Source organism: Pezoporus occidentalis, unplaced genomic scaffold (assembly GCF_034315485.1).
Source record: "Pezoporus occidentalis ecotype Australia unplaced genomic scaffold, CSIRO_AGI_Poc_V1 ctg172, whole genome shotgun sequence".
NCBI lineage: Eukaryota > Metazoa > Chordata > Aves > Psittaciformes > Psittacidae > Pezoporus > Pezoporus occidentalis.
In genome coordinates, this window is record NW_026913554.1 from 1,166,231 (window position 1) to 1,294,228 (window position 127,998).

Genomic DNA, 127,998 nt, shown 5'->3' on the forward strand with positions numbered 1-127,998 from the left:
TGAGAGCCTTAACTGAGATAAGCTTGCCAGCAAACCTTGCTGAGATTTCTCAAAGCCAGATGCCAGTATTATCCCCGTGTCCCCGTGCCTTTCTTCAGTGAGGCCTGCTAGAATGCAACAGCTTGATGTGTCTTGTGTAAATCCTCTCCTCCTTCTTGATGACCATCAGGAACAGCCTTTCCACATGGGAAAAAGCTGGCTGTGATGGTAAGGTACTGGTGAAATGACTTGGCCCATGACTTCACTGGCTGAATCTTCTCATTTCTTGCACTTTCTGTTGCCAGTGATTTCTTCTAACAGCAAAAGCCAGTATGCAGGCTGCTTGATACGTACAGTCTCTGATGTTTCAGGCAATAGCATTCTCCCGGTAAAGGATAAGGCCAGGCCTTTGGTGTGGATCAGCAGATCAAACTGAGCAGTATCTCCTGAGCACTGATTATGTTCCACATAATAGATCTGCTGGTTTACTTAGGCCCCTAGGGAAGGGCTGTCCCTTGGTCTAAGAGGGACAATGGTCAAAGGAGGAGAAAAGTTCATGCCAACTGGGAGGCAGACTAACACATAGAAAGGGTAAAGAAACAAGTGTCAAACAGTAAATCCCATTTTGTCTGGTTATTGGTTGTCTCTTCTCCAAGAGCTGTTGAGGTGGGATGTGAGCATTTCTTCCCCTCCCCCCATTAATTCTGTTCTGTGTTCAGCAGCTTAAAATTCTACTACATTAACAACTACAGCTGTGCAGTAGCTACTACAGCCATACAATTTGGATTGCAGGCACAAACTCGGTAGCTTTAACAAGGCCTTGGTACTGTGTGTGGGCTCCTGAAGAAATTGAGAGGAAGAGATATCCATTGGAGGAAATCAAACAAAAACCAAACAAGAAACCAAAAGCCCTGAAGTCTTCCTGAGCTTTGGTGATGGAGGAACAAGATCTGAACCTGAACTCACCCTGTTAAATCAGCATAAATCTACAAAGCTCCAGCAGGGAGCACAACCAGGCTGTCATGCATAAAAATGGAGCACTGGGGCTATGTAGCCAACACACACTATAATGCATTAAGGTCAAGGCGTTCTACTGAGTGCTTATTGTTATGTGAACAACAGATTCTGAGTCTAGAGACGGTTTTGGGTCTCTTTCTCCCAAGTTAATAGGTTTGTCCATGTAATAGTCAGGAAAAGCACATTGCAGGATGAAGTTTGTCTTAACTTTGCCAGTTGGCATTAGCTATAGCAGTGTGCCCTCATCCAGAGTTGGGGCTCTGAAAGACCCTTGAAAGTGCCTCTGAGCATGGGAAGATCAATCAGCAACAGCTGGTACATGTAGTGGCTCTTGACCAGAGCCATGTTATACCATCTGTCACTGCTGGCAGCTTGTGGTGAACTTTCTGCATCACTTGTGTTTGGGGCAGGCCAGCCAGGTAACTTGCAATGGCCTGCTTTCCCAGGCATTATAGGATGGCAGCTCCTTCATGTTGAGGTGAAGGCATCTGGCTTGCTTAGGAGACCAGATTGAAGAGAACATTCCCTGAAGAAGGGAGCTGCCTGTAACTTGCAGCCTTTGTGTTGAGCCTTGTGGTTTAGGGATGTGAAGAGGCATGGTGCTCCCTTGCCCTCCTAGACTGGTCTGCAAATCTCGCTGGGTTGCTTTCCCCTGCGACCAGGGCTTGCAAGCTCAGTGTCATCCATGATCACATGCTGCCATCTGCTGCTGAATCCCCTTTGATGAGGGGCAATCCCTGGGCTCAGCCACCATCTCCAGGGACTGGCTGGTCCCCCAGCAGTTGGAAGGTGGGTATACAACCATTTCCTGGCACCTGGGCTAGCACTGATTCTTTGGCTCTGAAGAGAAATTGCAGCTAGCATCTGTCAGCAAGAGCATGCTGACTCCTGCAGCAACTTCTGGGCAGGGGAGAGCCGTGTCTGGGAGGGACATGGACGAGTGCTGGACCTGAGTATGGAACAAGCCACAAAGCAGAACTGCAGCATCTGGAGGTGTTCTCAGGGGCATATGAGATAGAAAGGGAAGGAAGAAGTGTCTTGACTTTAGCATGCAGGAGACATGAAGAAGGAGGTAGGCAACCATAACATGCCAGAACAAGAGCTTTGGTGGGTCTGGTTTAAAATGGACCACAACAGCTTAGCATGACAACAGAGTTTGCATGGGCTTTTATTGAACGCTTCCTTTAGTCCAGTAGCGGCTTTGCCTTCATGCCCACCAGTACCATAGTTTGTAATTCAAATGCTTTCCTGAATGACAACCCCAGTCAAGTCTACAGAAGCACTATATAAAGATTTTTATTTTCTTCATCTCTCTTGACAGGTTGGCAGTAATGGAGCTGGTGCTTCCAAGTGTAACCATGTTCTGCTATCCTAATCCCTGCTACTTCATTGCCTTCATGCACAGACAGCGTAGTGTAGGGCTTGGAATCAAGGTGTCTCAGAGGAGGCACATATCTCATTTTGTGGTCTGCCAGTGTTGCATGGATGTGTGTACGTATGTTGTCTTCAGTTTAGCTGATAGGAGCTGAACTCCCGGTCTTTTTTAAAGTGTAGTCTAAGCACTTGTCCATAAGCGCTGATCATGGTGTTAAGCAAACTGTTCAAAGATGTGCAGAGGTGCTACATCAGTAGTACTAAACAAACTATCACTTTGGTTAGCTGTCAGGGCAAGGAACTGGATTCCAGTACCAAGAGGAAAGGGATAGGAAAGCATTTTCTTTGGAGAATATATGCTAAGGTGATGTAGATGCAGCATCATAGATTCTATGTCTGGCCCAGAGTTAGGGACTGCTGTCACTAATAGGTAAAGCTGAAGTCAGTATCATGGGTATGTGTACAAAGTATGCTTGGACATGACTGCTGCAGATTTTTGGGGTAGAAGAGCAGGAAAAGTCCTTAAGCAAAATATCCCATAGAGAAATAGGTTACTGTAAGTAGAGAACCTGCCCTGAGTAGCCTGGTCTAGCTTCGTAAGTAGTCCTGCTTTGTGCAAGGTTTGAACAAGATACCTACAGCATGAACTATTAGCATAACTTTTGTGCTAGGCTCTGGTGAGGTGGGTCCTGCAATGGGCTGGCGGTCTCTGGTGAGATATCTGACATCCACGGTTCGTAGGTGTCAGGGAGCACTGACGGTGATACTTCAGCTCCGGGAGGGCAGAGGCTGTTCAAGGACCAGGAGGGTGTGCTGTGCCTGCCCACTCTTAAAATGCTGAATATGCAGATAACTGTGAAGGAGAGGGAGAGTCTAAGAGACAGGGCCACGGTGCCACAGACCAGCGTGAGTCAGCAAGGAGTACTTCACCCTCTGCATCAGTTGCTGCTGTTCTGCAGGGAGGCAGCAGCAGGGCCCTTCCTCCTCTGAGTCAATGCTGGCGCTGTGCTGGAGGCTGCCACTCAGGAGTGCCTTTTGTCTGCCCTTCGCTTTACTGTGCAGATGCTGACTTTAGTGTGATAAAAGTGGGTGATGTGGTTACCTGGACAGCATGCCCTTCAAAACCAAAAGTGATTGTGTTGATGTCTGTGTCATGAGGAGGCTGCTGCCTGTGGTTGAACCCAACAGCTAAGAGTACTTGCTGCCTGACATTAAAACCTCCCCAGTGCATTTCAGTGATGCAGTGCCAGGGAGTGCCTGGCTGAGTTGGCTGTACTCCCTGGGTTTAATTCAGCTTTATCCACTTGTTTCCAGATGGCGTTTGCCTTGTCCCATCCTGACCGGACATGCAGTATGGCTGCAGGGGCTCTGGAGGCAGGTTGGTGTCGCTTGCCCTGATGCTGGCTGGCGAAAGCATAGCACGCAACGGGTGCAGAGGCTCCAAACGGCATGCAGCGCCTCCCTGGTTTTAGGGCACAGGGTAGAGGACAGGGCAGGCCATTTACAATCCTCCTGCCAAATCTACCCTTGAGGCTAGGAGGAGTGTGAGGGAGCCACGCGGTGCCCGTCAGGGGTCGGGTATGGGAGGTTTCTCGTGCTGTTCCAGTGCCATCTGGTGGGACAGTCTGACCAGTGCAGCTCTCCCGAAAGCCTCTCTGAGAGAAGGCTTTACTGCACTCCCCTCGTGCATGGAGGGGATAAAACGGAAACAGCTTGAAATCAAATCAGAGCAGTCCTCAAGTTACCGCATGGGTCTGGGAGACTTTATCTTATACCTTCCATGCTTGCCTGGCCACTGTGGTTGTTTTCTATTTTTGTGCTTTTCTTCCCACTCCCCCTGAACCCCCTTAAAAAGGGAGATGAGGTGCATTCACCTCACTGAGCAGAGGTGTAGCCAAACTGAATCCAAGACCATTGTGATCTTGTACAGAACTAACAAAGCAAGGATTGCTTCTGTGGGGAGGTATTATGTAGCTACAGCTATGTAGCTATGTAAGTCCTATGAGTAAGTCCATGTAAGTCTTATGTTCCTACTCTGACAAGACAAACTTCACAGCCCTGCCTCTGAAACAGGCCACAGGGTCTGATGAGGACTTGGATATGGCCCAGGTTTGGAGTCAGATGTGCACCTGGGGCAAGCAACCGCAGTATCTGGATCTGATCTCCAACAGTTTCTGGCCTTGACACTTGTGGCTCAGATCCAAAAGAGGAAGGGGGTGAAGGTGCAATGTTCCCAGTAATAGCATAGAACAAAGCTGTGAGATAATGCATCTGAAGTTGTCCTCTGTTGACTTTGTTTGGATAATTTGTCAGTTATGGGAAGTAAATAAAACATGTCTCTTCTGAAGAAACAATCCTGAGTTAATGCTATAGGTAAAGAAATGGGTTGGGGCTTCTTGTGTGTTTGAAAGTTTCCTGGATACTGTTCTTCCTTCTTTCTTCCCTTACTGAGGGATTTTGGGAGCCTATCATCACAGGTGAGCACGTGACTTTGCCTTTTTGAAGCTGATTGAGTTTGAACTCCCTCAGCTCATATAGCTTGAGACATGGTCTGGAATGCTTGAACAGCTCTTGCTAAAACTTGGCAGAGATGTGCGCAGAGGAGGAATGCACAAACCCTTTTATTTGGAGGAACATTTCTTTCTCATCTCTCCTACTTTTCTTTCTTTCCACCATATTCTGCATGGGACTGTAACTAGCATTCTGGGGAGTTGCTGGTCTCTGTCAAAGTGCTAGAGTGTTACTCTGGGTGGTTTTGCTCAGAGGACAGTGTTACTGCTGACTCAGGGCCTGCTTATGGTGAAGTGCTGCCACGCGCCAGAAATTAGCAGTGCTATCTTCTGTTTCATCCATCCCTCTCTCTGCTTCTGTCTCCCTTTCTCACTCTTCCTTCAGTTCTTTCCTTTTTCCTCTTCACCTCTGGATGCTTAGATGTCCTTTTCTCTGAGCTTTCACAGATCTATGTAACCCATTTCTTACTAGGTCTCCTAGTATAGCTGTATGGCTCCCTGGTTCACTTTCTGTCATCAGCAGGAGTACCTGCCTTCCAGAAGAGGTCTCTTCTCCCTGCAGCTCTGGCCAATGTTGTCAGCCTTGCATGAGAAGTGGGTAGGATGCCTTTCTCTCAGGTCCCAGCAGGCTGTGGTGCTTCATCATTGTCCCCTGGGGCTGGGAGAATTCAGCTCCTGCAGTGAGAACTTCAGCATCCTGTCATAACCAATTCCTTGCAGCAGGATACACAGTGGGATCTCTTATTGCTAGATTCCCTCTAACCAGACAAATTCCTCAGGAGTTCTAAAGAAGATCCCTTTGATTACATATGTGCCATCCCTTACTGATTACGCAAAGTCAGGCCTTGGGGCCCCATTCTCCATGCTTTAATGTTGTTTTATGCTCTTCTCTTAGCTGTAAGGGCTCTGCTCTCCATGGCCTTTGTGCCTAGGAGAGGAGCAAGGTGGTGTGGAGAGGGAAGACCAAGAGGGCAGCGTGCATTCACTTCTGATGCTCTTCTCACCCAGGTGCAGGGACAAAAAGCCAGGGTTGAGTTTAGGCTTTATCTGAGTGAGCTGAAGAATTGTGGTAGCTAGAGGGTGCCGTAAGAGCAGGTGATGCAGAGCTGTTGTTTCAGTGGGCACCTATGGTCAAGATAAGATCAGAGCAGAGAGTTTTATGAAAGGAATGCGTGTGAGCTGTGCTCAAGTAAGTCTTTTGAGAAGATCTGGTGTTATCAATGCTCCATTCAAGAAACTGAACAAAACCACACATAAGGCTGAGTGATGATAAATACTTGGTTACATGAATGACAGTAAAATGAGAAAATACAGTTTGGCTAGAAAAATTTCCCCTTGCTTCCTCCCCCTTTCTGTCTTTCTGCCTTTTTTGCTGTCTGCTCTTCTTTCCAGAATGCAGCAAGCTGCCTGCCCTGTGTCTGTGCTTCTGCCACAAATGGCAGAAGACTGCTACCTAAAAGACAGCTCTTCTACCAAAGGTCACCCCACTGTCAGCCCAGCTGGTTGGGGAAACCAAAACCTGCTCAGAGGATGAGAACCACATCAGCAACAGCCTTCATGCTGTTGGCTGCAGAACCTGAAGCTGTGCTCTCTGCACCTGCCCAACCTTCACCCGCTATATGCTTTGGACAAATGATCTAAGAAAGACCACACTGATGTCAGTGCCTAAAGAGTAAAAACAGGGGATACATACAAATTGTTCTGCTTTAATGCTTTGCCCCGTATCAAATGTTATCAGAATAGGAACTTGCTGACTAGGGTGTGGTTACTTTGCATTAAGTAAACTCTCAGTGCATTTCTCTCACATTATTTTTTGACACGTTCCACCTTTAAGCCAAGTAAGCTTTCAGGATGCCCAGCATCCTGGATAAAGGAGTGTATTGCCCTAAGCTGTGTTTGTGAAGATCCACCTTCCTTCAGTAACTGACCCCTTTTATCACCCCTGGTTCTTGTATTAAAAGAAACAGAAATGACTCAGTCCTCACTCAGCCTTTCCTTGATGGTTCTGTAAACCTCTGTCTCTTCCCATCTTCAGGGTAGAACTGTCCTATCTCTATTGTTCTTTATGCGACAGTCATGCTACACCATTTTTTCACCCTTGTCTTTCTCTGAGCCTTTTCTGGACCTGCTGTACACTTCTTCAGATGGTTTGAGTCATGAGGACATAACAATACAGTGCCATAACAATATTTTCTGTTTCATTCTTCATGCCTTTTTCATTGTGCCTGGTGTTTAATTTGCTGCTCATTCTTCCTCAGATCAGGTTTTATCACACAACTGTTATAGTCTGAGTTATATTTTCTTTACATGTGCAATGGTAACCTCCGAACCCACTATTTTATGTGTGAAGTTAGTGCTGATTTTCCTAAAGTGCTTTGCTTCATTACCCACTTCCCTAAAGAGCATTGCTTACATACACAGGACTCTGCCCTTTTACCACTCTGCTGCTTGGTCTCATCTTTCTGCAGTTCTTTGCAACTGGCTCTTGAATAACTGCCCTGATCAATTTGGTTATTGATTAGTTTGATTGGTATTTAATTGATTTATATGGTATGTGATTGACAAAAATCATTAGCAGATTTTGTCATATCATTTCTCTTTGCCATATTGTTTAAGGAAACGTTAGTGTGTATCCTATTACAGACCTGGTAGAGCTCTGTAGGTGCTCTCCCTCCACTGTGGGAATTGACCATTAATTCCTACTCACCTTTTCTGTCTGCTTACCATGAAAAGATCTTTCTTCTTATCCCATGGCTGTTCACTTTCCTTAGAAGTGTTTGCTGAGGAACTCAACAGATAGCTAGATTATTCTCATGCATGATTATTGATCTCTTCAAAGAACTACAAGAGGCGGAATTTCCTTGCAAGTCTTATATTGGCTCTTCCCAAAGTACATCATACTTATACACATCTATTCATTTTATTCTTTTATTATAATTTCTATTAACTTGGCCACTACAGATGTCAAACCTTTAAATTCCTAAATCTCCCTAGATTTCTCTCCTCCCCACACTTTGATATATTCCTTGCCATCCTGTGATTTGCTGATTAAAAGGCAATTTAAGGCGAGAGGCCTCCCATTGCTATTAGCAACTGTTCCCCCCGAGTTTCTTGGGAATCCCTGGGACCATTTTATCCAGACCTACTAATTTCATACCTTTTATTTTGGATAGGTCCTTTTGTTTAGTCTCCCACAAAACAGGGGGTTTATGTAGGAATTTCTCCAGTTTCTTCCGCTGTCACAGATAAATAGCTTTGTTTTGATGTCCTTGTTCTCTCTGACTGCTTCTTTTGTACCCTGCTCTTCAGTTGTCCTCAAAGCTCGTGAAAAGGTTTCTGCTTTCATTAGCGATAGGAAAGGATTTATTACTAGTTCTGATGGCTTCTGCTAGTGTTTTTCCATCTCTTTTTTTTACCTTTGCTTTGTTGTGCTTTAACACTCACTGGAGGTTATGATCACTTCAGTGTTCCTCGTTTGGATGCAAGGTCAGCTTGTTGAAGAATGTATGCTGATAATCCCTTTGCCTTGACTTTTTAGCCACATCAGCTTTCTTTTGACTTTTGTCAAATCTTCTAAAGAGGTAGTAGGTATTGGCTTTGGGTTGCCCATGTGATGCCTCTGTGTATAACCGCCATGCCACTTGTGATGACTAAATTTGCTCAGCTGCCCCTTTCCATATTCTGGCTGGCTTATAACAAGTGTCTCATTTCCCTGCAGCTTCCACCACAGCTGTGTTCAACTTCAAAAGGGGATTTTTTTAGGAATGTATGGGATCCCAGCTCTAGGATTCAAGTCCTCTTTTCTGCTTATGAGCTCAATTTTAACTCACCTGCTTCAGCTTGATTTTTAAAAGAAGGCAGGTGTAATGGTGCTGTCTCCTGCTGTTACATGGACCTCCTTACTAAATTGAGTGAAAATGGCTGTGAGGTGAAAGGCTTGCAGATACTACTTTACCCAGACTTCATCAACAGGTAGGGGAAAAAGAGTGCCAGTGCCTCTGCTGCTTTCTGTTTGGGTCAGCTAGCCAAATGGTACCCACACAGCTTGCAGAGCAACCAACTAAAGGCAGCAGCTGGAGCATGAGGAAGGGAAAACAGGACTGCTGTGTTGAGCAAATATACAAGTCCTAGAAAGGAGCTGGGGCTTGTAAGGTATGTGGGAATTCAGAGAGTGGGAGCTACCTGGTAGTGCTAAGTAGGGTTTAGATGAAAGATATTTGTGGGGAAATACATGTATTGTGGGAGGACAAGGGTGTTCTGCATGGAGTGGGCAGAACACAGGTGGAAGGGGAAAGGAGGACCTGAGGAACAGCAGGGGGAATGCAAGGAAATAAACTGCAAGGTTCTATTTATTTATTTTTTTTTTTTAAGCAAGGTTTACTTTTTCTCCCCGTTTTCAGCCCCACAACTAACTGCCTGACTCCATTCTCCATTTACATGCCATCAGTGTGTATGAAATTTAAAGCACAAATTTTACTCTTAGGAATATTACCTCACTGTTCTTGCACAAGGGCCCAGCATTTGTATCCCATGGAGGTATTACTCAGGGTCAAATTTTGACAGCAAGCAGCAAGTCTGATGGCTGAGATGAAAGAATTGAGCTGTCTCCTGATGTCTGAGCATAATCGAGTGTGTTCTAATAAAATCAACAGCTAGATCCTGAATTTGCATTTGAAATGCCTCAGCTGTGTTTGGAGATGTTTCAGTGGCAAAAAGCTCATGAAGATACACTGTGACTCCTTCTCTATCTGCTGATTGTGTTTCCTGTATTTCTTCATGATGGAAAGCTTGAAACCCTGCAGGGAAGTAAGCCTTTTCCCCTGTTGTGGTTTGGTTGGCCAGAACAGGCAGGAAGCACACAGGAGATTGCTCTGACTGAAATCTCGGTTTGAAGCATAACTAGGTTTCAGCAAACACTTTGGGAAGCTTAATTCCTGTGAGAAGGCCAAGCCTGAAGACAAAAGAAAGTGCCGGAAGGATGCTGGAAAGAAAAGCAGGCAGCATGCATCTTCTCAAGGGAGCAGGCTTCTGTTCTGTAACTGTTCTGTAAAAATTACTGCCTTTGCACACAGTGCAAAAAGGAGAAGTGAAGCCAGCTCAGTGACATGAGGCATGAGGAGGCCCCTTGCTAAAGAAATCCAGCTACATATGCCTTGTTCCATTCAGGGGCAGATTCTGCATAATGTGACAGACATGCATTACTTCCCTTCCTTGCCCCTTACCTTCTGCCGCATTGTTCTCCTCTATTGTCTGATGCATATTTTTCCTTGTACTGTCCTATCTCATCTCCAGCTCAGCCCTGTGTACCCTCTGTGCTAGCTCCCTGGATGTCCTGCAAGCATCTCAAGTCAGGAAGGAAGAAATTTCATCTAGGCAAACTAACCAAGCAAAGCTTTCTCCCCCTTCCTTCTGGTTGTTTTGGAGATATTACCATAGCTTTTCAATACTTAGAGGGGGCTTATAAGAAAGATAGAGATTTTTTTACCCCCACCTGTAGTGACAGGCCAAGGGGCATAGGTTTTAAACTGAAAGAAGCTAGATTTAGATTACCTGTAACGAATAAGTTCTTTATGATGAAGATGATGAGACACTGGCAGGGGTTGCCCAGAGAAGCTGTGGCTGCCCCATCCCTGGCAGTGTTCAAGGCCAGGTTGGACGGGGCTTGGAGCAACCTGGTCCAGTGGAAGGTGTCCCTGCCTGAGGCAGGGCATTGGAACTTAGTGAGCTTCAAGAACCCTTCTAACCAAAGCTGTTTTGTCATTCCTGAGGCCTATCTGCTGACTGAATCATTTTTCTCCAGGGTGTCCTGACTCACTGGCATTTTCTGTCAGACACCTTTCTGATTCAGCGTGCATCTCAGCAGCCATTTCCCTTAAATGTCTCCTTTAAACATTTGCCCCAGCTTGAAGTCAGACTAAGCAGTAGTCTGACATTTTCCTCAAGGTAATATCAGAGGCCTTTATCAGAAAGCAGAAAGGGGAGATAAAAGACAATGTTGGAGAAAAAAATATAAACTATCCCTTTTCAGCCTCAGAAATGGAGCCTGACTCCCTGAAGCAAACACTGCTCTGAATTTCCACAGGTTGTGGTAGAAAGGCATCTGCGTGTGCTCTTCCCAACAACCTCTCAAACCAGCAACACCATTTTACTTCTTTTTTTCCTACTTTTGTTGTTCTTCTCCCCAGCTCTGGCCACATTCTTCTCTGTTTCTTCTTGAATATATCAAACTTCTGATTATTTCTATTCCTGTGTTTAAGGCTGAAATCCTCCAGTCTCACTTTTGAGGCAGTTCCTCTTTTGTGATTTGTTCTATTGCCAACTGGGGCTGACTTCCCAGGACGGGACATAGTATGCAATATTTGATGTAGCAAACACATCTTAACCGCAAATGATAAGTGAGGGCAGAATGCATTTTATACATGGATGTGCCACAGCTTAAACTGGGCTAAGATCTGGCATAGCTGCAAACCTAAGAGCAATGGTAGAATTACTAACAGACTAAGAAAGTCATGAAGATAAGGGGAGAGAGTTAAAAAAGGAAGGATGGAAAAAGAAAAACAAACTAAGAGATCTGAAAAAGGAAACCTATCAGCTGAGAATCTGACATGGGGAAGTAAGAATGTGACTTCCTTTTCAGTTGTTAGTTTCTCATTTTTCTTTTCTCTCTCAGAAGTTTCCATACTGTCAGATCTGATGTCCTGGGCTAAGAAACAAAGCGTTTTTGAATTCCCAGGAATTCTTAGGTTATCACCAGTACTTCCAGTGTTCAGCACAGCCTTCTTTGACAGACAGAAGGTGGAGGAGCAGATGGGAAAGGCTCAGTAACTTATTGGTGTCTCCCTCTGGAACCAGGCACCTAAAACACCCACGATTTATGTGGCAAAACTAAGGACAGGGCCAGTGATTGCGCTGTGATTAAATGGCATCAGAAATCACTTATGCTGAGGTGAAGTTCCACAATACATCACCAGCTGCAGTGATCAAAGGTAAGGATGGGTTACTCAGGGGAAGGGGGTGGAAAAACAGGGAACAGAGACTGATTTCTACGACTCTGCTTCATACCTGATCTTGACAAATGGTTGATAAAAATGAGTTGCTTACCACTACATGAGCAGGAGACTGGAGGAATTTTGTATGTTATGTAGTCTTGAATGAGAGAATAATTTTTGGACAAATGCTGAGTACCAATAGAGACTGTGATTTATTGCAAACAATCTGATCTTCCACAAGGGTTGAGTGGCTCCTGGGGCAGCAGATGACAGTAAATAAGCCCAAGCCCTGGCTGCTACTGCTCTTTCCTCTGGGAGAGTAAGGCTACAGATTCCTTCCCATGAAAAGAGCAGTAGTAGAGAACCAACATGCCTTCTTATAGTAGAGCAGTCAGTTGTCCTCTGCAGCTTTGTGAGAGGTGGCACTGAATGCAGAAACTTCTATCATCCATTGTTCTTGGTTGAGAACTGAGTCCTTGGAGAAGAAAGAGAACTGAAGTTACAAGGAAAAATGGGCTTAAAGAAAACACCCTAAAATATAGAGAGAAAGAATTATCTAAGATCTGTGGAAAGATCCAGTTCTCTGATTTGATGTCTACCACTCCTGAAAAATAATTAGTGCATTGAACAAACAAATTTTTATGGCTATTAAAAGTCTTGGCTGTAAAATGGTGCCTTTTCTGGGCTTTGTGCAAATTTAAATCATGTTCTGATCAGTATGTATTCTGTAATCATTATGCCACACACAGGAACCCATAGAGATGTTCCATGTGTGGCTCATTTCTTCCACCCTTAGATACAAGACCCCACACAATAGCAGGTTCCAGAGGGCTTAAAGTATGTGTGTGTAAATGAATGAATGAATGAATAAATAATTGTTTATTGCCACTAAGGATATTAGCGTGCCTATTTACCACTTTGTCTTAGGTTTATAATTCCAAACAGAGCAGGCATCAGCTCCAGGATATTTCCTGCCTGCTCTGAGGCATGAGTCATGGAAACAAAGAATGTACATACTCCTGACTGACTTAAAAGTTCACTGTTTTCAGTGCACCAAGATGAGCTGGTTCTGGTTACAGCTGGCATTTCCATCATGGTGAGCTGGGGATGGTGGAAGTTCTTAATTGAGCTATGACCTATTTCAAAGAACCTTATTGAGCCATGTTTCCTTGAGCTGCTGATGCTGCTCACGCTATAGATTTGGGTGTGTAGCTTTGAATTCAAAGAAACCACCAGCAGTACCACTGCATGCGGTGCTAATATCTCTCACACAGCTTCGTGGTATGCTCATAAGATGAGAGTTATGATTGAAAATTGTTGAAAGACTGGAGGAGTCTTGCTGCTCTGTAGTCCTTCTGAGTGCTTATTCTGGCCACGCAGACTCCGTGTTGGTAATGGCCAAGCATACCTGGGTTTTCCCATTTTGTAGCCTCTTCCAGTTGGGCTCTAGATATACCGAAATTGTCAGTCATTGGAAGATAGAGAGGAGAAGGTAGCAGCTAATCAACATATAATCTGTGGCAGGATATGGCAGAGAGTACAGGGTGGAGTTTCACACCACAGTGCAGTTAGGGCTCCTGTATTTCCAACTGGGTTACATGTGCCTAGGAGATGTTGGAGTTACATGCTGAATAATCAGCATAAACTTATCAGGTTTGTTGTGCTGTGATCATGCTGGACATATTGCAAGCACGCAGACTAACTATAGGAAGCATTTTAGAAGGAGATTAGCCCACTGAGTATGCAAAGATCTACTGCACTTCAGTTGTGTTGGTGAGGTGCATACACACTGAAGTGTTCTCTCTGCCACCTGGGTGTGAGTGAGGGGTGCACAGAATGAACAGTCAATCTATAGACATGTAGCACATTGAAAAATCACTTGGACTGCTCAGATCTACTGTCTGAAATAAGTGGCTGGACTCCAGATCATGACCAGGGTCCTTGTTTTCCCTACAGACAAAAGCTCTGGCTAGAAAAATATGATTTGGCCAGGGAAATCTGGGTCTTGTAGGTTTCTGAATGTTTTCTGATAATGAAAGATGATGCTTTTTGCCCTGCTGTAGCAATCTGCCCCAAGCCTTTGGGAAGCAGTCAGAGGGCTTCCCCAAACAGCAAGTTTCTGGAAGTCTTGCTTATTAGGCATGGGTGGCAGGCACACATGGCCGCTGGTAGACTTAAGAGTTTCATGATGAACAATGAATGAGGTCTCTCTAAAGCTTATTGTTAATTGTTATTTACTCCTGTCCTGCACTGAGTGCTCTTGTTTCTTTACCTTCCTGCTTTCCCTGGCTTGTGTACCTGCCACAACCTAGAACAGTCTCCTAACAAGTATTTGCTTCTCCTTCCCTTTGACCTCCTGCCTGCTCCCAAAACGTCTTCAGTTCTAGCAGTATCCCTCTAGAGAAAAGTCAAGCCCTGGCAAGTCTGAATCTGAGCAGGATACTTTACTGAGGCTGCTGGACACAGCCCTCTGTTCTCCTCAGGCATACAGCCTAGTTTTACTGCAGCAGACCAGTGAACCATGGGTCAGGAAGCAGGCATAGAAGGGGCGGGAGGGTGGTGGGGTGTTTTGGTTTTTTTAAGTCTTCCAGTGATTCTGTGGCATCAGAGCTTTGCACATTTCTCATCTCCGGTCCTCATTTGGCTTGCATCAACCTTCTACACAGGAAGTCCAAAAAGCTACGAAGGAACTGAAACAGGCATAAAAAGTTTTCTGGGGAGAAGTAAGCATGAAATCTTCATGTGAACGTCTCAAGTATCATAGACAGAGCAATGCTGTATTCAGCAACTTTCCGCTTAGTCTAGAGAGACATGGTTTCAGTCCAGATTTTGAGGCTTTGTGAAGACCTCTTCCCCAACACCAGCAGTTAACATCCCTAGCTCATTAGGTGGTCTGGGGCTGTGAACACTGTGAACTCCAGAAACCACAGAGGTCCCCTGCTCTGTCCCAGTCTGCCCCTCTCCCATGCTGTGTAACTTCCACATCAGAACTGAAATAGCATATTTTTGGAGTAGCTCCCCCTTGAGTTACACACCCTTGCTATATGGACTGACTGAGGCACAGTTGACTGTGGTGTTGTGTTTGGTGTGTTCCTTCACTTCTAGTACCTCCTGAAACAAAGAAGCAACAGCACCATCCCCAGAAATGCCCCCTATGGCTCCCCTGGCTGATCTCACTGCTGCTCCTCCTGCTGTGCATTGCCCTTGTTGCTGTTCTTGGTGAGTATGTGTAGGCTGATTGTGGGAGAGAGGTCTAGGGGGAAGTGCTTGGAGAAAAGCAAAGAAATCAGAGTCCAGAGGGGAATATCTTCTAAGAGGGAGACAGCTTTTACTAGGGAACTGTTTTGTCATGAGAAAGGATGCAAGAACCAACATTTGGACTCAGAAAATGTGCATGTTGAATATTTGAAAGGTATGTTTAGGAGCAAAACCTTTCCTGACTACTTAAACATTGGGGATTTAAGGGTGCAGTTGCAACATGACACAAACCAGCCAAACCAGATATTTGGTTTGCAGGAGCAAGGACTACCACAGCATTATGCCATATGGTTCTGTTATACCCATCCTCTTAGAATGACAGAGTTAGGTGGGAAGCAGCTTCTGGAGGTCTCTAGACTAGTTAAAGCATGGCCATCTTCAGAATTTCAGAGGGTTTTGGGCTTTCTGTAAGGTCTCACTTTGCTTCTGTCTGCATATATCTCCTAAACCTTCCACTGTTTACCCTGAGGCCTCTTCAGTGTTCCCAGATCGAGGATCAATCATCATTTTTTCTATGATTGCACATCCCCATCTTGCAGAGCCTATTTGGAACTGTGGAACAATTCTCTACCTTCACACCACAAAGAAAGACCTTAATTGCATTAATGACAGGGGTGAGGAAGAAATGGAGAAGGCAGCACAAGTGTACAGGCAGCTGAACCTGCACTTGAGCTCTGTAAGGGGCTTGCACACACTTCATGCCCTAATGGAAAAAATGGCTTTTCACAGTCCTGGCACCTCCAGGAGTCTTACAGTATACTGGAGTAATTCATGAAGTTACACTTGCACACAGAGTCTGTGGAGATTGCGACCACTGTTTCATTCTCATTTTCTATGAAAGATCATTCATGGCATGTTTGTACAAATGGTCAGTAAAGATGATGGATTCTGGAAGAGGCATGTTGTAAGGATAAATTGCTGCCCTTCCTTTTGCTGTCATTAGTTCCTGAGTCCTGGAAGTTAGTGTGATAGGTGTCAGCAGGCCACATCAACAACCCAAAGGACTTACCACCAACTCGAACATTCAGGGATATTGACTGGAAACTGATCAGGGTGTGATAAGTAATACATATGTCTATTATATAAATGCCTGTGGTTGGATGGAATCAATTCCACCCTGTTCATCATCTTAGTGTGATGTCCTTCCAGTGGTCCTTCTGCTCTCTGACATGGAAGATTGTCTCTTTCTGGCTGGGAAGGCAGCCATACCACTTGTTTGGGCCGGTTTTCTCAGAGCTGTGGACCAGGGATCCACCAACCCCACTCTTTCAGCTCCACAGCATCCCAGGGGGACCTGATGTCAGCTGCTCGGGGCTGGGACAGACTGTTGACAAACAGCTATGGCCACCAGGTGCTGTTCAAGTGGGTCTCAGGCTTCTCTAGCTTTGTTGGCCAGGTCATCCCAGCTAGTCCTTGTCAGTGTGGTGGGGAGGAGTCCTTGTGGGAAGCTGTGGGATGCTGAGAGCAGAAATGCCTTTTCCCTTTGCTGAGAGGATGGCAGTTACCACTTGTGAAGTGGAAAGAGACAGCCCAGGGAGCGGTGATGCTGGGGCAGTGCTTGGTGGGGAAATGGAGAAACAACAGTGAAGCCCAGAAACGCTGTATGAGGAGGTGGGACGAAGGAGTAATCCTGCTGCCTTTCCTCTCCCTTTCCAGTCGCTCCCTTCTCCCATAGCAGTGATAAGACCCCAGCCTTTAAGCAGAAATTCAAGGAGTGGTCGTGTGATTCAGCAGCACCAGGAGGCAAAGGTCAGTAGCGCTGGCAGAGGAACAGTCAATGCTGGGGTCTGCTCTGACAGCAAGTGGCAGTGGGAGCAGACTTCGCAGAGGCAGACTCCTGTGGAGAGAGGTGGGGAGAAAAAGGATTTCCTGCTAACAGCTTATGGAAAGTAGAGGGACATGTTAATGATGGCCTGGAGGACAGTGTGGCTGTGAACACTGCCACAACAAAAGGGACAGAGTATGGCGGCACAGGAAAGGTTAACAATGGAGCAATAATAAAAGTGCAGCTCTAGTCAGGGAAAGAAGCGATATCCCCTGTTCCCTGTGTCTAAAGGCCTAATGTAAAAGGAGAAGGCAAACCAGATCAGTAAAAGTGACTTTGTCAAGCCTGGATTACTATGCATTTGTGTACACAAAGCTTACTGGTCACGTCTCAAAGCAATGGCAAGAAATATCTGTACTACCCTTGCTTTTTCAAGCACTTTCTATCAGGATAAGTGATTTAAGGAGAACATGAGCAGCCTTCCAGTACTTAAAAGTGGCCTACAAGAAATCTGGAGAGAACTTTTTGCAAAGGATTGTAGTGTCAGAACAAGGGGGAATGGGTTTAAGTTGAAAAGGGAGATTTTAGATATTAAGAAGAAATTCTTCATTGTGAGGGTGGGGTGATGATGGAACAGGTTACCCAGAGAAGTTGCCCGGGCAGTGTTCAAGGCCAGGTTGGATGGGGCTTGGAGCAACCTGGTCTAGTGGAAGGTGTCCCTGCCTGAGGCAGGGGGTTGCAACTGGATGAGCTTTAAGGTCCCTTCCAACCCAAACCAATCTGGGATTCTATGACTGTCACTGGAGAACAGAGATCCTTGTAATTGCCATCTCTTTTGTTCTTAGCATTCACCTCTGTGGTTTCTCCCCCCACAGAGAAGAGCTGGGCATGCTGCCCGAAGGGCTGGAAACGCTTTGAAGGAAGCTGCTACTACCTCTCAGGTGATATGATGTCCTGGGCTGATAGCGAGCAGAACTGCACTGGGATGGGCTCTCACCTGGTGGTGATCAACAGCGAAGCAGAGCAGGTATGTGCAGGGCTGAGAGGGGGGCACAGCAGCCAGAGTCGCAATGTCAGCAAGGGAGGGAGAATGGATGTCCTCTGTACACCAGCTCCCTTCTGCCACCAGCCCCACTTCACAGGGACTCTTGCCACCTCCCTCTGCTCAGTCCTGTATCTCATGGACATTGCACTCTCCCTCATTTCCAGGATTTCCTCTCTAAGGAGGTTAAAAAGCCTTCAAGAAGAGAGAATCACTACATTGGTCTGAGTGCACAGATGGGCCAGTGGCACTGGGTGGACCAGACTCCATTTAATGTGACAGCAGCGTGAGTATTCCCAGATGGGAGACTGTTTGGTGTGGCTTCTGTAGTGCGAGAAAGTAGAAGAGATGTGAGGGTGTCTGTTCGTACATGAGAGTTGGTACATGAGAGCTGGTACATCTCCTGATGAGAGGTCCATGAGGAGCAAGAGAGGGCTGTGTAGGACATTAGGTTCACATGGCCCTATCAAAGCTGGTTATTGGCTATTAATTAACTCTCTGTGATGTGGTTGTCAATGCTATAGGTACAAAAGAAGCTGCATCTTACTAGTAGGAAGAACCCTTCAGAGATGACCCGCCTTGCCTGACCTCCATAGTGCTCCCACCATGCCTATGCGCATATATATACATAAGCATGCCAGTGCTCTGGTGCTGTGGAAATGATGGGGCACATGGAGAGATCAGCTGAGCTGTCCTTGCTGTGTCTTCTTCTGAAGGACAAACTTGCCAGGGAGGCAGAAACACGCCTCTTCTGGGTGTGAAGAAGTGATGAACAGCTTCCCCTATCAGGACTGGCAGGGCCTGTTGTGTTTGCTGCAGGAAGAAGGCAAGTTTCCACATGAGACTGATGCCAGCGGGATATCTGAGTGGGAGGAAGAGCACTGCTTCTGCCCATGAATCAGCACCTGGAATTTTTCTCTCTCCCCTCCAAGCCTTGCATCCCACTGTGGCCTTTTCCAGCGGCGCTCTACAGGGTATGCTGGGGAGTAACATGTCTGTCTCTGTCTCAGGTTCTGGCGTGAAGGCGAACCAAGTAATCCAGATTATGAGAAGTGCGTTGTAATCCATCGGACTTCAAGAGCACTCAACAACTGGAATGATGTCCAATGTAACGATCATAATAGAATTTGTGAAGCTGCAGCAATAATTGTGTGATGGAGATACCCTGATCCTGAGTAAAACTGGGAGATGAGCAATGAGCTGGTAACAGGGCTGTGTTGGGAGGGGTGGGGAACTCTGGAGCCTTCATCTTCACTGTGTTGGGTGGGATGATGTGAGTGGAAGTGATATTACCCTGTGTCCAGCATCCCCAATGCATATAATAGCTCAGGGAATACATGAAGGCTCAGGGTCGTCAGAGCAGGTCCTGGGCTCTTATGTCCTCTTCTCTCTGGGTGGGTCCAGCAACCACTGGCTGAAAAGAGATTGAGTTCTCCAGGAAGAAGACACAGGAGTGTAAGACAGATGTTCAGAGCTGCAATTTCCTTTGTCTCCTTGGGCAGAGGCACCTGCTTTTTGTTGAGTCACACAGAGAATGACCTCCAGTTGCACTGGTTTTGCTGAACAATTACTGAATTCTTATGCAAGAGAAAATACAGTATCAGACCAATGAAAAAGGCTCTGTGCAGTGTGTATCTCTCTCTTTCCCTCACTAAGCTGCAGGTGTTTTGTGTAATCATAGAATCACAGGATGGTTTGGGTTGGAAGGGATCTTATATCTCACCCAGTTCTAGCCCCCTTCCACAGGCAGGGACACCTTCCACTAGACCAGGTTGCTCCAAGCCCTGTCCAGCCTGGCCTTGAGCACTGCCAGAGATGAGGCAGCCACAGCTTCTCTGGGCAACCCCTGCCAGTGCCTCACCACCCTCACGGGGAAGAATTTCTGCCTAACATCTGATCTAAATCCCACCTTTTTCAGCATAAAGCCAATCCTCCTTGTCCTGTCCCCACATGCCCTGTAAAAAGTCCCCCTCCAGATTTCTTGTAGGCCCCTTTAGCTACTGGAAGGGTGCTACAGGGTCTTCATGGAGCCTTCTCTTCTCCAGGCAGAACTCCAACTCTCTCAGCCCCTCTTCACAGGAGAGGTGCTCCAACCCTCTGACCGTCTTTGTGACCCTCCTCTAGATGTACTCCCATGGGAGGAGCAATCCTCACTGCCTTCCCCAGCCACTTCCTTATAAGCACTATGGGGACCTTATCTCCTCCCACAGTATGTAGGGGTTTTGTTTGGGCAGGACCAGAATCAAAAGATGTTGCTGTGACAGGGTACAGCCTTATGCAACTACTGCAGCAGAAGTTGCACCCACCCAATGACAGTAAATCCCTCAGAGAGAACCTGGCTACACAGTTCCATTGCAAACAGCCAAAGCTGTGGAGGGGACTGGCTACAGAAAACCAGTTCTAGGGGTATTATGAGTATTGGGGTTGAACTTTAAGGTCCCTTCCAACCTAAACCATTATATGATTCTATGATTTGTTTCCATGGTGGAAAGTCTTGCTCCAGAAAGTAACAGGAGCTTGTGCCAGGAGTCTCACCGAGGTCAGGCCATTCTCCAACCAAGTGTGAGGAGCTGTCCCCAGCAGCAAAATGACCAGGGCCTTCAGTGTCACCTCGAGGAAGAAGTCTTTCTTCCCAACTTGGAGCTGATCCCAAGCTTACCTGATGCAGCAGCCTTCCTGGGAAGCTAAAGCCCAGTGGTTCCTGTAAGGACCTACCTGCCCAGGCCAAACCATGCTGCAGAAGGGGCAGGAAAGGGGCAGGAAAGGGCAGGGCTGCTGCACATAAGGTCCCTTCCACAGGTGCGTTGCCTATTGAATTGCCTTCATGTCTGTCATGATTTAAGCCCAGCCGGCAACCCAGAACCGCGCAGCCGCTCGCTCACTCTGCCCCCTTCCTCCCACTGCTCCCAGAGGGATGGGGAGGAGAATGGAAAGAATGTAACTCCTATGGGTTGAGATAAGATCAGTCCAGTAACTAAGGTATAACACAAATCACTGCTGCTACCACCAATAATAATAATGATAAGGGAAATAGCAAGGGAAGAGAATACAACCGCCCACCAACCAATACCCAGCCAGACCCTAGCAGTGATCTAGCCCTTCCGGGTAACTGCCCCCAGTTTATACAGCGGGCATGATGTGCTGTGATGTGGAATACCTCTTTGGTTAGTTTGGGTCAGGTGTCCTGTCTCTGCTTCCTCCTGGCTTCCCCTGCTCCCTGGCAGAGCATGAGACTCAGAAAGTCCTTGGCCAGAGTAAACATTACAGAGCAGCAGCTAAAAACATCGGTGTTATCAGCGCTGTTTCCAGGCTGAAAGTCAAAAACATAGCACTGCACCAGCTACTAAGTAGGAGAAAAATAACTGTTACAGCTGAACCCAGGACAATGTCCTACTGCAGACCATATGCCACCATGAATCCCACCTTTTCTCCACCCATTACCACTTCCTGGGCCCTGTACTCCACTTCTGTTTGCCTTAGGAAACATCATCTGCCTAACCTTTCCCAGACAAACAGTGCCAACTCCTCACAGAACATTGGTGGGCATCTGGCTGTATGACTCTGTCATACCTATGAAATTGAATCCTCTCTCTGGCTCCCAAAGAGAGGGGAGAACCTGTAATGGAGGCAAGGTGATCAGGAGATTTGGCTTCCTAAGCTTATCAATGGGAGTAGTTCTCTGAATGGCTGTGGGTGGTGGCAAGAGCTGCTGAATCTCATAGCCCAGCAGAGGCAAGGCTGCTGCAGCTCTGTGTCCCCAGCTCCAGATGGTAGTGAGACTGAGCATGTATGTACAATATGTACATATATAGATGCATATGGAAGAAAAAGGAAGCACGCATACAAGCAACCACACAGGTCAGCACAGACAGAAAGCACTGACACAAACACAAACAGCATGAGCAGCCTGATTCTGGATGAATGCCTGGTAGCAGAAAAAAATATGTGTTTACACATATACAATACAGACCTCTCCAACTGTAAAGGTTAGTTATTAATCCATACCAGATGACAGAGCTCTCTGGTAACATCACTGAGCCTGGCCCCATGGAGGCAGCAGACTTCCCTGTGAGTCAAGCCGGGTTGGGTTGACATACCAGCCCCCTGTTCCTCTCAGGATTGAGTCACCAATCACAACCACTCTTTTTTCCTAGTAGATTTGGTGTTCCAGAGTTTAAGGATTCCGGGTGAGAGAGATGAGACACGAATAGAGAACTCACAACCAGTTTATTAATATGGGAAAATATAGAGATACTAACAGATATAGTAAAAGATACTCATGATGTTTGGTTATCTCACCAACCCCAAGGACCCTATGATGATGATCAGAAAACCAGCTCTGAGGATTGTCATCGCAGTTCAAGGTGGCAGGCTCAAACGTAGCGGGTGTCCCTGTGGAGGCAACATTGACCTGCCTGGTCTTAAGGTCTGCCTCCCTGCATTGCATGAGGCTTGGGCTTTTATACTGACAAAAATGCCCACTCATTCTGACACAGGGGGCCAGCCTACGTCGGAAGAAGTGGCCAGCAATACCTAGAAAGGTCTCCAAGGGTTGGGACTTTTCTGGGGAGCAGCCAAAGCAGGACTCTCCAGGGAGGAGCCAAAGCGGACAAACATTACTGTTCTATCTTTGTGTGTTTCACCACGGACCACTGTCTATTGTCCCTGACACATTTGGTCATGACAAAAGGTCTGACTCACCCATGGCGACTCTTCTCACTTGGATGATCCCTTATCTACTTTGTCATATTCCTCGTCTTCCTGATCCTCAAGTACCAGGGCCTCAAATCTGTTGTGGAGGGGTACTTGGGAAGGTGACAAGCTGGGGGGTAATAAATATGCCATGTACTCTAAGGAGTAATCTGCTTCCAAGCTCCCCTGTCTCTTAGGTCCCTGGTGACAAGATGGTAAGGGATCCTTAATTACTTTTGGCTCGTGTGGCTGGCTTGCTTCTCTCAAGTACGGCTCCACCAGTCAATCTCCTCCTCAGATTCCCTTGGTCATTCCACCTCTCCGATAGCTCTGCCACCATGCAGAGCAAAGCCTCAACCTGGTCACATCTTAGACAGCCACCATCTAACATCACCAACAGGCTCTGGCACTCACAACAGCCAGACGCCTGGACAGCTACATGTTTATAAGGGACCCCTGTCTGGGTTGCCAAATCCTTTCTGAGAGAACTTCGCCTTCTTTGCCTTCTGCCGAGAGGATGCCATCCTTGAGCACCTTCTCTATGACCACTGGCTGAGCTCACCGCTGAAGCTTGCTACCCATATAAACTGCTGCAAAAGCTGCCACACCACGCTCTGTTCACGCACTCTGTTCCCTGTGCTCCCCAGGTGGTGTTTTATCCACCCAGGAATGGTGCCTGATGTATTTCCCCTAGTTCATGTTCCATTGATCTCTGTATCTATGCTGTGCTTGTTAACTTAGGTCTATATTGCAAGGGGGTGTGAAAGTAGATTGAAGAGTCTCCAGTGCCTCTTCTAGGACTGCACTTGTTATAACCAAGTACCACTGTCTTCAGTGGTTCAGGGGCAGGAATCCCTGACAGTTCTGTACTGCAAGGTACCATCCTGTTGCCACAGCACGCTGATCTGACACATATATTTGTGAAGTGAAATAACCAAGGGTCACTCATGACTCTCTTCATGACTGGAGCAGATAGAAAACGGCTGAGAATCTTTACTTACAGAACTGTGGAAAGACCCACAGGAATACTGAGGTCACTGATACATGCTCTCCTCAAGCATGCTGCTAGTGTTTATGGAGCAGGAAAGAGAAATAGGTTCCTGCCATTTTGGAAATGAAAGGTACTTGCAATGATTCTGGAGCTTCCCACTGAGAAGATAACATTTCCCATCACTGGTCCTAGCTGCCTGGCACCAGGGCTACTAAGGAGGTTCTGTGCAGTTCAGTGCAGAGTTTTGCTATTTCCACCACTTTGTGACTCTATCCCTGAGTGGGACAGAGCTATTTGTCATCTGAGCATTGTGAGCTCAGCTGTTGATTTCCTGGATGCAGTAGCTTGGTTTGTGATGCTGAAAAGAAAGTCATTTGCTTTCTCTCTGCTTTAGACCCTGTGCAAACACCAACGTGAATTCATGTGAATTCATTGCACAGACCTTCATCTTTGTCAAATGGGCTGGAGAGCAGTGACTGCTAAAATAGGAATGTCAGTGTAAACAAGTGTGTGAATTGAATACCAGAAACTATCTGAGAGGGCATTTGCCCCGAATTCATTTGCCATGGAATTAGGAAAAGTCTTTTAAGAAAGACAATAATTGGTCCAGAGCCAAAGTTTAGAAGAATCAAGAACATTTTTAACAAAGAGAAGCAGGAAGGAAGTGACAGTCAACATCTGGTTTGACAGTCACCCTGCAGCCTGTCTATGGCAGAGCATCCTCCCTGTTGAATACAGTGGGCAGCCTGCATTCCTGGCAGTAAGGGTGGAACATATACAGACCCACAAGTTCAGTATTCATATGTGACCTTGTGGTTTCTCACTGGCCTGTGGGTAAGCAGACTGTAGGAAGTGGCATGGATACACATGTACCCTACACCTCCAGTAGGAAGCGCGTAAGAATAGGGAAATCACTGCTCTTAGAAAAGAGGAACATGGGAAGTTGCACAAGTAATCATGAGAATGTGTGTGTATGTGGGGTTTAGAGCTTTTGGGGATCAGTTACTTAAAGACGTTTACAAATTTGTATCTATCTGTTGACATTTTGTGTCTGCTGTTGTGCTTTATCTCGGTTGCTGATGCTGATCCTGAATATACAGGTTATGGTTTGCCGGTTAATTACATGTGATGAATTGATTGGTAAACTGCTTAGATCCATCCTGACTAGATTTAAACCACATGAACTAAGCACATTTTCCTTCTGACAGTTTTATACCCTCTTCACTTGACATACTGATCAGCCAAAGTCAGCTCCCTGCCTGTATGCACAAAATCAAGTGTATTTTAAAGCAATGGCAAATAAAATGCATTCTCATTTTTTAACATCTGTGGTGCATTTCAGTGCTGTTCTCCAGCATGATAGCTGGGAACTTTTAAATATGTCATGTGAGGATCTCGCTGCGCTGTGAATCCAGTACCTTGTGCCTTCTAGTAGCTTATAGTTTCTATGACAGTACCAGCAAGCACATGTATGGGCCATCTTTCCAATGTAACATAGATGTTGGATGGTTTGACCCTGCTTGCAGCCTGCTGTGCATGAAAAAACATACTCAGAGGATATCTTCTACACACAATTTAGGGTTGTTCTCATTTGTAGCTGGTTTTGTGTCCTGCTCTTTTGAGACTTCAACTGATACACTTGTGCTATTGCATCCATTCCTTCCTCAGTACATCCATTCATGCCTTTTCATAGGGAGAAAGTGATGATGGAGCATGGAAAAGCAAAGGCTGTCTACCTACCTGTGTCCATTCAGAGTACGAGACCCAGTAGGGATTCTTTATCCTTACAGGTATTTATTTCTTAGGGACAAAACCTGCAAGGTTTTGAATCAAGTTGCCTTGAGCCGTGCTAGAACCGCTAGCTATGGCTATGCCTTTTGTTATTGTGACCAAGTAAAACTTTGAGCTCTGTAATGCACAGGGATTCTAACACCACCTGCTGATCCTTTCTGACCTCCAGCTCCATGGTGACAGGTCATATGCAATGCCTCCACTCAAAGCCCCATCCTCTTTTCCCGAGCAATTAGTTAACAACAGTGTTGTCAAGTTCTTCGTTGTGCTCTGGGTTACTGGGCTCAGGCTTCACATAGGGACTTGCCCAGACTGAGTCACAGATATGTTTTCTTACCATGTTTTGACTCCCTTTTGCAGGACATTGTGAGTTGGTTTAGCCCCTTGCTACTGAATGCCAACAGCACAGGCCTTTTCACACACATATTCACTTGCCAGGAAAGAACAAATAACAAAGGTGTAAGGCCAGTAGCATGTCCTGTGAAATGGCTTCAATATGTGCAAAAGGCGGTCGTTTGAGCTGGGTTGGTACTACCCTTCATCTGTTTTCATTTCCCTCTGTAAGCTTCTGTGTTGCAAGGAACATCTTGTGAAACATCCTGGCAGAGAAACTATGACAATTCCCCCATCTCCATGTGCTGTGGGGAACACCCAGGCTACAGCTTTTTATGCGTACCGGATTAGAGGCTGTGAAAGCTCTTCACCAGTGTGTGGACTACCCTAATGCAGTCTTCTGTGCAGGAGGAAGGCCGTATTTGTGGCCACATTGCTAATGTGGACTCTTGAGGAAGAGTGATACCATGGTAGAGATAATGAATCACAACGGAAGAGTCAGTCCTGGAACTGCAGGTAACCACAAAGCCTTCCTTTCTGTCCTCCTGTGGATGGAGGAGGTGAGAGACAAAGAGCTGGGATAGATAATGGGCATGGTACAGTGGCTGGCCTCAAAGCAACAGATGAGGGAACTGGGGAGGGCCCAGGCTGGGAGCAGTGACCTTTTTCCCAGAGCCAGGGGGAATGAAAGTCCAGGCAGACTATGGTCTGCCATCCTCTTCAGTGCTTTTTTCTGTAAATGATGGGACTGAAGAGTGCTATCGTATTATCATTATCCAGGTAGAACTGTCTGCATCAAGGTAGGTACAAGTCACTGCTGCAATCTCTGGTGTCTCTAAGAGCCAAGTGAGGGCTTTCCCTGGAGCTTCAAAGTGGCTGTTTTCCCTGTGGAAACAATCTCTTCTGTGTGTCTGCCTCTGCAAACACTGAGCTGGACAGTCATTCCTTTGAGTGAATATATACTATTATGTAAAAGGCCTTGGGGATAGAGTCAAAATAAAGCTGGCTGAGAAGCTCTAAAGAGAGATGAAGAAGAGGGAGGAACAGAAAGATCATCCAGTGCAAGAGAGAAGTAATGAGGGCAACAAGGAAGATGTGTTGAAGAAAAAGGAAATGTGACAGGACACAAGAAAAGAGGAGTGCAGTTTGGGAAGAGTACAGGTGGGACTGGTGATAAACAGGGAAATGAAAGAGCAGCTTCAGGGCAGCCCCTGTGTTGCCCTACTCTGTGGGTCTGACCCACTGCTAATGATGGGCAACAGGACCTGGTTACAGCATCTGTGGGCTCCCCAGCGTTGGAACAAGGATAGCAGCAGGTTGGGATATGGAGCCAACTGGGTTATCTTGCCCCCGACTCTGGGCTGGGGGATTCCCACTCACGCCTTGTGTTTTTCAGCCTCATCAGAAGAGAGACGCTGCTCCCTGCTGAACCCCTGGGTCTTCATTGCGTCTGGCCTTGCCATCAAAACCGCCATTGTAACCATCTGCCTTGGTGGGTTCCAGGCCCTGCTAATTCCCCTGGGATGAAGGAGGCAGTTGACTGCCTTTTGTCAGGTGGAAAACCAATACCCTAGCCTTTCTGCCTGCAGGCATTTATGCCCTTTGCCAAAGCAGCCTGTTCTGCTGCCCCACTCCCACCTCTGTCCTCTTACTCAGGGAGCAGGGTCCCTTCAACAGTTCAGGTTTATTCCCTGGCAGGGCCTTCCCACTGCTCCTCTCACTTTGCCTCCTGCCTTAATAAAGCCAGTCCTGGACAAAACCAGCTCCCACCAAGAGCTGAGAAGTCTCTTTAGTGTCAGGCAGTAACTGAGCAGGTTCCCTGAGGGCCAGCTCTTGGATGCTGGCTCTCCTGAGCTGTTCTCTCTCTCAGAGCTCCATGTGACAATATTGAAACCAAGGAGCCAGTGTGATGTTCTGGGAAATACTGGTACCAGGCTGCCCATAATTTAGCAGGGTGGGGGTGAATCCATCCAAATGCTCCAGCCACACTGCCTGACTGACCGAAAGGGAACTCCTTTGCTTGCACTGTCCTGGAGTTTCACTCTGCTCCGTGATGACTCTTCTGTGGTTTTTCTTAACCCCCTTAGGTGAAGCGTTAACGCTCAACAGCGTTAAGGCCTTCTTGATGAGGGTAAAAGCTCTAACGCTGCAGTGCTTGGGAAGATTTACCAGGGAATTTGTATTAATATTCCACCATTATTAAGTTTATCCCATGACTTCTTTGACCCTTTCATGGCCTCATCCTCAAAGGATGTCTAAGCTGATTTTGTCAGCTGGGAAAATGAGTCTCTCAGCCAGCAGAGCCGAGAGGAGCTCATCCAGTCGATGCCCGCTCAAAGGAAGGAGTGACCACTAGAGGGAGAAACAGCCCGCTGTTTCTCATCTCCTTTCTTATCCGCTTTTCTCATCTCACTCAATACCCATTTCTGAGGCTGTTAACACGGAGTCTCCGTGGTACAGCCAGAAGATGGAGGATAGGACAGGTTGCTTATGGATGAGGACAAAAAGATGACAGTATCACTTTCTTTCTCTTTCTTCTCTTCCCAGTTGTTTTCCTTCATGGAGACTATGGCCAGTACATGACTCTGGTCCAGAATGCTACAGAGTGGCGCTGCATCCCCAGCGTATCTGGAGGCATAGGTGAGTGATGCTAAGAGCTTCCTAAGCAACTCTAAGAAACTCACCAAAATTTACTCTGGTTTCAGTTAGCCTTTGAGTTTGGGAATGTGATTGTCAGGCAGAGCTGGACTGTTTTAAAGAAGGAAGCTTGAGAACTGAGGGACGAGAATGCTGTATTGCCGGTTTTCTTAGGATGCTATAGAAACCTATTCTGGACCAGTGGAGGAGTGTGGCTTCTTCCAGACCTACTTCTGGCTACTCTTCCTACTCTTCTCCTCTCACTGGCCCTCACACAAGTCCTCAACTGCTATTCCAGTTCACTGATCTAGCTGGAAGTGCTCCATCCCTTTGTAAGGGCTGATTCAATCCAGCTCCTCTCCTTGTGCTGGCTCACTGCCTGTTCACACAAGCATCATGTTCAGTGTGAGGGACAGAGTGGTAAGAGGATGTTGTTATGCAAGTTAGGGTTGGAATAGTTAGGGTTGGAACTAGATGATGTTAAGGTCCTTTCCAACCCTAACTATTCTATGACTCTGTGATTCTATGAAGTTAGAGTAATGGAGAGCTGGGCTGCAACCACACATGAAATGACAGCAATGGCAAGTGCTTGAATTCTTGCAGTGCGAATTCCCCAACTCAGTTTGGGATCTGTTCTCATGTAGCCTCATGATTTGAGAGAATATATCTGTGTATTTCTGATCCATGATGTAGCTTTCTGGAAATGAGGCAGATCTCTAGGAAAGCCTGGCTAGTCTAAGGAACTGTCTGGGGTGGCAAGGCTGTCAGAGCAGTTCATTGTACATGTCTGTCAGTCTGCATGAGTTGAGAGCTAAACACTTGGACAACACTTCTCTGATGGAAGTGTTCCTAGAGGAACATGAGCCAACTACTTCCCATCTTGCTTCCTCAAGAATGCTAAGGCAGAAACTGTGTCTCTCACCAATCAGGGGTTGCATGGACACTGCAGAACAGATAGAGAAAGGGAAAGACACTTCAGGCAGGGGACTTGAGACAGAAACCTCTCAGGCTGTTTATAACTTTACATGTGGAGCATGGAAGAGAGCATTTACCCTCTGTCCAGACTAAAGGTGTGGTTCAAATGCCTCCCCCAGCATCTGGGACCCTTCATTGAGCTCATGGAGCTGAAGGACTTGGTTTGAAAGGTCCTGTTTGAAAGCAGGATTTTCTCCCCACAGAGGAGAGCTGGGCATGCTGCCCGAAGGGCTGGAAACACTTCGAAGGAAGCTGCTACTACCTCTCAGGTGATATGATGTCCTGGGCTGATAGCGAGCAGAACTGCACTGGGATGGGCTCTCACCTGGTGGTGATCAACAGCGAAGCAGAGCAGGTATGTGCAGGGCTGAGAGGGGGGCACAGCAGCCAGAGCCGCAATGTCAGCATGGGAGGGGACTCAGTCCCTCTTTGTCCTGCAAGGGAGGGGGCATGGATGTCCTCTGTGCATCCCTTCAGCACCAGCTCCCTTCGGCCACCAGCCCCCTTCTGCCACCAGCCCCACTCCACAGGGACTCCTGCCACCTCCCTCTGCTCAGTCCTGTATCTCATGGACATTGCACTCTCCCTCATTTCCAGGATTTCCTCTTCAACTTGGTGAAAGGAGTATTTTCTAACACCTATGAAACAAAATACTACATAGGCTTAACTGCTTACAAACCCGGGCAATGGCAGTGGGTGGATCAGACTCCATACGATATGACAACCACGTGAGTATCCTGGGGGAGTGAGGAAGGTTCCTGTATGTAATTCACAACCCTCAGTCTAAGTGACCAATACACTGTGTAAGGCAGGTATGTGCCAGAGGGGGATTTCTGTCTCCAACTGCATTGTAAGTCAGAAAACTCAACTACTTTTCCAGTCAAAACTATGACTCCTGATCTCTCTTACAGTAAACTTCCCCTTTCTCTTCCGCAACTGTTTGAGGTGACCTCACCCCTGCTGTCATGCATGCAAATACATTCCCAATAGAGGAACTTTCTTTTACAGGTTCTGGAAACCCGGGGAACCCAATTTACTCTTTGCAGAAAAATGTGCTGCAATTCACGTCAAGGGAAACAGAGACCCCAACACTTACAGTAACTGGAATAACGTCCTGTGCTTCACAAGCTGCTATCGAATTTGTGAACTGCCAGTCAAATCTGTCTGAGGAAGGAAACTCCACTTTGGTTGAAGGAGCTGAAGGAGCACCTTTGAGAAAGGGCAGCTCCCACGATACCTGATGAAAAGCTGGCCTGAGCTCACACAAATGCTTCATCTTGCCATGCAGGGTGAGCAAGCCTGCTACAGAATCTCAGATCTGATGGACATCAGTTCCCCTCCTGTGCCCCTGCGTCTCTTTCCAAGATGGAGATCAGTCCTGGATGAAAATGCTCAGGCTGATGTCAAGGACCTACTGTGACCCTTTTCGCAGTCCTCCTTCACAGATGAGTGCCCTGATCCTCCAGCATTTTCCTTGACTCCTGTCCAGTCAATGATGTGGAAAAGGCCCTCTCTGTTCCATGGAAGGATACTGGCCCTAAGAGTCACTGGAGCAGAATTTTAAAGAAGAGCATGCAGTGGAGCATGCTTGGCCCACCCCTGAAGGGATCAGTTATTCATGGTTCACCTTTAATGTTTCCTTCTTCCTTCAGCAGGTTCTGCATTGATAAGTTAAAAACCCCACAGCAGTAAATGTTAAATCCATTCAATGCACGAGGCTGTCTTCTGACAAGTCCCATCACTCTACCAACCTAGCCTTCTCCCTGCATGAGGGTTCTAACTTTTCAGTGTGTTTGATACCTCCAGGTGAGAATATTACTGTGAGTGTGCTGGAGTGGCCAGGAGCAGGAAAAATCCAGTGTTCATCTGCAGAGCATGTGAGAAAGGCTCTGAACACTTGTGGAGAATCAGGGAAGCAACAGAGCAGGCTGTGCAGTAGTCAGTGCCAACAACTTTTTGCTCAGCTTGTAGCAGAAAGGAGATGGATTTTGGAGATCCTACTGAGATATGTGGCAGGAGTAAGCTTGACAATGAAAGGGAGAGAAAGCAATCAAATATCACATGAAGGATAAAAGCCAGAGTTTCCCCAGGAGGGATTTATAACGTGAGAAAAAGGTAGAAGACCCCTGTAAGAGGCATCACTGTAAATCAAACACACAGAAGTCTTGAGCTTGCTCTGCTTCCCTCAAATTCCCCACACCTCTGTCTGTATATTCTTCCTTTTCATCAATGATATCCATGCTTCTTGAAGAGCTGGGAGTTTCCAGTTTGTGACTAAAAATACAACCTGAAAAAACAGTTATGATCTATTATTTTTTAAATTCATCTAAAATCTGAGCACAAATTTGTGTCATCTTCATAAGAAGTGATTTGCCAGGTTTCTGTTTTAGCCACGGGACCAAAAGCTCGGCTTTTACAAGGTCTTGGCCTCCTATTTTCTAAAGTTGCTGGGATCTTTTCACAACGGAGCAAACTTTGTTGTCCTGTCCAACATAGCAGCAAACAAAAACATTGCAATGGACTTCTCTTTTCAGTTTCCCCCAGCTCATTTATGGAAACCACAGCATCAGGGTTTTGAGGAAGAAGAAGGGTTAGATAAGACACAGTGATTAATGTATTACAGAAAATCTTAGAGGCAGCTGCAGTTCTAGCTCCTGGGAGAGCAGAGCAAAGCTCACACCTTAAGACTGGTTTGCAAGAAAATGTAACTAGCTAGAAACAGTCTCCGTGTCCCATATTTGGAACACAGTTGTTCCTGAGATGTCCTGACAAAAGAGGGATCTTGGGAGATGATATTGGGTTTGTCTGCAGAATCACTGAAGGAAAGTTCCTCCAGTTCCTGTTTGTTCCTGTATGCAGACACACGCACACACACACAGAGTATGAACCCATTCTTTTACATTAGTTGTACAATACAGTAAATGCATGTCCCTTATTTGTGTGTCCACTGTTGAAGGATAGGTGGTGAAACTCTGGGTAAGAGTTTCAGTTGTGTGTCTGAGCAAAGTCCATCCCAATAGCAGCACTCAGGTTTTAGGCAGGGATGGACTCCACACACAGTACATGTTTGCACAGATGTAGAATAAAGCAAGAACTTTCCTCTTACTGTATTCTTCAATATGGATTTATCTGACAGATGTGCCTTTCTTCAGCTTATAAGAAACAAGCATTAAGTCTCAAGTTTGTCTGGGTTCAAGATGCAGCATGTGTCACAGCAAGACGATACAAGACTGTATGTCAGGTATAGTGCTTTCAGAAAGCTTCAGAAGGGCAATCCCTGCATTGAGCCATGAGGTTGGCTGGAAAGGACAAAAAGTTTATCAGATTAGCATACTTCATGGTAACATCTGCAGTCCTTGTTTACAGGGGGACACCCTGGCCACATCCCAACTGCCTGTTAGAGCAAGACTTAGATGCTTACCACTCCTTGACACATTAACTTTTCCTTTGGAAAGGAACTCAAGTCTGAGGATAGGAAAGGAGCTACAGTGACATTCACTTCTGAGGATACTTATACTGAAAACATGGTCTGACTGCAGAAAAAAAAAACAAATAAAACTGTGGTGGTTCAAACTTGAGCTAGCTTCTGGTTTTCCTCAAGAAACCCTGTGATGCCCAGTCTTTGAGATGCTATTTTCAGCTGGGAAAACATCAGAAGAGCCATATTGGAAAGACATCCTATGAATATACCTCATTCCCCTGCATATTGCCTCTTTTTGCAGAGGAAAGCACAGCCAGTTCTCCCCACTCCCTCAATCTTGCTCTTCAAGCCTTAGAAATTCCCCGGTGGGAATCTTGTTATGGAGTAAGTGGAGCTATGCCCTGTTGGTTTTGTCCCACCTGCTCAGATACCAGCCCAGGTAGAAAGAGAAGTTGTTTTCCTTTCTGCTGCTGGCAAGCACTATGTCTACGGATGGCATCATCAGACATATCAAGGATGAGGGGGTCATTAAGAGCAGCCAACATGGCTTTACCAAGGGGAAGTCATGTTTGACCAACCTTATAGCCTTCTATGAGCAAGTAACTAGGTGGCTGGATGATGGTAGAGCGGAAGATGTGTTTTTTCTTGATTTCAGTAAGGCATTTGATACTGTCTCCCACAGCATCCTCATAGATAAGCTAAGGAAGTGTGGGCTTGATGATCAGGTAGTGAGGTGGATCAAGAACTGGTTAGAAGGAAGAAGGCAGAGAGTTGTGGTCAATGGGGCAGAATCTAGCTGGAGGTCTGTGACTAGTGGAGTCCCTCAGGGGTCGGTTCTGGGACCAGTGCTGTTTAATATTTTCATCAACGATTTAGATGAGGGAACTGAGTGTACCCTCAGCAAGTTCGCTGATGATACTAAACTGGGAGGAGTGGCTGACACACCAGAGGGCTGTGTTGCCATTCAGCGAGACCTGGACAGGCTGGAGAGTTGGGTGGGGAGAAACTTGATGAAATTCAACAAGGGCAAGTGTAGAGTCTTGCATCTGGGGAAGAACAACCGCATGTACCAGTACAGGTTGGGGGCTGACCTGCTGGACAGTAGTGAAGGGGAAAGGGACCTGGGGGTCCTGGTGGACAGGAGGATGACCATGAGCCAACAATGTGCCCTTGTGGCTAAGAAGGCCAATGGCATCCGAGGGTGCATCAGAAAGGGTGTGGGTAGTAGGTCAAGAGAGGTTCTCCTACCCCTCTACTCTGCCTTGGTGAGGCCGCATCTGGAATATTGTGTCCAGTTCTGGGCCCCTCAGTTCAAGGAGGACAGGGAATTGCTTGATAGAGTCCAGCGCAGAGCTACAACGATGATTAAGGGAATGGAACATCTCTGTTATGAGGAGAGGCTGAGGGAGCTGGGTCTCTTTAGCTTGGAGAAGAGGAGGCTGAGGGGTGACCTCATCAATGTTTACAAATATGTAAAGGGTGAGTGTCAGGATGATGGAGCTAGGTTTTTTTCAGTGATGTCCAGTGATAGGACAAGGGGCAATGGGTGTAAACTGGAGCATAGGAGGTTCCATGTGAACATCAGGAAAAATTTCTTTACTGTGAGAGTGACAGAGCACTGGAACAGGTTGCCCAGGGGGGTTGTGGAGTCTCCTACGTTGGAGATATTCAAGGCCCGCCTGGACAAGTTCCTGTGTGATGTACTCTAGGTTACCCTGCTCTTGCAGGAGGGTTGGACTGGGTGACCTTTTGAGGTCCCTTCCAACCCTTAGGATTCTGTGATTCTATGATTCTGTGATGAGATGGAAAGAAACGTCAGGCATTACCAGGGAAAGAAAGAGAAGCAAAAATGGGAAAGAGACAGGACTGCATTCTGCTTTCAGAAAACATCTCAGCAAACTAGCTGAGGGCAGTCTTCCATGCCAAGTTAATGCAGCAACACTTTCTGCTCTCTGCAGTTTGATATCCATTCAGAAGATATAGAAAAGGACAAGAAGAAGAAAAATAAAAGGAGAAAAAACCTTTCTCTGTTAACTTCTGTAGATAGCCCTGTGTGCTCTGTCAGTGCTATATGCAAAAGTGCCATGGGTCATCTCCCTCAGGAGGACCCTTGCTGGTTCATCTTCTTTCTTTCTGTGCTGGCTGTTGGGAAGCCATTCTACTGCACAACACTGTTCACATAGTCAGAGAAGGAAGGAAAACTGAGGGTAGTGGGTAAGGTTGGGATGAGTGTGCTGAAGGACAGATCAATGTCGTCATTTCCTCCTGCCTAAAAAGTGGCTGATGTGGAAGCCATATAATGTGGCTACACCGCAGAGCCAAAGCATTATGAGTCATTCCAAAATTGAGAGACTGTTTCGTAGCTCTGAAAAGCAAGTGGTGGCTTCCTGTTTCTAGAGTGCTGTGGGTTTTGCTGAGGTTTCTGGCCATCCCTCCACAGCTACTGATATCACCAAAGAGTTATTAAAGTAAATGTAAGCAGTGGATGAAAACTGTCCAAGTAACAGACACTATCGCACTCTTAATGGGAGTGTAGCAACCCTGCTCTTGGTAGTTCCAAACAATGGAGTTATTGATGACTTGTATCCACATGAGAACAAGCACTTCTACTTCCTCCACAAGCATTCAAGTACCCTACAGAAAACAAACATAATTCCATGAGGGAAGCTCTTGTTTATGCCGAATCAATGCATGTACTGCAATTGCAACCCTGTTCTGTCCAGATGCCTACCCATGCCTGTGGACTAGGCTAGAAGTTCAGGCAGTTCTGGCAGGAAGCAGGCAGTATGTATCACTAGAACAAAGCAGTCTGTGTAGTTCTAGCTCTCCTGCAACTGATATGTAGCAAGGCAACCACAGAGCCACCACTGCCATTTGCATTTCTTCTGGCAAAGCCATATGAGCAGAACTTCCCATATTTCTGCTAGGCATGTGGGTTGAGTGGTGGTAGAACACTGCGGGCTCCATGCAGGTGCAACAGTGCTGGCATGGTGTAGAGCACCGGGGACTTCAGTCATACTGGTGGTGTCCCAGAACAGCTGAGTTATTGAAGCCCATCTACCAAAGCAGTACAGAGCCGAGGTGCTAACCTGCTGCTGTGGTTCCCTTTTGGATCTCCTAGACAGACTCTTGTTAAGTGGAAGTTTCTTAAAAGTGGCCTTTAGGTACTCTCTTTGTTGGGGTCACCTCTGCCTCAGGGGACAATTCTCTTCTGTTAAGGAACTGAGGCCCCCATCTGCCAACCTCATGCATCATTCAGGCAAGTTTGCCGTTTGCCAGGGGTGGTATTTATGATATGGAAATATTGCTGATGCTTGTCCTTCCCTCAGACTATTACTCCCTGCTTCTCTTCCATGTGGGCAACAATCAATACTCCTGGAGGAGACCTGGAGCACATCAAACACGACTACATGGCTTAGGGGTCAAGGGCATGAGAGCCCAAGTGATATTCTCCTTGATCCTGTCAGTGATGGGGAAGGGCCTGAGGAGGAGTGGATGGATCCTGTGGGTCAACAACTAGTTGTGCAGCTGGTGCTGGTGTTTTGCACTAAGAAATGCTATTTCATTATGATCCCAGTAAGAGAGGCATTCAGGCTGTAAAGTACCATTTAAAATGCTAGTAACCAGAGGTAACACTATAAAGAAAGAGTGGATACTGTAGATATTCCTATGTCCCTTCTGATACTGGGAACCTCGAGTTGTGCAGCACTGAATGGTTCTACAAACAGGTCACAGGACACTGAGCAGATCCTATCTCTGCAAGGGTTACCTCATTTTGCTTCTCTAAATTCTTATAGGACTTTATTACAAGGAAAAGAATTCTACTCATCATTTTTTCTGTACAATGAGAAGGTGCTCCCATGGGTAGCTCTTGCTGCAGCCTTAGGCCCCACAAGTTCAATCCATCCAATAGTGAGCTGCTTGGCAGCTAACAGACTGATCATTTCCTTTCAGCCCAGTTCCAATCTCTGTGGGGACAGTGTTCTCACAGGAGAATGGATAATCGGTACATAAATTCTGAATAATCCTGAAAGATACAGCAAGGCCATGAGAGGCCCAAGGAAGCTTAAGCAAGCAAGACAAGAAGAAGCTGGATTTCACTGAGTTAATGAGAACTGTGGACTGTTGGCAAGCTTTCAAGGTCAAGTTCTCACCTGTGCTTAACCAAGTATATGTTAGCCACTAAGGGTCTTCAAGACATGTATCCAATCATCATATGCCAAATCACTGTAAGTGCATGTAAGAAACAGTATTTAAGGGGTTAAGGCTTTGTAATAAACGGCTTTTTGCCTGATCATATTGATCTCTGACTGACTCCATATATATTCTGCAGCAAACCTCTTCGTTTTTTTTTTTTTGCCTTGTGCTCACCAAACCTCACCAGTTTGCTGAGGTTCAATACCCAGCCTCAGAGCCATAAAGGCTTTGTTTCCAGTGCCCAGGCAAGGCATCTCTACAGGGGATGGAAGGGAGGAAGGACTGCAAGGGTCTGGCAAGCCAAGAAGGGAACCTACCTGAAAGGAAAAGAAGGGAGGGGGCACTGTAAGGTGAGCCATTCACATTTCAGAAGAACAGGGATTGGAAACGTCTGGCAAGCTGTGCCAGATGAGTCCATGTCATGCACTGTTGACATGACCTTCCATGCAAACCCATGCCAAAAAAAGGCAGCTGAGTCCCTTCCCAGAGCTGGGCCAGGGCCTCCCCATGGCACAGCTGTATGCAGAGGTTCCATGTTGTGTGTTGGTGTCAGTTGGTCAGGGCAACCTTGCAGAACCTGTCAGCTGGTGGAGGACAGGCTCTGCTCCACAGCTAGTCTCCAGGCTGAGCTGGGAAGAGTCAGACTCGCTGCCTGGGATGTCCCTGGCTAAGGTAAGCACATCCACCCTTCTCCCTTGGCTTTCTTCAGAGAAGAGACATCCTCAACAGCTGACTGCACTCGCACCTAGTGACAGTTCAGCCAACACAACCCAAGGCTCCATTGCTGGAAATGCCCCCAGCTCTCACCTGTGTGAGGACATTTACCTCCTCCCCCAGAGTTTTCCTTCTGGATCAAAACTGCCATTGATAAACAAGTCTTCTGCAGGATTTGAGGGGAGGTGAGGTTGTCATGCTACCTTCTCAGGGGAACAGAAGGAAATGCTGCCCTCAATGAGGCAGGTAACTAACAAGGCAAGAATGTTCAGGTGCAGCACTGATATTCATAATAGACCCTTCCAGGTATGTAATGTCCAGCTCCTGATGACAAGTTCCTCACTGGGGAAGGACTGAAGAGGATTCATGGGGAGCAAAGCCTACTCAGCTTGGTACCAGACCTTCCACAGTGCCTGTTTTTCCTTTGCCTTTCAATGCAGACCTTACTTACCTTCCAAAATTTCATCCAGAAACAAAAAGATTCAGGGATATTCACACCAATGTTCCAAATGATTACATGGGAGCAGGGTTTGGCTGCTAGTATCCTCATGAGTGACGACGTTAATATTGTGGAAAATATCAGGTCCCATTCTACCTGTCAGTATAAGAAACATCTCCTTTGTCTACAGTATCATCCACCTCTTGGTGGTGTTTTTGATCCCATTCATCCTCATTATCTTCTTCCACCAGGAGGTCACCAAGTACTTTTGGATAATAGGCACTGACAGCAGGGCTTTCAGGAAGAGAATCATTATTGTCCCAGGAAGAAAAGTGAAAGCCATCAGGACTGAACTTCATGTTAAACTCTGTGTTTCTCCTCTTCTGGCTCCCCTTCTATGTGGTGAGGCACCTGCAAGAAACTGACTACAAAAGGAGCCCCCTTGTGACATACTGGATACCTTCCTGTATCAGCAAGGGACAGGGCAGAGACCTAGAAATACAGCCATGGGGAGAAGAAATAGTGTGCTGTTTCACACCTGCACCAGGATGGATTGAATGGAAACTCTAGCTATTTAATATATGCTTTCTATCACCTCAGTGAAGTGACTGGCTGATCTAAACCCATTTTTCTGGCAGTCAAGAACAGGTCAAAATAGCCACCATGTAGAATTTTCTGCTGTCAGTTAGAGCTGAATGTCAGGGTCCTGAGTGCACCAAAAGGCCATGAATCATACCAAACCAGCTCTGCGAATTCCTCACCGAGATCACCCATTGAAGGTTGTTTCCTTTCCTCTGTGCTGGTCAAACCGCAGCTGCTGAGCCCTGAGTTCTCGGAGTAGGAATAGGCAAAACCAGGCCACTGGGGGCAGAGCAGCTTTATGGCCACATGCGTTTTAGTGCCTGCTGGATGAGAAAGGCCCCACCTCAATAATGTAAAAACAGACTTGGAATAAGCAGTCTGTTGGCCTGGAAGTCGGACAACCTATCCAGAACAGAAGGATGAGAGAAAAAGGGCATGGTAGAGACCATAAATACCAGAGGTGGCTTGCTGTGGAGACTCGTCTCCCTCCCCAGACCCAGTGCTGCCTGTCAGAGAAGTGCGCTCTTGGTCACAAGCAGCAAGAAAGCCTGTGAGGGTGCAAGACAATGCCCACACACCATGTGGCCATCTCTGGACTTGGAGTTACAGCCAGCCCACACACCATGTGGCCATGGAGTTGGAGTTGGACTTGGAGTTACAGCCACCCATGTGCTTCAGTTGGGAGGAGCCCGTAGGAGGGAGATTCAGTTGGAATTTGCGCTGTCATGCAAAGTCATCTGTTATGGTTTAAGCCACCTGCCACCAGGCCTTTAACACTTCAACACCAGGCACTGCCTCCTGCTACTAGGGTCAAGCATTTCCTCTCAGACCACAGAGGTCCCTGACTTACTCGTGTCCCCTTCCACAGCCCAATGATAGCCATGTCCTTCACCTCTGAAGCTGCTCCTGTTTGACACATCCTTGAACCTCTCCTCTATGTGAGCATTCTGGGACATCCTAAAGCACAGCTAAAAATACATCTCCACTGACAGTCTCTAAACTGCTTCCTCTCTTCTACAGTATTAACATCAATGAAATTGTTCTTCTGTATTTCCACACTGTTCTCCACAGAGCAGTTTAATCCACCATGCAGCTCAGGACCCTGTTACTTGGTTTTGATGTGCTGTGGGAATTTCAGGGAGCTCTGTTTCAAAACCACATTTGTTGGAAAAATGCCTCTTTATGAGGTAGCTTAAGATTAATCCCTTGGCTACACTTAAATTTTTGTGGGATAATTTCTTCTCTTTTGCAGTCACACATGTATGTTTATTTCAAACAATGGGGCATTCAAGTACACTATTTAATCCCACACTGGTCATGGGAATGCTTTTGGACTCCCAGGAGCTGGATCCAAGTTTAGAAACTGTACACCCCACACATACCTTTTACATTCTGCAGAAGCAGCAACACCTTTTGACTGATTCTGTGCCTGACCCTGTATTTTCCCATGTAAGGAACAGCAGTAGGCCATGCACCACAGCTCTCTTATGTTTTAGGTACATTTATCAACCATTACATGAGCTGGAACATATTCCATTTTGCTTGGGTTTATTCACAGCCAATTTGGTGAAGCCATATCCCTTACCAACACCAAAGACCATGCACCTGCCAAGTCGTCTTGGTGACACCCAACACTGCTCCGTTATACCTCTTGGTCATCCTATTTAACTTTGTGCCTTCCACCGCTTTTGGTAATCTCAGTCAACCACATGTCAATTTACTATATGAAGGCTGTAGCATAGTCATAGTCTGTCTACATCAGTGCACACATCAGTTCCATACCTAAGCTCATACACTGGCATTCTATGGATCACAGAGTTGCCATAGTTTGTATTTCAGTTTCATCTGTGTAGAGGATCTTGACTCCACTGATGTAGGGGAGAACAGTGATGTACCCAGTTCCATTGAATTCAATACTCCAAGCAGCTCCCAAAGAAATCATCAAGATGGTCAGTGTACTGAGCCTCCTTAGGACCCGGAGGAAGACATAGGTCCAAAGACACAAGTAGGTGATGTACATGTTAACCACACAATGGAAGAGCCCCAATCTTATGTTCTATCAGCTTCTGACCTCCTGGGCTCTGACTCCACCATGATCTTTGAACCCAAATAATGGCCATGCTGAACAAAGACAAGGCTTCTGGTTTGCAAGTACTTGTGCTCTCAGCCAGTGACTTTTTCCCTTACCAGGGGTGTTCCAGAGTAATCAGTGGCCAGCTGTTTTTTCAGTTCCATCCAGGCACAGAGACTATCTATCTAAATTATTATCATGTAAGACTTAATCTAGTGTCACACAATAGGGCTGATTTTTACTGTAGAGGCAAATGCAGAAAGTAACAGTTGTTGATTCATCTATGTAGCCTAGGGTTTCAGTAATGTCCTCTGCTTTTAACCCTTTTTCATGTAGGTCCAAAAAGAGAAGGTAGACAAACACTGCATACGAGAAAGACAATATCAGATACTTAAGAATGCAACTCATTTGACGCTGAAAAGGAGTCTCATCTAAGCAGTGAATTTTTGGCTTACAGTTTCATGAAATCCCACAGGCACTAAGTAATGTGAACTATCAAGTTCACAAAGTACGTTGTATTGCCCAAGCTGTACTGTACTGTTTCTTTTTCAAAAAAAGAACAGGGATAATTTACCAGAATTATGTCTGTATATTTCGCAGAGTTCTATTTATTTTGGAGGGCACGGTGCTCAGGTGCTCACTGTTATAGAAGGCAACTTAATCTTAAAACAATGCTCTAGTTTGGTGTGATGATAAAGTAAAGCAGCTCCCTCAAAATAGCCCAAACATCTGCAGGTTTGTTGTGCAATTCATGAAAAAAAAAAAAAAGAAAAAACCTAAATCCTGTCATACTTAGGTAAGAGATCTGATAATATTTTGAGGATTTTGTTAATGGACATGAATTCCAACTTTCATTGGTAAACTCATTAGGGATGAAATCTGCTTCAGTAGATAGGGTCAGGTCTAAATCTTTGTACCATGTGCATTTTCATCTGAATCTCCAAATCAGGACCAAAACAGTACTAAAACATTGTCTAAGGTAAGATTAGCCTCTGTGTTTATTTTACTGGAAGAACAACATATACTAGAGAGGAATAAGAGTTGAACAAAATTTGAAAGACAAAGCAAAATATTAGGCCAGTGAATTAAAGGAAAATCAACCACATCTGGGCCAGAACAAAAATGAAAAGGTGCTGTAACAAATCCTTGGGTCATTTCTAGTTAGGCTTTTTATTTTTTTACTGTGAGACAATGAAGTTGGACCACATACACAACCTGAAAGTCCACGATTGTTTTATTTACTGCTGATACACAAGGAATGCGTTGGGACTGGTATGCTATTAGGCTAAGCATTAACATGTTTGCCAGTTCCTGTAACAGCCAAGTAATTGTGAAAAAAGTAGCAAAAGTTCTGTTGCTCCTTGGAAAAGGCTGGGCCTCTGTTTTGATGAACTGTTGTCTTCCTCCTCTCTGACTATAATCAAATTCCCTCTTTGGTTCCACTCTTCTGTCTTGCATGGCATGTATCTTGCTGTCAGGCTATGGCAACTTATGATTGACTTATGCACACAAAGCTGGATGTTGGGCCACAGTCATACAATGTAGGAAGAAATCCACAGCATTTCAGTGTATTGTATAAGCTGTATATAAGCATTATAAGGTCACTTTCATGATAGTAGGGGTGGAAGTTCTGCATACTTAGAGCAATTAAAAATTAGGGATTTTAGGGTAACCAAAACAACAGTGAAAATCTCATGTCACTGCGATTATAACTGAAGAATACAACATCGTGCAGGCTACTATTTACTTTAAAAATCCAGTGTTGTATTGGTATTGCCCTCGAGACTGCTCCAGTTACTGCTCCACCCAGAAAACTTCCATTTTGTAAGAGACAGGTTCTGCAGGAACTAAATATACTCAGAATTAGTCCTCCTGAGGTGAAAAACCCAGATCAAAGTTTGTTCATCATTTAACCCTTCAGAAAATGGCTTAGATCATTGCTGATCCACACATAAGATTCAGCTGAATTTCTGTTGCGGGTAACCTCGACTGACACAAGAAGCTAAAGCTAAGCACCCAGTGAGCTATCATGGATGCTGTCAAGAGCTATCAACATACAAGGATAAAAAGATAGGCCACACCTAGTATGAGAATCAAGATTTACATCTTTTCCCTTCATAGTCTATAGGATCTCATTGGGTCCTGTTCCCAACTGGGCAGATAGGACAGTTCCACAGACAGCTCCTTCTTGATAGGCCATCCCCAGGCTGTGAAAAATGGAGCCAAGTTCTTATTCACCTGCTGAGAAAACTTTTGTGCCCATAAATTCATCTTAGAAGGGTTGTCTTTTGGGACGGTGGACATTTTCTGGTAGTCAGAGAAGAGATGGATGAACGGGTCCCAGCCAAACCCTTCCTGCAACTGATGGAGAAGAATACATCGTAAAATTCTCATTTCCCTAGAAGTATACCTGTGTTGTAAGCAATAGAAAATCCCATAGGTTTCTGCAGCAGTTTTTAGAATAAATGTAGTGTTAGATGAACGCATCCAACTTTCAGGCTTCAGAGCATAATTCAGAGCATTAGATACAGAAAAATACACCTTCCCATTACAATGGCCTCCTAAAACAGAGTCAAAAGATGCACTGGGAGCAGCCAGAAATGCCACCAACCTATTATACAAGCTGCTGCTTTGAGCAGAGGAAAGCTTCTTCTGCAGTGAAAAAGCATCAAAGAAGACACCAACAGAAAACCTGGAAAGAAGGAGCGCAGGAGAACAAGGAGCAATGAGAAAACAGGAAGCAGAGATTGTGAGCAGGGCATGCTTTGGCTAGGAATAAGAACAAAAGGGATTCAGATGGAAAAACTGCTGTTGCTGTTACAACAACCTACATTGCTGCTCAAGATAAGCTTACTATGAAGAGCTGACTTGGAATAACAGCATGACAGGATGCAGAATGTCTACTCAATGTCCATAGCTCTTTACAAAGCCATGACTTACATCTCCCTTTCTGATATGAAACAGATTGACACTAAACTGCATTCCACAAATTCTCCATCATGCTGAAACAGCTAAGCAGTTCAGCACTTATACCTTAGGCAGAAAAGGTATAACAGGCAGGTTATCTACCTTTGATAATTTCCTATTAATATGAAAACTCCTAGTGCTGAGACTAGCTCTGGACTAGGCAGTTCCTATGAGGATTAAGGGAAAGAGGAAAGTGAAAAATCTCTCTTCTATGCTCCTCAAGATAATGCACTTTAATCTAGGACAGGCTTCTTGATTTAGAGTCTTGACCACAGTGAGGGATCTGATTACATGTGCAGGAGGATAAACAGAACCTGTTCCCTTGTTGCTTGATGGACTACACTGGCTCTACTCAGAGCATCGGCTGATATGAACACCGTGCTCTTTGCTATGTTTTGCAGAGCCTAGCCATGTAACTCACCAGGATGCTGCTAGAATCCTGGCTCTTCTACACACTTTACAATGTCAAGGGGCTTTTTATCAACTAGGTCAATGTCCTACAGGAAATCTGCAGCAGATTAAAGAGCTGTGCCCAAGTTTGCTCACACTTTTCCCATGCTGTGTAACAAGGAGCAGTTCCTGTTTCCACCCTAGGGAAAAAGATTTGTATGTTGCACTAAACCCTCTCCCTGAGCGGCTAAGCCCAAGTCTGGCAAAGGAGGGTTTTCAAGAGACATCAGCATTAGACACTGTTGTACACATCTCAGGTGCTTTCTAGACCCAGCATGAACCCAGACTGTAAGCAAACACAAGACATGACAGCTGCAGACATTCTTCTGACACAGGCTTCACTGACTGCTCTAATACACCTGCTTTTCCCAGTTACCTGCAGGTATGTCTCCAGAGCAGTCCACACGTTCCAGTCTTTCAACTGAGCACCTTTCTTCAGATACTCTCTTATCCTTTCCTCCCGACACTGTGACTTCAGAGCTTGATGGGCCTGATGCCTGGGAATCCTCAGCACCTTCTCATGAACATAGACAGACCAGAGGTTGCAGGTGGCCTCTGTGGTATGAGGAGGAAACTCCCATCCTTGCTGCTGTTGATTGTGTCCCAGCTCATGGACAGGACCCCAAAGACCAGTAGTTTGCATATGCTTCACGTCTAACATCTCCTTCACCGAATCTAGGTGCCCCATGATGGGGTATCCAGCATGCATCCAGCCTGCAGGAAAGACAGGTACCAACACACATCATAAGTGATCACCCCATTGCCTCTTAGACATAAATGACTGTATATTTTTCTTTCAATTCTCTAGTGCCTTTCCTTCATCTCACAAATCACACTGTATTACCATGAATGAAAACTTTCTTTCTTTGTGAGATATGGAAATACTAGATTTCACCCTAACAAATAATCAAATAAACAGTATAAAGGTAGTACTACTAGAAGGATCAGTTAAGCAGAGTTTTACACAAGCATATGCTCATGGCTGGACTGAAGTTGAGATTTCATGATGAAGGAAAAAGCCTGACTATTGCCCACAATACACCTGAACTCTCACAAACTGAGCACAGTTGATGTCAATCCAACCATGCAATAATGTGGTTCAGCACCCTGGCAGAGCTTGAGTCTTCCCGTGCAGAGTGTGTATACTGCATGTCTGTGCTCCAGTAATCAGCAGTATGGATGAGACACATGGAAGTCACAGTTTGTCATGCTCAAGGGCTGCAAAGCTGGTCATGCTTAAGCCTGTTTTTAACCTCAGAGACAGCTATTCTATAAACAACTTCCTAGCATCATGCTAGGCAAGAATCTTGCACTGCAAGGGATTTTATTTATGTCTCCTTGGTGTCTTCATTCCTAATTTGTCCTTATTTTTGAAGTTCCCAAAACTTTATACAAGAGCCACATACCTGAACTCAAACACCTATTGTAGCAGGGGATTAAGCACCCCTTTATGCTCACTACATAGGGAGCCTACACAACTTTCTTTGTCTACAACAGTCCGGTTGTAGAGAACTTGAAGCAAGTTTGAGAACATGAATGGCAAGGCCCTTCCTGCAGGAACCATTTAAGATCTTGAGTTCCCTCTTTTTTTCAGTAAGACGGATACATGTATTTAGCAGCCACGAGCACCCAAAAAGATCAGGTCCAAAAATGTGAGTGAAACCATTTATTCCACCCAAAACAGAAAGGAATTTTATGTCTGCAGATTATGATTTTTAAACTGGCATTTGCTCCCAAGTTGTGCAACAAATTCCTTCCATGTGGCTTAGCAAAGGGTTAGGACATTAGTGTTCATGCCTAGCCCTTGTCTCATTGTGGGATGATGAATTTACCCATCTATTTTGAAAAACAGCTGAACAAAACTTGCATTGCAAAGTTCCACATTTACCATATAATTTGACTATAGATCAAATCCACTCAGTTCAGAACTGGGGAGTTCAGGAGGGGATGGAGCAACAGCTGCAAAACTACAGAGTCATGAGCTTTGACAGTGATACTGGTTCTATTCTCCACTGCCATCACCTTAGGCACGCATCTTTTCTGGCTAAGCTTTGCCCACAGTAACCACCAATACTTGTGGAGCAGGTAGGCACACACAGGTTCAAGAGTTGGCACTGAATGTGTGAGAACAGTCCTGTGGCTGAGGCAGGGCAAAACCAGAAATCAGACAGCTGTCTCCCAGTTGTACTGACTCTACAGTGCACTCAGGAGGGAGAATGAATGAGAACTACACGCAAGTCAAAGCCACTGTAGTCAGCAGCTCTGCCTCTTAACACAAGCAGGCAGAAGAAGAGCTGAGTGAGACAACACTCAGAGAGAGTGGGAGGCACCTGAAAGGGTCGACACATTTTTCAAACCCTGCCTTACCATGTTTTCATCCTGATGAAATAGCTCACAAATTATGCATGGGTCACCGTCATTTAACACCTTACATATATTCCCAGTCTGTGCTTTGCAAAACAACCTCGAAGGAACAGACACTAGTGCTAGAGGCCACTTGTCTCTTAGCCCTTGAGAAGGCCACATGGCAATACACCTACCACATGAGATCTGGACATCTGTTACAATCCTTTCTGGCCTTGGGAATTTTGTTGGTATGGCTGCCAATTTGCTTATTGCCACCATGATCTCGGTCCACAGGGTCAGCAGCGGCTGTGGGTTCTCCATGTGCCGGATGCTGTCAGATGGCACTGTCAGGATGAGATTCTCAACAGCCAGTTCTGCCCAGGGAGCAGGGTAGTGCCGGATACAGGCTTTCCACTCTCTTTCACAGGTCTCCCCTACATGAATAACACAGAAAAGCGGTTTAGCACAGCTCTGACTGTTGAACATGCTCCCAGACGTTAAGCTGGAGAAAGAGACCACGGTCACGAAATTCTCTGGGAAAACAGTATGTGGTAGTTGCATGACTGGGGGTGGTGGCTTTTAGCTAGTTAATCCTTATGCTGTGCTTGAGAAGTCTCCTCAGGCTCTTTAATGGATGGGAAACAGAGAGAAAAAGACTGGCATATAACAGAGTAGTAGCATAGCTAGAACAGATCCGTGTTTTCTATCTGAGAACAAGAAGTATCAGGCTTCTCCAGTGTCCCTTGATGACCTCATTTCTTCTTCTTCATCAGAGATTTGCTGTTTCATATAACAACCCTGGTTTTCTTTAGTTGACAGAAGAGCAAGAAGAAACAGTGTAACGGAAGAGACACTGAGAGCAACATAGGAAATTCAGCTGAGATTTACTGTAGAGACTAGAAATGGCCATATGGAGGCACAGTAAAGCAGGCAGAAGGCAAAGCAAGCTTTATTGAGACAGAGGGTCAGCCTGTCTCCTTCCAGCACAATGGTTTCCACCGGAAATGACAACTCCAACATCCAAGAAATGTTGGTTTGGACAAACCCTGCCCATTTTGTGACAGCTCCTTCACCCATCTCCTGCCATGTAACAGGCACAGTGTGACTAAGTCCTGGAATCCCAGAGGACAACGAAGCAAGGAAACTAAATATGGATATTCCTAACCCCAGGCATTTCTAAGATATTCCTAAGCACAGAATCATCCTTTCTTTCAGGCACAGGACAGCAGCATCCTTGAACAGTGCTAAGGAGAAAGGCACCAAGGTAAACAAACCTACCAAGCTTGAAGAAAGGAGCTCTGACTGCCCCTTCCACCGTGATGGGCACTTTTCCCAGGTTGCTCTTTGCTGGTACTACGATGTAAATGAGGCCACCCCAGAGGCAGGAAACAGTCTGTTTCTGGCTGGCAATATCACATGTGCGTATTACCACTGGGGCCCGTTTCAGCTCTGTGGCGTGAGAGAGGTCATCTGTGTGACACCCAATCTGAACCTGGCAAACAGGAGGGTAGAAACAGCTGGTCAAAGGGCTCCAAGTGTGACTTGGCAGACTGACCACAAGACCTTGAGTCATCTGCTGCAGCACTGTCCCTGCAGGGCACACACACAGGAGGCCTTCCAGCCTAGTGCAAGTTTTCAGCCTGTGGTGACAAGAAGCAGCAAAGAGAGTGAAAAAAACACTGGTGAAGTTTAGTGCTATCCCTATCTCAGGCGGTCTTACAGCTATACTCTCATTATTACTGGTTCAACTACATCCTTCACCAGCAGTTCAGGGTACTGCAGTGACATCTGTCGTTGCATTGTACTTGCATTGCTAATTCCTTCACCCTTCACCAGCACCAAACTCACATCCTGTGAGTTGGAGAGATGTGATCACTATTGGCTTCTTTTATTCTGCCTCATCCTTGCTTCTCATACAGTAAACCAGACAGCATGTGGCTGTAGAGAAACAGAAATTGGAGAGAAACAACTGAGTTTATTTTCCATGTCAGCTGCAGGGAGGACACTGCAAAAAAAAATCCAAGCACGTAAGCATTTATCTGCTTGTTCTTTGCAGAGAACAAGATCCCAAGTAACCAGTTTATACCTGATCCGGGTACATCTACACAGCAATAGTGACAGCACTGTGCAAGCACCTTATGAGAGATCTGGAAAGACAGAACTAAATTTGATGCATAGAAGGACTCTATGTATCTCAGCCCTGAAAATCACCTTGATCAGTTCTCTTTGCACAGTAACAGCAAAAAACTCCAATACAGCTGCCTTCAGGCAGCAGCCACACTCACTTACCCTGCCAGCACACAGAAATAAGAGGAATCCAACAGGAAAGTGGGAAACAAGGTGAAAAATTAGCCAATTAATAAAAAGTGCCACAGAGTGGCAGCAGTAGGACATAACTGAAAAGGCAGCAAAACCAGTGATAAAACCCTTCTTGGTGCTATTTTTGAGTGCTCACCTGACAAATACATGGGTATAAACAGAAGCCAAATTAGGGACAGCTTACCTTTAGACCAGCACCCACCACCTGGCAAGGGAATGATATAACTGCTGTGTGTCCTTCAGGGGCATAGAGTCCTGTACTCCTCCAGGCTGTCTTACCTAAAATATAAGAGAACATAGTCTTAAACAGCCAAGCACTTCTTCGTCCTGATGTTACAGATTCTGGAGATTTCAAGCTGCAGTAGAAGACTCTTCATTCGTTTTATTTTCCCTTGCTCTACACTCACAGAACTGTCTCATGTTTTACTCAGCCTGTCAGAAATACAGTTTTAATGCAATAGGGTACCAGTGTGAACAAGATCATCACACCACTAGCAAGCAGGCCCACCCAAACTTAAACCTCTGTAAATGCCAAGCTTAAGTGTGTTTACTAGTATCTTTTAAAAATAATAATCATCATAAACAAAAAAAAAAATAAGAAACCAAAAACCCTACACCCCTCCACTCCCACCCTCTTACCCTAAAGCCCTCAAAAAAGCTGCATATTGTGGTGCTATTAAACATGTCTGAAGTTGTAATGGTCATAAAACATTTCCTAAATAACAGACCAACAGTGACATTGCATTTTTCCTTACTGACTGGCCCAGCACCAGGAATTTCCGTTTCTAGCTGCCTGAAGTTATGAGAAAGCCTAAAATGCTTTGCTATGCTAGGTGTAACTGTAAGATGAGTATCCCACCACAACACTACAATTTATAGTGCTTTTAGACAGTCTTCCCACGGAAATGCAAGTCTCTTCTGCCTAAGTCTCTGTAAACATCTGTAATACACAGAACAAAACGGATTCATCTCTATTGTACTGATCAGGCAAAATCCACTCCCTAATTCTGACATAAAGTTTACTCAAGCATATTTCAACACAAACAGCAGAAGTCCTAAAAAAGAGCTGAACTGCCATAAAGCACCCAAATGACAGCCTTTCCTGCCCTCTAAGAAGGCAGGACGGTTTTGTCAAGCAAAACCTAATCCAAGGAAAAGTGCGAATTAGACCATATCACAATGTTTCACCAATTTTTCTCAGTTTTCCTGAATTTGCACCAAAGGCAGTTTTGAAACGGTGTCCAGGGTTTCCTAGCATTTCTTTCGTTTACGCAAAATGACACAAATTCTGAGCATTTCTGGTCAAAAATACTGTGCTCAATTCAATATATTCAGCCTCATTTTCACCCCAAAACCAGACCTTCACTCCATCAACTGTGCTAACACAAGCTGTGAGACTGTGCTATAACTGGCCGAAATTATCAAGACAAAACCCAACCCTGTTGTTCCTAACTCCTACCTCTTCATAGGATGGCCTCATGGACAGTTGTACCAGCACAATTATGGCAACAACAACCTGCAACATAGAGACTAGGGTTTCTCAAGGAAGCTTTCTCGCCAAAGCTACTGTGCTGTCCAAGTACCCTGAGGCACCTCTGATAGGCGGTTCTTCTGCCGCAAGTGACAGTGCACCAACACTGAGGAAACAGGGCATTCATGGGGTGTTTCAGAGTGCTGAAATCAGGGCTGGTCACATAAGGAGCCTGTATGCCACTACACAGAGGACAGCCTCCTCACAGTGAAGCCTACAGTGAAACCGCTGTGCTCATGTTCAGATGCATGCAGACACATGGACGCTGAGGACAGACACCCCACCAATCCCCACAACAGGATGCCAGAAAGAAGTGAGATATACTCCTCACCTGGGTTTGTGCCATCAATTTCCACAGTGATGGGAAGGGCACAGACCCCAGCAGCAGATTTCTGCACTAGGGCTGCACTGTCTGTCATGGTTAAGGACAGCTCAGTTGCCATGCACAGAAGGACTGCCTCTTTGGAGTTGCTCTTGACAGGGCACTGCTTGCTGACTTGCGGGATCCCGCTTCTCCGAAGCACTTTGGTCAGGATGCGGTGGAGCGAAGCATATGCAGGGCAGTCATGGACTGGGATGTGTAGAAAGGCAGCACAGTCTTGTGCTAGCCTTTGCAGCCAGTCCTTCATGGGGGCCTGGACCTCCTCATGCTTGTCTACATGCCTGCTGAAAAGAGCGAGTGCCTTGCGGAAGTGGTAGTGCTCCCCAGGCCCCACAGGCAGGTACTTAGCTGCCTTGGTGCTCTGCCCCAGGATGCTCAGCCCGAAGCGATTCAGGATTTTGTTGCCGGGATATTGTGCCACAGCAGCTTTGCCGCAGTTCTGGGAAGCCCAGTACCAAGCCTGGCCCCCGATCAGTAGGCCACCTCCCTCTGCCACAAAAGCGTGAACCCTCTCCGCCTCTCTGATGCCATGAGAAGAGCAGCAGTATACACTCATGTCGCCTGTCAGCTGTGACACCTGCGACTTCACCTCTCCCTGAGAGAGGAGGCTACACAGTTTCTTCAGGCTGGCATCCACACCCACCAGCCCCTTTCTCCCAGCATCCAGCCAGCAGATAGCATTGAGCAGGAATGTGGACAGCTTTGGGGAGAACAGCTGGCTCTCATGGCTTGCCACCACAACACGGCCTCGGCCATAGCGTCCCGCAGCTAAGAGGCAGCGGTGTGAGCTGTCCAGGCAGAGAGGGAAGCAGAGTTCGCCGTGTACCAGTAAGGTGGAGGGTATGCCCCCAGTCACCAAATCCAACTCCAACACACCATTCAGGAGAAAATCAGCATCACGTCTGAGGTTGGCCTGGTGCCTGCAGAACCAAGGGAGGTCCAGATTAGCCACAGCCTCAGAATCTTTTGCACAAAAGGCCACCTTGCACAGCTCACCCTCTTCTTCTTACTTATCCTAGTACCTCATGTTATCAGTTCTTTCATAAAAAATAAAATATTCACCAGTACCTAATTTTTCCCTTTTTAAAGCCTCAGTTTTTACAGCCAAGCAAATCTGTAAGGATCTCAGGACACATTTAAAAGAACAGAGAGAAAGAAGAGGTCAAAACAAAGTTTCGAGACCTATGAAGAGCTACTTGACAATCTAAATACATTGCAGAAACTAAAAAATCAGAAGACCTTCTGTATTGTTTAAAATGCAAATGATGTGGGAACTGGCACATCATTTATCTCATCATTCTGTTATCTCCTAAACAGAAACCTTCTCCATTTACCCTACCCTAGTCATTATGAACTAGGCAAGCCCAAAAGATTTCTGTGCGTCTTCTCCCATCCTCTGACACTGTTGAGTTAGGCCAGATGGGCAAGATGGACAGGCAGACACACAGCTAGAGAAATAGCAAGTGACTAGAAGATGAATCACATAATCCTCACATTACTGCTAGTTGGCCTCCACAATATAAAGAGATTATACTGTGTAAGGCCCTCTTATCTCTGCTATTTCCAAATGACTCCTGTATGTTACTGTGGAGAAAGACATGTTAATTACTTTCATTTACTTTGCTTACACTTTCTCCTGGTTCTGCCAAACGTGGCTTTTCCCCAAAACCTGGAAAAAATCTGTTGTTATGTGGCCACTACAGCCAACTCAGTAAGAATAAACAAAGCTACCCTTCTGCATGCCCATAGGACAGGAATTAAATCTGCAGCTTTCCGTCGGTTATTACTTCACTGAGACTCTTTGTCAACACAGTATGTACCCAGGCATATGGCACAGCACCTGCCTCAGACAAACTGGGAGCATGGAGATTTCCTGCCCACAGCCTGGGTCAGGAGCGGAGAAGAGATGTGGCACCCAGCCCACCTCCTCAGCTATTTGCCAGCTCCAAGGTTTCACTTGCAGAAGGTGAATTTCTGTAAATAACAGGCTAAACAGGTTTAGCAGCTGCCAGCCACACCCTGGCCCAGAGGGCTAGCCTGGTGCTCCATCTCCAACATGGTTTTGAACTGTGGGAAACTTGCCCTGAACCTGTACACACGTGCTGGGAGAGGGAGAGGTACCTCCTCCTGTCTCCATGTTCTGTGTTGCACTCAGACACACTCCGTCAGGCAGTTTGCTCTAAAAGATGGCTCTCCTCTTCTCCTTCCCCTTCCAATGAATTCCCCAGGCCTGGCCCAGCTGTTCTGGAAGCAAAGACACCTCACTTTCTGATTGCAGCCAGTGGAGAGATCCCCCTTCAATTAGAAAAAGACAGTTGTATCCCATCCTGGCTATTCAAGAACCATCATCCTCATTTCTCACCTCAAGAACCTTCTATGAACACCTCACCTGCATAACCTAATCAGTTGTTTAGATGGAGAGCAATTCAGATACTTACGGGACAACTAACGGGATCTTGGGAATTTTCTTGGCAACTTTGAAGATGCCTTTCTCCACAGCATTTCCTGTGAAGTACACACCAGCCACACTGGTCACCTGGTTCCCAGGGAACTCAAACAGCACCTTCTCCTTGCCATGTTGACTAGCCCAGTACCAGGCTTGGCCACCAACAAGCAGCCCTCCGCCTCCCTTTAGAAAGCCAATCAGGTCTTTTGCCTGCGTGCAGTCATAGGCCTCCATACAGTACACCCCCAGGGAGGGACTAAGCTCTGCCCCAACGTGTACTTTGGTGCCAGCCCCGAGTAGCAGCTGGGAGAGGGAATCCAAACGAGGATGGACCCCAACCAGGGCCTCGGGGGAAGGCTTGAGCCACTCCACAGCATTTGTGAGGAACTGGAAAAACTTGGAGTCCTTCAAGATTCCTTCATGGGAAACAACCACCATCCGGCCCTTCCCATACAGTGAAATGGCAATCAGAACCTGCTTCTTAGAGCTCAAAAGCACAGGATAGGCATCCTCTCCAACAAGCAGCAATTCACAAGGAACAAAACCACCAGTGAAGTCCCATGGCCCGACACCATTTACTAACATCTCATAGGTGGCAGAGGGCTTCATCTTCAGGTCACACCTATCTGGTGGAGAGAAGACAAGCATTCAGTACAGTATGGCTCAGCAATCACAAACAGCTGTAGCAACCCTATAGAGCCATTTTTTTGTTGTCTAGTAGGAACTCCAAACACATGGCAATCATTTACTGGAACTGGCTTCGTAGGCACAACTTTTCTAGAGATCTGAATGCTTTTTGTTTGCTTGTTTGACTTTGTTATCTAACTCTTTACAATTTAAACAGGAGTGACAACTATATCAAGATGATGGAGGAAAAGAAAGTGATTGTTTCAATAAATTCTGCTATGCATCATGGAGGGGAACAGAGAAATGAAAATACTCACTTTCCCACTAATGATTTATACAGAGCGGGAGAGTGCCAGAGGCTCCAGGAAGTCTACAAGGAACTTGCCTGATAGAGGTGGTTTACATGGAAATAGCCAGGAAAAGACCTTATCAACACAATACATGGCATAATTTAAACATGCAGTTCACATTTTAATTCCTAATTGGATACATACTGAGCTGCACACAGTTGCTGCAAGATGGTATTCCAAAACTGTACCTCTGATTAGGCACTATAAGCTCTTGATTAGTATTAGGAGGTGCTGTGAGTGGGAGGAGAGGCAGCAGAAATTATGGAGACAACCAACTCCCCTGGAATAACTGTAAATTTAAGTCACAGTACCTAGAAGAGCAGGTTTGAGCATAGGAGATTCATGCCCTCGTTCCCTGATCCAAAATGCCCCATGATCTCAAGGAAACAATTTCCCTCTTCTGTAGCTTTGTTTCACCTGTTTTCCTATCTACAAAGTAAGGAGAGTGGTACTGACCTCGACTGCCAAGCCCTTTGAGGTCTGTGGGTCAAGTGCTCTATTCAGGCTTCCTCAGTTTGAAAGTTTAACTCGGGTCTTCACCAGTTATCTTCTGCTGAGCCTGGGCGGCTGTGACTGTGAAAACAGGAGGGTTTTGAGGCAGAGTACGGCCCAGTCACACCCAGTTCCTGCCACTCAGGATTCACAAGGCTGACTTGGAGCACAATGCCTGTGGCAAGGGAGGGAGCTGTTCCGGGGCCAGCCCGGCCGTTTCCCTGGCAGCACCATGCCAGCACTGGAGCTGCATTCTCTGATCTTCACATGCATTTCAGATCTGGCTACCCTGAAAGCAAATTTTTGGCATGCAAACACAGGGAAATAGAAAAATCCTTGGAGAAGCAGCATCCTTGATTTGGATTTGTCACAAGCCACAGGGTGCTTGGAAGCAGCAACCTGATCAAGAACGACAGTACAATTCCCATTGCTTATCCTCCAGACATGCCTGCAAGCTCAGTTTTTTTTTTCACCCAGACTCTCGTGGGACTCCACTGTTGTTTTACATAGGAATTATGAGTCAACGCTGCTGATTAGCTGATTAGCATATGATAAAAATTGCACTGCCCAGTAATTTAGTGCTGGTTTGCTAGCTTAGTCTGAATTCCAGCTTTGTTTCCCCAGGTTTGAATAAGCCCTACATTTAAAGGCAAACACGAGGTCTAAGTGGTTTAGGTTGTTTTACCAGGAATCATGCAACAGAGTAGTGACACAGCTTGGGAAAATACTAACGTTTTTTTCTGGTGGCTTCTGTGGATTTGATACTAACATACTGATACACTGACCCTACTGTAGAGGAGAGGAAAATCAGGTGGGTAGTTTCAGCAATTCATATTCCACAGAGGACTACCCTACAGGACTAGGTTTGTAGTAAAAAACAATCTTTACTTACTAGCTCACACCCTCCTTATTACAGGATTTGAAAGCTAACATCCTAAACTCCACGCAAATAAAACGATGGGTGCTCCCTGGCATTTTTCCAGAACAAAGTGTGGTTGTCTTGGCAAGGATTTGAATTCTCTCTTAACCTGAATGCAATTATCACCATGTAACAGAATTCCCAATTTCTGTGTAATCACAGTTTCGCTGTTTCCATTGTATTAACTATTTTAGTGTGGAGAGAAGGAAGGAAAGAGTACTCATTAGACCCCGAGCAGACACAACTACAGGTGAACTCCTCTTTCTACAGAGAAGGAAGAAGACCCAGCAGGCACAGATAACACTCGTGTTGAACAAGAATTGTAGGATGCTGCAGAAGACTGAGCTGTATGTCATGTTACATAGGAGGGAAACAACTATTAGATCTCTGTGCAACACAGAGGGAAGAGAAAGATCTTGGTTCCTAGCTGCCTCCCTTCCTAACATGGAAGTGGAAGCTCCCCATGACAGCGTCTTGAATGAGTTAAAGATTCAATTCCTTGTCTTCTCTCCTGCCCCTGCCACCTCTCACATCCAGACAGATACCATATCCACTTCCCGCAGATCTGAGAATATTGAGAGTAAGTATTGGAGCATACATTTATAAATCCTACCAGATGACTAATTCTCTCCTAGTCTTTCTTCTGTCTCTGAAAATGGGACAAAATTATGAGGGGACGTACTTGGGCTTCATTAAATGCAGAATTCAGAATGCATCATCTGCTGCCCAAGAAGCCATCATACCCAGGCAAAAGGGATGTGGTACACAGGAAGGGGTACCCCTTGGTACACTCAGGAAGGATATCTCTGGGGGAGACATAAGCTGGGGGGGCTCTAAGGGTGCATAAGGGAAACAGACAATGTCAGGTGCTCGGTCACTTTGGGGTGAGTCTTTGAGGTCCTTGTAAAGCCTGTGAGGATCTTCATGAGTAAAAAGTATGGGACTATGTGATATCTGAGGGAAAAGACAAAAGGCACAGGACAGCCACCAGGTGGATCAATCGTAAAATATCTCAAGTTTGAAGGAAAACACATGGATCATCAAGTTCAACTCCATGCTCCTCACAGGATTACCTAAAATTAAACAATATTACTAAGAGTGTCATCTAGATGCTCCTTGAACTCTGACAGGCTTGGTGCCATGACCACTTCCCTGGGGAGCCTGTTCCAGTGACTGACCACCCTCTCAGTGAAGAACCTTCTCCTAATGTCCAAGCTGAACTGCCCCTGACACTACTGGAAAAGTGCAGTGGAGAAGTGTGAGGCAGCCAAGCCAGAAAGCTCACATGGGAAAGATAAATTTAGAAAAAAATACACCAAAAAAAGCATTTCTAACGTTATATAACAAAGGTCAAAGCTAAATACAGTAAAGGGAAATAGAGCCAAAGAAGAAGTAAACTAGGTTGTAAATTAATGACAACTCTAAAATTGGGTCAAGAAAGCAATTACCAAAGGAATTTCCTATTTTTTTTAACCACCACAGCATTTAGTTATTAGAAAAAAAGAAGTACCTTTTTATTAAAAATGCAAGAGAATTGGTCAGCTGATTTCTAAGCCTAGTAAAATGCTGCTGTGCCATGTATGGACAGATGTCTATACAAAATCCTGCTGTTTAGTATTTTTAATAATCTACATCTGTGATCTAAATGGGACAGCACATATCACATAAATGAGATTACCAAATAACAGTAAGCAGTAGAAGCACAGAACAGATCAGAACCTTAGTAGAAAATAATAAAAAAAAACAAACAACAAACCAAACAAGAAGTTGCCTAAATGCAAGTTCTGTGGCCTGTAGTTTTAGAAAAGTGTTGACATCTATTGGTGAACAAGAAGCAGAGCAGCAGCTCAGAAACCTCCCGGAACTGCAGACACAGAGCCCTTTTCCAACCCCATTCTGCCATGTAACAGCTCAGATCATTTCCCTCTAAAGGTTGCTGGGTTTTAAAGCAGGGGATGAGTGTAGCACCATTATTTTCATTGGAAAAGGAACCCAGAAGAGATCTAACACTCTTTGCACGTGGGCCATGACAGTCTACTATAGTCTGCAGTGATGTGGTAAAATATAAGGAAAATCATAGAATCATAGAATAGTTAGGGCTGGAAAGGACCTTAAGATCATCTAGTTTCAACCTCCCTGCCATGGGCGGGGGACACAGCTTTACCCCTTCTAAACTAAAAAGACAACACAGGATTTTGTTTTGCTATATACTGCTGGGGAGAAAGGGAAAGCAGGGATTCTGGGACAGCCCACTGAAGCTGAGAATGAACAGGCAGGGTATAACTCAGGCAGTGGGCAACAATTACATCCTTATTGGCTTGTCACAGACATGTCACACAAACTAATAGCATAGGATTAGACTGATGAAGGCTTGTACCCTACTGCGAACTTCAAGGGAAGCACTGCTTACTGCAACAAAATAATGTGGAATTCACACAAACTTAACATTGCTCCCTCTGTCCAACCTGGCTTTGAGCATGTCCTCACCAGACTCGAGCCACACTGTGTCAAACTGTGTCTTCCCTGGCAGCTGGCATCAGGGGTGCTCCTGCTCATGGCTGTGCTGTTGGTCCATCTGCCAGTGGGCAGCTAGTCTGAGTCGGCAGAGTGTAATGGCTTCTGTCTATATTCCTTTCTTATGCCCCATGCTCATCCCTTTCAAGCCAATCAAGCATGAGCCCAGTGCTCATGATGAGTTGGGCTCAGTTTGTGTTCCAATCACAAATTAATATTCAGGGTTGTTCCCTTTTTGGTTATTCTGTGACTTGTTATCTCATATTGTTATCTTTGAGCTTGCACAGACTTGTATTCCTCTTATTGACCTTTGTGGGAGTCTGTGGTGCCAGCTTGATCCACACAACTAGGCAAGTGAAACTCCAAGCCACAGCCTGTCATGACAGGGCTTTGGTCAACCTACACAGCCCAGTGATTTGAGCTATGACATATCTGAAAAGTTGACCCTTTGACAGCTGACCCCAAAGGTCTTTCCTTCTTGATGGGCTAGGCCACCTTGAGTTCTGCTCCTGCCTGTGTAGGACCTGTCAACAAAGCTACAGCTGAGCTGCGTTGCCCTACATCATCTTTCTGTGTTTTATGTTCAAACCTTGCTATCTCCAGCAACTTTATTTAAACCTGTTCATAAATACAGCATGTTGCCGACCAGTTTTGGATAGCCTTCGTGTCCTAGAAAGATGTTGAAGACTCTTGATGCAATTCCTTTGGTTTTCAGGACATTTAACACCCAAGCTATTCTCTGATTTTTTAGGCAATCACCTCACTTGTCCTTTTGCTCTGCCTGAAAGCTATTGCCAAAATTCTCATTTTCACCTCTCCTGCGTGTACCCATTGAGTTCTGAAATCTTTCCTTTATATTCTTACCACCTTGCTTAGCTACTGTCTTTAGCTGTCTCTACTATATATCTCCTGAAAATAGACCTGACATGATATTAAGGCTCCTTTCCAATGCCACGATACTATAAACATGCCTTTTAAGGCTTTAAAGAAGCCTTAGAAAACAGGGCAGACTCTTCTAACCTATCTTCTACCCATACATACCCCTGTGAAAGTATTACAGCATTGACATCATCTATAAAATCCACAGCCTTTTTTCTGCTATCTCTGTCCCCTTCTCCACAAAGCCCTCCACATACAGCCCACTTTCAACTTTTGTCTGTTGCACCCTAAGGGAGGCCCTTAAGCAGTATCTAAGCAGTCCTTGAAAAGTTACTAAGGGACTTAACCTGCAGTACTGGATTCAAATTACTTATCTAAGAGTTTGCATTACTGTGCTAAAAACAGGCGAATGGCTGAAAATATGAGATATATAAAACCTGTAAGAGATCTTCACTAAAAGCTCTTTCCTTTTTCACTATTTATCACTTTCCTGAATTTGGTTCTAGCACGTTTGCCAGTTGTAGCCGATTTAGAGACATTTCTACAAACTGCAATTTTTAAATGCTGGATTATTAAGTATTTAACTGAAAAAGTACTAGTCTGAAACAGAAACTTCATTGCCAACCATAAAGCAGATGACCAGAAAAATCTTACTGAAACCAAAACATAGTTTAGTTTGCATGGAGACCTCAGAGCATCATTCCAGTACCTGAGGATGCTGGAGAAGGACTCTTCCCCAGGGACTGTAGTGATAGGACAAGTGGTGACAGGTTTAAACAGGGAAGTCCAGGTTAGATAATAAGGAAGAAGTTCTTCACTGTGAGGGTGGTGAGGCACTAGAATGGGTTGCCCAAAGAACTGGTGAATGTTCCATCCCTGGCGGTGTTCAAGGCCAGGTTGGACAGAGCCTTCAGTGACATGGTTTAGTGCGAGGTGTCCCTGCCCATGGCAGGGGAGGTGGAACTAGATGATCTTAATGTCCTTTCCAACCCAAACCATTCTATGATTCTATGATATAGTTGGCTTATTAGAGAATCTAGGTGAAAAGAGAGGTCAGATTTGACATATTGGGAGTGCAGAGAACTTGTGTGTTAGTGCTGACTGGAGAATGTAAATTCAGTACCATACAGATTCATTAGTCAGGGGACAGATAAAGAAGTATCTCATGTTTTTGCTATGCCTTCCCTAACAAGACTTGCTGGAGCAGAGCCAGCTTAGGTGCTTTTGTGTTTCTCAGTATATTAGGGTCTATGCACAGAACCAGCTCTATACCACCTACAGATTTAACCTGTAACCAGGTAAATCATCCATGTTAAATTGCAAATTGACAGCAGTAGAAGCTTCTACACTAAATGCACCCAGAAACCACAACTGTTTTTTTGCCTCTCCACCTTCCCCAACTTACTCAGTTTGAAAGTGCACTAAAGTGTATGTTTGCTTGGGGTTGAAAAGTGTGCTCATTTTCAGGGGAAACCTGCAGATTTCGCAGTTTACACCCACTTGCTAAAGTAACTACAGATTCCTTATTCAGGCTCTTCTGCTACTACTTTCCTTTGGCATCAGCAGAACCCGCCTGAGACTGCTGTAGTCATTGTGCACCGAGCACAGATGCAGCTTTATAATGGCACAGAAGAACTCCAGGTTGCATGCAGAGTCAGGACAGATGTAACACACACGCTCACAGAGCTATCTCACATACTGCCGCCAAGCTTTCTGCAGCCTTTCCACGGACCCCTTCTGAACTTAGAGGTCTGCATTGCCTTAAGACAGCAGAAACGCAACTCTGGAACACTACCCACAAGCCTGTGAGCCTCTTCCCTTTTGCCTACAGTGACCGGCTTTGTAACCGAAGGCTCAATCACACCGAAGTCGCAGAAGCAGCAGGCGCATCAGCAGCCATCTGTTCTGTCCTCTGCCAGCGGCAGGGGGGTGTGCGGTACATCCGCTGTTCCGCAGCGCCAGCTTTTGTGGTTTTAGACCCGACGATGCGGTGAGCGACTGCGGCAGGCAAAGGGACCGCTGTAAGCCTGCCTGCTCAGGATCTGTCGAGAAAACGGATGAAAGAGACGTTCAAGAAGGGCCGGAAAGGCGCCGCCTGATGCGGGGAGCCAGTGTTAATGGATTGCAGTGGGAGATGGAACGCCTGTAATACTTTTTACTTTAATTATTTGTTATGTCCGAAATAATGGGCAAGGTCCTGGTCTGATTCTGCATCACTTGAAGTTGGAAACTACTTGGCCCAAAGTAGCTTACAACCTGTGAGATTTGTACAGATGCTGAGTAACCCCAGACAGAATTTGGCCTGCTAATTCCTCTATGCTTGCACTAATGCTCCTCACATTTAGAAGTAGCATCTCTCTACTGATGGATTCCCAAATCCTGCAGCTGCAGGTCAAGGCACGAAAGGGTGTTACTTACCCTGGTGGAGCTCACGCTCCGTGCCCTGAGCATGTCTTCACTTTTCCTGGTCCGGGGTAACCAACCGTTTTTAAACACACGGTTTCTAGCAGGATTCCCCAGCCCTGCAAGCCAGGGGATGCCCGAGCTTCCCAGACTTCATGACACGTTGCTTCCATGCCTGTTTCTGCGTCTGTTCAACGTAATCACCCACAAGCGCGCGGTGGATGAAAAAACGAGCCCATGCATCAGCAAAAGACTGCTAACACTGAGGAAGGCTGCTCTGAGTTAAGCGCAGCCAGCGCTGTGAAAGCGCGCCCGCCCTCTCTTCTCTAGTGAATAAAATGCCCCTTACTCGCCTTTTCCCCCTTTCACAGACACCGCGGCGATGGCGTATCTGTCCCCAAGGGCAACATACACTTCCTGCCCGCCCCCTGGCACTGCCGGGCGCTTTGTGGCAGCCCAGCTGCCTCTCTAGAAACTTCTCGGTCCGTCCCTCCTCCTCCCCTCCCCTTCCTCCTCCCCCCTCGACCGGGGGCCGGCGCTGCGGCGAAGGCCGGAGGGAAGGAGGGGCGCGGTGCTAGCCCGCGCTGCTCGGAGCCGGAGGCACAGCGACGCGGTAGCGCCAGCCCGGGGGGAGGCCGGTGCCAACCCCGACCCCGTGAGGCGGCCCTTCCAGGCGCAGCGGTGGCAGCGGCAGGCGCGATGACGGCGGAGGAGACGAAAGCGGACGGGGCCCCCTTGGAAGGGACAGACATCACCCCCAAGCAGGATGAGGGAGTCCTCAAGGTACCGGGCGGCTGCTCCCCGCTTCGGGACCGCGCACCGGCGGGAGAGCGGAAGCTCCACAGAGGCCCTGCCCGCTGAGGGGACGAGAACCAGGCCGTTACTGAGCTGACCGCTGTCTGGCGGCCCCAGCGATTCAGTATAAGCGGGGGGGAGATGGGAAGGCTGCCTCTGCCGCCCAGGCGCTGCCGGCCCGCGGGGGTTCCCACGCGGTGGCGCGGGGCTGTCGGAAGGACCTTCCCGCGCTGCCCGCCGGGGAGCCGCGGGCTGAGGCGGGGGAGAGGCTTTGCCTCCAGGTGTCTCCCGGACCGGGCCGGGCCCGCGGCTGTTCCCGCACTGCTGGTTTTGGGGGCCCCGAACCCCACAACCACCGTCCCCGCACGTGTTCGGGTGCTAAGAGTTAAAGATGGTGCCTGGGCAGCGCACGTGTGTTTCGTATCGTGCTTAGCTGCCGCCGGGCCGTGCTGCCTGCGTCTCAGGCGCCGAAAATGGGGCTTCTCCATTTTGGTACGAGCGGTTTCTGAGAGCTGAGGTGCCGCGTTATATGCGGGGGCCTGATGGAAGTGCACCCCGGCGGCAGGAGCCGGAAAGGCTGACCCTTGGTTCAGTTTTACGGGGGAATTGAGCCCTTAAGAAGTTGCAGGTGAGGTCGGTAGGGCTGGTTGCGGGCGCAGTTTGTGCCGCGTATCCAGGATGCCGCTAGACTGGCTTCTTTTGTACTGAGAAGTCGGTTGATATGGGTAGCCGAATTAATACCGTGAGGGGGAGTTGCACTAACCCTCTCTGTCAGATAGTTCCTATTTCCATATCTCTGGAAGCTTCTTTAGTCGTTTAAATGGTAACGATCACTAGAAGCGTTTTTTTAATCGCAGTGAAATTTCGGGTTACAGTGTTCAAAAAAAGAAAAGCAGACCACAGCAAAGGCAAAATTCAGGATTTAATCTTTGGAGTCGCCGAACTTAAAATTCCGGGTTTGCCGTAGAGGTGCTGCCTCCCAGGGATATCGGCGACCAAACTGGAGATACTCTGCTTTCCTATGTTTCCTGCTAATGTGCTTTGATGAGTGTCTTTTTTCCATGTAGCACAGTGTCAGGTTAGAGTTCTCATTGGCATGGCTGACCAGGAAGCTGCCTGCTGCTCTCCTGCAGCTCGGAGCCGTGAGCATGGTAAAAGGCACTGTCAGCCCTACTCCATGCAATACCCACCTTCTGATGATGGAGAAGCAGTAGGTGATAAGTTTCTCCTTTTAAAAAGGAGGGGAGGAGAAAATACATGCAGAAGAACCAAGCTTGTGAGAACCTCAAAAGAGGAGAGATTGTGAATTGGTAAGGCAAAAGATGGGAAAGATCATGAAGAGCAGCCTTCATGGATTTTTCTAGAAATTGCCAGAAAGCAGAATGCACCCATTGAAATCAAAGGTCTAACTCTGAACTAATCTACACCCAGTTTTGACTGGTATCATTGCATTCATTCCAGGAGGGTTTTGGGATTTTTTAAATTTGTTTATTAGCTTTGTATCAGAATAGTATCCAGGGTTTTTTACATGGTATTGATGAATGTGCTTGCACTGTGTTTAGTGTAAGCATTTAAGTTTAGAAACAGAAACATTTGCAAACACAATGTGAACAGAAGAATGGGGGATTTTCACCAGAAAGGGAAATGTAAACCTTATAAAAAAGAGGGTTGCTATATTCGGTATATGAAAAAAGTGGAATTTGAGTCTCTTAAAAATGAAACAAATGCAAAAGGTGAATATTGTGTAAATACAGAAAATGAGATACTCATTGCTTTCGTGTTGGCTGACTTTCTGTGTCACTTCTAGAATATGATATGTGAAAAGCTTAGTATTAAATGTGGTTATTTCAGAGTGACTTCAGACTGACTCCTTTAAAATCACTAGTTTGGAACAGTTCTATTTTTTTCTTTTTTTTTTTTCCCTTTTCTGTGTTTGCAGTGAGATGCCTCCAGCTTGAGTCTGACAGGAGCTGTCCTTGCCTCAGCTTTGGGTGGAGGGTGTTGATGTTTTCAATCATATAGTCAATTGCAGGGTTGGTGGGAGGGAAAGTAAGAGACTTGGTTGGTTGCAAGTACTTGAAATTTGGAAAGGAGGCTCCCTGGGGGCTGCTTCCTTCAGTGAGAAACATTATTGGTACAGTAGCATGGCTTTTTTATAGCTTTTCTTTAAAAGAGGGACACCAGTCTATGCTTCTAGATGACTCTCCTTGAATAAATGTTTATCTTTATGAACTCCATAGATGCAAGCAATTACAGTCCTCCGTTGGGTCTCTTTTGCCTAGCTGAAGTAATGCACAGTTTTGGCTCAGAGCTACATGTTTTCAGTCAGTATTGGGGAAAACTCAGATTTGTCCTGTTACAGGCAAGGCTTCATATTCTTGCTCTGTGTGGTATGTCAGTATTCTTATCTATTTTTATATATATTTCAGATGAACACCAGAAAGATTGGCCAATCTTGATTTTTGTATACCAGGTTTAGTTGATACTAGTCTTACTAGGAAAGCTGGGGAATCTCTTGAGAAGAAAGTCAAATCTTTGCAGCTGTATGTGGAATCATGATGCTAGCAATTTGTGCCAGAGTTCGTGGGAGACAAAATTAAGGCCACATAATAATCCTGAAGTGTTACTGTGTTGACTGCTTGAACTGATCTTTGTTAGGGTGAGATTCTGTTAATCTTTGTTAAACTGGCTGGTTTAACTCTGGTAATCTCAGATCACGTGTTAGAATGTACTACATGGAAAGAACCAGTTCATTTTCTGGTTTAAATGCTTTGCCTAGAGTGCCAGAGTTGGGGGTAGCGGTAGAGTTTTAGTGAAGAAGGTACTTAAATAAAGCATAATGGTATACCTGGAACATGAAAAATCTCGTTGAGGAAGGGTAAGTGACATTGCTAACTATAGATGCAGAGATCTGTAAGCCGGTGCCAACTGATGCCAGTTAAGTTCTCATGACAGCAAGAGCCATCTTGAGATTTCTGCATTTGCAGCACTGCTGATCTGCAGACAGAGTAGTCAATCCATTTCCAGATAACTGAAGAAAACCTGTAAATTTGTTATCTACTAAGGGTAACTTAACGCATCTAAATTGATGGAATTCATGTCTAATAAGCAGTGTTAGTTTTCATGCTCATAGAATTGTGTGTTTTTCTTAGGTTGTCAAGAAAGAAGGCAGTGGGACAGAGTCTCCGATGATTGGTGATAAAGTGACCGTCCATTACACAGGATGGCTTCTTGATGGCACAAAATTTGACTCCAGTCTGGACAGGAGAGACAAATTCTCATTTGACTTGGGCAAAGGTAATATCTTGTGCTTGATATTGCTCAGTTTTGGTAATAATTGAGATGGGATTTCCATGCATGTTAAAGTTGCTGTTTAAACTTGTTTTCAGAAGCTTATGGTTTATTCTCTTAGAATGACCCATTTGGAGCAATTTAGAGGTTTTTCTGAATGAGAAAACTGTGTAGCCCCTTGATTGAAGCCTGCTGAAGAATTAGTCGGCCTCAGATTGCTCCAGGGGAGCAAATTTGCCCTAAAGCACAGTGATAAAGGGTAGTCAAATAGCCAGGAAGTGCATTTTCTTGATTTTTGCCAAAGACTTGCATTCAGAAGTACTTGATTGTGACTAGATACTGGGCCAGGGTGCATGGGGGCAGCTGTCAGCTGCAGTGTGATGAAACATAATCTCTTTTCCCCTAAGTTCCTAAATTAACCCAAAGGTGAATCTTGAAGCAGTGCCTCTCTTCACTGTCAAAAGACTTCGGTTTGTTTTTGTTTGTTTTTTTTTTTATTAAAAAATCTGAACATCCTTGTTATAGCAAATCTTGCCACTCCAATTTTTTTTTTTTTTTCCCTCGCAGTTCATTACTTGCTGCTTTTTCATTTAGGAGATAAATTCTGCAGTGTACTTGAATTTGAGATGACATGAAGTGTACCTCTTAATACAAGACTGATAGAAAGAATGCTTGATTGAGTTGTAAGGAGCCGCAAGTAGGAGAGCTTGAGTTTAGAGATAGGATTTTGTTACTTGAGGTTCCAGCTTCTGTTCACTTTGGCTTTAGAAAGAATACTACTTGTCCTGCTTTTCTCCCCCATTCTGTTACAAGGGCATGTAACTTTTAGTAACCACTCGTGCTGCTCTTTGCCAACTGATAAAAGTACAGAGAGAAAATGCTCTTTGGATTGCTTTCAAAATACAGGCAGGCAATCTCTCACCCTAAGACCTGCCTCTTCAGAGAGTTACTGTTATTTCCTCACACTTGAGATTGTGCCAAGCACTTCAGCCCGTATCTGTTCAGATGACTCTATAGGCGAGGAAGTAAGGGGAGGAGAAGAATCAGTCACTACACCTATAATGAAGGAATTTAGCTGAGTCTGGGTCCCAGGATAACTGTAATTGGATTAAGATTAAAACTGATGTACAGAAATTGGAGAGAACGCAGGCCTTTCAGTATTTCTGCTGTCTTAGCTTTTGTATACTGAAAGTGGTGATGCTCAGTTTAACAGCTGGTTGTGCCTTTATGTATGCCTAGCAATCATGCGATTGAAATTTGACTTGCATAGGTGAAGTGATCAAAGCATGGGACATTGCTGTGGCGACTATGAAAGTTGGTGAAATCTGTCGGATTACATGTAAACCAGAATACGCCTATGGCTCAGCTGGGAGCCCCCCAAAGATACCTCCCAACGCTACACTGATCTTTGAGGTGAGAATGGTTATCAAAACTGTATGCTTGAAAAACTAATTCAGAAAATCTTATTTCACTGTAGAAATAAGATATTACATCATGTAGAAAATACACGATGTGATATCCTTTCAAACGGGATTTTTAGGTATAGTCTCAGTGGTGGACTCTGGAGTAGTTGAAAAAATGAAAATCTCGAATTCCACTTCATAAGACTCAAAGTAATAATACGCATTTTAAAGTTTTCAGCAAAAGAAAGAGCAATTAATGTCCTTAGCAATGTATTTTTCATAGTCTTTTGTGTTTTCTTTGCAAAGTTAACACAATCTTATATGAGCTATTTGGGGGAGAAAGAGATAGTTGCCTCATATAAACTGTTAGAATATAGTGCATTTGAGCGGCCATGAAACTGAACTGTTTTCGATAGAGCTGAGCATATTATTAATAAGCCTTAAAGCACCCCAAAACCAGTATGGATTCAGGTTGCCTGTTGAATAGCAAAGTCTGTCTGTGGATCCGGGTTACAGATCAGTCTATCATGATAGGAAGTCATGTGTACACACTTGGTCCTGTGACAGATTCATCAATCTTGAATTTGGTGTTTGGGTAACGCTGTTCACATGGTCCGTTGGTCTCCTTGGTGAACTTCCGGTCTTGGTGAGCATGGGTGTTTCTTAATGCCTCCAGCAGAGGACAGAATTTGTTTCCCATTGATCTTTAAAGCATCCTCCCCCTCTTTCACCTCACCCTCCCAAAAGAGGGTGGAAATAGCAGCTCTCTTGTGTATTATTTCAGTAGTGGGAGTGGTTTCGCAGAATGCTGAGACTTTCTTCTCTCCATAGGGGATGATGTGAAAGCTGTTTCTGGAGCATGCTCCGACAGTCCAGTGTTTTGGGAGGATATATTTTTCTTATTATTGAAACAGTTCAGTTCCTCACTTGAGAGAAGGCAGATGTATGCTTTTTAAGTACGATTTCTAAAATTACTTCATTGCTGTAAGATTGGATGTTTTATTTAATATCTGAAAAATAGGTCATGGAGTAGGGACTGAAAGCTTGTTTAAACTTTGATGGAAACAATGAGCATCTGTTACGGGTAAATTAAACATAGTTGGATATTGTATTTGTATTAAACTTGGATAGTCTATTTGCATTTATTTTCTTTGCATTTCACTTGTGAGTAATTGTGACTTGGGGGGAGGGGGGGGTGTTTTGGGTTTGGTTTGGGCTTGGGGGGGGGGGGGGGCAGGAGGGCTGTTCTTAGGGGGAGAAGGATGTTGGCTTTATTGTTTTTTTGAAAGACCAGAATACTATTTCATAGTTATCCATCAAAATAGTATTAGAGATGTGTTTTGTGAGGAAGGATTAAGAAAAAAGTAGTGCCATCAGGTTGTATTCCAGGCCGGTAAGGGATGAGAACTCATTTATTTTGGGTACATCAATATTAATGCTTTTATTTCTGCAGTTGACTGTTGAAAAAGAATGTCTTGTAAAGCTGTTCATAAATAGCATTTATATATATATAAATCTGAAGATACTCATGGTTTATTTATGTTGGATGAACCACACATGCTGGAACGCTGTGTGTTTTGTACAAATGCAAGTGATTCGGAGAGATAAAAACACTAAAATATTCACTGTTTTGACCTCATGATTCAAATGCAAACTTTATGTGGGATTTGTTTGTTTATTTAGGGGGATTTGTTTGGTTGGTTTGGTGTTCTGTGTTTTTTTATGTCACTTTTCTGCTCACTTCAGTTTGGTTGAGGGAAAGAAAACAAAACAGAACTTCAGTGTAGCAGTTATTAAACATGTTCAGCTTCTCTGCTTTTACTGTCCATGCACAGTGTCTCAAAAGCTCAAGACCTCCCTTGTAGCATAATAAAGCATTTTTAGGGCTTATTTGTTGTTCTGCAGCAAGAGATAACACCTAACCATTTGATAAACAAATGCTCTAAGGGCAAGATATGTTCTGTTTCATCAGAGTACTGTCTGATACAGTCACTTAGATATTCGCTTCCCACTAGGTTTTTCTTAATGATGCCAGTCTGACTTCTCTCTTGCAGGTACTATTTAGATAAAGTGTTTTATTCATGAGCCTTTGTAGCCCCAACGTCTGCCTGAGCAGTATTGTTAGAGGGAGAGAAGGAAGAAAGAAAAGAACCCAAGCTGTGATGGTTTTTTTTGGGGGGTGGGGTGTTGTTTTGTGTTGTGTGGTGGTGGTTGCTTTGGAGGGTGAGGGGAGTGAGGGTATGTTGGTTGGTTTTGGGTTGGTTTTTTTTGGGGGGGGAGGGGGTGGCTTTTTTGTTGTTGTTTTTTGTTTGTGTTTTTTTTTTAAGACCAGAATACTTCTTATTAGATATCCATCAAAATAGAGAGTGGAGATACTCCTTCTGCTGGTGCATATTCAATTCCTTTTACCTTCCAGGTTTCTTAAGTTCAGTGTTAACAAACCTCCACGTCATTAGCCCTGAACTTTGTTTTTTAAACAAGGTACTTGGCCTAAACAATCACTGTTATAATAGCGTGCTCTTTCCTGCTGTTTACTGCTGTTTTAATCAAACACAGGATAGCAGAAGATTACTGATTTATTTTGTCTGAATTTCACAGCAGCAACAAGTTTCTTTGTGACTAGATTATTTTTCCATCTTGTGATGGCACTCCCACTTTCAACTATGATTTGCCTTAGAGACTTGGGAGGACATGTGAAGACTAAGGCTGCATAGTTACTTCCTACATTATCATTATCTCTTAAAAACTCCAGACACATTGTTGCAGCAACAAGTTTGCATTAAATGTGGGCCAGATCATGGTTCTGTTATTTTATCCTTCTTCTGGAAATAATTGTTTTCTGAAATGATACTACAGTACACAGTGATAAGGCAAGACTAGAGGGGAAGAGGTAGCAGGAGTAGAAAGTGAACATTATCTCTGTTCAGGCATGCAATGGAGTTTTGAAAAGATTGTTCTGTGGTGCAAGAGTAAGAGAGTGAAGAAATGGGTGGTGAGCCGAGGCACAAAAGTACATACAAAATGTAATCAGTTCTAAGTAATGTTAAGTTTGATGGCTTTGTAATGGAAGATAACTGCGGTGCTTGGAGGTAGTTGACATAGTTTCAGGGCCTCAGTACAAAAGGTGTGAGAAAAGCAGAATAGAAGGACAGGACCTGGGATGGGGAGTATCCCAGACTAGCAGATGTCAATGGGGAATAGCTGAAGTCTGAAAAGATGCTCTTGAATCCGTTTAAATGTAGCAGGAGAAGCACTGGGAGTCGGTTTCGGCTCCATTCCGAGCATTTTGAAGTTGATATGAATTTGACTATAGATGGAATTTAGGGTATAGTCAGGACTTAAGGATAAGGATTGCATCTTTATATTTAATTTTCTTGCTTATTTTGTCCTTGCATTACTTACAAACCTCCCTGTTCCTTGGATGCAGTGACAGTGTTGGTGATTGTACTTGACCATAGAGTAAGAGGGTGTGACAGCTGCTTTGGTTCCCCTTCACAGTGGTATTTGAGAGCAAATTCCTCCTGGCTTCATGTGCTCAAAATGGTTTTTGTTTCATATTAAAAACAAACAACCCCAAACAAACAAAAAACAAACAAAACCAACAACACCAAAAAGCCCCAGACCCTCAGGCCCAAAAACCACTATCCATACTTCTGCCTGCAGACATTAGCAAAAATACTATTAAAGGCAGTAGAATGTTTTTTTGCAGTAGTCCCTAGGCATTGTGGCTCATGTAAGCTTTATTAAGAAGCCAGGTTCACAGTCCCTAAATTGAAATGATCTAATTTGTAGTATCAAGAGACGAAGATTGCTGGAGAAAAAAAGCCATGAGGGCAAAGCATCTTCATAGCGCTGGCTGTCGTAACATCTTACGAGATGTTAATGAAAGTGGTGGCTTCCTGAATGGTTACAGTTCAAAGATCTCTGGAAAACAAATCCCATTGATGTAATGGGAATAAATGCAAGGCTTTTCTTCCCTCTGCAGATAGAACTTTTTGAGTTCAAGGGGGAGGACCTCACTGATGATGAAGATGGTGGCATCATCCGAAGAATCCGTAAAAAAGGGGAAGGCTACTCCAAGCCCAATGAGGGTGCACTTGTAGAGAGTAAGTACGTTACACAAATAGTAAATGGGTTTATCGTGTGGGAGGGTAGAAACTTTTCCCAATTTACAACTCCTTGCGCTGACAGAGAGGAATACATGGCTTCTCTTTCTTTTGCCAGGCAACTTAACAACCTAGAATAAGCTTTCATTTTCCTGTTTCTAGCAAGGTTTACATTTTCCAGCAGCAGCTGTGTTCTCTAGAGGTACTGAATCTGATAAAGTGCTTATATGATCACAAAAGATAGATGGGTCTAATAAAGTATTTCCATTTGCTGAGGAACAAGAGGGGAAGTAGTTCTGGTACTTGCTGGGGGATGAAGAGGGAGAGAACAACCGGAGAAAAAGGGATTTATTAAGTTTAGCAACAGAAGTTTTACTTGCTTCCGGAAGCTACCATGCATAAGTGGCTGTTAAAAGAGAGAAGACCATTTAGGAGGAGGCTTTGACACTCCGTATATCACCTATGCTACCTGCACCTTACCATACATAGATAAATTACAATTTTTCTCTCCTTTTTGTTACCAGTCCAGTTTGAAGGTCGATACGGAGATCGTGTTTTCGACAGGCGGGAATTGCAGTTTGAGATTGGAGAAGGTGACAACTATGATCTTCCTCATGGTCTTGAGAAAGCAATTCAAAAAATGGAGAAATCAGAGGAATCGGTGTTCTATCTCAAACCCAGGTATGCTGTTTCTGATCTTTTGATACTTCAGTATATACTTACATATCTTACATATCTTAGTATATCTACTAAGTATTTGGCAAGACGAAGTGTTTTGCTGTAATGCTTTACAGATTTTTTTTTCAATACTTCAGTAAAAACTTGATCAGCCCCAAAAGTCAGATGTGTGAGAAATAGGAAGCGAAGATCACTTTGCCACTTGGTTGAAGTAGTAGCATTCCAAAAGAAATTTACTTGCGTCTCTATAGTGTTGATCTTGGTGAATATTTAAAATATTGTCGCTCTCTTCAACTTACATTCTTCTGGTTCCTTTTAATGAAACAGTACTTCTGTTGTACATGAAGAACAGCTCAGAATAGGAAAAGAGCCAGTGAGCCTTCTGAGCAGCCTGATGTCACCAGATAGCTAGTCCTTACATGATGTGGTTAGTAAAGAGTATCAGATGTCTTTTGTCAGAAGATGATGTACACTGGTGTTCTCAAAGCCTTTTGGAAAAAGACATTAAAGATTCTTGTGAGATAATTTCTTTTTTCCAATCTCTCTGTTTTAATCTCTCCCAACCCCCAATTTTACAGCTATGGTTTTGGAAGTGCTGGGAAGGAGAAATTTCAGATCCCTCCAGATGCAGAGCTACAGTATGAAGTGAAACTCAAAAGCTTTGAAAAGGTAGGAATGAGAGATGAAGTCCAAAGAGAGACTAGGTGGTGGGGTAGGAAGTATGAGTGCAGCTTAAACAAGGATGATGGAATCCTTGAAAATTGATCTGAAATAGGGAAGCCATTGTTGCCAGAGATGACACTGGGAGCTCGTGGCAGAAACTGTCTATTCTTACTGTATTCCTTTTTGTTGCTGTTGGTGTCTATCCTGTTCCAGCCCAGTGTCCAGTATCGGTGCAAAACTCTGTTTTGCCAAACCTATCTACCATACTGTTAGTGGGAAACAGGGTAGCTGCATAGTCCTTGGTTTCCCAGAAGTTGCTTCATTGACTTGAACTGTTCCTGTTTGGGTAGGCTAAGGAGTCTTGGGAAATGAACACAGATGAGAAGCTGGAGCAAAGCTGCATTGTGAAGGAGAGAGGCACTCAGTACTTCAAGGTAAATGATAATCCTCAAGTAATACTAGCATTTCTTAGTCCATATCATGAGCTGATAATGCTGATGACAGCTTCTGTCATTTCGGAGTGGTGTTCATGGTATTCTGTGGTGTTTTACAGGGAGGACTGGAAGGGAAGGTGTCTTTAAAAAAGAAAAAAGCCTCAGAGTTGCAATAACTAAAGAACTAACTCTGCAGGGAGTTAGTTCTCTCTGTCAGAGCTGATTGCTCTACCTACGGATAAATTTGGGGTATACATTGAATAGTAGCAAGGTTACAGTATAAATTCCTGCTGTGGGATAGTATTGTGAATGAAAACACTCATTTGGGTAGAGATGTGTGGAGAAGCTGTTTCAAACAATTTGACCAACTAAAGGCAGACTTTCCTGTTACCTTCATGACACAGCAGTAGTTCTACTGTTTGAAAATGCTCCATCTTCCTTGTATCAAAAGCTGTGTATAAGGTGGGAGTTGAGGTGAAATACCAATGCTGGCCTATACTCCTAGCTTCAGTGGGGGAGCCAGCAGGTCTTCCTAAAGATCTGATCGTATGTAGGAATGGCTTTTAGAAGTAATATATTCTTTATGATAGAAGTTCTTTTGTGATAGATTTTTTTTTTTTTTTTATTATTCAAGGTAAGCAGAAAGGTCAAAAGGGAGCTAAAATACCCTGCGAGTTGTGTGATAATTTAACTGCATTGCTTACAGGAGGGGAAATACAAACGGGCAGCATTACAGTATAAGAAGATTGTATCGTGGCTGGAGCATGAATCGGGACTCTCCGATGAGGAGGATACGAAAGCCAAAAGCTTGAGGCTTGCTGCTCACCTTAATCTAGCTATGTGCCACCTCAAGCTGAAGGAATATTCCCCGGCTTTGGAAAACTGCAACAAGGTAGTAAGGGTTTATTTACTCTTGAGCTGCAGAGGCAATCTGACAGTTTATCTCTTTCTTTAACAATTTGAGGAATACCAGACCATGTGGTGTTAGGCCTTTCTCACCAGCCTGCAGTATGGCAGTTGGGCAGTACTGAATACAAACTGTAAAAATAACCAACAATTTATTGTTGGGTATTTCTTATCTGGATATCTTCTACCACTTTCCTGCTACTTTTTGAATACTGAAGTATTTAGATATGGTGAAGGTAGTAATGTTGGCAAAGGTCCTTCAAAGAGCTGTAATACAGCCAGGGATAAATCTTAGGCTTGCTGGTTCTCTGTCAAGTCAGCCTACTATATTCAGTCCTTTTCATACCTCCTACTGTATTCAGTTCACCTTATTAGTAAACCCTGACAAGGTTCATAACTCTGCATTAGAAGGTACAGTTCCCAGCAGTCTCTTGTGTTCTGACTGCATATTTAAAAAAAAACAAACCACAAGTAAATCTCACAAGAAAAATTGTCTTGTTTAATTCAGGCACTCGAATTGGATAGCAACAATGAAAAGGGCCTCTTCCGGCGTGGAGAAGCACACTTGGCTGTCAATGACTTTGACTTGGCCCGGGGAGATTTCCAGAAGGTGATACAACTCTATCCAAGTAACAAAGCTGCCAAAGTGCAACTGGTAACTTGTCAGCAGAAAATACGGGAGCAGCATGAGAAGGAGAAAAAGATGTATGCCAACATGTTCCAAAGGCTTGCAGACAAAGACTTAAAGGTAAGTAACACTGCACCAGAAGACAAGATGTGGTGTCATGTATTAGACAAGGAATACTGTTTTAGGTATTTAATTTACTTAGTACAGGTAAATGTAGTGGAAGAACACTCAAATACTTTCCTTGGGGAGTTTGTAGGAGGTGGAAATAGCCAGTGGTCAAAATGATCAGGCCATTTTGTTTGAACAAGACAACTAGTAGTACCAAGCATTGCACAGAATGCTTTTACTTATTTCAGCTGAAGTCGCAGACCAGTGTTAATCAGAAAATGGTTGAAGTGATGAGAAGCAAGTGTAAAATTCAAGAACTGAAGAAAAAAGTGTCTATTCTCCTCAAACTGATTGTTGCAAAGAACAGTTTGTTTTGCTGTCTTTCCTAACACATTAATGTCTGGTGTACAGATGGTGCTGAGCACCCATTTGCTTCTCACAGAGACATTAAGATGTGGTTGATGTGCTCCATCTCAAATGTCGGAAATTAAGACATTTGAAGTCAGACTGTCATAAGATTCATTATTCTACTGTATGGATTGTTTTCCTACTAAGTGTTCACTAGAATTTTAGTAAATACTAGTTCAGTTGACAATGGCAATATTTGAATACAGGCTGTAACTAGGTTGTATCAGCTAGCAAGACACATTCTAAGTTAGTGGTGAGAATCTCATATCCGAAGAAAATGTTGTGTTTGTATTCCTGAAATCTGACGATCCAGAAGGAGTAAGTAAACCTGTAACTTCCAAGTCAAATCTGAGATTTATGTCACTCAGATTTTCTCAGTAATATCGGGGAGTGCAGAAGCTTGTATATTGTGAGGCTATTTTCACAGATCGTTGTGTCCACCTTCCAGAATACTCACGAAGAATCTAAAGAGCTGTCAGATACTCGTACGCCAGTTTCCTGTGGCTAACTGTGCCAGTGAGTCTGGCCAGGGGCCCGCTGTCCTCAGATGAGTGTATCCTGGCAACTCGGGTATCTCAGACTGTCAGCTGATAATTTTCTGGATGAAACACTTCACAAACCTCTCTTCCTTTACTGCAGTCTTTCAAAATGAGATATATCTGAAATTCATTTATGTCCCAGAGACAGTGGGAGAAGTATTCCATTTTTCATCTCTAAATTAGTAGTCATACAGGGTAATCACTGCTAACTGGATGGTTGGGTGGACAGCGTGTTCTGCTAGTGGCTTTTTTGGTTTTGTGGGTTGTTTTTTTTTTGTTGTTCGTTTTGTTTTGGGTTTTTTCTCCTCAAATATTAGCAGTAGTCAAGTGGATTTGGTTCTGCTTCTCATGAAGGAGTGTAAACAAACACAAATGCAGACATTCTCCACTGATTCTGCAAGGAAAGTGTCATTGTCCATGTAGTTAAGTATGGCTAAAGCAGCCTGATGTCATCCGTCCTTGCTTATTGGAGCTTGGAGAGAAGTATATTGTCCTTCTAGACTTGTCATGTATAGCCATGCGGTACCATGATTTTTGGTAGGCTTTAATGAAAAATCTCGGGAAGATAAAAGGCACAGGAACTAAACTAGAATTATTTCACTGGACATCTTGACTCTTGAAATTGCAGGTTTTAATTGCCAGCTGTCAGGCTGTACTGTGCAGGTTCCCTTCAGGTAGCACAGGTACTGGGAATTTGGCTTTCGCACTAGGTGTAGGACAGAGCAAAATTTATTCAGGGAGGAAGAGTGAATTGCTAAAACAAGCTATACCCAATAAAAGTATGAAAGGGCTGCCTTCGTGCTTTTCAGAATGTACACCTCAGACCCCAAGGCAAGAACTTGGTAGGGTTGTATACTTGGCAAAAGGCAGACTCGGTCTTTGCATTGCAGACTGTTTTGGATTCTGCAAAGACATGGCATTTAGTTCCAATTTTCCCATCTACTTCAGATAGAATCAGCTTACAGAGTCAGGGAATCATTTTGGTTGGAAAAGACCTTTGCCATCATCGAGTCCAGCTTAACACAGCACTACCAAGCCCCTCACTAAACCATGTCCCCAAGTGCCACATCAAATGACATGCATGTCATTTGAATAGCTCCAGGGATGGTGATTCAGATGCTTCCCTGGGCAGCCTGTTCCAATTCTTGACAGCCCTTTCAGTGAAGAAATTTTTGTAATATCCAATCTAAACTTCCCCTGGTGCAATTTGAGGCCATTTCTTCTTGTCCTATCACTTGTTACTTATAAGACACCCATCTCACTACAGCCTCCTTTCAGTAGTTGTAGAGAGTGATAAGGTCCCCCCTCAGCCTCCTTTTTCTCCAGACTAAACAACCCCAGTTCCCTCAGCTGCTCCTGATAAGACTTGTTCTGCAGATGCTTCACCAGCTTTGTTGCTTTGTTTTGGATGCCCTCCAGCAACTCAGTATCTCTCTTGTAGTGAGGGACCCAGAGCTGAACACAGGATTCAAGGTGCAGCCTTACCAGTGCCCAGTACAGGCGGATGATCACTGCCCTGGCCCCGCTGCTACACTATTTCTGGTGCAGGCCAGGATCCTATTGGCCTTGTTCATTCTTCTCAGTAGATGGGTGATCTTGGGAGTATCCATATGTTTACAGTATTGTTTTCTTTTTCTTGGAGCCACCTGGCCTACTTAAAATTTACATGTTTTCTTATGGAAAAGGGTCAGTTTTGGGCATTTTTCTTGCAAGAAAACATGTGTTCCTGTTAATGCATTTCTCCTCTTGCTTTACAGCAACAGTTTCCCTGTTGGGGAGGCACATACATTCAAGAGTTCTGGAGGAGAGGGTTTGTTTAGCCAAATGTCTTCTGATTTCTAAGAAGGCAGCTTGGACTGTAGTTCTGAAATTCATGACATATGTGTATCTTATGACTACAGAAGTACAACAGCCACTCCTGCATGAGTAATTTCTTTCATAAATTTGAATAGTTCACATATGTAAACTGGGGATTTTTAAAGGTTGGGATGTTTATCACCTTATCTTAAGCCCAAGATCGCTAGGTAACAGATTTTCTCTGGAAAGGAGACTTTGCCCTTATGTGCTTCACAGGATGCTTCTAAGAATTGATGCCAAAGGATGACCTTTGTTCATTGGCTGTGGTTGCTTGTTGCAGCTAAGATGATGTAACAGTTGAAGGATTCTGACCCTTTTTCCCCCTCCCCCAATAGTGCATGTTCATGTCCTTTCTTCCTCTCATCTGTCCTCACCTAACCTCATAATAAAACAGATGGTTCAGGGTGCTAGGCTGACAGGTTGAAGAGCAGCTGCATTGCACTGTCTTTTGAGATAAGCAGGATGAAGTAGACGTTTCTACTTCTCTTTCCTGTGTTTGGAAATGGTTGCAAGGTGCTGGTTATGTCCTGTTGTAAAAACTGACCTCTGACCCTTACCACATGGCTTTCTGCTTCCTATCCCTTGTGTGTGAACTGGAAGTCTGTGGGAGAACATTTTCTTGAAGTGTTATGTGGCAAATGTGTGCACACCATGTATGAATCATAACAGTCTAACACCAGTATTATTTCTCAGCCTCCTCTAAACTGCTTACGATTTCTGAGATGCAGATAAAAATGGTAAGAAAATTTTGGTTTGTTTTTGAAGGTTAAGAAACCTTAATTCAGTTTTGCAAGGAGACTAGGTACCCTTGTGATAAGTACCAAATAATGTTTGTGGTATTGTTTGCAAGTGCTACCAGTCTTTTATAACAAGGAATCTATTTTCTTTGTCTCTATTTAGTCAGCTGCTTCTCTTCAAATCAGCCACACTGAAGATGCAGAAATGAAAGACGAGCAGAATGGAGTTGAAGATAAATCAGAAGTTGACACAGAAGCATAAAACCAAACCCTATTCCATTAGTTTTGTAAATGAAAGAATTTCCAGTGAATTAGACCTTTATTTTTCTACCTGGTTGGACAGTGGCTTCAGGGGAGCAGAGGCTGAAGCCACCATGCCACAGTCAATTACAGCTTTATATGTCTGTTGAAGCTGAGTGGCAGCATAAATCTGGTTTAATCCTAGGGACTTTATTTATTCAATCAGCCTCTGTTACTGTTTGGGTTCTGTCTGGATTTACTCTGCTTGGTTTATTTGCATTTTGCCATTGGTGTTTGTCTCTTTCTGGTTCCAGTTTAATTCCAGGTTCTGCTTCCTCAATTCATGTCCTGATTTCTTCCAAGTAGCCAGCTTTTTCCAGGAGTTCTCACGTGAGACTGGAGAACAAATCGGCACTCCCAGTTCTTCTGTTTTGGGATTGCCCCCTTACTCCCCTGTTCAGTATGGAGTCTCTTCCGCTAAGCATTGTAACCTTTCTTGTATGCCTCATGTTTGCAAATTGCTGAAGGTGAAGACTGTGAAGTCACAGCTTAAGTAATAAAGCTCCAATTAAACTCCAGAAAACAGAAATTTTTGTGGGTTTTTATTGGAATTTGCACAAAGTTAAGATAATTTATTGTCCTTTGGTCATCCGGTGTTTTCTCATCCACACAGCTGTACAATAGCCACAGTACTTGAGTATTCTCTGATGTTGCTCATTCACTGCCATAGAAAATACCCATAATAATCAATACAGTATTTACCCATATATTTGCAAAAGGAAAAATCTGTTGCAGAAAATCTTACAAAAAGTAAATCTGTAACCTATGCATAGACCTTATTTTCTGTTCCTATTGCTCTCTTCCTCTATACCTTCCACATAGTAAAACTGGACCAGGGAAAAAAAACACGTCTTCATACTGACTGGCTTTGGAGAGAAAATAGGAGATAACAGTATAACACGTTACAGATACTTGTAATGAACTACAAACTTCTGAATGATTTGAATGTCTGCTTGACCTCATCTCACAAGAAAGCTATTACTTAATATTCTGCTTCTTTCTGTAGTACATTTTGTGTCTTGTTTGGGGGCTGGTGTGCCTTTGGGTTTTGTGGGGACTTCTTGTTGAGGTGGGGTTTTGTTTGTCTGCAGGCTTGGAACATAGTACTCAAACTCACCTCCTCTGTTTATGCTGCTGTGTAGTGTTAAACTTGGCATCTCCACTGTCCTGAGACCCTCTAGCAGCAGCAACAATTTTTTGCCTGCTCTGCAGGAGGAAGGTAGATAAATCTGTTCCTCTCAGGTACGAAAATGGGTTTGGTGGGGGCTTTTCTGATTTTGGTGGGTTGTTGTGGTTTTTTTTGGTGGGTTTTGGTGTGGTGGGGTTTTTTGGGGTTTTTGTTGGTTGGTTTTGGTTTGTTTTTTTAGTGAGAAAGATATCTTTGCATGGGCTGGTCTGGAATTGTGTGTGTATCGCAGGGAGTATCCCTGTTATAACATGAATGACATCTGAAATACTTAAGTTTGAAATGCTGGTCTCCTTTACTGAGAGAAGTCCTGCATAGGCACTTATCCATGTTTTTTTTATGGGCCGGGGTTTGCCTGCACCTGACCCTGCAAGAGCACTGCCTTGGGCCAGGCAGTTGTGTAACCGAACTGTCGCCAGGGTGTTAAGGTCTGCTTGACATGCTGTCCTGCCCCATGCCCAGAATAAGACCTTCACCAAATGCTGGTGGGTTGGAGGTAGCTTAGGGAGCTGTGACTGTGCTGCTTTCTGCAGGGTGTAGCAATGCCTGAAGCTTCAGTGTAGTGGGTGAGGAAGTCAGTTTATCCTGTTATCACAGTTAAGGAAGTGCTGATTTGATTTGCTTAGCAAAGCGTTAGCATTGCCAGGTAGTGCAGGTGAGCTTCATGAGTTCTCTGTATGAAAGGAGCAGCTGAAAGGAGGTTCTGTATTGTCTTGAAGCATGGGGCCAGTTGCCAGCAGTTGATGGCACACAAGTGTTCTTTAAGTGAGGTCATGCATGTAAAGTTCAACTTCTGTGTCGTTATACAAAAATGCTTAAGCAATTGCAGGACTTTGTTAACCGTATATATCTGTCTCTTTATTTACAAATCTTTCACCTTGTGTAGTGTTACTGTCATAGTTTTACAATATCATTAAGGTAATAGAAGTGCCCTATTTCACTATTAGCTGTGGAAGTGGGAAGACCTCATCTTTTGTCCAACCTACAAGACACGCATACAACAGCTCCGTGCTGTTGGATGTACGACTGTGCCCTTGGATCTGAGCAGGAGCTAAACACCTCGTTTGCAGAAGGCAGTAGTGACACAGTTCCACTGTTACAGGAGCTGGATCAAGCGAAAGCACAGCCAGGTCTCCTGGCTGTGGGGCTGCTGCTGAGCCTGAGGCCTGGTAGGCCGTCACCCTGCCCGCTGTTCCCACTTGGCAGGCGGGCACCGGGACAAGCGGTCGAGCGCTCGCTCTTCCGGAGGGCCCAGAGCGCAAAGGCAGAAAGTGTGCTTCCATCCCCAAGCTGTGGGGCCGCCCGGGCTATGCTGCGCGGCCCGGCCGCGGCTGCTCCCGGAGGGCCCAGCGACGGCCCGCCATGCCCCGCCCAGACCTCGCGTTGCGCCTGCGCGCCCCGGTCTCATTGTCGGCCGCTGAGGCGTACCGCTGCGCGCCGTGCTCCGCAGGCAGGCAGGCAGGGAGGGCGGCCGGCCTGCCGGCTTGCGGCCGCGGCGGGATGCGTTCGGTCAGCTATGTGCAGCGTGTGGCGCTCGACTTCGGCGGCAGCCTGTTCCCGCGAGCCATCTGCCTGGGGGACGCTGACAACGACACGGTCCGCAGGCGGGAATGGGGGGGGGGGTGTGTGTCTGCGCGGCTGCGGGAGGTGGTGCTTCCGCAGGGGGTCACTGGGAGCGGTTTGTGGGGCACCTGAGAGCGGGAGCCGCACTTGGTCGGCCTGCGGAGCACCCCGGGCTTCCACCCTGGGGAAGCGTTGGAGCTTGATGGGTTTCTGAGCAATGAAGCTGCAGGGGTTGCATCCGGCGGCCCCCAGAGGTCCTTCGCAAGCTGACTGTCCCAGTGCTGCTGGGCTGCAGCTGGTCAGTGTTTCCATCGCCGTTAGACCTGCTGGGCACTCTCGGCATGGGCCCTGGATGGTGTGTAGCTATAGAGAGTTTAAGTTTTGGTCCCAAAACCTCTCCTGTTGCGCTGGCAGGGATGTGGAGCTGTGTGGAAATGCTTTGCTGCAGCGCAGGAACACAAAAAGGGTTTATTGACCGTGTATTGGGCCCCCCCCCCCCCCCCCCCCCCCCCCAAATGCTTCTTTCTCATGGGTCTGATTTGTCTGTAACTAGGAAGAGTTAGCTTCACCAGATAGATGTAAGTTGTCGTTTCTTCTCTTCAACAAGCATATTTTATTACAGCTGTATTCTGTTATCCTGAAAAGTGCCATGGCTAGCAAAGCAGTAGATGATAAAACACATTTTCCCATGAGAAATAGTGTTATGTGGGGTAATGTATGCAGGGAGCTATTGAAATGCACACAATTTAAGTACACAGGGGCATGATGCAGAAGATGGGATGGTAAGAGTAGGCTCGTCAGCAGGGGTAGTTGGATATTTTAATTCTTTAATATTTTTTAATATATTAAATATTTAATAATTTTTAAAGGCTCCTTTAAAGAAATAATCACCATTCTGAAAAACCTTTACCCCTTCATCAATGAAATTGAACATCCAGTGTAAATCGATTGTAAATGTTCTTGCAGCCTCTTTCTCGATGGTTACATTTTCCTTCTTGCCGTAATCTTCCTCAGGTCATGCAAGAAAGATCAAGTCAGTCTAGACTGAATGATAGAAAATGTGATGATGATGATGACTAGTGGAGCAGGATGTTAAAACAGTGAAGAAACAATGGCTAGAGAAGCAGTATATAATGGGATGTTGCTCTGAGGACCTGCTCTCCAGCTCTTTTACCTGCAAAAGGAAAATTAATTGCTGGGTGTTTTTTTACCCCAGACCTTTTCTATTGGCTTGAGGCTGTTTCTAAGTCTTATTTTGCTTTGCTGCTTCTTCCTACAGAGTGATTTTTATATACAAATTCTGCAATTATTGCTGTGTGAGAATGTTACTGTAATTGTGAATTTCTTCTTACTAACTCAATTCTTTTATGCAGCTGAATGAGCTAGTAGTGGGAGACACCAATGGGAAGCTCTATATTTACAAGAATGACGACAGCAAACCCTGGGCTATGCGATCTTGCCAAGGAATGGTCAGTTCTAGACACAATTTTTAATGGTTGGGCCTTTTGGTGTGTGTGCAGCCAGCTGTCCTTTACCATCTTCATGGCCTCCTCTGGACTTGCTCCAACAGTTCCATGTCCTTCTTGTGTTGAGGACACCACAACTGCACACAGTACTCCAAGTGAGGTCTCACGAGAGCAGAGTAGAGGGGCAGGATCACCTCCTTCGACCTGCTGGTCACGCTCCTTTTGATGCAGCCATAGGCAAGACCTTGCTTTTGCCCACAGCTAGCCCCATGGGCTAAAAGTGATGAGCAAAGTACTGAACACAGGAACTGGGCTTCTGTCCCACCTTTTCCCTGTTCCTGTGCACTGTGGATTTGGTTCTGGGGCTCTGGGCAGTTGTGTGGCAGATCTGTTTCTGTCCCTGACTTTGCTCTTTTGTCCTTGAAAAGGCTGTTTTGAGTTCAAGAGAAGGTTATGAGAGAGGAGGAAATAGAGCAGAAGCTTATCCCAAAGCACTGTTTGAGTTCCCTTCCCTCATGCATGTCCTTTTCTCTTTCAGCTCACGTGTGTTGGTGTGGGAGATATATGCAATAAAGGAAAGGTGAGAGCAGCCAAACTTCCCAGCTGTGTCTGTAGGTCATGTGGGAGGTGCTTAGGGTCATGTCATATCCTGAATGTGGAGAAGGACAGGTTGCAGGTGCTTTTTCTTCAGGTTTGCTCATAGTTTTAGCACTACTGTTTTAAAACTGTACTGTTTACATATAGCCTCTATCTTTCTATGAGCCATAGGTAGGTTTTAGTGAGCAAGGAAATCCATCCTGTCTTCAGAAAGCACTATTCATTTCCACATCTCCCTGTGTGAGTGCCACAAGGCTTTGGTGATTTGAAGGTTGCTCCTTTTCCGTAGTGACTTTTGCCCTGCTCTGTGCTGGTCCCTGGTGTGGGTTATGGCTGTTCTGCCACTTGGCTGTGTGCATTTAAGGTCATCTGGGGGTTAAGCCAGGACCACTGAGTCCAAAAGTCCCACTTTAGGCACCCTGCCTAATATACTGTAGCTATGTGTGCTCCAGTGGGGAGCAGAGCTGAAGTGAGCATTGGGAAAGCCACATGTTTGGGGATTGCGTGCACACATCAGCCTGATAATCCTGGTCTGACAAGGATGAGCAAGAAGTTTAGACCCTGCAGTACCTAGGTAGCTTGCTGACCAAAAACCTTCTCCTGTTCCCTCTGTAGCAGTCACCGATCTTGATGGATCTACCCTTGTATCTTCCCTCACCCTGCTGCGAAAGATCTTCTGCAGTTTCTAAAATAGGAAAAATCAAAAGGTTTTTCTCTTCCCTCTTAGAATCTTGTGGTGACAGTGAGTGCAGAAGGCTGGTTTCATCTTTTTGACTTCACTTCTTCAACTTCAAAACACCCAGATGCTTCAGGCCACCATGAGTTGGCAGCAGCAGAAGAGCAGAAGCCAGTGTTCAAGCAGCACATTCCTGCCAACACCAAGGTCATGCTGATTAATGACATTGGTGAGCCAGGAAGATGATGTGGGAGTGCAGGGTGAGGGAGTTTGGGTAAGAGAAAGAAAATGTGTAGGACTCACAGAAGGAAATTACTCTCTTCCTGAAATAAGTGCTCTAACAAGCTACAGCTGAGTCATGGGTGGAAGAAGCAAAAACTTCAGGACTTTTCCTGAAGTGCAGGTTCTCATTACGGGATTAGGATGTTCAGAGATGCTATGTGATGGAAACCAGCACAGTGGTGCATGAATGTTGGGGCTCTTGGGGCTATGAAAACCTGAGAGACCCCATCTATCTCCTTGTATTCCCTTCAGATGGAGATGGGAAGTGCGAGTTGGTGGTGGGTTACACTGACAGAGTGGTACGTGCCTTCCGCTGGGAGGACTTGTCAGAGAATTCAGACCACGTATCTGGGCAGCTGCTCCTGTTGAAGAAATGGCTGTTAGAAGGTCAGGTAAGGAAACTGGCTGCTCAGAGCAGAACTTGTCATATAGTCTTCAAGAGGTGGCTGTCTCAAGGGAAGAAGCACAAGATCTCAGTCCTGTGAACAAAGTAATTGTCATGTTAATGGTTTGAAAGATTTGCCCAGTGCTTGTCCTGTACTTGCAGAGCAGCTGATGGGTTGGTCTGGGAGACCAGTTGGTTGCCGTCACCCAACTAGAGAGCATTAGTAGAAAATACTGGTGTTGCTCTTAAGTGGTGTATTGTAGGGAAACATAACCTTTTACTGTAACTTGGACATTTTGCTTGTAGCTGGATTTGTTCCATTCCTGCTCAGCTCTGTCAGAAGATCTGCCATACTCAAGTTTAGGTACAAGGAGGGTAGTGAACTTTTCTGCGGTGTTTGAAGTTTTCAGTTTGACTCCATCAGTGTTTTTCCTCTGCCAGTATAGGTGGACAGCCTGTCTGTGAACCCAGGCCCTGATGGCTCACCAGAGATGATGGTGTCTCAGCCAGGCTGTGGTTATGCCATTCTGCTGTGCACCTGGGACTCTGAGCAGCAGGCCACAACAGAGGGAAGAGACAACTCTGCCCCAGGCAGGTGAAGAGCATTACTGCATATGGTAGATGGGGAGATTCCACTGTAGATGCCCATTACAAGGGGGCACCACCACACAACGTCTTTCTGAGGGGGGTGGTGTAATTTGTCCTTGCTTCTCTGACCTTGCTGCAGTGCTGGGACTTAAGCACACCTTCTATGAACACTCTTCATGTCTCTGTCACAAAGATGAATACTGCTGCTTTCTTTCTATCCCACTCTTCTTGGTTTGGGCAAGGAGAGTGGCAAAACCATCTCACTGAGGGGGACAGTACTGGGGGCTAAGGTAGGGAAATGAGTGACCTAGATCTTCAGAGAAAAAGTAGTAGGCAATCTTGTGACCTATCTAATGGTGGGAAGGGTAGCAACTGAATAGCTGGGCTCTGAAGCCAAGGGTGGTACTTTGAGTTTATTCACTTGTTTCTTCCAGGAGAGGTAACTGGAGGTTTTCATAATGAGACCTTTAGCAGCCAGTACTGTAAATAACAACCAGAGCAATCAGGATGAGCAGAGAGTTTATTGTCCTCTGCATTGGAGGGGCCCTTGGGGGGGATTCAGGTGCTTCCATGGTGTTCTGTGGGATTTTAAGGCAAACCCAGAAAACTGTAGGAGGAGGGTTTTTTTTCTTTGATTGGAATACATGTTCTACTGGCATCTTCCATGCTATTTTTTTTCCCCATGTGCCCCTCTCCTTTTTGTTTTGAGCTCTTTACAGTTTTTTGATGTATCAAATCATTCTGTTTTCATTTTTTAAACATTAGAGAGTTCCTTTCATACCTAGGGTGGTATGCATTCTTTTCCTTGGCCTTTGCCATTAAAGGGCTAATCTATGTACAAACTCTTAGCAGTCTCTGAATTTATAAAGCTTTGGAGTACACTGGTCTTGGGATTATTGTGGCATGGTTCCCTGGCCTTTCTCTGATGTCTCTGTCTTTTTCCTAGCGAAGGCCCTATTCGAGATGTTATTCTGCACCAAACATCTGGACGGATTCACAACAAGAATGTTTCCACTCATCTAATTGGTAGCATTGGACGAGGTGAGAGATTTAAGAGCTTGGGGTCTCTGGCTCAACGATTGATAGTTTTTCAATATGTCAGTCTAGCATTAAATCAGATTTCCTGTGGTTGAAAAATACCAGTGGGAGAGAGCTGCAAGAACAGAGGGAACTTTGCTTCTGTTAGCCAGCTCCCAAAGAAAGACAGCTGGATTATTGCATTTGAACTTCCTATGGCTTTGTGCCTTCCCTAGGTATATCCAACTGTTCAGCTAGCACAGCAGTTTTTCAGCAGCCTCCACTGGTCTGCATTTAGTCATCGTGAATGGCTGCCATGCCTTGCTTCTGCAGATGTCCTTGGTCTTTTGCATGGCTGCAGCTTATGCCCTTCTTACTCCCTAGATGCATCTCTTCCTTTCCACAGCCTCAGCTTTATTTTTTTTGTGTTTTTTAGCATTTGATTCCCAGTACCTGGCATCTGTATACTGTTCTTCCTTCACCTAGGCAGGCCCAATCCCTTCAGAGTTTCCATATTTAATTTAGATCACTGTCCTCTGTCTCCCTCCAGTGTATTCCATTCAGCTGTTGTATCTAAACCCTCCACAGCTACTCATTCCTCTCAGCCCTCACATGCCGCTGCTGTGTCCAGGCTTTTCTTACACACTGCCACTGCTTTCCTTGTGTAAATGCTGTGTGCTCTGATGTGTGCCTGGTGCACCTGCAGAACCTTTCTTTTGATACCTATGGAGAATAAGCAGCTTTCACGTCCCATTGGAGCCTGTGAGCATAATACAAGAAAGCAGAAAATCTAGCTGCATTTGCTCTGTCCAAGTATTACCCTCTGCAGTGCTGCCTGAGAACAGTTTAGGCTGCCCAATGTAACTTTGAGCTGGGGGAGAAGAGCAGTCCACTGAACCCCCTGCTCTTCTCCTTTCCCAACTCTTCCAAAGCTGTTATGTTTTTAGCATCTCAGGTGCTGCTATAAGCAACAGGGTCAACAGAGCATGAAATCAGTTATTTCACTGCATACTAAGCTTTTCATCTAATGAAGGTGTCTTGTGAAAAATTAAGGCACAGAGTAAAGGATGAAGAGAAGGTTGGGAAAAGTCCACTAATTCTGAACGATAGGTAATGAAACAGCCTAAGAGTGCCATGCTGACCAGTTTGTAAGGGGGACACAGCAGATCTTTTTGATCAAAGCCTGTACAGATGAATGTCAGCTAGGGGCAATAAAGCACTCAAAACAGCTGGTTTGGTTTAAGCTGATCTGCACAAACAGGGTAGTCTGTGTTCCGTAAGCGTGCAGGTTGTTATAGCTTGGAGCTCTCTATGGGCAGTGGAGGTAGGCTTGCAGAATTATATTTCTCTAGGGAAACTGCCTATCTGTTTTCAGCTCTGCTGGCTCGTACCTCACTGCCAGGTTTCTTGGGTTCCTGTAGACCCCAGAAAACCAGCGTCTCTCCTGTGTTGTCAGTGAAAGGGTGAAATGCAGCTGTAGCTAAATACAGCTCCAAGTCCCGCTAAGTGTGACACCGCTTTCAAAACCTGACCTTGCATGTCTTTTCTGATTGGTAGCTAGGTAGAGAGTGTACTGAAGGGTGAACCAGCCTGCTGGTCAGGGAGTCTCCTCTTCAGATGTATCTAGTCACATTTGTCAGTGCTATCCTGCACACAGCTGTGATATATAGGACATTTTAGAGAGAATGTTGCTTGCAGGATTTTTACAGCTGTGTAAATATAGTCCAGGAAAACCAGGGCTGAGTGTGTAGATGAGCTACACATGTCTAATCTGCTTGTAAAGGGCTCTCTAGCCCTTGTGTTTGTCTCTAGACCAGTGTTTGGTGGGAGAGGATCACACCTTCTGTACAGTTTTGCTGTAACAAAAACAATAGGGTGGTAGCATGATCTCTACAGACTCATTCAGGAATTGCCATGAAATGCTTTTGTGCTAATGTGACTAAAGCTTTGTCCTTCTGGTGGGACCTCTCTTTTGATGCTGTAACATGCCAGAACAGTCAAAGGCTGTGTTCCTGCCCTTGAAAGAAAAGGTGAGGGTAGTTTTAATACTCTTGCCTGGATTCAGCTGTTCTTTACTTTGTCCCTTGTGATGGTCCTGGCTATGCTCGTGCATCACATAGAGAGAATGTGATGGATATCAGAACTGCCATGGGCCTGCAAGTGCATATGTGGTACAGACAAACTCTTAAGAGCAACTAGCAGAGCCAGACATGCTGATATCAACTGACAGAAGGTCTTGAGTTTTGAGATGCCAGTGCCCTACAAATGAAAGTCATGAAGTACAATTGATTGCAAGAATCTGCAGGTATCTGGTAAGCAGAATGTCAGGGCTGGGCAAAAAGGAAGCAGGATGGATCAGCTTGTTTGGGTTTTTTTTTTAGGAGATGGCGGGGACAACGCTTACAAAATGGCATCAACTCTTGTAATTCTCTTCTGCACTTATAGGCTCCTCCGGTGAGAATAGTGGCTCAGGTCTCTTTGCCCTCTGTACTCTGGATGGTAAGTCCTACTGCTGTCCTGGAAGAAAGGCCTGTGAGGTGGCCAAGGCCTGTCATTGATTCAAAGAAGGGAATCAGGGGCACAGTGCCTTTTGTTTTGAAAGAAGGGGATCTGAGCTTCAGAAACACTTCCTGAGTCAGGCAGGAGAATATTTGACTCCAAGACTTTTGCTGACATATTTTGTATGAAGGCATGAAAACTAAGACAGAAGCCAAGGTAAGAGCTGTTACTGTGATCAACTCCCCCATAAACCAGGCATGTGATAACATGCCTGTATCTGAGGGCCCGATGAAACATTAAAGCTGAGTCTGTCTTTCTGTTCCTCACTGAATTGGGACTGGTGTAGCACAGGCTTGCTCTCTCCAGAAAACCTGTTGTGTTTTCTTTCTGTTATGAATATCTGCCTTTCTCACTCTCCTGGTACAGTGTATTAATCTGTGGATTTCAAAGCATTGTACAAACTTCAATTACTTGTATGGTCCTATAGCCTATGCTGGGTAGAAGTATGAATATCATGCTGCAGCAGGCAGCTGGGAAAATGAAAAGTCTAGGTCAAAGGCACACTGAAAGCTTGCAATAAAGAGTGAGACTAGAACTTTCAGCTGCTGATTTCTAAGTTGCCTGCTTACCCATTTTTCAAACAATTGTCTGAGATGCCAATTCAAAAGTGCTATTCCTGTAGACAAAAGACTACCACAGCAGAGAACTTGGAAGGAGTTGGATTGTTTCCAAAAGCAGTTAAGGGAATGGGTGCTGGAACTTCAGTATTGGTAGAGAGGAGCTGGCCTCACACAGGCTTGGAACCAGGTTCTTTTGCTGTGCCCTGACTGCAAAATGGGACTGGTCTAATGAGCTGAATGCAGGGTTTCTGTCCAAAAAGCACAGTGTGGAGACAGTATGTTGTGCTCTCCCTTCGCAGATGACAGCCTGGCCTGTTTGGGCTAGATGTCCACCCTCCCAATGATTTTCTGCTGGGGAATTTCTGATTACTCTGTGGGCCTGAACCCTGAAGCTTCTGCATCTGCAAGGCTTCCTGCCTCACTCTGGTTGACTCAGGAGCTATAACAAGGCTGGATGGCACTGTGAAGCTAGATTCATGTTTATGTTCCACTTTCTCATGGCTACCCTCTCTCCACTCCCCAGTACTATCACAATATATCTGGATGATAGAAAAATACCTATGTGAGGTAGGTGTCCAGTATGGTTTTAGCAGGCAAGAGGCCATGCCCATGCTATTAGCCAGCCACTTGTCAGCTGATAACTGTCAACCTTCTGTCTTGAGATGGCATGATCTGCAGGACATGGTGAGAAACTTCAAGTTCACTCACTGTCTCATGTGAGATCTGTTGATGTACTGTACTTTGGGAGCCTAGTTTTGGCCGGTTTTCTTCTTGTCGTAGAGCACACTCCATTCAGTAGGGCTGCTGCCACTTTTCCTCTCTGTTTCCAGTTACTGACGACAAGATAATGGGCTGCTGTGCTTCCCACTGTTACCTATTATCAAACACAGCCTGTATCACTCGCCCAGCCTTTTGCCTGCACCAGACCCTGGTTGCTGACAGAATGTGTAGGGCCAAGTGTTAGCAAATATTGTTCCCTTCTAATACTTTCAAGACAAAACTTATTTTAAGTTTTTTTTCTTCCCTTCAGGGACATTGAAACTCATGGAGGGAGCAGACAAGCTGCTCTGGTCTGTGCAGGTTGATCACCAGCTGTTTGCTCTGGAAAAGCTGGATGTTACTGTGAGTGTCTGTGAACGGGGCTGAAAGGGAGCAAGGCAAAAACTCTGCATGATTTTGTGTGTAGGAATATAGGAAGGGCAGAAGGAATATGACTTGGCTGAAAAAGGCTGGGATTATCTCAGGATGACACAGAGTGCTCTGACTGTGCTGATGCATTTTGCACTCATGTCAGTCTGTCCATCTGCAAGAGGTTGAGCTGTGTTTGACCTAGTGAGCCCAACATCCTGCTGTGAACTTTTTTGTCCCCCAGCTACTCTTTTATCATATTGCGAAGTTAAATGGTTTTACACATTGCTAATACCCTGATTGTCTATAAGATCTTATTGATACATAAGGATTACAACAGAGAAGAGAGAGATGGTCTCCAAGTGCAAAAAGACTGGACAACTGCAAAATGACTGAACAAGGCATCCAGAAGTGACATCTTATTCAGACAATAGTGTTCATGTCTCTGAACAAGCAGGAAAGTTCTTGACTGCCCCTGGAAATAGTTGAGGTCCATGTTAATATATGATCTTATGGTTCCTACAGGGCAATGGGCACGAGGAGGTGATTGCCTGTGCGTGGGATGGTCAGACATACATCATTGACCACAATCGGACTGTTGCCAGATTTCAAGCAGATGAGAATGTCAGCGCGTTCTGTGCAGGTGAGGAGCCTGACTGCAAAGCCAGTCCTCACAGCATTTCTCCCTCAAAGCTACTGCTGCCCTCGGGGAGACCTGGAGTCCTTTGTCTGTCTGCAGTGGGAAGTAATTTCCCTGTGTGTGTTACTGCAGAAGACCCAGCAAGTCCTTCCTCTGGTGGCATCTGGGAAAAGCTGGGGTGATGCTGAGGTTTGTCTGTGATGGTTTTGGGTTGGGTTTTTTTTTCTGTTCCTTTTGGGAGTGCTACAGGGCTCTCTTGTCTTCCCCACTGCTTTTTTTATTTTACTGTTCTCAGGTGGAGACAAGGAGCTCCATGGAACCAGCCTGAGCCTTGCGTTTGCCTTTCTGCAGGCCTCTATGCATGCAAAGGAGGAAGCAACAGCCCCTGCTTGGTTTATGTCAGCTTCAATCAGAAGATCTACATCTACTGGGATGTGCAGCTGGAGAGAATGGAGTCCACCAACCTGTTGAAAATCCTGGATTGTAACCCAGAGTTTGGAAGTCTCCTGAAGCAGCTGGGTGTGGGTGAGTGCAGAAAGGGTGGATATATATGGGGAAAAAAGAGAGGAAGGCCTGCCGGCATATGAAGTGCTGGTAACTAGAGTTTCACATGCTTCTTGAGGAGGAGGGGCTTTCATGTACTACTTGCTGAGAATCCCTAACAACTGTCTGTCTTCTCCATAGAAAGAAGTGATGTTTCTGCTGTCAAAAATCTGATTCACAAAACACTGTATTTTCCTGAGAAATGGCAGCAGAGCAGCACCACTCAGTGTCAGGACCCTGCTGGAATAGACTCCTCTGCCCACTGCAGTGTCGTCCAGGATCCCTTATAACAAGCCACATGGAGGTTGACATCTTTAATACCTGCACAAACTCTTCTGAAACTGGAATCGGTTATCTAATGAAGACGAGATTGTTCCCGTCTCTGTCAAAGTTTCCACACAGCAAAGGGCGTACAGGCCAGATTTTGTGGCAGGATGTGCGTGGTTGTCAGCTTGAGTGAAGGTGGTGGGTTGATTTGTTTTTAGCTAAGGAAGCTACCAGAACATTGCTGAGTTCAGGGTCCTGCTTATTGGCCTTCCGTTGCCAGTTTCCATGTTCTCTGCTAGCTAAGGCCCTTTACAGGTGACTGAGGAGGAGCACTGGGGACATAAATGGAGAGAATATCTGAGTTCAGTCTCTGTTTTGGCCTGTTCTTACAACTGCTCTGGTGATTACTTCTGAGTTCTTAGCAGAATCACCGTGCAGGAACTGCAGACAGAGGAATTGAGTTAGGGAGCAGGCAAGGGCTTTCTCTCCCATCTAGGGGTGTTTTTAAAGTAGACCCAGGCACTGCTTGCCTTTTCTCTGCTGCTGCTCTTCTACCAAGCAGTTTCTCACAGACTACCTCCTGTTCTGAGGAGCTGGAGACGTGTTTGAGAAGAACCACAACTTGCACTAACAATGTTGTCAAGAGGTAGCAGCTACAGCAAACTCAGCTGTTCTCAAGAGGCGTTGCTTTCTCCGTCTGCTTGGGCAGGGTGATCCCAGAAATGGCTGTGGCTTGGCAAAGCAGCTGTGACCTGGGCAGTAAGAGGAATCTGTCTTAAGCATGTATCTGTGGTGTTGAGAGAGCTTGGCCATTCCATAATAAGGAGTGGAAGTGCCACGCTTCCCTCTTATTGTGGAGAGTGCCATGCTATTTTGAGTCCCGCACAACTGAAAGAAGTGGACTGGAGATAATGTTCCGCTTGCTGGTATGCAGTCTGGAAAAGGCTGTCGCTCACACAGGCTGCTTGTATGCAGAGGCCAAGGCAGGACACCTTTCCACATGCTGCTTGTGTTTTGCTTTTCACCATCTCAGCTTGCCCCTTGCTTAACTCTGCTTATTAGGATAGGAGCAGCAGGCTGACTGCTGTTTTGCATCTGTTACCCTTTCTCACTTGTGTGATGTTTTACTGGACATGTGTAATGGATGTACCTGTTTCTTTGCTCTTACAGCAGCCCAAGAGGGTTGCATCTGAGTCTGAGCAAATGGTAACGTTTAAAGATCCTGCAGGCTATTGAAAGCCTGCTGTGCTGCACTCTGCAAAATGTCCAATGGCAGCCCTAACTGGAAGAACTTTGTGTAGGAGAAAGGAGTGTCTTGTCTTTGGGTCAAAAGGACTGTTGAAGTACCCCATGTGGTAGAAGGGCAGGATCTTTACATTAAGCCTTCTATTGCAGTTTCCATCTGTAGATTATATAAGCTTTATAAAGAACAGCTTCTGTACTCTGAATTTGATAGCTGTGAAAGTGGAAGCATGGAGCAGTGAACTGGTATGACCTGGTCTGTACCCGCTAACAGTCATTGCTTCTCAGATCACTCATTCTTCTGAGTCTCTAACTACAGTGGAAGTTTCTCTCCGTTTTGATGACCTCAGTGTGAAGCATTTTTATATGTTCCCCTGTCATACTAAGTGTGCAACTGGACCCTTCAGGCAGGAGCTCTCATGTCATAATAGTGCTTTTGTAACAGTGGTGTTCAGAGCAGCAGGGTTTGAGGTTGTCAGCTGTGGAGAGCTGATATTGCAGGCAACATCTAGTGATGGGCTAAGGCAAGGACTCTTGAAGTGTGTCAGCTCTGGACTGTAACCTCAAGGAATTGTCACCTCTTGTGATTCTGAGAGGTACAGCCACCCATCCCAAGGGCAGTCATTATTGCTTCTGGCAAATAACTTAGTGTGACTGCTTGGGCTCTCACCAGTCTCTTAGTCCTTTCCGAATGAGGATGAGTCTTGTTGGGGCTACTAACAATCACAGTAGGTTGGTTTCTTGCTACTTCCAGGTTTCTGTTTCCCAGATGCTAAAGCTACTCTCTTTCTGATCACCTCCTCTCTGTTTGGGTGAAGTACCAGTTGCTACTCTTATTTCCTCTTGTTGGCTGGAAGCATGTGTCCCTACAGGTGGGGTGAGCAGTTTGGTTTACTGTATTGTGGCATACTTTCTGCCTAGCCCTTTTGCTAGGCAAAAATTTTGCACTTCACAATTAGTGGAACTGACATGAAGGGGAACCACAGTCAAGCAGGACTCTGCAGAGCAGTTTCCAGAAGCATATAACAGAAATGACATTGTAACAATGTCCAAGACATTGTTGAATGTCTTGGCATATGCCGTTCTTCTGTCCTGAACACGCTACTTTTCATCTTAAGTTTGTGTATTTTCTCGTCCTACTTCCCCCCACACCCCTTTCCTAATTCTGTGGCTTCTGCCTTTCCCACGGGGGATAGAAACAGGGTGGTTACAAGCAACAGAAAACAGTGATGCGTGATTTTTCAGTCATGGCTCACACAACCTGGGATGTGTACTGCTGCACAGCTGATGGGCTCTTCTGCTCTGTATGCTTTGACAAAAAACAGATGAAGTCCTACAACAGCTTGCACCTTTCATGGTTCTATTCAGCATTGTTTGGCTTTGGTGGGGCAGGTGTTCACAGATGTACTCTCTCCTCATCCACTTCTGAGACCCCAGAGGTCCCCGCAGTAATTGCCTGGAGCATTTTACTTGGCTGAGAGTTGGGCCAGGCTGAGCTAATCTGATAGCTGGATTTTACAGGCTACTGCAGGCTGCTGTATTGTAAGTCCCTCTCGAGGCCTAATAGCAAAACAGGATTGTTTACAGCCATAACAGAGAACAACTCAATGTTGCCTGTCATGCCAAATATAAACCTTTATTAGCAACACAAGTGCAAGGGATTTTATGAATGGTTGTGTGACTGAAACTGTTTTATGAAAAACAACTTTGCTGTACAGGTCAAGTGATTTCCGAGGAAGGAGGGTCAAATTGATCCACTGTTGGACTGTTAATTGTTGAGAAGAAACAGGAAAGGGTTAAGGAGGGAGCGATGACATTTCCCTAAGAACCATGTTTAAAAGAAAATGGGGAAGACCCAATGCAAATGATGGACAGGGCAACCTGTGCAACCCAGCCCTCTTGTTGGCCCAAGGATAACATTGCTGTATGCTGTGCAAGCCCAGGCGTGCTGCATTGCGGAAAGCAGAGGTGGGAAAATACAGATGCTACAGATCATCTGTTGCCCAAAACTCTTCTGCAGTTAAAACCATTTGAGAGGAAAAATGCTGATGTTCAAGGGTTTCCCTGTCAGTTTTACATTGCTTATGGCACATAATAACTTGCAGTTGCTTTTTGCTCCTGTGTCCCTTGTGCACAGACAGAAATGAAAACTGTCTATGGAAGAATTAATTGGAACTTCTGTGCTGTTCCTTGGTGAAAAGATTACTTTCCTTTCTTTTTTTCTTCTTTTTTTCAAGTACTGGACTCCAAGTAATAAACTAGCTACAGTGAGTACTTCTTAGGTCAATGCTTCAGGCTACTTCAACTGGCAACAATTGCCTACTTAGGGAAGGAGCAATGGAAGCTCTGTCTCTGGGACGATAGTTATACTTTCATTGTAACTCATTGCCTGTTTGTCCTTGCCAGACAACACAAGCACGCATTTGGAATTAGAAGTTGTTCCTTCCCACACAGCAGAAAATGTTGTCTGCTGCATTTTACTCAGTAGCAGATTGGCATACCCACTGGTGCCAGGAAGCTTTATGACAGGGCAGGATTTGCAAGACACAATTGCATGTTCCAGTGCCAGCACACAGCAAGTGAGGATTCCAACAGCATTCTTGGTCAGCGGGGGTATTTGCAGATAAATGATTCATGGCTTTGGTTATGATGATGAATTTACTAGCAAGGAAATAGAGGGTGTTGCTTTATTTTCCTGAGACATAATAAACCCACTGGCCATCCCTGCACTTGTTTTTGTGATCTCTCTGCTGAATGCAGTTATTTGCATAACTCTTCAGGTATATCCTGGCATTTGCCAGTGGAGTCTCTTGAAAGGAGGACTGTCTGCAAGCATGTAGGTGGTTCAGCAGTCTTAAATTCTGTAACTTGCACACCAGGAGTGAAAGAAGGAGCAGGCCTCTGGGCTTATTGATAGCTGGAGCTCCCATTCAAAACCAAGAGATCCGAAGCGGCTGGAAATGATCCTGATTATGGCTTTGGCAGAGTGCATGTTGGCTTTGGAAGGGGCCTCAGAAGTCCATCTCCCCATCCTCAGGCAGGTTCAGCCATACGTATCTCACACCTGCCATGTCACGCCTCTATTCCAGAGACTTTCTGTGACAGTTTCCTGCAGCCTGTTTTGCAACTGTTGCGTCCATTCTACTGGAAAGTAGCCCTACTAGGAGCTGAGCATCAAGGCGATTCAGAGAGATTGTCCCTAATATTCCAGTGTCTGTATTGAAGGGATTGATCTCATCATGAGGAAGCTAGTGCTGGACATACTCAGGATATGCCTATGTCCTGATCTGAGATGGCAGTTTGTACCAAATTTCTACTTTCCAGATGAAAGTGTTAGCATTTTTTGATCTCTAGTGGAGAAGATTTTTAGCTATCTCCTTCCTTCCCCTGATCCCCCAGAAGCAATAGAGATGACTGGAATTGGAGGTAGAGAAGTGTATCTGTATAATAGGCTTTTCCAAAAGAAGCTACAATTGAGACAGTCTTCAGCCTTGCCAGCCCACTTAAAAATTACTTAACTGAGTTCCCTAACATAGGAAGACTTACCATGTTTGCAGATGGGGTTGAGTTTGCATCATCAAGATAGTGTAAATCCTGTTTTATAATCACATCTTTTAAAGCCAGGATCCTGTCTTTCACAATGACAACTGGGATTCCCATGTAATGACACAAAAATGCTGGTCTTCAGAGAAACATGTCATTTAATGCCAAGGAACTCTGGGAGGTGAAAACCCACCAGGAGTTCTGTTTGACAATGAGGAAACTAGGTACTGACACTGTAGGATTAGGCTGTGGTTTAGGGAATGAGTTGAAATGAGGTGTCAGCCATGGTGTTATGACCTGCAGTACTCATTCAGTCATATACATTTTTCTTTTTTTCTGTAAGCTCTGCTTGCAACAAAATTGGATTGGTTGGTTCCAAGATAACTTGGCAACAGGTTACTCAGTGTTTGAGATCTTTACTGTGGGGACCTACACGTTCAACTAACATGGACTGAAGGAAAACAAAAAGCACATCTGCTCTGGAGATGATTTCATAGCTGAAAACAAGAGCTTTCACATGCTAGTTTAGCTCTTGCTTGGAAACATCCTCTGTGACTGACAAGTGGCAATCTACATTTATGGATACATAATTGTTAACAGCAAAGACAGAAGGCTGGCAAGACAGTGGCACAACGTGAGAGAGTAGTAGTAACAAGGATTCAGGAAAGAATTCAAAGGATTATCTAAAAATGAAAGCATTCCTTTTGGAAGAAGCAAATTTGTCACCGCTGTGGAAAAATGAATTGTTTGCTTGGGGGAAGAGAAAGAGGATGCAAAGAAGAATTCATTATGCAGAGAAGAGAGGGACAGATAAAGTTGGTGATTTTCACCTACTGTAGCACATTAATTCTCAGAGGAACCTGAACTATTAGTGATATGAGAAGAGCCATGTGAATCACAGAAAGGCTTCAGAAGGGCTGGAGGGTGTTCTGAAGGTGAGCAAAAGCAGAGTTATCCCAAGATTGATATGTAGGAATATCACCTGGTGAATTCCAACAGTAGCTAGTGTGTGGGTATCTGCAGTGCTGTGAAGTGACAGCCACTAGTCAGAACTATCCACTCAAAGTTGTGCCAATTTTCTGTAGAATCCCATCCAGCACTCTTTAAATCATTGGGAAGGTTCCTGTTGGCTTTAGTCTGAGTTCATGAAGATTCCTATTCACCTACACCCTCACCCCAGTCAGAGTCCCACTCCAGAGTGGATGCCCATAAGGCACGGCTTTCACATGGAAGTGGCAGGGACTGAAAGCTGTTGGTTGCCCTCCACTTCGCTTGGCAGTCCCTTCACAGCCCCATCAACACTGGGGCTCTGTGCTTGCTCTAACACCTAACCCTCACCTAAAGGCTCCGAAATGCACACCCAGAACTTTGGGCCCTCACACAGAAGTAGCCAGAGCTGAAGCTGGTAGTGGCCCTCATCTTCCCTTGGCAGTCACTTGTGGGCATTTGCAAAGCCCACCAAAAGCTATTAGGCAATCTGCAAGGCAGCAGAGACTTGCCAGGGTGTCAACAAAGCCTGGCAAATCCCTGTGTTGCTCTGGAAGGCAGCAGGGACCCTTGTTGGCCAAAGCAAAATCTAGCAAAAGCCCTAGGATGCTCTGGAGGGAAGCAGGGTCTCTTCTGGGCACTTGCAAAAGCCATCAGATACAGTTAGGGTTAGGTGGTTGGGGTTACAGTTAGGTTTAGGGTTAGTGTTAGATGTAGGATTAGGGATATAATGGTTAGGGTTATGGACAGGGTTAGGATAAGGTATGGGGTTGGGGTTAGAATTTAGTATTAAGAGAGTTAACATTTGGTTTAGGATTAGTGATAGGGTTAGGGAATTGAGTTTAGGGCATTAGAATAACTGAGAGTTATGTGGTTAGATATAGGGAGTTAGTGTTAGGCCAAGGTTATGACTAGTGGTTATGATCAGGTTTTTGGCTAGTGTTAGGGTTAGTTTCTATGGTTAGGTTTTATGTTAGGGGTTGCATTAAAGGTTACATTTAGAGATAAGGTTAGCTTTAGTGTTTAGGATGAGGAGTTAGAGCTATGTTTAGGATTTTGGATTAGAGTTATGGTTATGAGGTTAGAGTTTTGGAGTGAGAGTGTCAGATTTAGGTGGTTAGCTTCATGGCTACCATTCAGGATTAAGGGCTAGGGATTAGGACTAGGAGTCAGGGTTTGTGTGAAGGTTTAGGGCTAGGGTCATGTTTAGTCATTAGAGTCAGGGTTAGTGTGGTTAGAGACAGAGCTAGTGTTAGAGTTTTGGTTGGGGATTAGTGTTAGGTTTGTGGTTAGTGTTTATAGTTGGCATTGTGTTTAGAATTAGGTTTACCTTTGGGGGTTAATTTTAGATGGTTAGAGCTAGGGGTTGGGGGTTAGATCTAGAGGGTTATGTTTAGGGTTATGATTTATTGTTAGGGGCTAGTGTTTAGCACTAGAGGTTAGGGTTAGCATTAAGTTTTAGGGTTAGGTTTAGTGGTTAGGGTTGGGTTTAGGGTTAAATTTACAGTTAGGGTTAGCTTTAGGGGATAGATTTAGGGCCAAGGTTAGGTTTAGGGTTTGGATCAGAGGTCGAGTGAGCTTTACTGTTTAGGATTAGGGTTTAGGGTTTTCTGTTTTTTTAATCGTGAAAGTTAATAAGAGCTGTAATGAATGTGGTATCTGTCAGGTTTAGCATATTATTTGCCATTGTTCCATATGCCATTTTTAATTGTAAATAGATTCCAGCTGACAGTTTTTGTACAAGTCTGTACTGTCAAGAAAGACCCCTAGGTTTAACAAGCCAGTCAGACATGGAAGTTATACAAATAGAGGAGGAATTACTGGTTCCTTTGGACGACAGGCTTATTGAGTAGACATATCCTGACATAAATGGGAGATGTTGGTGTCATTCAGGAGATTCATGGAAATCAGTTCATGCTGTCAGAAATAATTAGATGCACAAGTAGAAGAATGGCAAAGAAGCCAAGGAACAGATCAGAAGCTGCAAGATACGATGACTAACGATAGAAATCACTAGCCTGATGCTGTTTGTAGGTGAAGCAGAAGCGAGTCACACCACCTAACACTAGCAATTGGATCCCAAATCATATCAGCCAGGCTGTACTCTGCTGTCCTTAGCATGTTAAACTATAGCATACAGCATCGGATTTTGGAAAGAACGAACAGAAATGCATACACAAGTTCTTTGAGAAGCGCAAGAGAAACTATGGTTGAATAAAAAAAAAGCGAGCCAGCGGTATTTAATCCAGGAAGATAGGCAAACTGGGGTGTCCTGATATTCTGAGGATGGACAAAGGGACATTGTGCAGAGTTTGAATAGTGAGTCAGTAGTCATGAAGCATGGAATAAGCCCTGATCTGCTGCATCTTTCCTAGAGCTAGTAAAGACTAGACTATGTATTTATCATACAGCTATGCTCTAGGATGCAAATAAATAGAAAAATAATTAAACCAAACAAATAAGTGACTAATAACCACCATACTCATCCTGGAGGAGTTCATAGTTCTCTGACCTGCAAGGAAGTCTAGTTCCTGTTTCATGCAGGAGTAGCAAACTTGATGGGCAGTGGGATGCCGGGACTTGAGGCTGATTATATCTTACATATATTATATATATCTGTGTCCAGTCACTAGATTTCAAGTTGAAAGAAAGGATCTGAGAAAGCAGAAGACTCGGTGCTGCAATTCAATATAGCATTTAAACTGGGTGGCAGGATCTCTGATGATACAGCAGAGGTGATAGAAATGTAGAGCAGCTGGAATACAGAGAGAAGAGGCCTGGTCAGAAGATGAGGGTGTGCAAGTGTGTACTACATAAAAGACCAAAAGATGGTAAGTATTGCCATTCATATAGTATAGCTTAGTGGCCAAGGAAGCAGTGGCAAAGTCCAAGCCCCTGTGCGTGTCCACCGTACTCTAGGCATCTATGCTCAGCATTGCTGCAAAGGTTTCTTAGAATCAAGAACTCTAAAGTTTTTTCTTGCTGCAAGGCCTTTCTGAGAAAATACGTCTTTTTTGCTCTGAGCAAGCAAAAGGTAAAAAAAATCCAGCTTCCCTAGAGCACAGGTGAGGGGACTAGCCACAGAGCCCTTCCCACAAATAAATGGGAGTGGACTCTGCTCACACTGAGGCAAAGAGAAGGGAAACATTCACAGTGATCTTTGGAGGCTTTTGGACAAGTTGCTTGTCCTCCTGTCCACAGAGCTATTGAAGATTGTTCATGGAGACTCTTGTCTCACAAATTGAGGGTATTGTAAAAATAAGTCATTAAAAGGGTAGGGTGAATTTAGTACAGAAGCAGAAATTGTAGTGAACAGGGACAGGTAGAAAACCAAGAACAAAATGGCCATTCAGCACATGGGTCAAACAAGAGGGTCCACTGAAAGGAGTGATATCGCTCAAGATGAGGCACTCCCAGCAACAAGAGTTTCCAGCACCCGTTCGCCTTTGTCTTACTCCTCAGCCTAGAGTGCCTCAGCCTAGAACTTAGCAAGGTCAGGGGCATATGAGCCTCACCCTCATCTCTCTCTGAGAGTAGCAAGTCTCCTCAGCCCCGTACATGGGGAATGCAGCCAGTCACTGACCAGGCTCTTCAGAAGCATGTAGAAAAGGCAGCTCTTGACTCAGTGCTTTAAATCTCAGGACTCCTTCCTCCAAGTCGATGCAACACTAAAGAAGGGGAGAGACAGTTACTTGCTGGACATTTCAGATAGTAAATCTCGTGATGTCTTATGACTGGCAAAAATCTGTATAACCACCAAACAAAACCCCACTTTGGGCTTTTAGAAACTTTACAGTTCCTCACCCTGTCCCCCATGCTGTGTCTTTGCTCCTATTCTGTTCAATGGGTTCCTCTCCAAACCCTTCACAGGGCCATTCCCCTCACTCCTTCCTATGACTGCCTTTGAAGTGATGTCTTCACATCACTTAGCTATTCAGCCTAATGCTTTTCCTGCTTTCTGAGTCTGACACATGACTACAAATACTTGACAGGCAAGAGCAACCTTGCAGCAGCCATATTCTGTGCCCCCCCAAGAGTCAGGCTCAGCAGAGCACTGAACTGAGCTGACAAAAGAAGACTCTTTCTACTCATGTCCAGCTAGTGCTGGACCTGAATGTGATCATATAGCTTTATTTGGCTCAAAGCAAGGACAGTTTGTTGACATCTGCCTTCAAAATGCAATGCAGCTGTAACTGTGCCTTGACTTTTCTCGTCTCCAATTTCCTCTTCCTGTTTGCAACTTGTATGGTCAGCAATACAAAGAATGGGAGATGTGATAGTACCCTGTTGGATGATTCCTTTCTTAAAACCTTTAAGAAGGACTGGAAAGGAGTCGGTGGCTCAGAGCATCCTGCAACCAGGCAGCTGTGCAACAAGCATTGCAAGTGGCAACCTGGCAGACCTGGTCATAAGTATTTCTGATGCTTACAGCAACAAAATCTTGTAGAACTTCTTGAGAGGAGCCCTACAGTAAGAAAATATTCCTTACCTTGAGAGACAACAGAGTCTGGAGACCAATGCAAAACTCGAGCATTTCATCATCTGAGAAGAGAGAAGAGACTGATCAGGCTTCAGGCTATATATGCTGCCCCTCTAAAGGAAGTGTGTCTCCTGTAAGATGGTGTGGCACCTGGTTCATAAAGTTATATTGTTATGGTCTATCCAGTATAAAGTAAATAAATAACAAGGAAACTGATGAATTAAACATACAAATATTAACAAGCAGATGGTAACAGTGACAATTACAAAGACCAGCACTCTTCTGTCACTGACTGATGAGCCGCTAAAGGAGCTACTTAGACACCGCCCTGAAAAGGGTCAAAATGAACTCTGTAGCTGATACAAGGAGGGAGCCATGGTTATCATGATTATACTATGAGATATTTGAGGGAGCTTGTGGGATTGTGTAAAACTTACTATGGGCTGTTTAGGGGAAGGGTCAAAGGCAGGAAAAGGCAAGCAGCAGGATGGATCAGGGAAGAACAAGCGTGGAAAAATGGAGAGGAGAGGGGATAACGGGGCCAGTCACATGCAAGTAGGCTGTTGGTCAATTCCCTTGTCTGACTGACCCCTGTGCCTGATGACCGCAATCTGTCTGATCTTCTTATTGACTAATTTCATTAAGTAATTTTTTTCTCCGTACCCTCTCTATCCTGTATGTGACTGCTGCAAGTCTCAAGTGTCAGCAAGTGTAGAAGATGCCACAGGTTAAAGGGCAAATAGCTGTAGATGTCAGGAACCAGAGGGACTGGTATGCAAGAGAGGTGCCAGTAACTGAAGGGACCATGGGCCATAGGGCTCATAGGGGTGTGTCGGGAACTGGGGAAGAGGATGCACTCCACAGGTGCCAGCAGTTAGACCCGTGTATGAGAGAAGCCTGGGTGCCAGTAACTGGGGCAGGAAGCACAGGCTATAGGGCTTATACACCTGGACCCCAGCAACCGGAGAGCCTGCACTTGTGTGTTGCAAAGTCAAAATTCCAGAAACTGGAGGAAGATTACGGGTCACAGAGCTTTAGGTCTAGGTGCCAGCAACTGGAGAAATCAAGCATGCGAGAGAGATCTGGGTACCAGCTCTGACCAGGGTCACAGTGGCCTTAGGTTTATAAGCCAGGACCTGAAGAGAAGAGGACATATGTTCCAGAGGTCTAAATGCCACAAACTAGAAACACTTGGGTGTGTTTATATTTCCCAAGTGAGTTTAATCCTATATGCTTGTGGTTTTGTATACGTAATTAGCTAGCAATCTTCAATCTGATCTAGCCAGTGAGTAGGAGGAAAACTGCATCTGGAAAGACTTAAGGCGTGGGTCAGTGGCTAGCTAAGGGGCTAAGGTCCTGACATAAGACAGACGTAAAAGCTGTACTGTTATTTGAAGACTCTGTAAATATGAGTGTGCTTGTGAATCTAGGGACTAAGGATGTGTGAGCTTCTGCTAGTGAACTTCAGTCCTGGTCATCTAGAGAGGAATACCAGGACTGGGCTATTGTGCTGGTGTTTATGTGAGTGCTGATAAAGGCACTACTCTGTGGTAATCTCTATGGCTGGCCTTGTCTGTGTCCTCTCAGTATGTGCCTCTCTGGCATATACGTTCATCTTTCCTATTGTCTGAACCTAGCACTAAGAACACGTTAGACTGTTGATTGCTGAGAGTGGCCTCCTAGGTCTTACAGTCAATCATCTGGACTTCAATGGCAGGGAAGGAGGAATACCCAAGTCCTGGAGTCTGCAGTATTCAGCAGCCACCAGTAACATCATTAATACTTCCCTTGTCTCCGGGATGCCTGCTTGCCCTGTAACCAGTGGCTGTATTTTCTAATTTATTTATAACCACATATGCAGGAGCACAGTGTGCACAGGGAGATGCAAGGCACAGATACAGCAATTTTGTTCCTTCCAGCAGCCATTTCCACATCGCAGAAAAACAGATAGGTGCTACAAGGCTAAATTCATCTGTGCTGGTACTAATACAAGAACAAATAGAGGGGAAACCAGAGAAGAAGAGTGAGCTGGAGTGTAAAAGAGGAAGAAGCTCTTTCTAGATGACTAGGAAAGTGGGAAGAATGGATATGAAAAGAGGACAGGAAGCAAGGGAGGCCTTGGAAGATGAGCAGTACTCATGAAAGATAAGTAAACAGGTAAAGGCAAGAGGGTGAAGCTGGAAGACTAATAGGGAGAAAGAACAGGGGAAAAAAGATGACTAAAAGTTGTTTTCAGCATATGCATAGCATGATGTAAATGCGTAACATGCAGCATTTTTGCTGTTTTCTGGGCATGCTCCAGTGCCTATGACTTGATCTTGTTTCCTATGGCTCCTTCCTTCAAATAGTCCTGCCTTCGGACACCAAGGGAGACTCAGCACTCTGGGGCTACCAGGTTCTTCCAGGGTGCTCCCTGCAGCAGAGGCAGATGAGTACACAGACAAAAACTCTGGGGAATTAGCTGTACCCTCCGTCAGTTTCTCTGATGACTTCCATCCAGCCAAAGACACAAGTCTATTCAGCGGGAGAACACAGGGCACCAGAGGACTAATCAGGCAGTCTGGATAATTGTAAGAAAGGTCCATTTCAGAAGGAAATGAGAATTTTCCATGTTACACATGTGTTAAGACCAAAAACCACCTCATTTCTCTCCAATTTCAACATCTTCTGTCTTCTCTGTACTCTTCCTATGCTCTTTGCTTTTTGTTATATTGAGGGTATTCACAGGGCTTAATGATCTTGGCCAGCAGTGGAGGTGACTGCATCACCAGCCTCCCACTGCATTACGTTTTTCCCCCAGAGATCCTTTAAAATGGCTTTGGTGGGGCAAGAGGGACACAGGAAAACTGGGGAAGAGGAGGGGCTGACACTCTCACCTACAACCAGTGCTGAACACAGCACTGTCTCCTGGCCAAATTGCAACTCCATATGTTCTACTCGGCCAACAACGCTGGGGATGGGTAGAGAGAGATCTCCACAGTCCATGGCAGACACTTCTTCCAGCCTGTGGGACACAAGAGGTGTTATTTCCTCAAGTGGAGGAAAAGGAGGAAAAGCAGGACTCCTCACTGATGGTCTTAATGGGAGCAGGCCCATAAGAGGAGGAATCTTTTTCATACAGCATGTCTGGAGGCATGCTCCATAAGGTGCTGTCCATTTGGGTTCCTCATCAGTGAGGCTAACCATTAGCTGCGCAGCTTTGCCCTGCAGTACACACACACAGAATGACACAGCTCTGAGATCTGCACACAACTTTGTCAGTGCTCCTGATACCTTGCTCTGTAGCCCACCCTCTGTATCTTCTCCTAAAACAGCCATGTGCACATACAAAACTGCTAGTAATTATCACTGGGGCTGGGAATCAAGAGTGCCTCAGTTCTTGCCACAGATTTTCTATTAGCTACCCCTCCTTTTCTGCTGCACAAAGACTTACCCCAGCTGGTTTAAGCAGCTCTTGGAGATGAAATTTGGTAGACACCCAGTGTTAACAGTCGCTTTCAATACCTGACCTTGGCACTAGGAAAAACAATAACAGATAATTACTGTGGGCTCAAAATTGTCATATCTACTCCTCCAACGGTGTGACAATCCCTTAGACCTTCCTTAGCAACATAGCCAAATATGTACTGTTTCAGGCAGTGGTCAGGAGACTCATCCAAGGCAATGGTGGTCTCCCAAGTGCTCTGCAACCTCTGCCAAAGGCTTCTTTTTGAATTTGTCTTTTTTAATTTCTATTTCATTGCCCAGACACTTACCTGTTATTAGAAACTTCAACTTAGCAGTTTTTCAATCAAGAGGATTGGAACTAAATGATCTTAAGATCCTTTCCAACCCTAACCATTCTATGATTCTACGTCTTGTGCTGTCTGGTTCTCACTGCCATATCAGCCCTGCCTTGAAGGATTGTGGCAAGGCTAAGCAGAGAGACATGATAAAGCTCAAAGTGCAGATACATGCTAAGTGTCAGTATCCTCATCCTCTGTATTGTGCTTCCCTGTGCCTCCTCGCTATCTAAGCAGGTATACCAGCCTTGAGTGTCAGGTCAGGTATGCTATCACATCTGCCCAGACTGCAGCCTGCCAACCGTGTCCAAGTAAATCAGCTCTTCCTCATTAACAGACATGGATTCTACTAGGAAAGAGTTAACACCCCTGTGGCTCACAGAAGCCAGCTGTTCATCGCTCAGCTACAGAAAAGGCACTGTATTAGCTCTTCAGAAACAGAAGACCTGGAATATGGATAGCAATTGCTAAAGAATCACTTTGGGAGCAGGCAGATCTGAGAAGCATTGTTGTGATAATAAACTGAAACTGTCACTAGGCAGATGCTTGAGGTTTGCTTCAGAGCAGGCTGGGAAAATTGCAAGTTAGAAATTTGCTAGGATATAACAGGACAGTGATTATTCTGTAGAAAATAGAATCTCATGCAGTGGTAAATAGGCCTGCACAGTTACCAGCTCCAACAGCCTCACAAAAGCTATCTACTTTTCAATTATACCACTAACCATTTGTCCAGACAACCCACCAGGAACCTTAGGGGAGTCCTTGGTCCAGTGTAACACAAATACAATGCAGATTAGGTAAGGAGTACACGGGCAGCTGATGAGCACTGCAAGCCTCAGTGAACTAAGGGGACTTTTCATCACGTTACACACTCTCATCTCTGCCCCACGATTTTCGGTCTATTACTGTCAGTCACCAATAATATTTATCTCAGGGTCAATTATAGGGATTTACAAAAAAAGAGAAAGAGGGGAGAGGAATCAGTAAGAAATGTAAAGAGCTTTGTTTTCTGAAAGTCAAATTCCAAAGTCAAGAAGCTGCTTTAACGACCCAAGGTTGATCACAGTTTGCTTTGTCACAGAGGAAATCAGCCTTTGACAGCAGTGAAATCTTTCAGCATCTATTTCCAAGTCAACGAGAGGCACCACACAAAAAATAACAGCTTGATTTTGTGATGCAGATGCCATTCATGACAAGCTTTCCAAAGTACTTTGCAAAAACTGCAACAAAAAGGGGCAAATCTGCTGAAGTCAGATTGGCTAATTAATCTGCTAATTAAATAGGAGGGTGAGTGACTGTATTACAACACATAGACTGGGTTTGTCTGTGGTCTCTGAAACTTAAAAAGGCCTTAGGTACAGGGCAACTGTACCCTGTTAGAGGGAAAACACTTATTGCCTGAATTTCCATGTATCACTGAAGTCTACATATCTTCAGCTTTATTACTCAGTCAACTTCAGTTAGTAGTCAGGTGATGCATTTGTTACCACTTTGAAATTTTCAGGGTACTTGCCTGAGTGTAAGTGGAAGCTCTATGCTGGTAGATGTTCTTTTCTCAGGATATGCTGTCAGAGACAAGAGATTTCACTAGGGTTGTGTTCCATTTCTAATAAAAACTACACCATAGTCAAGCAGTTCTCCAACAGCTGCCACCTCACCTTTCTGGTTAAAATGAACTGGCAGCCTGAGTCCTACTTCCTGCCATAGATCTGTTACTTCTTTTTGGAGTTCAAGAATGTGAACATGAAAAGCAGCAAGACTAAAAAGAAGGGGAAGAGAGCTTCCCTTCCTTCGATGTAAGAAGATTAAGTGGGGCAAACAATGATTGGCTCTTAGAAGGACAGAAAGAGAGAGAAATGCCTGTGCAGAAGATACTAAGATCAGGGAGAGTTAAGTGCAGCGTTAGACCTGTTTCCTTGGCTGTGATGTTTGTTAACCTTCCTCCACGAAGGGTGGTTAATGTGTATGTCAGCCGGAGTACAGTCTGTTAGAAACACAAAAGGGGAATGAGTAGTGGACTCTGACACTAACTTAGCTGGGATACAATACCTGTGCATGCTTGTCCTTGTTCAATGTACATGCCTGGCAAAATGGCATCCTTTATCAGTGAGTTTCCTCTTACAGAACAGTACAGAGTGGTGATTAAAGAAAAAAAACACCTTCATTTGCTAAAAAAAATACTTGAAGTATTTGAAGAAATTACACTGAAAGCCATTATTCCTACTAGCCTGTATTCTCAAGAATGGTTATATTAACCTAGGTACACAGGAGTCTAAAACCCAGAGTAAGCAATGCCTAACTGCAACAGTAAAAGCTGGAAAATAAAGCAGACAATGGCTTTGCATGGTACTGAGACACCTCAACATTTCAGAAAATTATTACCAGATTGTGTTCATATGATAATTTATAGTGACAACTGAATTTTCAAAGGTACATGTGTTTTTCTAACATGTGAGATGTTCTTTAGGAAAGGCAACTGAAATAAACACAGCTTTAAAATTGATTTTGCATACCTGGTCTGTATATTGGTGAGTCTTTTATCTGCATATTGCTGAACAACTCTAACCATGGATCCCTCTTTCATGGGGCACAGCTTTTGGATGTGCTTTCTTAACTACAGGGGCCAGGGAGTAGTGTGTTCTGCTGTATAGGAGGATATAAGAAGAGAAGGGATCTAAAAATACTGCTTCCATAAAGAAATGCCATAGTGCTAATTCAGAGCACATTTACCTACTTTCTTAGGAGGTCCTTTGACACTGAAGAGAATCAGACCAGACTGTATCCAGTAAATGTAAATCAATTAGGTGCATCTGTCTCAAAGTGATAAGGAGACATTTGTTGCTTCTGTATGCAGTTATGAAATATCTCACCTGATGGGAAAGCTGTCCTCCAAAGGAAGGAGGTGTGATTAGGGTAATTTATCTTCAAATAGGGACAACTAGAATGCATGTGGCAGAAAGGCTTTCCTCTGTCTGCTGGAGGAATTGAATCCAAGCTCTAGGAAAGGCTGTGCAGGAAATATTATCTCTTTGGCTGCAGCTGGCTTTGCATTTAATAACTTAGCATGGCCCCTGGGAGTGGGGCAGCTGGAATTCATAGAACATTTGCCATAACTGTGGAATAAGCAGCACCAAGTTATTGCCTTACCTGGCACTGTACTAGCAGGGATGAAGTCTCTCTTCTCTTATCCTCACTCTTTTCCATCTTTTCTTCATGGTCTTTTGCCAGTGGAGATTGAACCCATGCAGACTGAACCCTGGTCTCGCCCCGCAGCTTGTTCAGATTGCCTTCCAGGAGCCGCCGCTGGACCACACTATGTGGCTGCTGTCTCCATCACAAAGAAAGAGAAATTCCAGCTAAGTATGGCTCTAAGGACAAGGACATTTGCTAGGCCAGGGAAGAAGACTGCAAATGTTTGACCTTTTTTGATGAAAGACAGGCTTATCCCAAAAAAAGATTTCTTTAAATCCCAAGATTGTTTCTGTAACTGCTAAGATGATGTTAAAGTGTTGGGATTCTTGTGACAGGCAGATCTCTGGGATGCAATTACTGGAGAAGAACATGACGCTGTCCCCACACATATCTGTTCCTTCAGCTAAACATGCACACAGCAGTCTCATACGTGTTCAGGTACTGCAATACATTACCTGATGTGTGTGTGCTGACATCCAACCAGGCACACTCACACCTTCTAATATGGGAGGGGATAGGGGACACAGCATATGTATGATGAACACATGGGTAAGAATACAGGATTCCAGAAATTTTAGATGCACAAGCAATTATTGGTAGTAAAGCGGGAAGCTTTCACTGCATAGGAACTTAAAACTAACTTCTAATGTTCTTTGGCATCTGTCTTTGTTCCCCTCCATCAGAAGTCATACTATTTTGGCTCCCCAGTTGGAGGAGCATCTATGAAGCCCTATGTTGTTCACAGCTAGAAGGGAACATCATCAGCCAGGTCAATGATTGAAGGAACTTCATTTACATCTCATGTATCTCAGTCATATCTCAAGTATCCTGTATTCCTCATTCCTGTCTCCTTTTTTTCTGGGCAGAATAAGGGAGGTGCACCAAAAAGGAAGAAATATTGTGAAAGTATTCATGTCCCAATATTGCATACACACCAAGAAAAGTGTGGCTTTGGAACGAAAGCTCCCTTTGTTATCAGCTTGATGCCCTATTTCTTGCCCAATATTGACATTGCAGAGCCTGCCCCTGCACAGGCAACAATAAGCAGTATCAATGAAGTAGTCCTGTTGGAGGCAGCTTTACAAAAATCAACTTCCAGTTTGATGTATGACCTTAGCAATGTGCAGGCCAAACATCTGAACTAGAGCAGACCTGCCAATAAACTGGGCTGTATTAACCCTACAGTGTGTGTGTGCTTCAGTGTAGCTTTATGCTAGGTCAGAGAGCTGAAGCCAGGGAATTGTGTAAATTGCAACTCAAAGCACACTAACTTGTCAGTTTTGCCCAATGGTTGGAGCAGGAGAGCTGTTACTGGCTCTTTGATTGCACTCAGCATTGCTCTGAGTGCCAAGTCCCTCATGCCTCTGTTTCCCTTTCACTCGAGGGGCAAATGACACACTGCATGAAAAACACTGCAGGAGTTGAAAAAGTGACATAAAAATATCTCTCTGTTCCTGGTCTTTTCCTAGCCAACTGTGCAAGCCCACAGCATAGTTCACTCCCTAAATACTCCAAGCACAGTACCAGTTTGGCTGCCAGCTAACATCTGGGCCATGGGAAAGGGCAGGAAACTGACAGCAGGTCTCCAAATTCCCATCCTCCCTCCTGTCTCCTCTCACTCTACAGTATGCAAAGGACCTTTCCTTCTCCCTGCAACCTTTCCCACAGAAAGAGCAGGCCTTTGCATCTGCCACATCTATCCCCTTCTTGTCACTCAGGCTGGGAAGAGGCAAGCACTGATGGGGAGTAGCTGAGTTTTGGGATTGTTGGTGCATCTGATTCAAGAACAGACTCCTGGGGCCCTTCCTGTCTTCTGTCTCACTGGTGGGACAGAAAAGTGGAGACCATTGTCTGGTCTCACTGGTGGGACAGAAAAGTGGAGACCAACATTGGGTTGGTAAGAAACAGTGAGATGAAGAGGAAGGAGAGGACCTGAAGGGGATTGTGGCCAGCATCTGAAAGGCAGGCCCTCTCAGGACACTTAGAAGGGTCAGAGCAGATTCTCAAGTACAGCTCATCACATTGAGGCTCTTCAGTGTGAAATCTCAAGGCTTTGCTATGACTAGTGAAGTGGCACGAGCTGGGGATCTTGCCTTTGGGAAAAGGAAAAGTCAGGTCTTCAGACTTTCAGAATATTTTAGCTCATGCAGCTATTTGTTCTTTTACATTGAAAAAAAAAAGGTGTCATGCATGTAGTTGTTACGAAACTGGAAATGTGAAGTTTCCACTGAAATGTATAATTACTCATTATTGGAGATTGGGTGGGCCTATCAAATGCCAGACACTGTTGGGCACATTGCACAGGCTGAATGAATACCCAGAATATACCAGCACAGAAAAGAGTGGCAAAAAGTAACAGCCTGACTTTGGGTGTGTAAGAAAACACGTAGCTTTTAAATGACATGGGACTTTGCTCTAATATTAGGACACATGGGCCTGCCATAGCTGTAGTCTCTGCATTGTCAATGGAGACCTGTTTTGGTGAATTAATTAAACTCTCCTCCCAGTGTAAGTGCCATAGGAGTCTGTGATGTTTTATGTTTTGCACTCTCTCCAAGATCAATCTCTCCAGCTGCTTTGTTTTCAGCCCTGCATTCCTGTCCTCCAGGAGGGAGTCAGATCAATTTAGGGCACATAGATGGAGTTTTACCTGGGGCTGGAGAAGTGCCCAAAAGTATATCTGGGACTCTAACCCCCAAAACATCACAGCAGTATCACAGTGACCATCAAGTTTCAGGGACTTCTAAATTGGTCTTGGAAATCAAAGGCCTGGTACTTCTCTTGCCCCAAAGTGAACCAGAAACAGAGGTACCGCAGTTACCTCATTGACCTCAGGCATCGCATGGTGTGTGCAAACTTTGCACGGGTATCACACTTTATTTGCTGCCTTTTAACAGCAGCACAAAAGTGCCATGGCAGAAAGGATGTTATGCTTTATTCACTGCTCCTTAGCTCCATGCTAAAAATGTTTCAGCCATTCTGTTATGGATCAAACATGAACTATGCAGAGTTTTTCAGTGACAGAAACCTGTCTGTGCATGCAAAGAAATCTCCTGGCTAGAACGCTTAATTTGACCAGGAGGTCAAATGACAATTGCTGCTAATGGCAAGTGATTTGGACAAGGCCTGTCTTGCTAGAGCAAGCATTTAGGGATTCTGAGTGCCAGCCTGTGGAGACCGCCACCCATACTGTGCAGGATTCTCACAGTCTTTGGCTGGCCCCACAGCTGTCATTTTGGGGCATGGTGTGAGTCAATTCCAAAGCAAAGCATGTAGACATGTTTTTCTGCCCTTGTGCGTGGGCTCAGCAAACACTCAAAGACTCAGAAGTGTCTCCTCCCCATCCCCTGATGAAAGCTGTACAAGGGGGTATGCCTGGCTATCCCCTCCTGAGGAGATGTTTCAGCTGCAATGCAGTAGGACATGTAAGGCCAGAGCCAGCCTGCCCATGCTGCCAGCCTGCCCAAGGCCCTCAGGCTCTGGTGTGGCCCGACCACCCTCCCCGTGGAAGGTCCTGTTCCCTGCTAACACAACACTTATGTGACCCCCCTCTTGTACTTCAGACAGCACAAGACATAGGCTTAGCTGTGTTCAGGGCCAGAGGGACGCTCAAGACTACTTCTTTCTGACCGCCATGTGCAGCTGCTGAGGGCTGGCAGAGATGAGGCAGCAGCTCAGGGTGACTTAAAGGAGCCACCCTTGACCCTGTCGGTTGTGGGACGTGCAGGTGGCTGTGGAGAGGGTGGTGGGAGCAGGTAGGTGTGCCAGCACAGGAACATGGCACTGACCCCTTGTCTGTGCACAGCAGAGCCACTGCACCCAAAGGTTTCAGCAAGGAGGATAGCTTCCATCTAGGCCCAGCGCCTGGGACCCTGCCTGTCCCATGCACGTGTACTCCCATGCACAGCAGCACCTAGCTGCCGGCAGCCATGTGGCCTGCCACAGCTGTCTGAAAACAACCAGGGGATACACAGAGATGAGCAAGCATGGCTGTTGCTGTAATGGTCTGAGGATATGGGGGAAGTACGGGCTGCAGAGAGGGACAAGTTCTTTTATGATACACACTGGCACAGCTGGGCTTTGCCCTCATCACTGGCCGGACCTAGGCCCTCTTTTGGAAAAGTGGTTTAGACTTCCACATCCTTGAGCAGTTAAACTCCACAGTGGATAGATGTTAGACAGCAAAACTGCCACAGCAAGGGGGAGATGCGTGCAGTTAACCCAGCAAAAACACAGTTAAGCTGGCAAAAGGTACTGTGGAAACTGCTCCCAGCCCTTGGGGAAGTGCCACGGGACCACGGACTGCCCCAGCTCCCGGAACAGCACTCCTCCCCCGGTGCCTCCTGCTCCATACCTCCACAAGGAGATGGCCACAGGCCTTCACTCCTGTGCCTCCTCCCCATAGCAGTTCCCAGCTGGGATGAAGGCTATTAGGACGATGCCTCTCCGACGGAGTCCCACTGGACTTACCAGATCCTTGGAGGTGCCAAGCCTTGTCAAGCCATCCAGGGGCAGCAGGTCAGCAGAGTCCTTGTGCACGAACTGGGTAGCCTGTTTAAGGCGCCTCTTCTGCTGCAGAATAGCTTTGTTCCTCAGCTCCACCTCACACTCCTGTCGCTCCAGGTCAGAAGTACCCTCACTATGCTTTTCCTCACGGTTTCCTTGTCCCAGTGGCAGAGGGCAGCCCTTCCTTGTGCTCATGGTGAAGATTCAGACAGAACAGGTCCTTCTTGGTATATTGAGGTATTCCCTGAACTTGTCTTCTGGTGTTTGCCTTCCTAAGGCTGACTCAGTCTCTGAGCACCTTTCCCTTCCCTTCCCTATAGCTCTCCTCCCCCTTTCTCTGCCTTTCTTCTGGCTCTCTTAATTATAACTCACACATCTCTGAAGTGTCTCTGTACCTTTTTATCCTTCTGCCCTCTTCACTCCTTCGCTGTCCCTCTGCCCCCTCCCCCACCTCTTTTCCTCCTTCTCTTTTCCTTCCCTGACTGCAGCTCTTCCTCTTCCAGTCCGTGGGTCCCTGTCGTAACAGAAAAAGCCCCACGTCAGAAACCAATTTCCATAAATTACAGCAGAGCCGGCAAGATGCTCCAGCTGGAAAAATCCAGCAGCAGAAGGATGGTCCCACTGCTGGGGGCTGGACTTACCCCCCTTGGGCTGTGCATGCGCAGGCGCGCGTGTCTGTGTGAGTGTCCGTGTGTGTGTAGACTGCCTATTCTCCCCCTCCGTACACCGAAGAGACAGTAAATCAGGTTATGCATTTCAGTGTCTCTGCTGTGGGAGCTTTGACGCATTTTAGTGTATCTGTATATACTGGCAATGACATGATTCAGCCAAGACGATGCAGTGCTGTGGTAAATGGGAGAGAGCATCTGCCTCAAGGCTCCTGGCAGGCATGCCCAGTATCATTTCTGCAGCGTGTTATGCATTTGCAATAGGCTGCACTGAAGGATTTTACTATGTAGTTAGATTGGAATACTGAAGGCCTGGTTTCAGACAGGGCTAATTGGACCAGAATCTGCCCTCATTTTCACCCCTCTCCACCTAGAGAAATTCCCCCATAGTTGCAGAAGCCTAAAATCACTGGCTTGTTGATGGCAGGGGACTTGATTCCCTGTTTACACTAAGAATATGCTTGCAGGGCTGCACTGTGGGATGTCTGAACCAGAGCAGACATCCCTCCTCTCAGGTGAGAGAGGACATGGCAGAGCTCACCTTTTCAACTTTCTGCCTCCATGTTATCCTGCTTGAAACTAGAACTTCAACTTGCACTGAAACTGCTTTATTTTGATCTCTTTTCACTGGTGAATGCACTGCCTCAGTAAGCATCAGTTCTGACATCACATACAGTGGAAGAAACTGAGTTTTATTCAGGTGTGAAGCTGAGGACAGCATGACCTTTCCATGAATGTCACCTGGGAATGAAACAGCTTTCATATACAACACAGAAGTAATAGTAGCAACAGACTATGAAAATTGCAGCAAAAAGAGGCTTTCTGTTCTTCCCTTTCTTATTTTCCAGCTTAGCAGTATGTAACATTCCAGCATTACTTATGCCAATTATTTCTATGTTCTAAATTGCATATAACAGGAGTTTGCAATGTTAGGAAGTAAATCCAGTGAAAGTCCAGCCAGTCATCGTGAGACCTCGGTGTGGTCACAGAAACTGCAAAAAAGTTGGCCTTAATGCAAAACAAACCCTGGTGTTTACCTTTTACTGTTTGCTACTCATCACAGCGTTTGCATTTTTCTTGGGATCTTTTGTTTTCAAATGTTAGAAGGGAGGCTGGTCATTTTTAGAATCATTGTGAAATTTGAAGAGGTTAACCTTTCTGTTCCCAGTATGCTAATTATTTTACACAAGGTATCACGGTTCCAACAGCAACAGCCTGCAGAACCAGATTTGGCAGGAAGGGGAGTAGAAATACATTCTAACTGCTTTACACTATAAGGCCAAACCCCAACATCATAGAATCATAGAATCATAGCATAGTTAGGGTTGGAAAGGACCTTAAGATCATCTGGCTCCAACCCCCCTGCCATGGGCAGGGACACCTCACACTAAACCGTATCACCCAAGGCCTCGTCCAACCTGGTCTTGAACAATGCCAGGGATGGAGCATTCACAGCCTCACTGGGCAACCCATTCCAGTGCCTCACCACCTCCACAGTAAAGAACTTCTTCCTTATCTAACCTTATCTAACCTGAACTTCCCCTGCTTAAGTTTTAACCTGTTAACCCTTGTCCTATCACTACAGTCCCTGGAGAAGAGTCCCTCTCCAGCATCCTTATAGGCCCCCTTCAGCTGCTGGAAGGCTGCTATGAGGTCTCCACACAGCTTCTCTTCTCCAGGCTGAACAGTCCCAACTTTCTCAACCTATCTTCATACAGGAGGTGCTCCAGCCCCTGATCATCCTTGTGGCCTCCTTTGGACTTGTTCCAACAGTTCCATGTCCTTTTTATGTTGAGGAAACCGGAACGCAATACTCCAAGTGGGGTCTCACAAGAGCATAACACAGGCAGAATCTCATGAAGAGCTCAGCAGAGCTGTTTCCAACTGTCTTCATCTCTCTGCAAGCCAAATTAAGAAGAGAGTCTAAATGGTGGATATTCCTAAGGAAGCTGTGTTCCTAAGGTCTTGTTTTTTTGCTTCTAGGTTGTCATGATTCCTGACTTACACACACTTTTGACCTCTTGTAGCCTCACTGTGAATCCTTCGAGTCTTGTTATTAAGTCCTTTAACCACCCCCATAAAGCAATACTGAATCATGTACTTCTCTACTCTTACACAGGGCCAAGAGGTGTTTCCCCTCCTGCTGACTGAACGCCTCAGCAGGCCAGCCTTGACAAGGCAGCTCTGTGTCTGCTGTAGCAATGGCAGTGCCAATTTTCTTAAAGACTCAGAATGGATCCTAACATTATAAAGTAGAACAGAACATCTTGGGACCAGATCCTGAGCAGCCCTTGCCTTGAAGTCCATAGGCAGAATTCCACAATTTCTAATGAGACTGTCTCCAACCTTGAATGTGCCTGTGGACATGAAGAAGAGAAAGTGCTCATAGTTGCTATTCCCAGTTGATCCTTGCACAGTTGATCCTAGCTACCCTTTATTCTTGCACAACTCTTTGGCAAAGCCTAAGCAAAATTGGTTTGCCTTGCAGCTGTTGCTGGAGCCACCGCTTGAATAGTCCTGATTTAGGGTCTGACCAGCTAATTCTGGCCCCGTAACTCACAAAATCTTTCAATCCTAGTGACTCAAAGGGGAGAATTCTTCAGATCTTGTTTAAAGCATCCTCACCTCCTTCATCCTTCTGCTACGAAGCTACGAAGACCAGGTCACTTAAATCTTTATATCCTGTGATGTGTTAGTTTCCAGATCTGGCAAAAATCCCTATCATTTTGGTGGAGAATGGAGTCAGCTAAGATACTGTTTTCTACCTTCAGAGGCATGCTGGGTTCTAGGTCACTGTTGTTTATTTTTTCTCCATTAAACTATTACTTTTTCCATCCTGTTCTTCTTAAACAGAGCATATTTACTAAGCAGGTTAGGTGCTTTCAGAGTTTTTTTCAGAATGGACACTCTTAAAGGTTTTCTAATGGAAAGCCAGACAATGCACCAAATTTTAAGTTTTTTCTCAGTATCTATGCCTTTCTCTGTCAAATAGTGTATGCTATACCTGGAAAATAGTATATGACTCAGCAACAGCTTGTGTTAGAAAAATAAAATGGATTTAGAGAATTCAGAACTAGTGCCCATATTTTTGAGAAACGGCACTGAAAGCAGCATTTCCAAGTATCTGACCCAAAGAAACAGGAGAGGGGCAATATTCTACAGATATATTCCTTTGTTGAAGGAATTCTTGAGCCTGGAGTAGTGAAGGGGAGAAATGGACTCCTTTGCTGAAAGAAGCAACTCCCAGATTAAAGAATATGAGACAAGAGTGGAAGTTTTATCTCCCTCTGCCAGGAGTATGAGGGAGTATCTCAGCTGTTCAAGGAGCTGCTCTGTTAAAGGCTTTCACTAGTTTGACTCTAAAATTCACAAGCTGAGGTTCTTTCACCACAGATTTTCTGTGTTTCTCACTTCTGGAAAGCTTTACCTAACCAAACCGTTCCTCTTTAAAATATTCTCCTACTACTTTTGCAACTCTAATACTTGTTGCCGCCTTAGAATTGCTGAGGTGAGTAGCTCGAGAGAGGAGGCCTTCAACAGCGGAGCCGGGGGGGAGATCAGCGTCCAGGAGCCTCAACTCAGGGCGCCGAGAGCCACCGAGGGAGCATCAAGTCCTCGACAGGACCTGCCCGGGAGCCGGCAGCTCAGCTGACGAGAGCGAGCAGGGACGCGCACGGGGCGGAGACAGGAGCAGCGGCACCAGCCCTGAGTGGGTAAAAACCTGCCCCAGGGAGCGCGGCCAACAGAGCGGGCAAATAGGGCGGGTAAAGAAGGCGGGTCGCGGCTGCTTGCGCGGCAGTTCGCGCGGGCGGGCGGGATGAGCACTTGTCGTATGACCAGGGCCCGGTCTGGGAGCAATGCTCTGGCTGCCCCGGCGGGGGCCAGCGTAGGCACCCAGAGAGAGCCGATGAGAGGGGAGGCTGCAGTGCAGAGCTCGGGGTGCAGAGAGTGCCTGCACTGGTCTGGTGAGGGGAGGGTGCACAATGGGCAGGGCTGCACTCGGTGCTCCCTGGTGGAGGTCCTCCTGCAGCAGGGGCTGAGCTGCGGGATGCTGTTAATAGGCTGAGAGATGTCAGGGAAGCTGAGAGGAAGCAGGAATGCTTGCTCCCGGCCCAAACTGTGCAGGGGCCTCAAGCTTCACCTCTAGCTCATGAAGGAAAGGAGGCCGTTAACCCGGGAAGCTGGGAATTAGTGACAAAAAAAAACAAAAAAAAAAACCAACCCCAAAACAACAACAACAAAAAAAAACACACAACAAAAAAAGGAGGAAAAGGACAATTAAAAGCAAGGGTCTTCCTCCTAAGTCTGTTGTCCCCACGCAGAACCGCTTTGCTGTCCTGCAGGAGGCTAATGAGGAAACGCACTTGCACCAGAAACAGCCTGCTGATGCACTGGTAAAGAAGATCTCTACTGGTGCTGCCAGGAGAAAGTGGTGGGTAGTAGTAGTAGGGGACTCTACTTTGAAAGGGACAGAAGCACTCGTCTGTCAGCCTGACCCCATCTCAAGAGAGGTGTGTTGCCTGCCAGGGGTGTGGATCAGGGAAGTTGCAGAGAGGCTTCCTGCTCTAATAAGTCCCACAGACTATTACCCACTCCTGGTGACACATGTGGGTGCTAGGGATATAGATAGTAGTAGACTGGGGAACATAAAGACTACAGAGCCCTGGGAGAGGTGGTTAGGGGCTCTGGAGCTCAGATAGTCTTTTCGTCAATTCTGCAGGGTACAGGGGAGGACCTAAAAACTAGGATGATCAGCCAGGTTAAGAAATGGTTACAAGGGTGGTGTCATAGTCAGGGGTTTGGGTGTCTTCAACACGGGACCCAAGTTTGTAGGCCAGGTCTAGTGGGGGCCAGTGGAGCTGAAGGAAAAGAGCAGTTTTGGTAGGAGCCTTGCCAGACTGATCAAGGAGGCTTCAAACTAGATGTGTTGGGGGAGGGGGGCATCATTCCATTCCAACACACCCAGTCAGTTGCCAGAACCTATAATAAATGCTCAGAGCAATGTAGAGATATTCCAGCCTCTCCAGCCAATGAGCCGGCTTCAGCTGGAGCTCGGCTCAGATGCCTCTATACAAACAACTGTAGCATGGGGAACAGACAAGAGGAATTAGAGATGTGTGCACATCTACGGGGGTATGATATAATAGGCATCACAGAAACATGGTGGGGTGCCTCCTATGACTGGAGTGTTGGGATGGAAGGTTACAGGCTCTTTAGGAAAGACAGACCCTGCAGGCGAGGAGGAGGAGTTGCCCTTTATGTTAGGGATAGGCTGGAGAGTATGGAACTCTGTCTGGGGACAGGTGAGCAGTCCACAGAGAGTTTGTGGGTCAGGGTTAAAGGGAGAACAGCTATGGGAGACATTACTGTGGGGATCTGTTACAGACCGCCTGATCAAGGAGAACCTGTGGATGAAGCATTCTATAGACAGATAGGAAAAGCCTCACACTCACAGGCCCTTGTTCTCATGGGGGACTTCAACCACCCTGACATCTGTTGGAAGGACGGTACAGCCTCGCGCAAGCAATCCAGGAGGTTCCTCGATTGTGTGGAAGACAACTTCCTTCTGCAAGTAATAGAGGAGCTGACAAGGAGAGGTGCCATGCTTGACCTCGTGCTCACCAACAGAAGGACTTGGGGGTGGTGGTTGATGAGAAAATGAACATGAGCAGGCAGTGTGCACTTGCAGCCCAGAAAGCCAACCGTATCCTGGGCTGCACCAAAAGGAGCGTGACCAGCAGCTCAAAGGAGGTGATCCTGCCCCTCTACCCTGCTCTTGTGAGACCTCACCTGGAGTATTGTGTGCAGTTCTGATGTCCTTAACATAAAAAGGACATGGAACTGTTGGAACAAGTCCAAAGAAGGGCCATGAGGATGATCAGGGGACTGGAGCACCTCCTGTATGAAGGCAGGCTGAGAAAGTTGGGGCTGTTCAGCCTGGAGAAGGCTGCATGGAGACCTCATAGCAGCCTTCCAGTATCTGAAGGGGGCCTATAGGGATGCTGGGGAGGGACTCTTCATCAGGGACTGTACTGATAGGACAAAGGGTAACAGGTTAAAACTTAAACAGTGGAAGTTTAGATTGGATATAAGGAAGAAGTTCTTTACTGTGGGGGTGGTGAGGCACTGGAATGGGTTGCCCAGTGAGGTTGTGAATACTCCATCCCTGGTGGTGTTCAAGACCAGGTTGGACGAGGCCTTGGGTGATATGGTTTAGTGTGAGGTGTCCCTGCCCATGGCAGGGGGGTTGGAACTAGATGATCTTAAGGTCCTTTCCAACCCTAACGATTCTATGATTAGAGAGTTCTCTTCAGATTTGAATTTTTCTCTCTTTCAACAATTTGGAAACTTATTTCATCCTCTTGTAGTGCCAACACAGTGCAGGTGGGAGGGTGGATGGTAGATAAACAGCTTTACATTGCTTTTGTGTCAAGCTGGGCTGTTACAGAGCTCAACAGTAGCCCCCACATTATATAAGCAGCTCGCAGGCTGTTTCTACATTACACCAGTTCTCAAGGTACTGTATGTGGTAGAGTAAGCTTCAAGTGCCTGTAATAGTGTCCTAGAAGTAACCATGGCAAGGACAGGAGATTCTTTGTGATGACCCAGTGCAGGATAACTGGGATGACTTTCTGCTCATCCTCTGGAATTCTCACAGCCTGTGCACAGTCTGTGGATGCACAGATGGTGCAGAGGAGGGATGAGAGGACAAACCTTACTCAGACAAACTACGCTTGCTTCTCTCTCCTCTTCTATCTCTGGAAAAAGAATCTTTATTAAAACAAAAAGCTTCCTCTGCTTTGAATTCCTTCCAGTTTGTCTATTTGGATAATAAAATAGCTTCCTATTCTTAAAATAATACGTAGCAGGTCACAGGATTTATATCTGTGAATATGTCTGTCAAGTTTCTTTGGGATAAATGTCATCCCAGATGTACATAATATTTAAAGCTGAGCTGCTGGACAGCAAAGTGTGTTCTGCCAGTAAGGTCAATGAGAAAGTAGAATAGGTTGCTTAATGTGATAATTTAGGGTCAAGTCTCTGTAGTCATTTGCCGCAGCAGCTAGATTTATGAAAACACTGTGGCAAACTTGGAACAATATTGTCCAATATAAATTCTTCGTGCTGTGTAAGTGTTGCCTGTAATGATTTTTGTTCTCTCTGTTTTGGTTTCACTGCTTGAGCTAAGCTACATACAAAGGAGCCTTTTCTGTTTGGTAAAAATAGTTAGCATTGTCACAGAACAGTTGCTGATCATGCAACAGGCAATACAAAATTCCCCCCGTCCATTACATTGCTGCATGAATTACACTAGGTGGCTTAGACTTTATTTTCACAAGGGGAAAGAATATCCACTTTTAATACAGAGTGGTAATGCACATAGCAATGGCAACTATCTCACACATGCTGGAGGTTATCTGTGCTCATGAAAATTTAAGTAAGTAGAGAATAATTTCTGGTAGGAATGTGCTTATCAATAAAAGTATTCAAGGGTGTGAGATGAAGGATAGTTGCATATTTAAGGCCAGTAGCACGGTACTTGGAAATGGGCAGTCTCCAAGATGTCTCCTGTGTGTGTCTCTGGCTAGTTGTTTTCATTTCACTGTCCCTTCACTTCCTGTCTTTAGGGAGAACAATATTTCCATTATCTACTTAGCCTAAGGCAAAGAATGCATTTGTCCCTGACACAAACAGATTTATTTTTTTTTTAAGTCTCTATATTCTGCCATAATAATGAAGAAAATTTTACACCTCTAAGGCTCCTTTCAGAGGATGTCCTCAAAGCTGTGTGCTCAAACAGTAAAACCCTGCATTGTTAGAGTTGCCTTGAAATGCTTGGTTTGGTATGTATATGTGTGGGCTTCTTACTAAAAGCACTTACAGAGTCTTGGCAAGGTCCTTTGAGTGGCTGTCTATGAGCTTCTGTCAAAGCTTTTATTTTTCCATACAAAGCAACAACGAAAGCAAAGAAATAAGACAATCATCTATACACTTTTTGCCTGTGTCTAGCTAGCTGTAGAATGAGAGCAGATCTCGTCTTGCTCAAAATGAAGCCCAAATGTAGTCCTAGGAAGGTAAAGAATCCCTCCGTTGAGTATCCTTGCCTCAAATCTCCTTTGGGGATAGGTTTTACTTTTAGAGTGCTCCAACAGATGATGCAGAAAACTTTCCTCCGAGTACTTTCAAGGTATACTGCAATGTTTCCTGCCATGTTTGTAAATAGCTTGCTTTGTATATTACACCAACTGACAACAGTCAGTGGTATTACTTGCTGAAATTAAATATAATCCCTTTAGCCAATTATATTTGTCAGTATACACAGTCTAAGCCACATATATTTGTGCCTGTAGCATGTTTCTGTTTGCTGCAATATGATGCTCTGTCAGCACCTTGATTGGAGCAGTTCTATGGAAGCAGGGCTACTCAGATGCTCACACTCAATTCTGGGGGGAGTCAGACACTCTAAATGGTGTTGCAGCCTACCTATGCTCTCTTCTTCAGGCAGGCTCTTATTTAGAAACACAGTAATTAAACATCAGTGCTCACTGGCTAAATCTTTAAAAACATGCTGTTGTGGATGGTTCTTCAGGAATAACTCCTCAGTCCTGCTTAGTGAATCAGCACCTTTTCCACATTGTGTTTTTTCCTTATTGATAGGTGCAAGACACTGGTCTCACTCCTAGTAAAACAGTCAAACCCAAATGCTGAAAACAGTGTTTCACATTTCTTGTGCTTTTCTGTGGTATCAAATTATTTTGCCCCACCTTTAAATGTAGGGACTGTTGAATGTGTGACTATGATGGTCCTTATCCAAACTTCTCCTGTTTTTCACCCTCTCAAACAGCCTCAAGTTGCACCAGGGCAAGATTAAATTGGATGTTAGAAAAAATTTCTTCCCTGAAAGGTTTGCCAAGCCATTGGAACAGGCTGTCCAAGGAAGTGGTTGAGTCACCATCCTTGGAGGTATTTGAAAGATGTGTAGATGTGGCACTTCGTGACACGGTTTAGTGGTGGATTTGGCAGTGTTAGGTTTACAATTGGACTTGGTGATCTTAAAGATCTCCATTTGGCTCCATTTGGTTTTTTGGGTAACCTTCTTCTCATGTCTCCATTTGGGTAACCTTCTTTTCATCAAGGTCTGCCTTCTTACCATCCACTCCCTGAAGCCCGGCAGAAGTCACACAAGAGAGCTCATGTTCATATGCTCAGCTGCTGGCAGTCATGAAGAGCAAGTTCAGAAAGAAATCCTTATATACTCAGCAAGTCTGTGCTGGAGCACACTTTGTACTGAGCTAATATCTTCTCAGGTTTTAGTTGCCAACTATGATTCTGCTAAGGATGTGAAATAGATTTTCCTAAAGGATATTTATAACAGCCAAAAATTGGAAAATTTTCATTCAGCTCATAAAAAGGGATACATCAAAGCCAAGAAGGACACCCTGAAAAGCTCCCTCCACAGCAGGGAGGCCCTAGGTCTCTTGGAAAAAAAAAAAAATTTGCTCTTAATTTTATTTTTTTTTTTTAAACTTGAGCAAAATATTCTTTCCTGTCACATATAGAAGAAATCAACCTGTTTGAACCAAATTCCTGGTATTCTCTGCCCCTTCCTTCCCCACTAGAACAAGGATAACTCTACCAGAGAGTGATAGTATGAATATTTTCTGCTAAAAAAATCAGGATTTAATGATGGAAGCACCAGCACAATAGTCCTGCTAGTACATAAGCAGTTTTGCGTATACAATGCATATACAGTGACAGATACAGACAGAGGTTTCGATGGATAACAATGATAGTTCAACAACATAATTTATTTTAAATTATAAATACTGGGCTCCTTTGGTTCTTTAGCCTTTAGGCTGCATTCATACATCGTATCACCCAGCTGTTCTCTGCATTCTTGATGGCTAGGCCTTGGCATGATTTGAATGACAACTGAGATGATTATCTCGTGATCTCCTGACTCCAGCTATCAAGATTTTAATAAAAATAGCAAACAAATCAAAAGCAAGATTCAGCTATGGGAAACAGCAAACCATCTCTTATCATTGTATAATGCCAGTCCCAAGGGCATGGAAGAGGAATGCAGGCTGTCAAGCAATAATTAGCTACAGGATAGAGTTCCTGAGATTAGACCATTCTGTGGCATTGATATAATTATTTGCAAATACTTGGAACAGAATATTGATACTGTGATGCCAACAGCATCTTCAGTGACACTACAAGTTGCAAGTGATGCACTTTATGGTGTCAGTTCTGTTGCATTCCTGACATTTCTCACCCTTCTATCATGGGATGCTAAATACATCAAACACTGTTAATTATCCATAATTTTAAGGCTACATTATGATTTGAATTTATAAAGGCAAGACAGGGGTTCCAAGTAGCCTTTGAGTCAGAGTGTGATTAAGATGTATTGAAAATGAGAAGAGGGGCTGAGAGGGAGGGAGTGAAGGTCTACAAAGAGCACGTATATGTGCACCAAAAATATCTAGCCAGCAGGGTGGGGGTTTGGAGGCTGGGGATCATCCTGATCTGCATGTAAACCCTTGGGGTGGTAAAAGGAAACATAGAGACATACAGTCTTCTGGGAGACTACTTCAGACAGAAACTGCAAACATGAAAGCCCTGTTTAGAGGTCTGTCAGGACTACTGATGTCCTGACACATGGAGCACCATGGTTTTTCCCAGCATCCGAGCCCAAACCTGCCACATGCCCTCTGTCAAGAGAGGGTGAACAGACACTGCATATGGAGCAAAGATGAAGTAGGGTGTGGTCATGGAGAACATGACAGAACTGAGAGAGTCTAAATGGAGAAACAGCAGTAGCACAGATTACATATGGGCACTTCCAGCCTACATGAAGTAGCCGTACGAAGGTGACAAAGTTCTTGACAATCAATATATTTATTAAAGTTTCATGTACAGTTGGCTGGCAAATGCCCAAAGCAATTCCTCTCCTAGTTACCTCTCTGTGTGTAATAACAGCTAAGCAGGCAAAATTTTAACTGCCCCAAACAAAAGCTTTTCTGAAGTGAAGCTTGAAGTGAAAAATGCCCATTGATAATTCAGGACAGATTATACCGCAACAGTCACATAACTGGCATTAAAAATATACATGCATTATTCAGAATAGAAATTGAAGTTGGAATTTCATACCGTTTCACAATCTAAAATAACTCTGTGCGTAGACAAACATGTTATCTCAGAATTCAGATTTAAGAAATATATAAGTAACTGAAACATTTCACTCCATGAAAAGAAGCATAGAGCTGTAATGGGATGCTCTGCCCTGTTGTGTAACGATATTATCCAAAACTTAACTTTTATTAAAACTTACACAGAAATACATAAAATGTGAACAAATGCAGTACACCAAAAACGATACCATCTTGGGAATGAAAAAAAAATAAATCGTTCTATGAAAAATATTAATTTATTATTTATTAATAGTTTCCTCTGAAGATGAGGGTTTTTTGTCTTACTGGAAAATTGGTCTATCCATTTTTCAAACAGTCCCAACGTTAAGGAGCCAGCATCTGGTTTGTAACCACGAAATTTTCCTTCTAAAAGTTACATTACTAAATAAACAAAGACTGTTTTGGAAGGAACCTCCTATATGTCCATTAGAAAGTAACAGAGACCCAAAGCAGGGGACATAAGCCATACATGTCTGATTGTAGTTCAATAATCATTTCTGCTGACTGTTTTTCTTAACTTTTTGAAATAATGTCATTATTTATTGTTTAAAACAGGGTACATGAAAAAAAAACAGAGGAAGCAGACATGGAGGGTATATGATTCTGATGGTATATCTTTCATGCAAACAGTTTACCGATGTGGTCTATGTAATACTTCCCACAGATTTTGAAGTGTGGAATAGAATCTGCTTTCCATGATCTTTTGCCTCTGCTGGTAAATTGTGTGTCAGGGTATTTATCATCTTTATTTTTCCAAGGAAAGTTATAACTGAAACTCAAGGACAACTGTGTCATCTGAACTGCATCAGTAATTCACATTCATGGCCTTTACGTTCTAGAACTCGTATCAAAGCAAGAAATCAGTATGAGATGACTAGTGGAAGCACAACACTTTCTTCTTAGTCTCAGGCAGCTAATACTTTGTTATACCCAGAATATCTTTTTATCCAGTTGTAGCTCACCCCTGCTTGAAAAACAGGAGGGGGGAGAGAAGCTATTTCTGTTCAGGAACAAGCTCACATTTATGACAGGACAAACCTGTTGTTATGCTCTCTGAATCCATACAGTGTTTTAAAAAGGAAGTCAAGTATTTTACTGAAAAAGATATTTCCACCTTTGTTTAGAGCTACACTGCCCTCTGGTAGAAATACAGGCCTGGCACCCTCACATTAGGATCGCTGGCTTGTAAAACCAGCTTTCTTTCTTCCAAATGGGGAAGGGCTCGACTTCGTCCTCCACCAGACAAGTTGCAAAAGAAAAAATCTGGTAATGATCTTCACTTGCCTCATGTCAGGAGGCATCCAGTTGCTTTCTGCTGACAAAATGGAGTAGGAGGAACCCCTCTCAACCAGTGAAGGGGAATTACTTTCCCCTTTACATCTGTCACTTTCCTTGCCAGGTATAGAGCAGAATTTTCAGAGGAGTGGGGCATCCGCAGCACCTGCTGGCTTGCTGGGGATGTGTGTCCAGATTCCTTGAAAATTATATCTTAATGTTTTCTGTCACTGGCTAAAAGGTCTTAAAGAGCCTGCTCTGTTACCAGAGCTCAAGGACAGTCTTGGGATGCTCATGCACGTCATTCAAAGACCTCAGGAGTGCTACACAAAGGTGTGAAGAGCTATACCTACCTGCTCTTCAGCTACAACACGTTCATCTACAAGAAGTATAGCTCTGCTTTTACTGAAGGCTGAGAAGAGGCATGCACTATCTTACAAGATAACATTTCTACACTACAATCCAAATACTGAGCCTGCAGAGGGATAAGTGATACCTGCCTTCTGGCCACTTATCTCTCTCTGTATACATCTCTGTTCTGAGCCTGCTGCATTGCTCTGCTCTTAACCATACAATGCTTCAATTCTTTGCCTGGTTACAACCTCCTATGCTACACAGACCTCCTGCTTCCTGTGAGTTTTCAATCTGACACTGCCTTGACACCTCTATCTCAGATGCCAGAAGTAAGATTTTTATTCACAAAGCTTTAACCATGTTTCCCATTCTTCCTTACAAAATACTTCTTTTCTCTCTTGCTATTACTGTCATGTGACAGTCAAGCCTTTTATTAGTTACAACCATAGAGCTCTTTTGAGAGACAGCCTTTTTGACAGCACTGTCAAATTGCTTTATTGCTGTCACTTGCTGAGCAAGTGTGACTTGATATGTGTCGTCTTATTCCTAAACCAGGCTAAAGCTTTAAGTAAGCCCCCCATATCAGCAGTAAGGAAGGAAATATGTGATGGAGCTACTGCAGGGAGGACATTGAGATTCTTCTGGTTGGGCTGGTTGTAAGCCCTGCACCTCTGCCTGTTCATAAGCAGAAAGAGGTGGTATATGTACAGTTTTCAGATAACCTCCAATTTCAAAAGGTACAGTTACTCACTGAAAAGGGTTGCAGAGGGAGACACTGGCAAAAAGCATGCCAACTTAATCCAACATCCTCCAAACAGCTGCTTTGCTGAGGAATTAGAAGCACAGCTCTCTGATTCTCTGTCTCATGCCATGCTTATTTGCCTTCCAACACCAGAGCACATTTAATCTTGCAGATTTTCTGTGGGCTAAGTCTGGGATATTAAGAGCAAGTGTCCTTCTTCCTTTGTGACAACAAAGATGTGAAACAGCTTACTGCTAAAGATGCAAATATCTGTGACTTCTACACTTGAACAACTTTATAGTAGTTTACATGCTGCA

General features: G+C 45.0%; 6 protein-coding genes and 1 long non-coding RNA gene across 19 annotated transcripts; 5 read left to right on the forward strand and 2 right to left on the reverse strand.

The window, feature by feature from the left end:
- The first annotated feature begins 10,566 nt into the window (after nucleotides 1-10,566).
- Nucleotides 10,567-19,550, forward strand: CLEC4A (C-type lectin domain family 4 member A). 5 transcript variants are annotated; one of them, XM_062614104.1, is made up of 6 exons: nucleotides 10,575-11,866; nucleotides 14,975-15,088; nucleotides 16,784-16,876; nucleotides 17,768-17,919; nucleotides 18,102-18,220; nucleotides 18,945-19,550. In XM_062614104.1, the coding sequence occupies exons 1-6, from the start codon at nucleotides 11,800-11,802 to the stop codon at nucleotides 19,087-19,089; spliced, it is 690 nt and encodes a 229-aa protein (XP_062470088.1). In that variant the 5' UTR covers nucleotides 10,575-11,799; the 3' UTR covers nucleotides 19,090-19,550. The 5 variants fall into 5 exon arrangements, with proteins under 5 accessions (XP_062470086.1, XP_062470088.1, XP_062470087.1 ...); XM_062614102.1 differs by lacking the exon at nucleotides 14,975-15,088 and having other exon boundaries at nucleotides 10,567-11,866; nucleotides 17,738-17,919; XM_062614103.1 differs by lacking the exon at nucleotides 16,784-16,876 and having other exon boundaries at nucleotides 10,579-11,866; nucleotides 14,975-15,096; nucleotides 17,773-17,919.
- Nucleotides 19,551-23,249: 3,699 nt separating this feature from the next.
- Nucleotides 23,250-31,662, forward strand: LOC134161364 (C-type lectin domain family 4 member E-like). Of its 2 annotated transcripts, XM_062614105.1 has the most exons (6): nucleotides 25,394-26,257; nucleotides 27,138-27,233; nucleotides 28,289-28,381; nucleotides 29,557-29,708; nucleotides 29,951-30,081; nucleotides 30,362-31,662. In XM_062614105.1, the coding sequence occupies exons 1-6, from the start codon at nucleotides 26,209-26,211 to the stop codon at nucleotides 30,519-30,521; spliced, it is 681 nt and encodes a 226-aa protein (XP_062470089.1). In that variant the 5' UTR covers nucleotides 25,394-26,208; the 3' UTR covers nucleotides 30,522-31,662. The 2 variants fall into 2 exon arrangements, with proteins under 2 accessions (XP_062470090.1, XP_062470089.1); XM_062614106.1 differs by lacking the exon at nucleotides 27,138-27,233 and having other exon boundaries at nucleotides 23,250-26,257.
- A 702-nt stretch (nucleotides 31,663-32,364) lies between these two features.
- LOC134161366 (uncharacterized) lies at nucleotides 32,365-32,931 on the forward strand. The gene is made up of 2 exons (XR_009963953.1): nucleotides 32,365-32,594; nucleotides 32,720-32,931. It is a non-coding gene; the product is annotated as an uncharacterized LOC134161366 (long non-coding RNA).
- Nucleotides 32,932-41,586: 8,655 nt separating this feature from the next.
- On the reverse strand, nucleotides 41,587-61,874 carry TCAF2 (TRPM8 channel associated factor 2). Of its 7 annotated transcripts, none has more exons than XM_062614109.1 (10): nucleotides 61,418-61,874; nucleotides 54,652-54,768; nucleotides 53,211-53,840; nucleotides 52,267-52,356; nucleotides 50,722-51,692; nucleotides 49,044-49,138; nucleotides 47,819-48,032; nucleotides 46,735-46,974; nucleotides 44,571-44,908; nucleotides 41,587-43,138 (listed from the first exon to the last, which is right to left on the reverse strand). In XM_062614109.1, exons 3-10 carry the CDS (start codon nucleotides 53,825-53,827, stop codon nucleotides 42,893-42,895), a joined length of 2,811 nt encoding a protein of 936 aa, XP_062470093.1. In that variant the 5' UTR covers nucleotides 53,828-53,840; nucleotides 54,652-54,768; nucleotides 61,418-61,874; the 3' UTR covers nucleotides 41,587-42,892. The 7 variants fall into 7 exon arrangements, with proteins under 7 accessions (XP_062470093.1, XP_062470092.1, XP_062470097.1 ...); XM_062614108.1 differs by having other exon boundaries at nucleotides 53,211-53,844; XM_062614113.1 differs by lacking the exon at nucleotides 54,652-54,768.
- A 45-nt stretch (nucleotides 61,875-61,919) lies between these two features.
- On the forward strand, nucleotides 61,920-78,784 carry FKBP4 (FKBP prolyl isomerase 4). The gene is made up of 10 exons (XM_062614115.1): nucleotides 61,920-62,185; nucleotides 65,350-65,494; nucleotides 66,759-66,901; nucleotides 70,877-70,997; nucleotides 71,522-71,678; nucleotides 72,254-72,344; nucleotides 72,689-72,772; nucleotides 73,479-73,664; nucleotides 74,187-74,426; nucleotides 78,119-78,784. Exons 1-10 carry the CDS (start codon nucleotides 62,102-62,104, stop codon nucleotides 78,215-78,217), a joined length of 1,350 nt encoding a protein of 449 aa, XP_062470099.1. The 5' UTR covers nucleotides 61,920-62,101; the 3' UTR covers nucleotides 78,218-78,784.
- Nucleotides 78,785-80,911: 2,127 nt separating this feature from the next.
- On the forward strand, nucleotides 80,912-95,681 carry ITFG2 (integrin alpha FG-GAP repeat containing 2). Of its 2 annotated transcripts, XM_062614117.1 has the most exons (12): nucleotides 80,912-81,037; nucleotides 82,378-82,473; nucleotides 83,009-83,050; nucleotides 83,795-83,972; nucleotides 84,278-84,417; nucleotides 84,857-85,005; nucleotides 85,945-86,039; nucleotides 88,461-88,514; nucleotides 90,165-90,256; nucleotides 90,788-90,905; nucleotides 91,254-91,427; nucleotides 91,587-95,681. In XM_062614117.1, exons 1-12 carry the CDS (start codon nucleotides 80,942-80,944, stop codon nucleotides 91,733-91,735), a joined length of 1,383 nt encoding a protein of 460 aa, XP_062470101.1. In that variant the 5' UTR covers nucleotides 80,912-80,941; the 3' UTR covers nucleotides 91,736-95,681. The 2 variants fall into 2 exon arrangements, with proteins under 2 accessions (XP_062470101.1, XP_062470102.1); XM_062614118.1 differs by lacking the exon at nucleotides 88,461-88,514.
- A 3,419-nt stretch (nucleotides 95,682-99,100) lies between these two features.
- On the reverse strand, nucleotides 99,101-114,048 carry NRIP2 (nuclear receptor interacting protein 2). The gene is made up of 6 exons (XM_062614119.1): nucleotides 113,409-114,048; nucleotides 108,894-109,070; nucleotides 105,398-105,480; nucleotides 104,841-104,968; nucleotides 101,974-102,026; nucleotides 99,101-101,152 (listed from the first exon to the last, which is right to left on the reverse strand). The coding sequence occupies exons 1-6, from the start codon at nucleotides 113,637-113,639 to the stop codon at nucleotides 101,060-101,062; spliced, it is 765 nt and encodes a 254-aa protein (XP_062470103.1). The 5' UTR covers nucleotides 113,640-114,048; the 3' UTR covers nucleotides 99,101-101,059.
- Nucleotides 114,049-127,998: the final 13,950 nt, after the last annotated feature.

What these genes read in the sequence shown, in the direction of transcription:
- FKBP4 (XM_062614115.1), top strand. Translation starts at nt 62,102, where the DNA reads ATGACGGCGGAGGAGACGAAAGCGGACGGGGCCCCCTTGGAAGGGACA. An exon ending in TGAGGGTGCACTTGTAGAGA is followed by an intron (nt 70,998 to 71,521) that starts GTAAGTACGTTA and finishes TTTTGTTACCAG; the next exon opens with TCCAGTTTGAAGGTCGATAC. An exon ending in GAGGCACTCAGTACTTCAAG is followed by an intron (nt 72,773 to 73,478) that starts GTAAATGATAAT and finishes CATTGCTTACAG; the next exon opens with GAGGGGAAATACAAACGGGC.
- ITFG2 (XM_062614117.1), top strand. Translation starts at nt 80,942, where the DNA reads ATGCGTTCGGTCAGCTATGTGCAGCGTGTGGCGCTCGACTTCGGCGGC. An exon ending in ATATATGCAATAAAGGAAAG is followed by an intron (nt 83,051 to 83,794) that starts GTGAGAGCAGCC and finishes CTTCCCTCTTAG; the next exon opens with AATCTTGTGGTGACAGTGAG. An exon ending in AATGGCTGTTAGAAGGTCAG is followed by an intron (nt 84,418 to 84,856) that starts GTAAGGAAACTG and finishes CTGCCAGTATAG; the next exon opens with GTGGACAGCCTGTCTGTGAA.
- NRIP2 (XM_062614119.1), bottom strand. Translation starts at nt 113,639, where the DNA reads ATGAGCACAAGGAAGGGCTGCCCTCTGCCACTGGGACAAGGAAACCGT. An exon ending in CCCTGCTAGTACAGTGCCAG is followed by an intron (nt 105,481 to 108,893) that starts GTAAGGCAATAA and finishes TGTTTTTCCTAG; the next exon opens with TGCCAAGGTCAGGTATTGAA. An exon ending in GTGTTCAGCACTGGTTGTAG is followed by an intron (nt 102,027 to 104,840) that starts GTGAGAGTGTCA and finishes CTCTCTTCTCAG; the next exon opens with ATGATGAAATGCTCGAGTTT.
- TCAF2 (XM_062614113.1), bottom strand. Translation starts at nt 53,827, where the DNA reads ATGAAGCCCTCTGCCACCTATGAGATGTTAGTAAATGGTGTCGGGCCA. An exon ending in AAGATCCCGTTAGTTGTCCC is followed by an intron (nt 52,357 to 53,210) that starts GTAAGTATCTGA and finishes CTTTCTCCACAG; the next exon opens with TAACATACAGGAGTCATTTG. An exon ending in AGCTCCTTTCTTCAAGCTTG is followed by an intron (nt 46,975 to 47,818) that starts GTAGGTTTGTTT and finishes TTATTCATGTAG; the next exon opens with GGGAGACCTGTGAAAGAGAG.
- CLEC4A (XM_062614100.1), top strand. Translation starts at nt 16,214, where the DNA reads ATGCCTGTGGTTGGATGGAATCAATTCCACCCTGTTCATCATCTTAGT. An exon ending in TCAACAGCGAAGCAGAGCAG is followed by an intron (nt 17,920 to 18,101) that starts GTATGTGCAGGG and finishes CCTCATTTCCAG; the next exon opens with GATTTCCTCTCTAAGGAGGT. An exon ending in CCATTTAATGTGACAGCAGC is followed by an intron (nt 18,221 to 18,944) that starts GTGAGTATTCCC and finishes TCTCTGTCTCAG; the next exon opens with GTTCTGGCGTGAAGGCGAAC.
- LOC134161364 (XM_062614105.1), top strand. Translation starts at nt 26,209, where the DNA reads ATGGTAGAGATAATGAATCACAACGGAAGAGTCAGTCCTGGAACTGCA. An exon ending in AGTCAGTCCTGGAACTGCAG is followed by an intron (nt 26,258 to 27,137) that starts GTAACCACAAAG and finishes TGTGTTTTTCAG; the next exon opens with CCTCATCAGAAGAGAGACGC. An exon ending in CATTGTAACCATCTGCCTTG is followed by an intron (nt 27,234 to 28,288) that starts GTGGGTTCCAGG and finishes TTCTCTTCCCAG; the next exon opens with TTGTTTTCCTTCATGGAGAC.